This window comes from Pristiophorus japonicus, chromosome 9, assembly GCF_044704955.1.
Source record: "Pristiophorus japonicus isolate sPriJap1 chromosome 9, sPriJap1.hap1, whole genome shotgun sequence".
NCBI classification, from domain to species: Eukaryota; Metazoa; Chordata; class Chondrichthyes; family Pristiophoridae; genus Pristiophorus; species Pristiophorus japonicus.
The window spans coordinates 187,008,544-187,152,722 of record NC_091985.1 but is presented as its reverse complement, the minus strand read 5'-3'; the positions used below and the strand labels follow the sequence as shown (position 1 = coordinate 187,152,722).

General features: G+C 50.4%; 1 long non-coding RNA gene and 1 pseudogene across 1 annotated transcript; one reads left to right on the top strand and one right to left on the bottom strand.

The window, feature by feature from the left end:
- Nucleotides 1–49,929: 49,929 nt before the first annotated feature.
- LOC139273373 (zinc finger protein 420-like) lies at nt 49,930–105,723 on the bottom strand (annotated as a pseudogene).
- Nucleotides 105,724–115,672: 9,949 nt separating this feature from the next.
- Nucleotides 115,673–131,268, top strand: LOC139272786 (uncharacterized). The gene is made up of 3 exons (XR_011594965.1): nt 115,673–115,887; nt 122,943–123,030; nt 129,736–131,268. It is a non-coding gene; the product is annotated as an uncharacterized lncRNA (long non-coding RNA).
- Nucleotides 131,269–144,179: the final 12,911 nt, after the last annotated feature.

Genomic DNA, 144,179 nt, shown 5'->3' with positions numbered 1-144,179 from the left:
CCCCCGGGTTACACACTGTCTGATCTCACTGGGTCCCCGGGTTACACACTGTCTGATCTCACAGGGCCCAGTCCCGGGTTACACACTGTCTGATCTCACTGAGCCCAGCCCCGGGTTACACACTGCCTGATCTCACTGGGCCCACCCCCGGGTTACACACTGTCTGATCTCACTGGGCCCAGCCCCGGGTTACACACTGCCTGATCTCACTGGGCCCACCCCCGGGTTACACACTGTCTGATCTCACTGGACCCCCGGGTTGCACACTGTCTGATCTCACTGGACCCCCGGGTTACACACTGCCTGATCTCACTGGGCCCACCCCCGGGTTACACACTGTCTGATCTCACTGGGCCCACCCCCGGGTTACACACTGTCTGATCTCACTGGGCCCCCGGGTTACACACTGTCTGATCTCACTGGACCCCCGGGTTGCACACTGTCTGATCTCACTGAGCCAACCCCCGGGTACACACTGTGTGATCTCACTGGGCCCACCCCCGGGTTACACTCTGTCTGATCTCACTGGGCCCCTGGGTTACACACTGTGTGATCTCACTGGGCCCACCCCCGGCTTACACACTGTCTGATCTCACTGGACCCCCGGGTTACACACTGTCTGATCTCACTGGACCCCCAGGTTACACACTGCCTGATCTCACTGAGCCCACACCCGGGTTACACACTGTCTGATCTCACTGGGCCCACCCCTGGGTTACACACTGTCTGATCTCACTGGGCCCCCGGGTTACACACTGTCTGATCTCACTGGGCACCCGGGTTACACAGTGTCTGATCTCACTGCGCCCCCGGGTTACACACTGCCTGATCTCACTGGGTCCACCCCCGGGTTACACACTGTCTGATCTCACTGGACCCCCGGGTTGCACACTGTCTGATCTCACTGGACCCCCGGGTTACACACTGCCGGATCTCACTGGGCCCACCCCCGGGTTACACACTGTCTGATCTCACTGGGCCAACCCCCGGGTTACACACTGTCTGATCTCACTGGGCCCCCGGGTTACACACTGTCTGATCTCACTGGACCCCCGGGTTGCACACTGTCTGATCTCACTGAGCCAACCCCCGGGTACACACTGTGTGATCTCACTGGGCCCACCCCCGGGTTACACACTGTCTGATCTCACTGGGCCCCTGGGTTACACACTGTGTGATCTCACTGGGCCCACCCCCGGGTTACACACTGTCTGATCTCACTGGGCCCCCGGGTTACACACTGTCTGATCTCACTGGACCCCCGGGTTGCACACTGTCTGATGTCACTGAGCCAACCCCCGGGTACACACTGTGTGATCTCACTGGGCCCACCCCCGGGTTACACACTGTCTGATCTCACTGGGCTCACCCCCGGGTTACACACTGTCTGATCTCACTGGGCCCCTGGGTTACACACTGTGTGATCTCACTGGGCCCACCCCCGGGTTACACACTGTCTGATCTCACTGGGCCCCCGGGTTACACACTGTCTGATCTCACTGGACCCCCAGGTTACACACTGCCTGATCTCACTGAGCCCACACCCGGGTTACACACTGTCTGATCTCACTGGGCCCACCCCCGGGTTACACACTGCCTGATCTCACTCCCGGGTTACACACTGTCTGATTTCACTGAGCCCACCCCCGGGTTACACATGGTCTGATCTCACTGGCCCACCCCCGGGTTACACACTGTCTGATCTCACTGGGCCCACCCCCGGGTTACACACTGTCTGATCTCACTGGGCCCACCCCCGGGTTACACACTGTCTGATTTCACTGGGCCCAGCCCCGGGTAACACACTGCCTGATCTCACTGGGCCCAGCCCCGGGTTACACACTGTCTGATCTCACTGGGCCCCCGGGTTACACACTGTCTGATCTCACTGGGCCCAGTCCCGGGTTACACACTGTCTGATCTAACTGAGCCCAGCCCCGGGTTACACACTGCCTGATCTCACTGGGCCCACCCCCGGGTTACACACTGTCTGATCTCACTGGGGCCCCGGGTTACACACTGTCTGATCTCACTGGGCCCACCCCCGGGTTACACACTGCCTGATCTCACTCCCGGGTTACACACTGTCTGAACTCACTGGGCCCACCCCCGGGTTACACACTGTCTGATTTCACTGGGCCCACCCCCGGGTTACACATGGTCTGATCTCACTGGCCCACCCCCGGGTTACACACTGTCTGATCTCACTGGGCCCACCCCCGGGTTACACACTGTCTGATCTCACTGGGCCCACCCCCGGGTTACACACTGTCTGATTTCACTGGGCCCAGCCCCGGGTAACACACTGCCTGATCTCACTGGGCCCAGCCCCGGGTTACACACTGTCTGATCTCACTGGGCACCCGGGTTACACACTGTCTGATCTCACTGGGCCCAGTCCCGGGTTACACACTGTCTGATCTAACTGAGCCCAGCCCCGGGTTACACACTGCCTGATCTCACTGGGCCCACCCCCGGGTTACACACTGTCTGATCTCACTGGGCCCAGCCCCGGGTTACACACTGTCTGATCTCACTGGGCCCACCCCCGGGTTACACACTGTCTGATCTCACTGGGGCCCCGGGTTACACACTGTCTGATCTCACTGGACCCCCGGGTTGCACAATGTCTGATCTCACTGGGCCCCCGGCTTACACACTGTCTGATCTCACTGGACCCCCGGGTTACACACTGTCTGATCTCACTGGGTCCCCGGGTTACACACTGTCTGATCTCACAGGGCCCAGTCCCGGGTTACACACTGTCTGATCTCACTGAGCCCAGCCCCGGGTTACACACTGCCTGATCTCACTGGGCCCACCCCCGGGTTACACACTGTCTGATCTCACTGGGCCCAGCCCCGGGTTACACACTGCCTGATCTCACTGGGCCCACCCCCAGGTTACACACTGTCTGATCTCACTGGACCCCCGGGTTGCACACTGTCTGATCTCACTGGACCCCCGGGTTACACACTGCCTGATCTCACTGGGCCCACCCCCGGGTTACACACTGTCTGATCTCACTGGGCCCACCCCCGGGTTACACACTGTCTGATCTCACTGGGCCCCCGGGTTACACACTGTCTGATCTCACTGGACCCCCGGGTTGCACACTGTCTGATCTCACTGAGCCAACCCCCGGGTACACACTGTGTGATCTCACTGGGCCCACCCCCGGGTTACACACTGTCTGATCTCACTGGGCCCCTGGGTTACACACTGTGTGATCTCACTGGGCCCACCCCCGGGTTACACACTGTCTGATCTCACTGGACCCCCGGGTTACACACTGTCTGATCTCACTGGACCCCCAGGTTACACACTGCCTGATCTCACTGAGCCCACACCCGGGTTACACACTGTCTGATCTCACTGGGCCCACCCCTGGGTTACACACTGTCTGATCTCACTGGGCCCCCGGGTTACACACTGTCTGATCTCACTGGGCACCCGGGTTACACAGTGTCTGATCTCACTGCGCCCCCGGGTTACACACTGTCTGATCTCACTGGGCCCCCGGGTTGCACACTGTCTGATCTCACTGAGCCCACCCCCGGGTTACACACTGTCTGATCTCACTGGGCCCCCGGGTTACATACTGCCTGATGTCACTGGGCCCACCCCCGGGTTACACAGTGTCTGATCTCACTGCGCCCCCGGTTTTCACACCGTCTGATCTCACTGGGCCCCTGGATTACACACTGCTGATCTCACTCCCGGGTTACACACTGTCTGATCTCACTGGGCCCCCGGGTTACACACTGCCTGATCTCACTCCCGGGTTACACACTGTCTGATCTCACTGGGCCCACCCCCGGGTTACACATTGTCTGATTTCACTGGGCCCACCCCCGGGTTACACATGGTCTGATCTCACTGGCCCACCCCCGGGTTACACACTGTCTGATCTCACTGGGCCCCCGGGTTACATACTGCCTGATGTCACTGGGCCCACCCCCGGGTTACACAGTGTCTGATCTCACTGCGCCCCCGGTTTTCACACCGTCTGATCTCACTGGGCCCCTGGATTACACACTGCCTGATCTCACTCCCGGGTTACACACTGTCTGATCTCACTGGGCCCACCCCCGGGTTACACACTGTCTGATCTCACTGGGCCCCCGGGTTACACATTGTCTGATCTCACTGGACCCCCGGGTTGCACACTGTCTGATCTCACTGAGCCAACCCCCGGGTACACACTGTGTGATCTCACTGGGCCCACCCCCGGGTTACACACTGTCTGATCTCACTGGGCCCCTGGGTTACACACTGTGTGATCTCACTGGGCCCACCCCCGGGTTACACACTGTCTGATCTCACTGGGCCCCCGGGTTACACACTGTCTGATCTCACTGGACCCCCGGGTTGCACACTGTCTGATGTCACTGAGCCAACCCCCGGGTACACACTGTGTGATCTCACTGGGCCCACCCCCGGGTTACACACTGTCTGATCTCACTGGGCTCACCCCCGGGTTACACACTGTCTGATCTCACTGGGCCCCTGGGTTACACACTGTGTGATCTCACTGGGCCCACCCCCGGGTTACACACTGTCTGATCTCACTGGGCCCCCGGGTTACACACTGTCTGATCTCACTGGACCCCCAGGTTACACACTGCCTGATCTCACTGAGCCCACACCCGGGTTACACACTGTCTGATCTCACTGGGCCCACCCCCGGGTTACACACTGCCTGATCTCACTCCCGGGTTACACACTGTCTGATTTCACTGGGCCCACCCCCGGGTTACACATGGTCTGATCTCACTGGCCCACCCCCGGGTTACACACTGTCTGATCTCACTGGGCCCACCCCCGGGTTACACACTGTCTGATCTCACTGGCCCACCCCCGGGTTACACACTGTCTGATCTCACTGGGCCCAGCCCCGGGTTACACACTGTCTGTTCTCACTGGGCCCAGCCCCGGGTTACACACTGTCTGATCTCACTGGGGCCCCGGGTTACACACTGTCTGATCTCACTGGGCCCACCCCCGGGTTACACACTGCCTGATCTCACTCCCGGGTTACACACTGTCTGAACTCACTGGGCCCACCCCCGGGTTACACACTGTCTGATTTCACTGGGCCCACCCCCGGGTTACACATGGTCTGATCTCACTGGCCCACCCCCGGGTTACACACTGTCTGATCTCACTGGGCCCACCCCCGGGTTACACAATGTCTGATCTCACTGGGCCCACCCCCGGGTTACACACTGTCTGATTTCACTGGGCCCAGCCCCGGGTAACACACTGCCTGATCTCACTGGGCCCAGCCCCGGGTTACACACTGTCTGATCTCACTGGGCCCCCGGGTTACACACTGTCTGATCTCACTGGGCCCAGTCCCGGGTTACACACTGTCTGATCTAACTGAGCCCACCCCCGGGTTACACACTGCCTGATCTCACTGGGCCCACCCCCGGGTTACACACTGTCTGATCTCACTGGGCCCAGCCCCGGGTTACACACTGTCTGATCTCACTGGGCCCACCCCCGGGTTACACACTGTCTGATCTCACTGGGGCCCCGGGTTACACACTGTCTGATCTCACTGGGCCCACCCCCGGGTTACACACTGCCTGATCTCACTCCCGGGTTACACACTGTCTGAACTCACTGGGCCCACCCCCGGGTTACACACTGTCTGATTTCACTGGGCCCACCCCCGGGTTACACATGGTCTGATCTCACTGGCCCACCCCCGGGTTACACACTGTCTGATCTCACTGGGCCCACCCCCGGGTTACACACTGTCTGATCTCACTGGGCCCACCCCCGGGTTACACACTGTCTGATTTCACTGGGCCCAGCCCCGGGTAACACACTGCCTGATCTCACTGGGCCCAGCCCCGGGTTACACACTGTCTGATCTCACTGGGCCCCCGGGTTACACACTGTCTGATCTCACTGGGCCCAGTCCCGGGTTACACACTGTCTGATCTAACTGAGCCCAGCCCCGGGTTACACACTGCCTGATCTCACTGGGCCCACCCCCGGGTTACACACTGTCTGATCTCACTGGGCCCAGCCCCGGGTTACACACTGTCTGATCTCACTGGGCCCACCCCCGGGTTACACACTGTCTGATCTCACTGGGGCCCCGGGTTACACACTGTCTGATCTCACTGGACCCCCGGGTTGCACACTGTCTGATCTCACTGGGCCCCCGGCTTACACACTGTCTGATCTCACTGGACCCCCGGGTTACACACTGTCTGATCTCACTGGGTCCCCGGGTTACACACTGTCTGATCTCACAGGGCCCAGTCCCGGGTTACACACTGTCTGATCTCACTGAGCCCAGCCCCGGGTTACACACTGCCTGATCTCACTGGGCCCACCCCCGGGTTACACACTGTCTGATCTCACTGGGCCCAGCCCCGGGTTACACACTGCCTGATCTCACTGGGCCCACCCCCGGGTTACACACTGTCTGATCTCACTGGACCCCCGGGTTGCACACTGTCTGATCTCACTGGACCCCCGGGTTACACACTGCCTGATCTCACTGGGCCCACCCCCGGGTTACACACTGTCTGATCTCACTGGGCCCACCCCCGGGTTACACACTGTCTGATCTCACTGGGCCCCCGGGTTACACACTGTCTGATCTCACTGGACCCCCGGGTTGCACACTGTCTGATCTCACTGAGCCAACCCCCGGGTACACACTGTGTGATCTCACTGGGCCCACCCCCGGGTTACACTCTGTCTGATCTCACTGGGCCCCTGGGTTACACACTGTGTGATCTCACTGGGCCCACCCCCGGGTTACACACTGTCTGATCTCACTGGACCCCCGGGTTACACACTGTCTGATCTCACTGGACCCCCAGGTTACACACTGCCTGATCTCACTGAGCCCACACCCGGGTTACACACTGTCTGATCTCACTGGGCCCACCCCTGGGTTACACACTGTCTGATCTCACTGGGCCCCCGGGTTACACACTGTCTGATCTCACTGGGCACCCGGGTTACACAGTGTCTGATCTCACTGCGCCCCCGGGTTACACACTGTCTGATCTCACTGGGCCCCCGGGTTGCACACTGTCTGATCTCACTGAGCCCACCCCCGGGTTACACACTGTCTGATCTCACTGGGCCCCCGGGTTACATACTGCCTGATGTCACTGGGCCCACCCCCGGGTTACACAGTGTCTGATCACACTGCGCCCCCGGTTTTCACACCGTCTGATCTCACTGGGCCCCTGGATTACACACTGCTGATCTCACTCCCGGGTTACACACTGTCTGATCTCACTGGGCCCCCGGGTTACACACTGCCTGATCTCACTCCCGGGTTACACACTGTCTGATCTCACTGGGCCCACCCCCGGGTTACACACTGTCTGATTTCACTGGGCCCACCCCCGGGTTACACATGGTCTGATCTCACTGGCCCACCCCCGGGTTACACACTGTCTGATTTCACTGGGCCCCCGGGTTACATACTGCCTGATGTCACTGGGCCCACCCCCGGGTTACACAGTGTCTGATCTCACTGCGCCCCCGGTTTTCACACCGTCTGATCTCACTGGGCCCCTGGATTACACACTGCCTGATCTCATTCCCGGGTTACACACTGTCTGATCTCACTGGGCCCACCCCCGGGTTACACACTGTCTGATCTCACTGGGCCCCCGGGTTACACACTGTCTGATCTCACTGGACCCCCGGGTTGCACACTGTCTGATCTCACTGAGCCAACCCCCGGGTACACACTGTGTGATCTCACTGGGCCCACCCCCGGGTTACACACTGTCTGATCTCACTGGGCCCCTGGGTTACACACTGTGTGATCTCACTGGGCCCACCCCCGGGTTACACACTGTCTGATCTCACTGGGCCCCCGGGTTACACACTGTCTGATCTCACTGGACCCCCGGGTTGCACACTGTCTGATGTCACTGAGCCAACCCCCGGGTACACACTGTCTGATCTCACTGGGCCCAGCCCCGGGTTACACACTGCCTGATCTCACTGGGCCCACCCCCAGGTTACACACTGTCTGATCTCACTGGACCCCCGGGTTGCACACTGTCTGATCTCACTGGACCCCCGGGTTACACACTGCCTGATCTCACTGGGCCCACCCCCGGGTTACACACTGTCTGATCTCACTGGGCCCACCCCCGGGTTACACACTGTCTGATCTCACTGGGCCCCCGGGTTACACACTGTCTGATCTCACTGGACCCCCGGGTTGCACACTGTCTGATCTCACTGAGCCAACCCCCGGGTACACACTGTGTGATCTCACTGGGCCCACCCCCGGGTTACACACTGTCTGATCTCACTGGGCCCCTGGGTTACACACTGTGTGATCTCACTGGGCCCACCCCCGGGTTACACACTGTCTGATCTCACTGGACCCCCGGGTTACACACTGTCTGATCTCACTGGACCCCCAGGTTACACACTGCCTGATCTCACTGAGCCCACACCCGGGTTACACACTGTCTGATCTCACTGGGCCCACCCCTGGGTTACACACTGTCTGATCTCACTGGGCCCCCGGGTTACACACTGTCTGATCTCACTGGGCACCCGGGTTACACAGTGTCTGATCTCACTGCGCCCCCGGGTTACACACTGTCTGATCTCACTGGGCCCCCGGGTTGCACACTGTCTGATCTCACTGAGCCCACCCCCGGGTTACACACTGTCTGATCTCACTGGGCCCCCGGGTTACATACTGCCTGATGTCACTGGGCCCACCCCCGGGTTACACAGTGTCTGATCTCACTGCGCCCCCGGTTTTCACACCGTCTGATCTCACTGGGCCCCTGGATTACACACTGCTGATCTCACTCCCGGGTTACACACTGTCTGATCTCACTGGGCCCACCCCCGGGTTACACATTGTCTGATTTCACTGGGCCCACCCCCGGGTTACACACTGTCTGATCTCACTGGGCCCCCGGGTTGCACACTGTCTGATCTCACTGAGCCCACCCCCGGGTTACACACTGTCTGATCTCACTGGGCCCCCGGGTTACATACTGCCTGATGTCACTGGGCCCACCCCCGGGTTACACAGTGTCTGATCTCACTGCGCCCCCGGTTTTCACACCGTCTGATCTCACTGGGCCCCCGGGTTACACACTGCCTGATCTCACTCCCGGGTTACACACTGTCTGATCTCACTGGGCCCACCCCCGGGTTACACATTGTCTGATTTCACTGGGCCCACCCCCGGGTTACACATGGTCTGATCTCACTGGCCCACCCCCGGGTTACACACTGTCTGATCTCACTGGGCCCCCGGGTTACATACTGCCTGATGTCACTGGGCCCACCCCCGGGTTACACAGTGTCTGATCTCACTGCGCCCCCGGTTTTCACACCGTCTGATCTCACTGGGCCCCTGGATTACACACTGCCTGATCTCACTCCCGGGTTACACACTGTCTGATCTCACTGGGCCCACCCCCGGGTTACACACTGTCTGATCTCACTGGGCCCCCGGGTTACACATTGTCTGATCTCACTGGACCCCCGGGTTGCACACTGTCTGATCTCACTGAGCCAACCCCCGGGTACACACTGTGTGATCTCACTGGGCCCACCCCCGGGTTACACACTGTCTGATCTCACTGGGCCCCTGGGTTACACACTGTGTGATCTCACTGGGCCCACCCCCGGGTTACACACTGTCTGATCTCACTGGGCCCCCGGGTTACACACTGTCTGATCTCACTGGACCCCCGGGTTGCACACTGTCTGATGTCACTGAGCCAACCCCCGGGTACACACTGTGTGATCTCACTGGGCCCACCCCCGGGTTACACACTGTCTGATCTCACTGGGCTCACCCCCGGGTTACACACTGTCTGATCTCACTGGGCCCCTGGGTTACACACTGTGTGATCTCACTGGGCCCACCCCCGGGTTACACACTGTCTGATCTCACTGGGCCCCCGGGTTACACACTGTCTGATCTCACTGGACCCCCAGGTTACACACTGCCTGATCTCACTGAGCCCACACCCGGGTTACACACTGTCTGATCTCACTGGGCCCACCCCCGGGTTACACACTGCCTGATCTCACTCCCGGGTTACACACTGTCTGATTTCACTGGGCCCACCCCCGGGTTACACATGGTCTGATCTCACTGGCCCACCCCCGGGTTACACACTGTCTGATCTCACTGGGCCCACCCCCGGGTTACACACTGTCTGATCTCACTGGGCCCACCCCCGGGTTACACACTGTCTGATTTCACTGGGCCCAGCCCCGGGTAACACACTGCCTGATCTCACTGGGCCCAGCCCCGGGTTACACACTGTCTGATCTCACTGGGCCCCCGGGTTACACACTGTCTGATCTCACTGGGCCCAGTCCCGGGTTACACACTGTCTGATCTAACTGAGCCCAGCCCCGGGTTACACACTGTCTGTTCTCACTGGGCCCACCCCCGGGTTACACACTGTCTGATCTCACTGGGGCCCCGGGTTACACACTGTCTGATCTCACTGGGCCCACCCCCGGGTTACACACTGCCTGATCTCACTCCCGGGTTACACACTGTCTGAACTCACTGGGCCCACCCCCGGGTTACACACTGTCTGATTTCACTGGGCCCACCCCCGGGTTACACATGGTCTGATCTCACTGGCCCACCCCCGGGTTACACACTGTCTGATCTCACTGGGCCCACCCCCGGGTTACACAATGTCTGATCTCACTGGGCCCACCCCCGGGTTACACACTGTCTGATTTCACTGGGCCCAGCCCCGGGTAACACACTGCCTGATCTCACTGGGCCCAGCCCCGGGTTACACACTGTCTGATCTCACTGGGCCCCCGGGTTACACACTGTCTGATCTCACTGGGCCCAGTCCCGGGTTACACACTGTCTGATCTAACTGAGCCCAGCCCCGGGTTACACACTGCCTGATCTCACTGGGCCCACCCCCGGGTTACACACTGTCTGATCTCACTGGGCCCAGCCCCGGGTTACACACTGTCTGATCTCACTGGGCCCACCCCCGGGTTACACACTGTCTGATCTCACTGGGGCCCCGGGTTACACACTGTCTGATCTCACTGGGCCCACCCCCGGGTTACACACTGCCTGATCTCACTCCCGGGTTACACACTGTCTGAACTCACTGGGCCCACCCCCGGGTTACACACTGTCTGATTTCACTGGGCCCACCCCCGGGTTACACATGGTCTGATCTCACTGGCCCACCCCCGGGTTACACACTGTCTGATCTCACTGGGCCCACCCCCGGGTTACACACTGTCTGATCTCACTGGGCCCACCCCCGGGTTACACACTGTCTGATTTCACTGGGCCCAGCCCCGGGTAACACACTGCCTGATCTCACTGGGCCCAGCCCCGGGTTACACACTGTCTGATCTCACTGGGCCCCCGGGTTACACACTGTCTGATCTCACTGGGCCCAGTCCCGGGTTACACACTGTCTGATCTAACTGAGCCCAGCCCCGGGTTACACACTGCCTGATCTCACTGGGCCCACCCCCGGGTTACACACTGTCTGATCTCACTGGGCCCAGCCCCGGGTTACACACTGTCTGATCTCACTGGGCCCACCCCCGGGTTACACACTGTCTGATCTCACTGGGGCCCCGGGTTACACACTGTCTGATCTCACTGGACCCCCGGGTTGCACACTGTCTGATCTCACTGGGCCCCCGGCTTACACACTGTCTGATCTCACTGGACCCCCGGGTTACACACTGTCTGATCTCACTGGGTCCCCGGGTTACACACTGTCTGATCTCACAGGGCCCAGTCCCGGGTTACACACTGTCTGATCTCACTGAGCCCAGCCCCGGGTTACACACTGCCTGATCTCACTGGGCCCACCCCCGGGTTACACACTGTCTGATCTCACTGGGCCCAGCCCCGGGTTACACACTGCCTGATCTCACTGGGCCCACCCCCGGGTTACACACTGTCTGATCTCACTGGACCCCCGGGTTGCACACTGTCTGATCTCACTGGACCCCCGGGTTACACACTGCCTGATCTCACTGGGCCCACCCCCGGGTTACACACTGTCTGATCTCACTGGGCCCACCCCCGGGTTACACACTGTCTGATCTCACTGGGCCCCCGGGTTACACACTGTCTGATCTCACTGGACCCCCGGGTTGCACACTGTCTGATCTCACTGAGCCAACCCCCGGGTACACACTGTGTGATCTCACTGGGCCCACCCCCGGGTTACACTCTGTCTGATCTCACTGGGCCCCTGGGTTACACACTGTGTGATCTCACTGGGCCCACCCCCGGGTTACACACTGTCTGATCTCACTGGACCCCCGGGTTACACACTGTCTGATCTCACTGGACCCCCAGGTTACACACTGCCTGATCTCACTGAGCCCACACCCGGGTTACACACTGTCTGATCTCACTGGGCCCACCCCTGGGTTACACACTGTCTGATCTCACTGGGCCCCCGGGTTACACACTGTCTGATCTCACTGGGCACCCGGGTTACACAGTGTCTGATCTCACTGCGCCCCCGGGTTACACACTGTCTGATCTCACTGGGCCCCCGGGTTGCACACTGTCTGATCTCACTGAGCCCACCCCCGGGTTACACACTGTCTGATCTCACTGGGCCCCCGGGTTACATACTGCCTGATGTCACTGGGCCCACCCCCGGGTTACACAGTGTCTGATCACACTGCGCCCCCGGTTTTCACACCGTCTGATCTCACTGGGCCCCTGGATTACACACTGCTGATCTCACTCCCGGGTTACACACTGTCTGATCTCACTGGGCCCCCGGGTTACACACTGCCTGATCTCACTCCCGGGTTACACACTGTCTGATCTCACTGGGCCCACCCCCGGGTTACACACTGTCTGATTTCACTGGGCCCACCCCCGGGTTACACATGGTCTGATCTCACTGGCCCACCCCCGGGTTACACACTGTCTGATTTCACTGGGCCCCCGGGTTACATACTGCCTGATGTCACTGGGCCCACCCCCGGGTTACACAGTGTCTGATCTCACTGCGCCCCCGGTTTTCACACCGTCTGATCTCACTGGGCCCCTGGATTACACACTGCCTGATCTCATTCCCGGGTTACACACTGTCTGATCTCACTGGGCCCACCCCCGGGTTACACACTGTCTGATCTCACTGGGCCCCCGGGTTACACACTGTCTGATCTCACTGGGCACCCGGGTTACACAGTGTCTGATCTCACTGCGCCCCCGGGTTACACACTGTCTGATCTCACTGGGCCCCCGGGTTGCACACTGTCTGATCTCACTGAGCCCACCCCCGGGTTACACACTGTCTGATCTCACTGGGCCCCCGGGTTACATACTGCCTGATGTCACTGGGCCCACCCCCGGGTTACACAGTGTCTGATCTCACTGCGCCCCCGGTTTTCACACCGTCTGATCTCACTGGGCCCCTGGATTACACACTGCTGATCTCACTCCCGGGTTACACACTGTCTGATCTCACTGGGCCCCCGGGTTACACACTGCCTGATCTCACTCCCGGGTTACACACTGTCTGATCTCACTGGGCCCACCCCCGGGTTACACATTGTCTGATTTCACTGGGCCCACCCCCGGGTTACACATGGTCTGATCTCACTGGCCCACCCCCGGGTTACACACTGTCTGATCTCACTGGGCCCCCGGGTTACATACTGCCTGATGTCACTGGGCCCACCCCCGGGTTACACAGTGTCTGATCTCACTGCGCCCCCGGTTTTCACACCGTCTGATCTCACTGGGCCCCTGGATTACACACTGCCTGATCTCACTCCCGGGTTACACACTGTCTGATCTCACTGGGCCCACCCCCGGGTTACACACTGTCTGATCTCACTGGGCCCCCGGGTTACACATTGTCTGATCTCACTGGACCCCCGGGTTGCACACTGTCTGATCTCACTGAGCCAACCCCCGGGTACACACTGTGTGATCTCACTGGGCCCACCCCCGGGTTACACACTGTCTGATCTCACTGGGCCCCTGGGTTACACACTGTGTGATCTCACTGGGCCCACCCCCGGGTTACACACTGTCTGATCTCACTGGGCCCCCGGGTTACACACTGTCTGATCTCACTGGACCCCCGGGTTGCACACTGTCTGATGTCACTGAGCCAACCCCCGGGTACACACTGTGTGATCTCACTGGGCCCACCCCCGGGTTACACACTGTCTGATCTCACTGGGCCCCTGGGTTACACACTGTGTGATCTCACTGGGCCCACCCCCGGGTTACACACTGTCTGATCTCACTGGGCCCCCGGGTTACACACTGTCTGATCTCACTGGACCCCCAGGTTACACACTGCCTGATCTCACTGAGCCCACACCCGGGTTACACACTGTCTGATCTCACTGGGCCCACCCCCGGGTTACACACTGCCTGATCTCACTCCCGGGTTACACACTGTCTGATTTCACTGGGCCCACCCCCGGGTTACACATGGTCTGATCTCACTGGCCCACCCCCGGGTTACACACTGTCTGATCTCACTGGGCCCACCCCCGGGTTACACACTGTCTGATCTCACTGGGCCCACCCCCGGGTTACACACTGTCTGATTTCACTGGGCCCAGCCCCGGGTAACACACTGCCTGATCTCACTGGGCCCAGCCCCGGGTTACACACTGTCTGATCTCACTGGGCCCCCGGGTTACACACTGTCTGATCTCACTGGGCCCAGTCCCGGGTTACACACTGTCTGATCTAACTGAGCCCAGCCCCGGGTTACACACTGCCTGATCTCACTGGGCCCACCCCCGGGTTACACACTGTCTGATCTCACTGGGCCCAGCCCCGGGTTACACACTGTCTGTTCTCACTGGGCCCACCCCCGGGTTACACACTGTCTGATCTCACTGGGGCCCCGGGTTACACACTGTCTGATCTCACTGGGCCCACCCCCGGGTTACACACTGCCTGATCTCACTCCCGGGTTACACACTGTCTGAACTCACTGGGCCCACCCCCGGGTTACACACTGTCTGATTTCACTGGACCCACCCCCGGGTTACACATGGTCTGATCTCACTGGCCCACCCCCGGGTTACACACTGTCTGATCTCACTGGGCCCACCCCCGGGTTACACAATGTCTGATCTCACTGGGCCCACCCCCGGGTTACACACTGTCTGATTTCACTGGGCCCAGCCCCGGGTAACACACTGCCTGATCTCACTGGGCCCAGCCCCGGGTTACACACTGTCTGATCTCACTGGGCCCCCGGGTTACACACTGTCTGATCTCACTGGGCCCAGTCCCGGGTTACACACTGTCTGATCTAACTGAGCCCAGCCCCGGGTTACACACTGCCTGATCTCACTGGGCCCACCCCCGGGTTACACACTGTCTGATCTCACTGGGCCCAGCCCCGGGTTACACACTGTCTGATCTCACTGGGCCCACCCCCGGGTTACACACTGTCTGATCTCACTGGGGCCCCGGGTTACACACTGTCTGATCTCACTGGGCCCACCCCCGGGTTACACACTGCCTGATCTCACTCCCGGGTTACACACTGTCTGAACTCACTGGGCCCACCCCCGGGTTACACACTGTCTGATTTCACTGGGCCCACCCCCGGGTTACACATGGTCTGATCTCACTGGCCCACCCCCGGGTTACACACTGTCTGATCTCACTGGGCCCACCCCCGGGTTACACACTGTCTGATCTCACTGGGCCCACCCCCGGGTTACACACTGTCTGATTTCACTGGGCCCAGCCCCGGGTAACACACTGCCTGATCTCACTGGGCCCAGCCCCGGGTTACACACTGTCTGATCTCACTGGGCCCCCGGGTTACACACTGTCTGATCTCACTGGGCCCAGTCCCGGGTTACACACTGTCTGATCTAACTGAGCCCAGCCCCGGGTTACACACTGCCTGATCTCACTGGGCCCACCCCCGGGTTACACACTGTCTGATCTCACTGGGCCCAGCCCCGGGTTACACACTGTCTGATCTCACTGGGCCCACCCCCGGGTTACACACTGTCTGATCTCACTGGGGCCCCGGGTTACACACTGTCTGATCTCACTGGACCCCCGGGTTGCACACTGTCTGATCTCACTGGGCCCCCGGCTTACACACTGTCTGATCTCACTGGACCCCCGGGTTACACACTGTCTGATCTCACTGGGTCCCCGGGTTACACACTGTCTGATCTCACAGGGCCCAGTCCCGGGTTACACACTGTCTGATCTCACTGAGCCCAGCCCCGGGTTACACACTGCCTGATCTCACTGGGCCCACCCCCGGGTTACACACTGTCTGATCTCACTGGGCCCAGCCCCGGGTTACACACTGCCTGATCTCACTGGGCCCACCCCCGGGTTACACACTGTCTGATCTCACTGGACCCCCGGGTTGCACACTGTCTGATCTCACTGGACCCCCGGGTTACACACTGCCTGATCTCACTGGGCCCACCCCCGGGTTACACACTGTCTGATCTCACTGGGCCCACCCCCGGGTTACACACTGTCTGATCTCACTGGGCCCCCGGGTTACACACTGTCTGATCTCACTGGACCCCCGGGTTGCACACTGTCTGATCTCACTGAGCCAACCCCCGGGTACACACTGTGTGATCTCACTGGGCCCACCCCCGGGTTACACTCTGTCTGATCTCACTGGGCCCCTGGGTTACACACTGTGTGATCTCACTGGGCCCACCCCCGGGTTACACACTGTCTGATCTCACTGGACCCCCGGGTTACACACTGTCTGATCTCACTGGACCCCCAGGTTACACACTGCCTGATCTCACTGAGCCCACACCCGGGTTACACACTGTCTGATCTCACTGGGCCCACCCCTGGGTTACACACTGTCTGATCTCACTGGGCCCCCGGGTTACACACTGTCTGATCTCACTGGGCACCCGGGTTACACAGTGTCTGATCTCACTGCGCCCCCGGGTTACACACTGTCTGATCTCACTGGGCCCCCGGGTTGCACACTGTCTGATCTCACTGAGCCCACCCCCGGGTTACACACTGTCTGATCTCACTGGGCCCCCGGGTTACATACTGCCTGATGTCACTGGGCCCACCCCCGGGTTACACAGTGTCTGATCACACTGCGCCCCCGGTTTTCACACCGTCTGATCTCACTGGGCCCCTGGATTACACACTGCTGATCTCACTCCCGGGTTACACACTGTCTGATCTCACTGGGCCCCCGGGTTACACACTGCCTGATCTCACTCCCGGGTTACACACTGTCTGATCTCACTGGGCCCACCCCCGGGTTACACACTGTCTGATTTCACTGGGCCCACCCCCGGGTTACACATGGTCTGATCTCACTGGCCCACCCCCGGGTTACACACTGTCTGATTTCACTGGGCCCCCGGGTTACATACTGCCTGATGTCACTGGGCCCACCCCCGGGTTACACAGTGTCTGATCTCACTGCGCCCCCGGTTTTCACACCGTCTGATCTCACTGGGCCCCTGGATTACACACTGCCTGATCTCACTCCCGGGTTACACACTGTCTGATCTCACTGGGCCCACCCCCGGGTTACACACTGTCTGATCTCACTGGGCCCCCGGGTTACACACTGTCTGATCTCACTGGACCCCCGGGTTGCACACTGTCTGATCTCACTGAGCCAACCCCCGGGTACACACTGTGTGATCTCACTGGGCCCACCCCCGGGTTACACACTGTCTGATCTCACTGGGCCCCTGGGTTACACACTGTGTGATCTCACTGGGCCCACCCCCGGGTTACACACTGTCTGATCTCACTGGGCCCCCGGGTTACACACTGTCTGATCTCACTGGACCCCCGGGTTGCACACTGTCTGATGTCACTGAGCCAACCCCCGGGTACACACTGTGTGATCTCACTGGGCCCACCCCCGGGTTACACACTGTCTGATCTCACTGGGCTCACCCCCGGGTTACACACTGTCTGATCTCACTGGGCCCCTGGGTTACACACTGTGTGATCTCACTGGGCCCACCCCCGGGTTACACACTGTCTGATCTCACTGGGCCCCCGGGTTACACACTGTCTGATCTCACTGGACCCCCAGGTTACACACTGCCTGATCTCACTGAGCCCACACCCGGGTTACACACTGTCTGATCTCACTGGGCCCACCCCCGGGTTACACACTGCCTGATCTCACTCCCGGGTTACACACTGTCTGATTTCACTGGGCCCACCCCCGGGTTACACATGGTCTTATCTCACTGGCCCACCCCCGGGTTACACACTGTCTGATCTCACTGGGCCCACCCCCGGGTTACACACTGTCTGATCTCACTGGGCCCACCCCCGGGTTACACACTGTCTGATTTCACTGGGCCCAGCCCCGGGTAACACACTGCCTGATCTCACTGGGCCCAGCCCCGGGTTACACACTGTCTGATCTCACTGGGCCCCCGGGTTACACACTGTCTGATCTCACTGGGCCCAGTCCCGGGTTACACACTGTCTGATCTAACTGAGCCCAGCCCCGGGTTACACACTGCCTGATCTCACTGGGCCCACCCCCGGGTTACACACTGTCTGATCTCACTGGGCCCAGCCCCGGGTTACACACTGTCTGATCTCACTGGGCCCACCCCCGGGTTACACACTGTCTGATCTCACTGGGGCCCCGGGTTACACACTGTCTGATCTCACTGGGGCGACCCCCGGGTTACACACTGCCTGATCTCACTCCCGGGTTACACACTGTCTGAACTCACTGGGCCCACCCCCGGGTTACACACTGTCTGATTTCACTGGGCCCACCCCCGGGTTACACATGGTCTGATCTCACTGGCCCACCCCCGGGTTACACACTGTCTGATCTCACTGGGCCCACCCCCGGGTTACACACTGTCTGATCTCACTGGGCCCACCCCCGGGTTACACACTGTCTGATTTCACTGGGCCCCCGGGTTACACACTGTCTGATCTCACTGGGCCCAGTCCCGGGTTACACACTGTCTGATCTAACTGAGCCCAGCCCCGGGTTACACACTGCCTGATCTCACTGGGCCCACCCCCGGGTTACACACTGTCTGATCTCACTGGGCCCAGCCCCGGGTTACACACTGTCTGATCTCACTGGGCCCACCCCCGGGTTACACACTGTCTGATCTCACTGGGGCCCCGGGTTACACACTGTCTGATCTCACTGGGCCCACCCCCGGGTTACACACTGCCTGATCTCACTCCCGGGTTACACACTGTCTGAACTCACTGGGCCCACCCCCGGGTTACACACTGTCTGATTTCACTGGGCCCACCCCCGGGTTACACATGGTCTGATCTCACTGGCCCACCCCCAGGTTACACACTGTCTGATCTCACTGGGCCCACCCCCGGGTTACACACTGTCTGATCTCACTGGGCCCACCCCCGGGTTACACACTGTCTGATTTCACTGGGCCCAGCCCCGGGTAACACACTGCCTGATCTCACTGGGCCCAGCCCCGGGTTACACACTGTCTGATCTCACTGGGCCCCCGGGTTACACACTGTCTGATCTCACTGGGCCCAGTCCCGGGTTACACACTGTCTGATCTCACTGGGCCCCCGGGTTAAACACTGCCTGATCTCACTGGGCCCACCACCGGGTTACACACTGTCTGATCTCACTGGACCCCCGGGTTGCACACTGTCTGATCTCACTGGACCCCCGGGTTACACACTGCCTGATCTCACTGGGCCCACCCCCGGGTTACACACTGTCTGATCTCACTGGGCCCACCCCCGGGTTACACACTGTCTGATCTCACTGGGGCCCCGGGTTACACACTGTCTGATCTCACTGGACCCCCGGGTTGCACACTGTCTGATCTCACTGGACCCCCGGGTTGCACACTGTCTGATCTCACTGGGCCCCCGGCTTACACACTGTCTGATCTCACTGGACCCCCGGGTTACACACTGTCTGATCTCACTGGGCCCCCGGGTTACACACTGTCTGATCTCACTGGGCCCAGTCCCGGGTTACACACTGTCTGATCTCACTGAGCCCAGCCCCGGGTTACACACTGCCTGATCTCACTGGGCCCACCCCCGGGTTACACACTGTCTGATCTCACTGGGCCCAGCCCCGGGTTACACACTGCCTGATCTCACTGGGCCCACCCCCGGGTTACACACTGTCTGATCTCACTGGACCCCCGGGTTGCACACTGTCTGATCTCACTGGGCCCCCGGCTTACACACTGTCTGATCTCACTGGACCCCCGGGTTACACACTGTCTGATCTCACTGGGCCCCCGGGTTACACACTGTCTGATCTCACTGGGCCCCCGGGTTACACACTGTCTGATCTCACTGGGCCCAGTCCCGGGTTACACACTGTCTGATCTCACTGAGCCCAGCCCCGGGTTACACACTGCCTGATCTCACTGGGCCCACCCCCGGGTTACACACTGTCTGATCTCACTGGGCCCAGCCCCGGGTTACACACTGCCTGATCTCACTGGGTCCACCCCCGGGTTACACACTGTCTGATCTCACTGGACCCCCGGGTTGCACACTGTCTGATCTCACTGGACCCCCGGGTTACACACTGCCTGATCTCACTGGGCCCACCCCCGGGTTACACACTGTCTGATCTCACTGGGCCCACCCCCGGGTTACACACTGTCTGATCTCACTGGGCCCCCGGGTTACACACTGTCTGATCTCACTGGACCCCCGGGTTGCACACTGTCTGATCTCACTGAGCCAACCCCCGGGTACACACTGTGTGATCTCACTGGGCCCACCCCCGGGTTACACACTGTCTGATCTCACTGGGCCCCTGGGTTACACACTGTGTGATCTCACTGGGCCCACCCCCGGGTTACACACTGTCTGATCTCACTGGGCCCCCGGGTTACACACTGTCTGATCTCACTGGACCCCCGGGTTGCACACTGTCTGATGTCACTGAGCCAACCCCCGGGTACACACTGTGTGATCTCACTGGGCCCACCCCCGGGTTACACACTGTCTGATCTCACTGGGCTCACCCCCGGGTTACACACTGTCTGATCTCACTGGGCCCCTGGGTTACACACTGTGTGATCTCACTGGGCCCACCCCCGGGTTACACACTGTCTGATCTCACTGGGCCCCCGGGTTACACACTGTCTGATCTCACTGGACCCCCAGGTTACACACTGCCTGATCTCACTGAGCCCACACCCGGGTTACACACTGTCTGATCTCACTGGGCCCACCCCCGGGTTACACACTGTCTGATCTCACTGGGCCCCCGGGTTACACACTGTCTGATCTCACTGGACCCCCGGGTTGCACACTGTCTGATCTCACTGAGCCAACCCCCGGGTACACACTGTGTGATCTCACTGGGCCCACCCCCGGGTTACACACTGTCTGATCTCACTGGGCCCCTGGGTTACACACTGTGTGATCTCACTGGGCCCACCCCCGGGTTACACACTGTCTGATCTCACTGGGCCCCCGGGTTACACACTGTCTGATCTCACTGGACCCCCGGGTTGCACACTGTCTGATGTCACTGAGCCAACCCCCGGGTACACACTGTGTGATCTCACTGGGCCCACCCCCGGGTTACACACTGTCTGATCTCACTGGGCTCACCCCCGGGTTACACACTGTCTGATCTCACTGGGCCCCTGGGTTACACACTGTGTGATCTCACTGGGCCCACCCCCGGGTTACACACTGTCTGATCTCACTGGGCCCCCGGGTTACACACTGTCTGATCTCACTGGACCCCCAGGTTACACACTGCCTGATCTCACTGAGCCCACACCCGGGTTACACACTGTCTGATCTCACTGGGCCCACCCCCGGGTTACACACTGCCTGATCTCACTCCCGGGTTACACACTGTCTGATTTCACTGGGCCCACCCCCGGGTTACACATGGTCTGATCTCACTGGCCCACCCCCGGGTTACACACTGTCTGATCTCACTGGGCCCACCCCCGGGTTACACACTGTCTGATCTCACTGGGCCCACCCCCGGGTTACACACCGTCTGATTTCACTGGGCCCAGCCCCGGGTAACACACTGCCTGATCTCACTGGGCCCAGCCCCGGGTTACACACTGTCTGATCTCACTGGGCCCCCGGGTTACACACTGTCTGATCTCACTGGGCCCAGTCCCGGGTTACACACTGTCTGATCTAACTGAGCCCAGCCCCGGGTTACACACTGCCTGATCTCACTGGGCCCACCCCCGGGTTACACACTGTCTGATCTCACTGGGCCCAGCCCCGGGTTACACACTGTCTGATCTCACTGGGCCCACCCCCGGGTTACACACTGTCTGATCTCACTGGGGCCCCGGGTTACACACTGTCTGATCTCACTGGGCCCACCCCCGGGTTACACACTGCCTGATCTCACTCCCGGGTTACACACTGTCTGAACTCACTGGGCCCACCCCCGGGTTACACACTGTCTGATTTCACTGGGCCCACCCCCGGGTTACACATGGTCTGATCTCACTGGCCCACCCCCGGGTTACACACTGTCTGATCTCACTGGGCCCACCCCCGGGTTACACACTGTCTGATCTCACTGGGCCCACCCCCAGGTTACACACTGTCTGATTTCACTGGGCCCAGCCCCGGGTAACACACTGCCTGATCTCACTGGGCCCAGCCCCGGGTTACACACTGTCTGATCTCACTGGGCACCCGGGTTACACACTGTCTGATCTCACTGGGCCCAGTCCCGGGTTACACACTGTCTGATCTAACTGAGCCCAGCCCCGGGTTACACACTGCCTGATCTCACTGGGCCCACCCCCGGGTTACACACTGTCTGATCTCACTGGGCCCAGCCCCGGGTTACACACTGTCTGATCTCACTGGGCCCACCCCCGGGTTACACACTGTCTGATCTCACTGGGGCCCCGGGTTACACACTGTCTGATCTCACTGGACCCCCGGGTTGCACACTGTCTGATCTCACTGGGCCCCCGGCTTACACACTGTCTGATCTCACTGGACCCCCGGGTTACACACTGTCTGATCTCACTGGGTCCCCGGGTTACACACTGTCTGATCTCACAGGGCCCAGTCCCGGGTTACACACTGTCTGATCTCACTGAGCCCAGCCCCGGGTTACACACTGCCTGATCTCACTGGGCCCACCCCCGGGTTACACACTGTCTGATCTCACTGGGCCCAGCCCCGGGTTACACACTGCCTGATCTCACTGGGCCCACCCCCAGGTTACACACTGTCTGATCTCACTGGACCCCCGGGTTGCACACTGTCTGATCTCACTGGACCCCCGGGTTACACACTGCCTGATCTCACTGGGCCCACCCCCGGGTTACACACTGTCTGATCTCACTGGGCCCACCCCCGGGTTACACACTGTCTGATCTCACTGGGCCCCCGGGTTACACACTGTCTGATCTCACTGGACCCCCGGGTTGCACACTGTCTGATCTCACTGAGCCAACCCCCGGGTACACACTGTGTGATCTCACTGGGCCCACCCCCGGGTTACACACTGTCTGATCTCACTGGGCCCCTGGGTTACACACTGTGTGATCTCACTGGGCCCACCCCCGGGTTACACACTGTCTGATCTCACTGGACCCCCGGGTTACACACTGTCTGATCTCACTGGACCCCCAGGTTACACACTGCCTGATCTCACTGAGCCCACACCCGGGTTACACACTGTCTGATCTCACTGGGCCCACCCCTGGGTTACACACTGTCTGATCTCACTGGGCCCCCGGGTTACACACTGTCTGATCTCACTGGGCACCCGGGTTACACAGTGTCTGATCTCACTGCGCCCCCGGGTTACACACTGTCTGATCTCACTGGGCCCCCGGGTTGCACACTGTCTGATCTCACTGAGCCCACCCCCGGGTTACACACTGTCTGATCTCACTGGGCCCCCGGGTTACATACTGCCTGATGTCACTGGGCCCACCCCCGGGTTACACAGTGTCTGATCTCACTGCGCCCCCGGTTTTCACACCGTCTGATCTCACTGGGCCCCTGGATTACACACTGCTGATCTCACTCCCGGGTTACACACTGTCTGATCTCACTGGGCCCCCGGGTTACACACTGCCTGATCTCACTCCCGGGTTACACACTGTCTGATCTCACTGGGCCCACCCCCGGGTTACACACTGTCTGATTTCACTGGGCCCACCCCCGGGTTACACATGGTCTGATCTCACTGGCCCACCCCCGGGTTACACACTGTCTGATCTCACTGGGCCCCCGGGTTACATACTGCCTGATGTCACTGGGCCCACCCCCGGGTTACACAGTGTCTGATCTCACTGCGCCCCCGGTTTTCACACCGTCTGATCTCACTGGGCCCCTGGATTACACACTGCCTGATCTCACTCCCGGGTTACACACTGTCTGATCTCACTGGGCCCACCCCCGGGTTACACACTGTCTGATCTCACTGGGCCCCCGGGTTACACATTGTCTGATCTCACTGGACCCCCGGGTTGCACACTGTCTGATCTCACTGAGCCAACCCCCGGGTACACACTGTGTGATCTCACTGGGCCCACCCCCGGGTTACACACTGTCTGATCTCACTGGGCCCCTGGGTTACACACTGTGTGATCTCACTGGGCCCACCCCCGGGTTACACACTGTCTGATCTCACTGGGCCCCCGGGTTACACACTGTCTGATCTCACTGGACCCCCGGGTTGCACACTGTCTGATGTCACTGAGCCAACCCCCGGGTACACACTGTGTGATCTCACTGGGCCCACCCCCGGGTTACACACTGTCTGATCTCACTGGGCTCACCCCCGGGTTACACACTGTCTGATCTCACTGGGCCCCTGGGTTACACACTGTGTGATCTCACTGGGCCCACCCCCGGGTTACACACTGTCTGATCTCACTGGACCCCCAGGTTACACACTGCCTGATCTCACTGAGCCCACACCCGGGTTACACACTGTCTGATCTCACTGGGCCCAACCCCGGGTTACACACTGCCTGATCTCACTCCCGGGTTACACACTGTCTGATTTCACTGGGCCCACCCCCGGGTTACACATGGTCTGATCTCACTGGCCCACCCCCGGGTTACACACTGTCTGATCTCACTGGGCCCACCCCCGGGTTACACACTGTCTGATCTCACTGGGCCCACCCCCGGGTTACACACTGTCTGATTTCACTGGGCCCAGCCCCGGGTAACACACTGCCTGATCTCACTGGGCCCAGCCCCGGGTTACACACTGTCTGATCTCACTGGGCCCCCGGGTTACACACTGTCTGATCTCACTGGGCCCAGTCCCGGGTTACACACTGTCTGATCTAACTGAGCCCAGCCCCGGGTTACACACTGCCTGATCTCACTGGGCCCACCCCCGGGTTACACACTGTCTGATCTCACTGGGCCCAGCCCCGGGTTACACACTGTCTGATCTCACTGGGCCCACCCCCGGGTTACACACTGTCTGATCTCACTGGGGCCCCGGGTTACACACTGTCTGATCTCACTGGGCCCACCCCCGGGTTACACACTGCCTGATCTCACTCCCGGGTTACACACTGTCTGAACTCACTGGGCCCACCCCCGGGTTACACACTGTCTGATTTCACTGGGCCCACCCCCGGGTTACACATGGTCTGATCTCACTGGCCCACCCCCGGGTTACACACTGTCTGATCTCACTGGGCCCACCCCCGGGTTACACACTGTCTGATCTCACTGGGCCCACCCCCGGGTTACACACTGTCTGATTTCACTGGGCCCAGCCCCGGGTAACACACTGCCTGATCTCACTGGGCCCAGCCCCGGGTTACACACTGTCTGATCTCACTGGGCCCCCGGGTTACACACTGTCTGATCTCACTGGGCCCAGTCCCGGGTTACACACTGTCTGATCTAACTGAGCCCAGCCCCGGGTTACACACTGCCTGATCTCACTGGGCCCACCCCCGGGTTACACACTGTCTGATCTCACTGGGCCCACCCCCGGGTTACACACTGTCTGATCTCACTGGGGCCCCGGGTTACACACTGTCTGATCTCACTGGACCCCCGGGTTGCACACTGTCTGATCTCACTGGGCCCCCGGCTTACACACTGTCTGATCTCACTGGACCCCCGGGTTACACACTGCCTGATCTCACTGGGTCCCCGGGTTACACACTGTCTGATCTCACAGGGCCCAGTCCCGGGTTACACACTGTCTGATCTCACTGAGCCCAGCCCCGGGTTACACACTGCCTGATCTCACTGGGCCCACCCCCGGGTTACACACTGTCTGATCTCACTGGGCCCAGCCCCGGGTTACACACTGCCTGATCTCACTGGGCCCACCCCCGGGTTACACACTGTCTGATCTCACTGGACCCCCGGGTTGCACACTGTCTGATCTCACTGGACCCCCGGGTTACACACTGCCTGATCTCACTGGGCCCACCCCCGGGTTACACACTGTCTGATCTCACTGGGCCCACCCCCGGGTTACACACTGCCTGATCTCACTGGGCCCCCGGGTTACACACTGTCTGATCTCACTGGGCACCCGGGTTACACAGTGTCTGATCTCACTGCGCCCCCGGGTTACACACTGTCTGATCTCACTGGGCCCCCGGGTTGCACACTGTCTGATCTCACTGAGCCCACCCCCGGGTTACACACTGTCTGATCTCACTGGGCCCCCGGGTTACATACTGCCTGATGTCACTGGGCCCACCCCCGGGTTACACAGTGTCTGATCTCACTGCGCCCCCGGTTTTCACACCGTCTGATCTCACTGGGCCCCTGGATTACACACTGCTGATCTCACTCCCGGGTTACACACTGTCTGATCTCACTGGGCCCCCGGGTTACACACTGCCTGATCTCACTCCCGGGTTACACACTGTCTGATCTCACTGGGCCCACCCCCGGGTTACACACTGTCTGATTTCACTGGGCCCACCCCCGGGTTACACATGGTCTGATCTCACTGGCCCACCCCCGGGTTACACACTGTCTGATCTCACTGGGCCCCCGGGTTACATACTGCCTGATGTCACTGGGCCCACCCCCGGGTTACACAGTGTCTGATCTCACTGCGCCCCCGGTTTTCACACCGTCTGATCTCACTGGGCCCCTGGATTACACACTGCCTGATCTCACTCCCGGGTTACACACTGTCTGATCTCACTGGGCCCACCCCCGGGTTACACACTGTCTGATCTCACTGGGCCCCCGGGTTACACATTGTCTGATCTCACTGGACCCCCGGGTTGCACACTGTCTGATCTCACTGAGCCAACCCCCGGGTACACATTGTGTGATCTCACTGGGCCCACCCCCGGGTTACACACTGTCTGATCTCACTGGGCCCCTGGGTTACACACTGTGTGATCTCACTGGGCCCACCCCCGGGTTACACACTGTGTGATCTCACTGGGCCCCCGGGTTACACACTGTCTGATCTCACTGGACCCCCGGGTTGCACACTGTCTGATGTCACTGAGCCAACCCCCGGGTACACACTGTGTGATCTCACTGGGCCCACCCCCGGGTTACACACTGTCTGATCTCACTGGGCTCACCCCCGGGTTACACACTGTCTGATCTCACTGGGCCCCTGGGTTACACACTGTGTGATCTCACTGGGCCCACCCCCGGGTTACACACTGTCTGATCTCACTGGGCCCCCGGGTTACACACTGTCTGATCTCACTGGACCCCCAGGTTACACACTGCCTGATCTCACTGAGCCCACACCCGGGTTACACACTGTCTGATCTCACTGGGCCCACCCCCGGGTTACACACTGCCTGATCTCACTCCCGGGTTACACACTGTCTGATTTCACTGGGCCCACCCCCGGGTTACACATGGTCTGATCTCACTGGCCCACCCCCGGGTTACACACTGTCTGATCTCACTGGGCCCACCCCCGGGTTACACACTGTCTGATCTCACTGGGCCCACCCCCGGGTTACACACTGTCTGATTTCACTGGGCCCAGCCCCGGGTAACACACTGCCTGATCTCACTGGGCCCAGCCCCGGGTTACACACTGTCTGATCTCACTGGGCCCCCGGGTTACACACTGTCTGATCTCACTGGGCCCAGTCCCGGGTTACACACTGTCTGATCTAACTGAGCCCAGCCCCGGGTTACACACTGCCTGATCTCACTGGGCCCACCCCCGGGTTACACACTGTCTGATCTCACTGGGCCCAGCCCCGGGTTACACACTGTCTGATCTCACTGGGCCCACCCCCGGGTTACACACTGTCTGATCTCACTGGGGCCCCGGGTTACACACTGTCTGATCTCACTGGGCCCACCCCCGGGTTACACACTGCCTGATCTCACTCCCGGGTTACACACTGTCTGAACTCACTGGGCCCACCCCCGGGTTACACACTGTCTGATTTCACTGGGCCCACCCCCGGGTTACACATGGTCTGATCTCACTGGCCCACCCCCGGGTTACACACTGTCTGATCTCACTGGGCCCACCCCCGGGTTACACAATGTCTGATCTCACTGGGCCCACCCCCGGGTTACACACTGTCTGATTTCACTGGGCCCAGCCCCGGGTAACACACTGCCTGATCTCACTGGGCCCAGCCCCGGGTTACACACTGTCTGATCTCACTGGGCCCCCGGGTTACACACTGTCTGATCTCACTGGGCCCAGTCCCGGGTTACACACTGTCTGATCTAACTGAGCCCAGCCCCGGGTTACACACTGCCTGATCTCACTGGGCCCACCCCCGGGTTACACACTGTCTGATCTCACTGGGCCCAGCCCCGGGTTACACACTGTCTGATCTCACTGGGCCCACCCCCGGGTTACACACTGTCTGATCTCACTGGGGCCCCGGGTTACACACTGTCTGATTTCACTGGGCCCACCCCCGGGTTACACACTGCCTGATCTCACTCCCGGGTTACACACTGTCTGAACTCACTGGGCCCACCCCCGGGTTACACACTGTCTGATTTCACTGGGCCCACCCCCGGGTTACACATGGTCTGATCTCACTGGCCCACCCCCGGGTTACACACTGTCTGATCTCACTGGGCCCACCCCCGGGTTACACACTGTCTGATCTCACTGGGCCCACCCCCGGGTTACACACTGTCTGATTTCACTGGGCCCAGCCCCGGGTAACACACTGCCTGATCTCACTGGGCCCAGCCCCGGGTTACACACTGTCTGATCTCACTGGGCCCCCGGGTTACACACTGTCTGATCTCACTGGGCCCAGTCCCGGGTTACACACTGTCTGATCTAACTGAGCCCAGCCCCGGGTTACACACTGCCTGATCTCACTGGGCCCACCCCCTGGTTACACACTGTCTGATCTCACTGGGCCCACCCCCGGGTTACACACTGTCTGATCTCACTGGGGCCCCGGGTTACACACTGTCTGATCTCACTGGACCCCCGGGTTGCACACTGTCTGATCTCACTGGGCCCCCGGCTTACACACTGTCTGATCTCACTGGACCCCCGGGTTACACACTGTCTGATCTCACTGGGTCCCCGGGTTACACACTGTCTGATCTCACAGGGCCCAGTCCCGGGTTACACACTGTCTGATCTCACTGAGCCCAGCCCCGGGTTACACACTGCCTGATCTCACTGGGCCCACCCCCGGGTTACACACTGTCTGATCTCACTGGGCCCAGCCCCGGGTTACACACTGCCTGATCTCACTGGGCCCACCCCCGGGTTACACACTGTCTGATCTCACTGGACCCCCGGGTTGCACACTGTCTGATCTCACTGGACCCCCGGGTTACACACTGCCTGATCTCACTGGGCCCACCCCCGGGTTACACACTGTCTGATCTCACTGGGCCCACCCCCGGGTTACACACTGTCTGATCTCACTGGGCCCCCGGGTTACACACTGTCTGATCTCACTGGACCCCCGGGTTGCACACTGTCTGATCTCACTGAGCCAACCCCCGGGTACACACTGTGTGATCTCACTGGGCCCACCCCCGGGTTACACTCTGTCTGATCTCACTGGGCCCCTGGGTTACACACTGTGTGATCTCACTGGGCCCACCCCCGGGTTACACACTGTCTGATCTCACTGGACCCCCGGGTTACACACTGTCTGATCTCACTGGACCCCCAGGTTACACACTGCCTGATCTCACTGAGCCCACACCCGGGTTACACACTGTCTGATCTCACTGGGCCCACCCCTGGGTTACACACTGTCTGATCTCACTGGGCCCCCGGGTTACACACTGTCTGATCTCACTGGGCACCCGGGTTACACAGTGTCTGATCTCACTGTGCCCCCGGGTTACACACTGTCTGATCTCACTGGGCCCCCGGGTTGCACACTGTCTGATCTCACTGAGCCCACCCCCGGGTTACACACTGTCTGATCTCACTGGGCCCCCGGGTTACATACTGCCTGATGTCACTGGGCCCACCCCCGGGTTACACAGTGTCTGATCTCACTGCGCCCCCGGTTTTCACACCGTCTGATCTCACTGGGCCCCTGGATTACACACTGCTGATCTCACTCCCGGATTACACACTGTCTGATCTCACTGGGCCCCCGGGTTACACACTGCCTGATCTCACTCCCGGGTTACACACTGTCTGATCTCACTGGGCCCACCCCCGGGTTACACACTGTCTGATTTCACTGGGCCCACCCCCGGGTTACACATGGTCTGATCTCACTGGCCCACCCCCGGGTTACACACTGTCTGATTTCACTGGGCCCCCGGGTTACATACTGCCTGATGTCACTGGGCCCACCCCCGGGTTACACAGTGTCTGATCTCACTGCGCCCCCGGTTTTCACACCGTCTGATCTCACTGGGCCCCTGGATTACACACTGCCTGATCTCACTCCCGGGTTACACACTGTCTGATCTCACTGGGCCCACCCCCGGGTTACACACTGTCTGATCTCACTGGGCCCCCGGGTTACACACTGTATGATCTCACTGGACCCCCGGGTTGCACACTGTCTGATCTCACTGAGCCAACCCCCGGGTACACACTGTGTGATCTCACTGGGCCCACCCCCGGGTTACACACTGTCTGATCTCACTGGGCCCCTGGGTTACACACTGTGTGATCTCACTGGGCCCACCCCCGGGTTACACACTGTCTGATCTCACTGGGCCCCCGGGTTACACACTGTCTGATCTCACTGGACCCCCGGGTTGCACACAGTCTGATGTCACTGAGCCAACCCCCGGGTACACACTGTGTGATCTCACTGGGCCCACCCCCGGGTTACACACTGTCTGATCTCACTGGGCTCACCCCCGGGTTACACACTGTCTGATCTCACTGGGCCCCTGGGTTACACACTGTGTGATCTCACTGGGCCCACCCCCGGGTTACACACTGTCTGATCTCACTGGGCCCCCGGGTTACACACTGTCTGATCTCACTGGACCCCCAGGTTACACACTGCCTGATCTCACTGAGCCCACACCCGGGTTACACACTGTCTGATCTCACTGGGCCCACCCCCGGGTTACACACTGCCTGATCTCACTCCCGGGTTACACACTGTCTGATTTCACTGGGCCCACCCCCGGGTTACACATGGTCTGATCTCACTGGCCCACCCCCGGGTTACACACTGTCTGATCTCACTGGGCCCACCCCCGGGTTACACACTGTCTGATCTCACTGGGCCCACCCCCGGGTTACACACTGTCTGATTTCACTGGGCCCAGCCCCGGGTAACACACTGCCTGATCTCACTGGGCCCAGCCCCGGGTTACACACTGTCTGATCTCACTGGGCCCCCGGGTTACACACTGTCTGATCTCACTGGGCCCAGTCCCGGGTTACACACTGTCTGATCTAACTGAGCCCAGCCCCGGGTTACACACTGCCTGATCTCACTGGGCCCACCCCCGGGTTACACACTGTCTGATCTCACTGGGCCCAGCCCCGGGTTACACACTGTCTGATCTCACTGGGCCCACCCCCGGGTTACACACTGTCTGATCTCACTGGGGCCCCGGGTTACACACTGTCTGATCTCACTGGGCCCACCCCCGGGTTACACACTGCCTGATCTCACTCCCGGGTTACACACTGTCTGAACTCACTGGGCCCACCCCCGGGTTACACACTGTCTGATTTCACTGGGCCCACCCCCGGGTTACACATGGTCTGATCTCACTGGCCCACCCCCGGGTTACACACTGTCTGATCTCACTGGGCCCACCCCCGGGTTACACACTGTCTGATCTCACTGGGCCCACCCCCGGGTTACACACTGTCTGATTTCACTGGGCCCAGCCCCGGGTAACACACTGCCTGATCTCACTGGGCCCAGCCCCGGGTTACACACTGTCTGATCTCACTGGGCCCCCGGGTTACACACTGTCTGATCTCACTGGGCCCAGTCCCGGGTTACACACTGTCTGATCTAACTGAGCCCAGCCCCGGGTTACACACTGCCTGATCTCACTGGGCCCACCCCCGGGTTACACACTGTCTGATCTCACTGGGCCCAGCCCCGGGTTACACACTGTCTGATCTCACTGGGCCCACCCCCGGGTTACACACTGTCTGATCTCACTGGGGCCCCGGGTTACACACTGTCTGATCTCACTGGGCCCACCCCCGGGTTACACACTGTCTGATTTCACTGGGCCCACCCCCGGGTTACACATGGTCTGATCTCACTGGCCCACCCCCAGGTTACACACTGTCTGATCTCACTGGGCCCACCCCCGGGTTACACACTGTCTGATCTCACTGGGCCCACCCCCGGGTTACACACTGTCTGATTTCACTGGGCCCAGCCCCGGGTAACACACTGCCTGATCTCACTGGGCCCAGCCCCGGGTTACACACTGTCTGATCTCACTGGGCCCCCGGGTTACACACTGTCTGATCTAACTGAGCCCAGCCCCGGGTTACACACTGCCTGATCTCACTGGGCCCACCCCCGGGTTACACACTGTCTGATCTCACTGGGCCCAGCCCCGGGTTACACACTGTCTGATCTCACTGGGCCCAGCCCCGGGTTACACACTGTCTGATCTCACTGGGGCCCCGGGTTACACACTGTCTGATCTCACTGGACCCCCGGGTTGCACACTGTCTGATCTCACTGGGCCCCCGGCTTACACACTGTCTGATCTCACTGGACCCCCGGGTTACACACTGTCTGATCTCACTGGGTCCCCGGGTTACACACTGTCTGATCTCACAGGGCCCAGTCCCGGGTTACACACTGTCTGATCTCACTGAGCCCAGCCCCGGGTTACACACTGCCTGATCTCACTGGGCCCACCCCCGGGTTACACACTGTCTGATCTCACTGGGCCCAGCCCCGGGTTACACACTGCCTGATCTCACTGGGCCCACCCCCGGGTTACACACTGTCTGATCTCACTGGACCCCCGGGTTGCACACTGTCTGATCTCACTGGACCCCCGGGTTACACACTGCCTGATCTCACTGGGCCCACCCCCGGGTTACACACTGTCTGATCTCACTGGGCCCACCACCGGGTTACACACTGTCTGATCTCACTGGGCCCCCGGGTTACACACTGTCTGATCTCACTGGACCCCCGGGTTGCACACTGTCTGATCTCACTGAGCCAACCCCCGGGTACACACTGTGTGATCTCACTGGGCCCACCCCCGGGTTACACACTGTCTGATCTCACTGGGCCCCTGGGTTACACACTGTGTGATCTCACTGGGCCCACCCCCGGGTTACACACTGTCTGATCTCACTGGACCCCCGGGTTACACACTGTCTGATCTCACTGGACCCCCAGGTTACACACTGCCTGATCTCACTGAGCCCACACCCGGGTTACACACTGTCTGATCTCACTGGGCCCACCCCTGGGTTACACACTGTCTGATCTCACTGGGCCCCCGGGTTACACACTGTCTGATCTCACTGGGCACCCGGGTTACACAGTATCTGATCTCACTGCGCCCCCGGGTTACACACTGTCTGATCTCACTGGGCCCCCGGGTTGCACACTGTCTGATCTCACTGAGCCCACCCCCGGGTTACACACTGTCTGATCTCACTGGGCCCCCGGGTTACATACTGCCTGATGTCACTGGGCCCACCCCCGGGTTACACAGTGTCTGATCTCACTGCGCCCCCGGTTTTCACACCGTCTGATCTCACTGGGCCCCTGGATTACACACTGCTGATCTCACTCCCGGGTTACACACTGTCTGATCTCACTGGGCCCCCGGGTTACACACTGCCTGATCTCACTCCCGGGTTACACACTGTCTGATCTCACTGGGCCCACCCCCGGGTTACACACTGTCTGATTTCACTGGGCCCACCCCCGGGTTACACATGGTCTGATCTCACTGGCCCACCCCCGGGTTACACACTGTCTGATCTCACTGGGCCCCCGGGTTACATACTGCCTGATGTCACTGGGCCCACCCCCGGGTTACACAGTGTCTGATCTCACTGCGCCCCCGGTTTTCACACCGTCTGATCTCACTGGGCCCCTGGATTACACACTGCCTGATCTCACTCCCGGGTTACACACTGTCTGATCTCACTGGGCCCACCCCCGGGTTACACACTGTCTGATCTCACTGGGCCCCCGGGTTACACACTGCCTGATCTCACTCCCGGGTTACACACTGTCTGATCTCACTGGGCCCACCCCCGGGTTACACACTGTCTGATCTCACTGGGCCCAGCCCCGGGTTACACACTGTCTGATCTCACTGAGCCCAGCCCCGGGTTACACACTGCCTGATCTCACTGGGCCCACCCCCGGGTTACACACTGTCTGATCTCACTGGACCCCCGGGTTACACACTGCCTGATCTCACTGGGCCCACCCCCGGGTTACACACTGTCTGATCTCACTGGGCCCAGCCCCGGGTTACACACTGCCTGATCTCACTGGGCCCACCCCCGGGTTATACACTGTCTGATCTCACTGGGCCCACCCCCGGGTTACACACTGTCTGATCTCACTGGGCCCACCCCCGGGTTACACACTGTCTGATCTCACTGGGCCCACCCCCGGGTTACACACTGTCTGATCTCACTGGGGCCCCGGGTTACACACTGTCTGATCTCACTGGGCCCACCCCCGGGTTACACACTGTCTGATTTCACTGGGCCCAGCCCCGGGTAACACACTGCCTGATCTCACTGGGCCCAGCCCCGGGTTACACACTGTCTGATCTCACTGGGCCCCCGGGTTACACACTGTCTGATCTCACTGGGCCCAGTCCCGGGTTACACACTGTCTGATCTAACTGAGCCCAGCCCCGGGTTACACACTGCCTGATCTCACTGGGCCCACCCCCGGGTTACACACTGTCTGATCTCACTGGGCCCAGCCCCGGGTTACACACTGTCTGATCTCACTGGGCCCACCCCCGGGTTACACACTGTCTGATCTCACTGGGGCCCCGGGTTACACACTGTCTGATCTCACTGGGCCCACCCCCGGGTTACACACTGCCTGATCTCACTCCCGGGTTACACACTGTCTGAACTCACTGGGCCCACCCCCGGGTTACACACTGTCTGATTTCACTGGGCCCACCCCCGGGTTACACATGGTCTGATCTCACTGGCCCACCCCCGGGTTACACACTGTCTGATCTCACTGGGCCCACCCCCGGGTTACACACTGTCTGATCTCACTGGGCCCACCCCCGGGTTACACACTGTCTGATTTCACTGGGCCCAGCCCCGGGTAACACACTGCCTGATCTCACTGGGCCCAGCCCCGGGTTACACACTGTCTGATCTCACTGGGCCCCCGGGTTACACACTGTCTGATCTCACTGGGCTCAGTCCCGGGTTACACACTGTCTGATCTAACTGAGCCCAGCCCCGGGTTACACACTGCCTGATCTCACTGGGCCCACCCCCGGGTTACACACTGTCTGATCTCACTGGGCCCAGCCCCGGGTTACACACTGTCTGATCTCACTGGGCCCACCCCCGGGTTACACACTGTCTGATCTCACTGGGGCCCCGGGTTACACACTGTCTGATCTCACTGGGCCCACCCCCGGGTTACACACTGCCTGATCTCACTCCCGGGTTACACACTGTCTGAACTCACTGGGCCCACCCCCGGGTTACACACTGTCTGATTTCACTGGGCCCACCCCCGGGTTACACATGGTCTGATCTCACTGGCCCACCCCCAGGTTACACACTGTCTGATCTCACTGGGCCCACCCCCGGGTTACACACTGTCTGATCTCACTGGGCCCACCCCCGGGTTACACACTGTCTGATTTCACTGGGCCCAGCCCCGGGTAACACACTGCCTGATCTCACTGGGCCCAGCCCCGGGTTACACACTGTCTGATCTCACTGGGCCCCCGGGTTACACACTGTCTGATCTCACTGGGCCCAGTCCCGGGTTACACACTGTCTGATCTAACTGAGCCCAGCCCCGGGTTACACACTGCCTGATCTCACTGGGCCCACCCCCGGGTTACACACTGTCTGATCTCACTGGGCCCAGCCCCGGGTTACACACTGTCTGATCTCACTGGGCCCAGCCCCGGGTTACACACTGTCTGATCTCACTGGGGCCCCGGGTTACACACTGTCTGATCTCACTGGACCCCCGGGTTGCACACTGTCTGATCTCACTGGGCCCCCGGCTTACACACTGTCTGATCTCACTGGACCCCCGGGTTACACACTGTCTGATCTCACTGGGTCCCCGGGTTACACACTGTCTGATCTCACAGGGCCCAGTCCCGGGTTACACACTGTCTGATCTCACTGAGCCCAGCCCCGGGTTACACACTGCCTGATCTCACTGGGCCCACCCCCGGGTTACACACTGTCTGATCTCACTGGGCCCAGCCCCGGGTTACACACTGCCTGATCTCACTGGGCCCACCCCCGGGTTACACACTGTCTGATCTCACTGGACCCCCGGGTTACACACTGTCTGATCTCACTGGACCCCCAGGTTACACACTGCCTGATCTCACTGAGCCCACACCCGGGTTACACACTGTCTGATCTCACTGGGCCCACCCCTGGGTTACACACTGTCTGATCTCACTGGGCCCCCGGGTTACACACTGTCTGATCTCACTGGGCACCCGGGTTACACAGTATCTGATCTCACTGCGCCCCCGGGTTACACACTGTCTGATCTCACTGGGCCCCCGGGTTGCACACTGTCTGATCTCACTGAGCCCACCCCCGGGTTACACACTGTCTGATCTCACTGGGCCCCCGGGTTACATACTGCCTGATGTCACTGGGCCCACCCCCGGGTTACACAGTGTCTGATCTCACTGCGCCCCCGGTTTTCACACCGTCTGATCTCACTGGGCCCCTGGATTACACACTGCTGATCTCACTCCCGGGTTACACACTGTCTGATCTCACTGGGCCCCCGGGTTACACACTGCCTGATCTCACTCCCGGGTTACACACTGTCTGATCTCACTGGGCCCACCCCCGGGTTACACACTGTCTGATTTCACTGGGCCCACCCCCGGGTTACACATGGTCTGATCTCACTGGCCCACCCCCGGGTTACACACTGTCTGATCTCACTGGGCCCCCGGGTTACATACTGCCTGATGTCACTGGGCCCACCCCCGGGTTACACAGTGTCTGATCTCACTGCGCCCCCGGTTTTCACACCGTCTGATCTCACTGGGCCCCTGGATTACACACTGCCTGATCTCACTCCCGGGTTACACACTGTCTGATCTCACTGGGCCCACCCCCGGGTTACACACTGTCTGATCTCACTGGGCCCCCGGGTTACACACTGCCTGATCTCACTCCCGGGTTACACACTGTCTGATCTCACTGGGCCCACCCCCGGGTTACACACTGTCTGATCTCACTGGGCCCAGCCCCGGGTTACACACTGTCTGATCTCACTGAGCCCAGCCCCGGGTTACACACTGCCTGATCTCACTGGGCCCACCCCCGGGTTACACACTGTCTGATCTCACTGGGCCCAGCCCCGGGTTACACACTGCCTGATCTCACTGGGCCCACCCCCGGGTTATACACTGTCTGATCTCACTGGGCCCACCCCCGGGTTACACACTGTCTGATCTCACTGGGCCCACCCCCGGGTTACACACTGTCTGATCTCACTGGGCCCACCCCCGGGTTACACACTGTCTGATCTCACTGGGGCCCCGGGTTACACACTGTCTGATCTCACTGGGCCCACCCCCGGGTTACACACTGTCTGATCTCACTGGGCCCACCCCCGGGTTACACACTGTCTGATCTCACTGGGCCCACCCCCGGGTTACACACTGCCTGATCTCACTGGGCCCACCCCCGGGTTACACACTGCCTGATCTCACTGGGGCCCCGGGTTACACACTGTCTGATCTCACTGGGCCCACCCCCGGGTTACACACTGCCTGATCTCACTGGGGCCCCGGGTTACACACTGCCTGATCTCACTGGGGCCCCGGGTTACACACTGCCTGATCTCACTGGGGCCCCGGGTTACACACTGCCTGATCTCACTGGACCCCCGGGTTATACACTGTCTGATCTCACTGGGGCCCCGGGTTACACACTGTCTGATCTCACTGGACCCCCGGGTTACACACTGTCTGATCTCACTGGGCCCACCCCCAGGTTACACGCGGGAGGGGAGGGTGAGGCGGGGAGGACGGTTACAGGAGTTCCTCAGCTTTCCCAGGAACCCCACTCCCTCCCCGGTCAGTCTGTTCCGTGTCTCAACCCTCAGCCCCCTCTCCCCCCGGGACACTTTCCCTCAGCCGCCGATCACTTGCCGCTATTTTGTCTTTCCTTCACCAACCGTCAACATCCGGCTATCCGGAGCATGCGCAGAGCGCGCTCAGCGAGTCGACGTGATGCGTCGCTGCTATTGGGTGAAATCAGATGATTGACAGTGCGCCCCGCCAATCGGGGCGTGCCAAAGCTCCAGGACGCCCCGCCCATTCGCACAGTTGGAGGCGCTCCCAGTCACGTGGCCTCTGATTGGCATCCTGGGCACGTCAACTGTTCCAGCGCCTGGGACATCCGTAACCTAGCAACGCGAGCTGTGTGACGTCCGTAAACTGGCAATGCCGTCTGTGTGACGTCAGGTAAGCTGGTATCAGGAGCGGGCTGTGTGTGTGATATATGTCTGTGTATAGGCTGTGTGTGTGTTTGGGAGATGTCTGTACCTGTGTGTGTGTGTGATTATATGTCTGCTTATATGTGTGTCTGTGTGTACGCGTGTGGCTATATTTGTCTCTCTGTTTGTATCTGTGTTTCCCCTGCCCCTTTATCTGGATCTTTCTAAATACAATTCAGAACCAATGTGTCTGGGCCAATCACCTCCCCACAAAGTGCTGAATTGTCACTTTAATCTGGCGCATTCTGATTAATTTGATTCCTTTCTTCATTTGTTCTTCAGATGTGGGCGGCGCTCTTTAGGCCAGCATTTATTGCCTATCCCTAAATGCCGCCGAGAAGGTGAGAGTGAGCCGCCTTCTTGAACCGCTGCAGTCCGTGTGGTGAAGATGCTCCCACAGTGCTGATAGGGAGGCAGTTCCAAGATTTTGACCCAGCGACGATGAAGAATATATTTCCAAGTCAGGATGGTGAGTAACTTGGAGCGGAACTTGCAGGTGATGGTGTTTCCATGCGTTTGATGCCCTTGTCCTTCTCGGTGGTAGAGGTCGAGGGTCTGGGATGTGCTTCCAAAGAAGCCTTGGTGAGTTGCTGCAGTGCATCTTGTAGATGGTGCACACTGCAGCCACGGTGCGCTGGTGGTGGAGGGAGTGAATGTTGAAGGTGGTGGATGCAGAGCCAATCAAGTGGGCTGCTTTGTTCTTAAAAAAGGAGGTAGACAAAAAGCAGGAAACTATAGACCAATTAGCCTAACATCTGTCATTAGGAAAATGCTGGAGTCCGTTATTAAGGAAGCAGTAGCAGGACATTTGAAAAAGCATAATACAATCAAGCAGAGTCAGCATGAACGGGAACTCTCATTTCACAAATTTGCTGGATTTCTTTGAGGATGTAATGAGCAGGGTGGACAAGAGGGAACCAGTGGATGTGGTGTATTTGGACTTCCAGAAGGCATTTGACAAGGTGCCATATGACAGGTTACTGCATAAGATAAAAGTTCACAGAGCTGGGGGTAATATATTAGCATGGATAGAGGATTTTCTAATTAACAGAAAACAGAAAGTCGGGATAAATGGGTCATTTTTTGGTTGGCAATCCGTGACTAGTGGGGTGCTGCAAGGTTCGGTGCTGGGGCCTCAATTATTTACAATCTATATTGATGACTTGGACGAGAGGATCAGGTGTAATGTCGCCATGTTTCTTGATGATACAAAGATGGGTGGGAAAGCAAATTGTGAGGAAGACACAAACAATCTACAAAGGGATATAGACAGACTAAGTGAGTGAGCAAAAATTTGGAAGATTGAGTATAATTTGTGAATATGTGAGGTTATCCACTTTGGCAGAAAAAATAGAAAAGCAAATTATAATTTAAACGGAGAAAAATTGCAAATATCTGCATTGCAGAGGGACCTGGGGGTCCTTGTGCATGAAACACAAAAAGTTAGTATGCAGGTACAGCAAGTGATCAGGAAGGCAAATGGAATGTTGGTCTTTATTGCAAGGTGGATAAAGCAGAGAAGTCTTGCTACAGCTATACAAGGTATTGGTGAGGCCACACCTGGAATACTGCGTGCAGTTTTGGTTTCCATATTTACGAAAAGATATACATGCTTTGGAGGCAGTTCAGAGAAGGTTCACTAGGTTGATTCCGGGAATGAGGGGGTTGACATGAGGAAAGGTTGAGTAGGTTGGGCCTCTACTCATTGTATTTCAGAAGAATGAGAGGTGATCTTATTGAAACGTACAAGATTATGAGGGGACTTGACAAGGTGGATGCAGAGAGGATGTTTCCACTGATGGGGGAGACCAGAACTAGAGGGATGATCTTAGAATAAGGGGCCACTCATTTAAAACAGAGATGAGGAGGAATTTCTTCTCTCAGATGGTTGTAAATCTATGGAATTTGCTGCCTCAGAGAGCTGTGAAAGCTGAGACGTTGAATAAATTTAAGACAGAAATAGACAGTTTCTTGAGCGATAAGGGGTTATGGGGAGCGGGCGGGGAAGTGAAGCTGAGTCCATGATCAGATCAGCCATGATCTTATTGAATGGCGGAGCAGGCTCGAGGGGCCGTATGGCCTACTCCTGTTTCTATTTCTTACGTTGTTATGAAACATATAAGATAATGAGGGGGCTCAACAAGGTGCAAGCAGAAAGGATATTACCACTCATAGGGGAAATTTTAACTCGGGGACATAGTCTCAGAATAAGGGGTCGCCCATTTAAAACTGTGATGAGGAGGAATTTCTTCTCTCAGAGGGTTGTAAATCTGTGGAATTCTCTGCTCCAGCGGGCTGTGGAGGCTGGGTCATTGAATATATTTAAGGCGGCGATAGACAGATTTTTGAGTGATAAGGGAGTAAAGGGTTATGGGGAACGGACAGGGAAGTGGAACTGAGACCATGATCAGATCTGCCATGATTGTATTAAATGGAGGAACAGGCTCGATGGGCCAAATGGCCCAATCCTGCTTCTATTTCTGATGTTCTTATGGATAGAGGGAGGGCTAACTAACAGAAGACAGAGAATCAGGATAAATAGTTCATTCTCCGGTTGTCAAACAGTAACTAGTGCGGTGCCGCAGGGATCGGTGCTAGGAACCTCAACTATTGGGACCAAGTGTTATGTAGCTCAGTTTCCTGATGATACAAAGATGGGTGGGAAAGCAAGTTGTGAGAAGGACATAACGAATCTGCAGAGGGATAGTGACAGGCTAAGAGAGTGGGCAAAAATGTTGTAGATGGTGTATAATGTGGGAAAGTGTGAGGTTATCCACTTTGGCAAGAAAAAGAAAAACACAAATTATTATTTAAATGGAGAGATATTATAAAATGCTGCAGTACAGAGGGACCAGGGGGTCCTTGTGCATAGGAGCATAAGACATAGAAGGAGGAGTAGGCCATACGGCCCCTTGAGCCTGCTCCGCCATTTTATATGATCATGGCTGATCCGATCATGGACTCCGGTCCACTTCCCTGCCCGCTCGCCATAACCCTTATTCCCTTATCGTTTAAGAAGCTGTCTATCTCTGTCTTAAATTTATTCAATGAGACAGCTTCCACAGCTCTCTGGAGGCAGCGAATTCCACAGATGTACAACCCTCGGAGAAGAAATTTCTCCTCTTCTCAGTTTTAAATGGGCGGCCCCTTATTCTAAGTTTATGCCCCCTATTTCTAGTCTCCCCTATCAGTGGAAACATCCTCTCTGCATCCACCTTGTCAAGCCCCCTCATAATCTTATACATTTCGATAAGATCACCTCTCATTCTTCTGAATTCCAATGTGTATAGGCCCAACCTCGTCAACCTTTCCTCATAAGTCAACCCCCTCATCTCCGCAATCAACCGAGTGAACCTTCTCTGAGCTGCCTCCAAAGCAAGTATAGCCTTTCGTAAATATGGAAACCAAAACTGCATGCAGTATTCCAGGTGTGGCCTCATCAATACCCTGCATAACTGTAGCAAGACTTCCCTGCTTTTATGCTCCATCCCCTTTGCAATAAAGGCCAAGATTCCATTGGTCTTCCTGATCCAATGCTGTACCTGCATACTAACCTTTTGTGTTTCATGCACAAGTACCCCCAGGTCCCGCTGTACTGCAGCACTTTGCAATCTTTCTCCATTTAAATAACTTGCTCTTTGATTTTTTTCTGCCAAAGTGCATGACCTCACACTTTCCAACATTATACTCCATCTGCCAAATTTTTGCCCACTCACTTAGCCTGTGTATGTCATTTTGCAAGTTTTGTGTGTCCTCCTCACACATTGCTTTTCCTCGCATCTTTATATCATCAGCAAACGGCTACGTTACACTCGGTCCCTTCCTCTAAGTCGTTAATATAGATTGTAAATAGTTGGGGTTCCAGCAGTGATCCCTGCTGCACCCCACCAGTTACTGGTTGCCAACCAGACAATGAACCATTTTTCCCGACTCTCTGTTTTCTGTTGGTTATCCAATTGTCTATGCTAATATATTACCCCCAACCCCGTGAACTTTTATCTTGTGCAGCAACCTTTTATGTGGCACCTTGTCAAATGCCTTCTGGAAGTCCAAATACATCACATCCACTAGTTCCCCTTTATCCACCCTGTTAATCACATCCTCAAAGAATTCCAGCAAATTTGTCAAACATGACTTCCCCTTCATAAATCCATGCTGACTCTGCCTGACCGAATTCTGCTTTTCCAAATGTCCCGCTACTGCTTCTTTAATAATGGACTCCAGCTTTTTTCCCAATGACAGAAGTTAGGCTAACTAGTCTACTTTCTGCCTCCCTCCTTTTTTAAATAGGGGTGTTACATTTGTGGATTTCCAATTCGCTGGGACCTCCCCAAAATCCAAGGAATTTTGGTAAATTACAACCAATGCATCAATTATCCCTGCCGCTACTTCTCTTAAGACCCTAGGGTGCCATCAGGTCCAGGAGATTTATCTGCCTTTAGTCCCAGTATCTTACTGAGTACCACCTCCTTAGTGATTGTGATTGTGTTAAGTTCCTCCCTGCCATATAGCCCCTTGACTATCCACTGTTGCGATATTGTTAATGTCCGCTACCGTAAAGGCTGTAGAGGACGTAAAACACAAAAAGTTAGTATGCAGGTACAGCAAGTAATCAGGAAGGCAAATGGAATGATGGCTTTTATTGCAAGGGGGATGGAATATAAAATTAGAGAAGTCCTGCTACAACTGTACAGTGTATTGGTGAGACCACACCTGGCATACTGCATACAGTTTGATCTCCTTATTTAAGCAGGGATATACTTGCATTGGAGACAGTTCAGAGAAGCTTCACTGGTTTGATTCCTGAGGTGAAGGGATTGACTTATGAAGAAAGGTTGAACAGCTTGGGCCTATGTTGCAGAAATGGTGCAGAAGGGAGGGATTCAAATTCCTGGGACACTGGAACTGGTTCTGGGGGAAGTGGGACCAGTACAAACTGGACGGTCTGCACCTGGGCAGGATCGGAACCAATGTCAAAGGGAGAGTGTTTGCTAGTGCTGTTGGGGAGGAGTTAAACTAGTATGGCAGGGGGATGGAAATCTACGCAGGGAGACAGAGGGAAATAGAAGGGGGGCAGAAGCAAAAGATAGAAAGGAGAATAGTAAAAGTGGAGGGCAGAGAAACCCAAAGCAAAAAGCAAAAAGGGCCACATTACAGCAAGACTCAAAAGGGGCATTGTGTTTAAAAAGACAAGCCTGAAGGCTCTGTGCCTCAATGCAAGGAGTATTCGGAATAAGGTGGATGAATTAACTGCGCAGATAGCACTTAACGGATACGACGTGATTGGCATCACGGAGACATGGCTCCAGGGTGACCAAGGCTGGGAACTCAACATCCAAGGGTATTCAGCATTTAGGAAGGATAGACAGAAAGGAAAAGGAGGCGGGGTGGCGTTGCTGGTTAAAGAGGAAATCAATGCAATTGTAAGGAAGGACATTAGCCTGGATGATGTGGAATCGGTATGGGTGGAGCTGCGGAATTCCAAAGGGCAGAAAACGCTAGTGGGAGTTGTGTATAGACCACCAAAAAGTAGTAGTGAGGTTGGGGACAGCATCAAACAAGAAATAAGGGATGTGTGCAGTAAAGGTACAGCAGTAATCATGGGTGACTTAAATCTACATATAGATTGGGCTAATCTAACTGGTAGCACTGCGGTGGAGGAGGATTTCCTGGAGTGTATTAGGGATGGTTTTCTAGACCAATATGTCGAGGAACCAACCAGGGAGCCGTCCATCCTAGACTGGGTGATGTGTAATGATAAGTGACTAATTAGCAATCTTGTTGTGCGAGGCCCTTTGGGGAAGAGTGACCATAATATGCTGAAATTCATTATTAAGATGGAGAGTGACAAAGTTAATTCGGAAACTAGGGTCCTGAACTTAAGGAGGGGGAGCTTCGACGGTATGAGGTGTGAATTGGCTAGAATGGACTGGCAAATGATACTTAAAGGGTTGACGGTGGATAAGCAATGGCAAACATTTAAAGATCACATGGATGAACTTCAGCAATTGTATATCCCTGTCTGGAGTAAAAATAAAACAGGGAAGGCGGCTCAACCATGGCTAACAAGGGAAATTAAGGATAGTGTTAAAACCAAGGAAGAGGCATATAAATTGGCTAGAAAAAGCAACAAACCTGAGGACAGGGAGAAATTTAGAATTCAACAGAGGAGGACTAAGGGTTTAATTAAGAAGGGGAAAATAGAGTACGAGAGGAAGCTTGCAGGGAACATAAAAACTGACTGCAAAAGCTTCTATAAATATGTGAAGAGAAAAAGATTAGTGAAGACAAACATAGGTCCCTTGCAGTCGGATTCAGGTGAATTTATAATGGGGATCAAAGAAATGGCAGACCAATTGAACCAATACTTCGGTTCTGTCTTCACAAAGGAAGATACAAATAACCTTCCGAATGTACTAGGGGACAGTGAGTCCAGTAAGAATGAGGAACTGAAAGATATCCTTATTAGGTGGGAAATTGTGTTAGGGAAATTGATGGGATTAAAGGCCGATAAATCCCCGGGTCCAGATTATGGAACATAACCCAGGTGGAAAGAGGAGGAGAGAAGGGGAGATAAATCAAGGAGACGGGACTGAGGGACACCAAGCTTCAGTTTTAGAGCCTGTAGACTTCAGGAGGGGCAGACTGAGTTCAGTCGTTTTAGGATCCATGGAGAGAACAAGGAGCAGATGGGGAGACTGGTGTGGGTTCCAGCACAGTGAGGATGTAGGGGGAGGGAGATTGTGTAGGGCCGTGTATTAGGGGTGTAGGAGGGTCAAGAGAGGAAAGGTCAGAGGAGCAATTACTGCAGCAATGTCCATAAATAGTGAGAGAGAGAGAGAGAAAGTGGACCATGGACAGGCTGTTAAACTGTCTGTTTGCTGTGACCAGCTTTCCTTTTGTTAAAAATAGCCTCCTGTAGCCCAGTGACACAAACAGCCCATTGGTCCTTTGGTCTGATGAGGAATCCCTTTGTGAAACATCGGCTGTTGTTAAAGCTTCTCATTCTGACACCCTCACAGTGAGAAATGAGCTTCAGAACTGCCGACACCATCAGCTTTAAGGAGACATTTCCCTTTGGAGATTGCCCATTGAGTTTGACTAAATTCCAAACTTCATTGCTGGCTTTAAACAAATGGTTCTAAACAGCCAGAATACAGACAGCACCAGTCAGTCACCAGACCCTCGAGGATTGCACAGGAGTCTCCAGGAATTAAAGATTACGCTGGACTCTGTGACAAGCAATTCGGGAGAAAAATCAGAGGGCCATTAAAAATGTTTTATTTTTATTTTCTATGAACACTTTTTAAAATTAGTTATAAAACTATTGGAGATGGGAGAAAAAAGCTGTTTGACCGGGCAGGGTAGATGGAGGAGGGAGGTTGTGTGATGGAACAACTAGGAACATGTCATACCATTGTTGGCATTTCTACACTGGATATGTCTGACTGACATGCAGACTGCTTTGCCCTGTGACAATAACAGATTATCAGAATATTTCCCATAGGTTAAAATCCAATATTACAGGGACTCACTGCCCTGGAAGGTTGGACTGGACCCTGTGATATAATAGAAATTTATTTCCTGTCAGACTTGGACATCTTGTATATCCATCTTTTAAAAAGTTGTGGGAACTCCGTTCTGAAATGGATTCCACACAGTTTGTAACAAGAGCTCAAACGGCTCGTCTTATTGTCGAGACATCAAAGACTCGACACACTGAGTGTGTGTGAAACAAACCTGATTTATTTGACATTGATACAGATTAAACTCCAGCCCAGTTATAGGGATTACTAACATCAGCTTTATCAAACCACAACTGCCCGAATGAACATGGTTGAAGTCTGAATATGATTAACAGTAACAGCAGAATCCAATCCCTGAATCACTTGTGAACTCGCTGGTGTGTCAGTAGGTTGGATAAATTAGTTAATCTCTTTGCACACTCTGGGCAGGTGAATGGTCTCTTCCCAGTGTGAATTGGGTGTGTCAGTAGGTTGGATAAATTAGTGAATCCCTTTGCACACTTGGGGCAGATGAACGGTCTCTCCCCAGTGTGAATTGGGTGTGTCAGTAGGTTGGATAAATTAGTGAATCCCTTTGCACACTTGGGGCAGATGAACGGTCTCTCCCCAGTGTGAATTGGGTGTGTCAGTAGGTTGGATAAATTAGTGAATCCCTTTGCACACTCTGGGCAGATGAACGGTCTCTCCCCAGTGTGAATTCGCTGGTGTGTCATCAGGTCCTTTCTGCTTTTGAACACCTCGGTCAAATCTCCTCTCAATCTTCTCTGTTCTGAGGAGAACAACCCCAGCTTCTCGAGACTATCCACGTAACTGAAGTCCCTCATCCCTGGAATCATTCTTGTAAATCTTTTCAGCACCCTCTCCAAAGCCTTCACATACTTACTAAAATGCGGTGCCCAGAATTGGACACAATACTCCAATTGAGGCCGAACCAATATTTTATGCAGGTTGATCATAATATCCACACTTCTGTACTCTATACCTCTAATCATGAAGCCTAGGATCCTGTAAATCTTTGTAACTGCTTTCTCAACCTGCGCTGCCACCTTCAGCGATTGGTGCACATATTCTCCTGGGTCTCTGTGTTCACGCACCTCTTTACAATTGTACCCTTTAGTTTATATTGCCTCTCCTCTTTCTTCCTACCAAAATGTATCACTTTTGAACTTTTCTACGTTAAATTTCAGCTGCCACATGTCCGCCCATTCCACCAGCCTGTCTATGTCTTTCTAACATCTATCACTATCCTCCTCACTGTTCACTATACTTCCAAGTTTTGTGTCGTCTGCAAATTTGGAAATTGTGCCCTGTACACCCAAACCTAAGTCATTAATATAGGTCAAGAAAAGCAGTGGCCCCAGTACCGATCCCTGGGGAACACCACTTCCTCTAGTCTGAAAAACAACCGTTCACCACTACTCTGTGTCACTTAGCCACTTTCATATCTATGCTGCCACTGTCCCCTTATTCCATGGGCTTCGATTTTGCTGGTATTGGTAACACGCCCGGGATCACTAAACACAAAACCCAGTCTGTTAATCACTTTCAGCGACTGGACTTAGCATGTACCCCACAGCATCTCTTCCACCTTCAATATGTGAATAGAGCATCACGCCTGCAAACCTGGTTTAAGTTTATATCCACTCAGCAAATCGATTTTAAGAAAAGCCTCTAGGCCGATGAGACAGTGTTAAGGTGCCAGTGTGCTGCTGGTTTGCTCGGCATTTTGCCTGTAATGGACACCGTATTTTGGTCTCCGTATTTAAGGAAGGATATACTTGCATTGGAGGCTGTTCAGAGAAGATTCACTACGTTAATTCCGGAGATGAGGGGGCTGACTTATGAAGATAAGTTGAGTAGGTTGGGCTTATACACATTGGAGCTCAGAAGAATGAGAGGTGATCTTATCGAAACATATATAATGAGGGGGCTCGACAAGGTGGATGCAGAAAGGACATTTCAACTCAGGGGAAACTAAAACTAGGGGACATAGTCTTAGAATAAGGGGCCGCCCATGTGAAACTGAGATGAGGAATTTCTTCTCTCAGAGGGTTGTAAATCTATGGAATCCTCTGCCCCAGAGAGCTGTGGAGGCTTGGTTTTTGAATATAATTAAGGCGGAGATAGACAGATTTTTGAGTGATAAGGGAGTAAAGGGTCATGGGGAGCAGGCAGGGAAGTGGAACTGAATCCATGATCAGAGCAGCGATGATCTTATTAAATGGCAGAGCAGGCTCGAGGGTCCAAATGTTCTGCTCCTGCTCCTATTTCTTATGTTCCAACTGAACATTTCTCCCAGTGTAACCTTTGCTGTATTGAAATATGTGTCTTTTAATAAGCCTCAGGACCTTGCTCATGTCTGCTGCAATTGTATAGAAAGGGTATGTGTAAAGAGGTTGTCTTTGTATGGAGATGTGAAACAAGGAAACACTATCTGTGTGTGACAGTGACACAGCCTTGTGGGCACAGTCAGAATATACCAATATCCTTGTGGTTATGGTTTGAGCAGGGTCAGTTCACCAATGCTCAAGCTAAGAGGTGGCAGGATCGGGAGCAGCGACAGTAAGTAAAATCTAAATGTAAATTCCAATATAGTTTATCTTCATTTATTTCTATTTTAATAGCTTTTGCTGAATGTGGCCCATGCCAAGTGCCAGGATATTGAATCAGGCCCACCATAGAAAATGAGGTTCACACCCTGGAGGTAGACAATGTCAACTATATTCTCCCCATCCACCAACCTAACAACTTCTTCACTAACTCAAGCTAGTTTGTAAGACGTGACCTTGTTTTGAGGAAGCCTTGTTCAGGACCTGTAATGGCCCCTTCCATTTCCCCATGATCGAAAACAGCATCTCTCAGGATCCCTTCAAGCATTTTCCTGGTGATCGAAGTCAATTTAATGGGCCTTTAGTTCCCTGCCTCAGATTTGTCCCCAATTTGGAAAATGGGAACTACGTGGGCTGCCTTCCAATCTCGGGGAACAATCCATGATTATTGAGCTGTTGGAGATATGGGCAAGGGGCTGACAGAGCACCCGTCCCATCTCGTTAATCACCTTTGGGTGGGTATCATCTGGACCTTCACGTATTAGAATTAACCCGCACAGCGAATTTGCTGTCGGTGAAGAGAGACGAGAAAGACCAAAGTGTTGTTTGCCCCTCTCAGTGTGGCCCTGAAGGACTGTGTCCAGGCTGAAGTTCTGTTCCCCCATACGATCCTCCCCCCAGATTGTCCTTTCTCAGCTCCAGCCAGGTGATGCTAAACACTCAGGTGGCAAAGACAAACATCCACAGCAATATGTTGAAAGCAACACTAATTTATGTGTCTGTATTAAATATTAAACTCAAGTTCCGTTACAGGAGTTATTAACATCAGTGTTACAAGAGTTATTAACCCCAACTGTTGGAATGAACACGGTTCGGTCCGGGATGTGATTAACAGCAGCAATAACAGCAGAATCCAACCACTGCAGTCACTTGTGAACTCGCTGGTGTCTCTGCAGGTGGGATGACTGAGTGAATCCCTTCCCACATTCAGAGCAGGTGAATGACCTCTCCCCAGTGTGAACTCGCTGGTGCGTCTGGAGATACTGTTTGCTTTTAAAACTCTTCTCACAGTCAGAACATTTAAACGGTCTCTCCCCAGTGTGAACTCGCTGGTGTGTCCGCAGCTTGGATGACTGAGTGAATCCCTTCCCACACTCAGAGCAGGTGAACGTCCTCTCCCCAGTGTGAACTCGCTCATGTGTCAGCAGGTTTGATGATCGAGTGAATCCCTTCCCACAGTCGGAGCAGGTGAACGGCCTCTCCCCAGTGTGAACTCGCTCGTGTGTCAGCAGGTTTGATGACCGAGTGAATCCCTTCCCACATTCTGAGCAGGTGAACGGCCTCTCCCCAGTGTGAACTCGCTGGTGTGCCAGCAGGTCGAATGATGTAGTGAATCCCTTCCCACAGTCGGAGCAGGTGAACGGCCTCTCCCCAGTGTGAACTCACTGGTGTGCCAGCAGGTCGGATGATATAGTGAATCCCTTCCCACAGTCGGAGCAGGTGAATGGCCTCTCCCCAGTGTGAACTCGCTGGTGTCTCAGCAGGTCGAATGATGTAGTGAATCCCTTCCCACAGTCGGAGCAGGTGAACGGCCTCTCCCCAGTGTGAACTCGCTGGTGTCTCAGCAGGTGGGATAACCAAATGAATCCGTTCCCACAGTTGGAGCAGATGAACGGCCTCTCCCCAGTGTGAAATCGTCGATGTGTTTCCAGCTGGGACAGATAGTTGAATCGTTTCCCACAGTCCCCACATTTAAATGGTTTCTCCCCAGTGTGACTGCGCTTGTGTCTCTCCAGGTTGGATGATTGGCTGAAGCCTTGTCCACACTCGGAGCACATGTACTGTTTCTCCCTGCTGTGAATGGTGCCTTCTGCTTCCATGGTCAAAAGCTGATGATATTCCAGTCCGGATGTATCGAGTGACTCTGTCAGATCTTGAGGTGATGTTTGGTTTGAGCTTCAAGTCTCCAAATCCTCCCCTTTTAACACTCTGCATGTGAATTTCAAACAGGAAAAAGTGAGGGGTGAGAGAAAAATCAAAGGCAAAAATCAAAAAGGGCCACATTACCACAAAATTCTAAAATGTTAAAAAAACAAGCCTGAAGGCTCTGTGTCTCAATGCAAGGAGCATTCGTAATAAGGTGGATGAATTAACTGCGCAGATAGATATATGTTAACAGGAATTGGGATTAGAGAGACATGGCTCCAGGGTGACCAAGGCTGGGAATGCAACATCCAGGGGTATTCAATATTCAGGAAGGATAGACAGAAAGGAAAAGGAGATGGGGTAGCGTTGCTGGTTAAAGAGGAGATTAACGCAATAGTAAGGAAGTACATTAGCTTGGATGTTGTGGGATCTGTATGGGTAGAGCTGCGGAACACCAAAGGGCAGAAAATGCGAGTGGGAGTTGTCTACAGACCACTAAACAGTAGTAGTGAGGTTGGGGACAGCATCAAACAGCAAATTAGCAATGCGTACAATAAAGGTACAGCAGTTACCATGGGTGACTTTAATCTACATATAGATTGGGCTAACCAAACTGGTAGCAATACGGTGGAGGAGGATTTCTTGGCATGTATAAGGGATGGTTTTCTTGACCAATATGTCGAAGAACTAACCAGAGAGCTAGCCATCCTCGACTGGATGTTGTGTAATGAGAGAGGATTAATTAGCAATCTTGTTGTGCGAGGCCCCTTGGGGTAGAGTGACCATAATATGGTAGAATTCTTCATTAAGGTGGAGAGTGACACAGTTAATTCAGAGACTAGGGTCCTGAACTTAAAGAAAGGTAACTTTGATGGTATGAGATGTGAATTGGCTAGTATAGACTGGCGAATTATACTTAAAGGGTTAACGGTGGATAGGCAATAGCAGATATTTAAAGATCACATGGATGAACTTCAACAATTGTACATCCCTGTCTGGGGTAAAAAATAACACGGGGAAGTGGCTCAACCTTGACTTACAAGAGAAATTAGGAAAAGTGTTGAATCCAAGGAAGAGGCATATAAATTGGCCAGAAAAAGCAGCAAACCTGAGGACTGGAAGAGATTTAGAATTCAGCAGAGGAGGATCAAGGGTTTAATTAGGAGGGGGAAATTAGAGTATGAGAATAAGCTTGCAGGGAACATAAAAACTGACTGCAAAAGCTTCGATAGATATGTGAAGAAAAAAAGATTAGCGAAGACAAATGTAAGTCCCTTGCAGTCAGAATCAGGTGAATTTATAATGGGGAACAACGAAATGGCAGATCAATTGAACAAATAATTTGGTTCTGTCTTCACTAAGGAAGACACAAATAACCTTCCGGAAATACTAGGGGACCGAGGGTCCAGCGAGAAGGAGGAACTGAAGGAAATCCTTATTAATAAGGAAATTGTGTTCGGGAAATTGATGGCATTGAAGGCCGATAAATCTCTAGGGCCTGATCGTCTGCATCCTAGAGTACTTAAGGAAGTGGCCCAGAAATAGTGGATGTCTTGGTGGTCATTTTCCAACATTCTATGGACTCTGGATCAGTTCCTATGTATTGGAAGGTAGCTAATGTAACCCCGCTTTTTTAAAAAGCGGGGAGAGATAAAACAGGGAATTATAGACTGATTTGCCTGACATCGGTAGTGGGGAAAATGTTGGAATCAATTTTTAAAGATGTAATTGCAGCGCAATTGGAAAACAGTGACAGGATTGGTCCAAGTCAGCATGGATTTATGAAAGGGAAATCATGCTTGACAAATCTTCTAGCGTCTTTTGAGGATGTAACTAGTGGAGTGAACAAGGGAGAACCAGTGGATGTGGTGTATTTGGACTTTCAAAAGGCTTTTGACAAGGTCCCACACAAGAGATTAATGTGCAAAATTAAAGCACATAGTATTGGGGGTAATGTACATGACGTGGATAGAGAACTGGTTGGCAGACAGGAAGCAGAGAGTCAGGATAAACGGGTCCTTTTCAGAATGGCAGGCAGTGACTAGTGGAGTGCCGAAGGGCACAGTGCTGGGACCCCAGCTCTTTACAATATACATTCATGATTTAGATGAAGGAATTGAGTGTAATATCTCCAAGTTTGCAGATGACACTAAACTGGGTGACGGTGTGAGCTGTGAGGAGGACGCTAAGAGGCTGCAGGGTGACTTGAACAGGTTAGGTGATTGGACAAATTCATGGCAGATGCAGTATATTGTGGATAAATGTGAGGTTATCCACTTTGGGGGAAAAACACGAAGGCAGAATATTATCTGAATGGCGGAAGATTAGGAAAAGGGGAGGTGCAACGAGACCTGGGTGTCATGGTTCATCAGTCATTGAAAGTTGGCATGCAGGTACAGCAGGCAGTGAAGAAGGCAAATGGTATGTTGGTCTTCCTAGCTAGGGGATTTGAGTATAGGAGCAGAGAGGTCTTACTGCAGTTGTACAGGGCCTTGGTGAGGCCTCATCTGGAATACTGTGTTCAGTTTTGGTCTCCTAATCTGAGGAAGGACATTCTTGCTGCTGAGGGAGTACAACAAAGGTTCACCAGATTGATTCCCGGGATGGCTGGACTGACATATGAGGAGAGACTGGATCAACTGGGCCTTTATACACTGGAGTTGAGAAGGATGAGAGGGGATCTCATAGAAACATATAAGATACTGACGGGACTCGACAGGTTAGATGCGGGAAGAATGTTCCCGATGTTGGGGAAGTCCAGAACCAGGGGACATTGTCTTAGGATAAGGAGTAGGCCATTTAGGATTGAGATGAGGAGAAACTTCTTCACTCAGATAGTTGTTAACCTGTGGAATTCGCTGCAGCAGAGAGTTGTTGATGTCAGTTCATCGGATATATTCAAGAGGGAGTTAGATATGACCCTTACGACTCAAGCAATCAAGGGGTATGGAGAGAAAGCAGGAAAGGGGTACTGAGGGAATGATCAGCCATGATCTTATCGAATGGTGGTGCAGGTTTGAAGGGCCGAATGTCCTACTCCTGCACCTATTTTCTATGTTTCTATATTTGACATATGAGGAAAGGTTGAGGAGGTTGGGCCTCTACTCATTGGAATTCAGAAGAATGAGAGGTGATTTATCAAAACGTATATTATTATAAGGGGGCTTGACAAGGTGGATGCAGAGAGTATGTTTCCACTGATAAGAGAGACTGGAACTAGGGGGAATAATCTTAGAATAAGGGGCCGCCCATTTAAAACTGAGATGAGGAGGAATTTCTTCTCTAACAAGGTTGTAAATCTGTGGAATTCGCTTCATCAGAGAGCTGTGGAAGCTGGGACATTGAATAAATTTAAGACATAGATAGACAGTTTCTTAACCGACAAGGGAATAAGGGGCTATGGGGAGCCTGCAGGGAAGTGGACCAGAGTCCATGATCGGATCTGCCATTATCATATTAAATGGCGAAGCTGTCTCCGCAAGATCCTGCAAATCCCCTGGGAGGACAGGCGTACCAACATCAGTGTCCTCATCCAGGCTAACATCTCCAGCATTGAAGCACTGACCACACTCGATCAGCTTCGCTGGGCAGGCCACATAGTTCTCATGCCAAGCAACTGCTTTATGCGGAGCTCCTTCATGGCAAACAAGCCAAAGGTGGGCAGCGGAAATGTTACAAGAACACGCTCAAAGCCGCCCTGATATAGTGCGACATCACCACTGACACCTGGGAGTGCCTGGCCAAAGAGCGCCCTAGGTGAAGAAAGTGCATCCGGGAGTGCGTTGAGCTCTTTGAATCTCAACGGCGAGAGCGTGATGAGGTCAAGTGCTGGCAGCGGAAGGAGCGTGTGGCAAACCAGTCCTACCCATCCCTTCCCTCGACTAATGTCTGTCCCACCTGTGACAGAGGCTGTGGCTCTCGTATTGGACTGTTCAGCAACCAAAGGACTCACTTCAGGAGTGGAAGCAAGTCTTCCTTGATTCCGAGGGACTGCGTATGATGAAATGGCGAAGCAGGCTCGAGGGGCCATATAGCTTACTCCTGCTCCTATTTCTTATGTTCTTATATTGTGGATGTCTGGTATGGGAGTGTGGATTTGACTCTGTATCTGTCCATCTCTTGTATGTGAATGAGGGTTTTGCACTGTATGTCAGTTTCTGATACGAGAGCGTGGGTTTTATCCTGTACCTGTCAATTTCTGGTAATTGCCTGTGGGTTTCATTCTGTCTCTTTCCATTCCTGGTGTGTGTCTTATGCTGTATCTGTCCATTTCTTATGTGAATGTGAGCTCTACTCCATACCCGTCATTCTCCAGTATAGAAACATAGAAATTTACAGTGCAGAAGGAGGCCATTTCGGCCCATTATGTCCACACCGGCCAATAAAGAGCCGCACGGCTCTTGGTCAGCAGCCCAAAAGGTTACATATAAACCTATGAACAATGACGGAAAGGCAAAGAGCAACCAGTCTGCCTCACACAACTGCGACACCCCTTATGCTGAGACATTCTACACTCCACACCAAGCGAAGCCATGTGATCTCCTGGGAGAGGCAAAAACCAGATTAAAACACAGGCCAATTTAGGGGAAAATAATCTGGGAAAATTCTTCTCCGACCCACCCTGGCCATATCCGATTCCCTGCAGTACTTACCATTATATCTACGCTGGCCAACAAAAGGTCACCCAGTCTAATCCCAATGACCAGCTCTAGGTCTGTCACCATGCAGGTTACGGCACTTTAAGTGCCCATCCAGCCATCTCTTAAAAGTGGTGAGGGTTTCTGCATCCACCACTCTTCCAGGCAGCGAGTTCCAGATCCCCACAACACTCTGTGTAAAGAAGCTCCCCACCCACTTCAATCCCCTCTAAACCTTCCACTAACCACTTTAAAACTATGCCCCCTCATAATAGACCCCTCCACCAATGGAAACGGGCCCTTACTATCCACTATATCCAGGCCCCTCAATATTTTGTACACCTCAATGAGGTCTCCTCTCAACCTCCTCTGTTCCAATGAGAACAAATCCAGCCGATCCAATCTGTCCTCATAAATAAGATTCTCCATTCCAGGCAACATCCTAGTAAATCTTCACTGCACCCTCTCGAGTGCAATCACATCGTTCCTATAATACGGCGACCAGAACTGCACGCAGTGCTCCAGCTGTGGCCAAACTAAAGTATTATACAATTTAAGCATAACATCCCTGCTCTTATATTCTATGCCTCGGCCAATAAATGCAAGCATTACATATGCTTTCTTAACCACCTTATCCACCTGGCCTGCTACCTTCAGGGGATCTGTGGACCAATGGTGGAGCTTTGGAGGCGTGGCCTAATCAGTTGGAGCCTTGCTGTGGTGAGAGAAGGAGCTTGCTGCTGTTGCTCCTGCCTGAAAAGCCTGGAGTGAGCCCTGTGAAACAGCCCAGGAAGAGGAGGAAGGGGCTTTCTACAATTCCAATTCATCCAGAGGGAGAGGAGGAGAGCAGAAAATTCAACAACCTTTAATACTGCTGCAGAGAGTTGGAGAGAGGGGGGAAAAGAAGAACAACTATCTAGTGTGGAAGGAGGGAGAAACTTCATCAACTAAAGGTGGGTGTGTTTTGGTGAATTTTACTAAAGACTTTGTTGTATCGGTGGGGGGAGGAAATAAGACCATTTCGAGGGCCGGAACATTGCGGAGGGTGTGTGTGTGTGGAGGTGTGTGTGGGAGTCTCCCCCATTGCCGAGCCTGGGATAGCTGGAGCTACCTGGCTGAAGAATCATTAATCACCCTATTTAACATCATTGGGAGTGTGTGCCTGGGTGGCTCCAGCTACCCCAGGTGAAGACATCTTCTCCCTCCACCCGAAGACCATCCCATAAGACTGTGTCTTGTTTTTTCCATCATCTGGGGAATGCACCCCAGAAAAACACCCACCCATCGCTTTGAGGGGAGATCAGCCCTCACAACTTCCCTCTTTCCCACCCGCCTCTCTCTCTATCTCTCTCTGTCTGTCTCTCCCCTCTCTCTCTGAGTGCCCCTTTCCTCCTAATTGAAAAAACAATTAAGACATCTGAGCAGAGGGAGCAGGGCCCCTCCCCAATTGTCAACAAGGGGAGGGGTGTGCCTCATTGAGAGCTCCTCTGCTCATATACTTAAACGAGGCCAATTTAAGAACATTAAGGCCTGTGACTTTGGGATGGGTGTAGCCCTTAAAGGGACCCCGTGATGGCGACACCATCCACGCCGGTGGCGGGGCCAGCAAAGACATATGCGCAGGCGGCGTCCACATCCACGGCACCTCCTGCGCCTCCTGCTGCCCTGTCACCATTCAGGCTGATAACAAAAAAACACGGGGTCAAGAGCTACACTCACCCCACAATGAGCATCGAGGATTGCGTGCGGGCGATGGCTGGGGTAGTCGGCCCCTCGGCCATTGTCGCTGCCTCCAAGATGTCTGGGAAGGCCGTGTTCTTCCTGGGGTCGGAGCGGGCGGTGTCCCTGGCCCTCGAAAAGGGGCTCACGGTGGGCGGGACGTTCCTGCCGGTGGACCCTCTCGAGGCCACCGTGCAGAGGGTCATCCTTTCTAACGTCCCGCCCTTTGTTCCCGCTGGGCTCCTCCTCCCTCACCTACACCAACTGGGGGAGGTAAGGTCAGGGATCAACTCCATACCGCTCGGCCTCAGGGAGAGCAGCCTGTCCCACGTCTTGTCCTTCCGCCGCCAGCTCTTTGTCCGGCTGGCGCGGGAGGAGACGACAGAGGGTAGTTTGAATGTGGTACACGAGGGGACTGCCTACCGCGTCTTCTGGACGTCAGACGGCGTGCGGTGCCATGCCTGTAGGGAGGTGGGGCATGTTTGGAAGAACTGCCCCGCCTCCAAGGCCGCGAAACCACCGAGGGCGGCCAAGGCTGGCGCCGCCGCCACCCCTCCCACTAGTAGCGTACGCGTGCCGGGAGCTGTCGGTGCGCGGGCATCGTCGGAGGCCTTTGTTTTCACGGCCTCCGGCGGGGGGGAGGGAGAGCGTCCGATCGAAAAGAAGGCGCGGAGGAAGGCGAAACATCTCGAGGCGGGTCCCCTCAGTGCGCCAGACAGTTTGATTACCGCGCTCAGCCCAACCCAGTCATCGGCGAGCGCGGGGTGCCCTGAGCCCGTGCCCGAGCCCTTGACCAATATCGCAGAGGGGCTCGGGCACGGGCAAGATAAGAAAAAGGGGGGAGTGGAGCGGGAGGCCTCGGCAGACATGGAGGTCTCCCTGCCTCCGCGCACCCCCAGGAACAAAAGGAGGCGCCGCTCCAATGAGGCGGAGGGGGAACAACATCCCTCCGCGGAGGAGTCGGTGACCGCCGCGTGTCCCGTGTCCCCCACCAGCGCCCCCAAGCTGCGCTGTAGGCGAGAGGAGTCTGTCCCCGGGGAGGGTGGGGCAGTCGAGGCTGCCCAACCTCTGCCTCCCGGGGATGGCGTGGAAGATCTGCCTGTCATGGGGGGCATGGGGCCAGCTGGAGGAATGCGTAGCCGCCGGGTCGAGCGTCCTGGGGACTGAGGCGGGCAGGGCCGAAAAGGCCGAACCTGAGCCCGCCCAGCCAATATCCAACTTCCCCCGGGACTTGCCTGACTCGGCAGAAAATGAAAATTTGAAAAATTTTAATATACATCCACACGCTGGGCCGGGGGGGTGGCGGCGGGGAGGGGGAAGAAAACCAACCCTCGCCCCCTACTTTGGAGCTGGGGTACTTGGAGGACCTGGAGAATTTCTTTGGCCAGGTCTCTCCGCGTTCCCCGGCTCCTGGGGCGGAGGGGGAACCCCTTCCGCTGTCACTTCCTGACCCAGCACCGCTTTTAAAAGAGCCCAGTGGGGACTCCTCTGTCGACGATCCTGGGGGTGGGATCGGGGCAGAGCCAGGGCCGGATGGAGCAGCCGGGCCGTTTGCCGTGCCTCGTGCAGTCGACGGGCCGGATGCTGGCGGCGACCTCCCGGAGGGGGACGGGGACTCGGTGGGGGACGAGGGAGAAGATCTCGAGTCCATCGCCAGTGAGGCGGTGGATCTCCTCGTGCCCGCCGCTGAGTCCCCCCTCATTCCTGTAAAGGAACTCCGGGACTTTTTGGTCCAGAGCCAGGGTCGCCGCAACCGAGCCCATCTGGCCCTGGAAAGATGGTCCGAGCCGGGTCTGCTCGTCACGTCCGTCCGCGCCGCCGCTAAAACCATGGCCGCGGGCGGGCCCTTATCAAAGGCGCAAGGCCTTGAGCTGCGCCGGCTCAAAATGTTCCTCGCTGGGCTGCTGAAGGAGCGGAGTTCAACAAACGACTCCACTCCCCCCCCACAATAGGTTAGGTAGAAGTTGCACTATGCTTTTGTCATGAAGATAACCATAGCCAGCCTCAACATCAACGGCAGCAGAGAGGCACGCCGTAGATTTAACAATTTTTTGCTCCTGCGGGAGGGGAAATATGCGGTGTGCTTCCTGCAAGTAACCCACACCGTTCCGGGAGACGAAGCCACGTGGCTCCTGGAATGGCAAGGAGAGGTCCGCATGAGCCACCTCACCGCCACTTCTTGTCGGGTGGCCATCTTGCTGGCCCCGCATTTTCAGCCGGAGATCTTGGGGGTCGAGGAGCCCGTGCCAGGCCGCTTGCTGCACGTCACAGTTTGCCTGGGGGATGTGCCGCTCCATTTCGTGAACGTGTACGCCCCTCAGCCCCGCCCGCAGCAAGCGCGAGCATGACGGCGATGGAGAAGTTGAGGGACCTGGTCGGGTCCTTCGACTTGGTGGACGTCTGGCGAAATCTCCATCCCGACTCCAGCGCCTTTACTTGGGTGAGGCGTGGAGTAGGATGGTCCAGAATCGACCGCCTTTACGTTTCTCGGGCGTACGTTTACTGTGTCCCGGCGGCCTCCATGCGGCCGGTGCTGTGTTCGGACCACCACATGGTGTGGGCGGAGCTCGCTTCGCTCCGCGCGAGGACGGGCTCCGCGTACTGGCACTTTAACAACCGGCTGCTGGAGGACGTGCGGTTCCAGGACTCGTTCCGTCGTTTCTGGGCCGACTGGAGAAGGAAGCAGGGGGGCTTCCCCTCCTTGAGGCTATGGTGGGACGTGGGCAAGGCTCACGTCCGTGTCTTCTGTCAAGAGTACGCGAGGGGGTCGACCAAGAGGCGGGCGGCCAGGGTCGGGCGCCTAGAAAAAGAGGTGCTCGACCTGGAGTCCCGTCTCGGTCAAGTCATCGAGGACCCGGCCCTGCGGATGGTGTACGAAGCGAAGAAGGCCGCGCTGAAGGACCTACAGCTCGTCGGGTCCCGAGGCACGTTCGTGAGGTCGCGGATCCGGTTCCTGCGGGATCTGGAGCACGGCTCCCCCTTCTTCTACTCGCTGGAAAAAAGACAGAGTGTCCGTAAGCAGCTCTTGACGCTGCTGGCCAACGATGGCTCTCTCGTCTCGGAGCCGGAGGGCGTCAACAACAGGACCCGTGAATATTACGGGGCTCTGTTCTCTCTGGAGCCGTCCAGCGAGGAAGCACGTAGAGTTTTGTGGGAGGTCCTGCCGAAGGTCAGGCCGGAGGGCGCCGAAAATCTGGAAGCTCCGCTAAGCCTGGCGGAGCTGACCGGCGCCCTCGACTGGCTCTCGAGGGGAAAAGCCCCGGGGCTGGACGGGCTGACCATGGAGTTCCACAGGGCGTTCTGGGACGTCCTGGGGGGCGACTACGCGCCGGTCCTGGGGGAAAGTCTGGCGACCGGGGAGATGCCCCTCTCTTGGCGCAGGGCAGTCATCGTCCTGCTGCCTAAGAAGGGCGATCTCCGCCTCCTTAAGAACTGGCGCCCGATCTCCCTCCTCAGCACGGACTACAAAATCTTCGCCAGGGCAATGTCGGCTCGCCTTGGCCCCGTGCTGGACCACATGATCCACCCCGACCAGTCCTACACGGTCCCGGGCCGGACAATCCACGATAACATCCATCTGGTCCGGGACCTCATCCATCATTCCCAGGAGGCTGGTCTGTCGGTTGCCTTCCTATCTCTCGACCAAGAGAAGGCGTTCGATAGGGTGGATCACGACTATCTGTTCGGGACTTTGCGCGCTTTCGGGTTCAGGACACATTTCGTCGCCCGGATCCGACTTTTGTACGCCGCCGCGAAGTGTTTGATTAAAGTTAACGGGTCCTTGACGGCGCCCCTTCGCTTTGGGAGAGGAGTGCGCCAGGGATGCCCCATGTCCGACCAGTTATATGCCATCTGCGTGGAGCTTTTCCTGCGCCTCCTGCGGACGAGGTTGACGGTACTGGCTCTGCAAGGGCCGGGCGTGGAGGTCGTCCTCTCGGCTTACGCCGATGACGTGCTCCTCGTGGTAGAGGATCCCGCTGACCTGCAGAGGATGCGTGAGTGCCAGGAGATTTACTCGGCCACATCCTCCACCAGGATTAACTGGGAGAAATGTTCCCGACTCCTGGTGGGTCAGTGGCGGGTGGACTCCCTGCCGGAGAAGCTCAGCCCTTTTGCCTGGAGCACGACCCATCTCCTCTATCTGGGAGTCTACCTTAGCCCCGACGAGGAAGCCTGGCCGGCGAACTGGCAAGAGCTGGAGGCCAAGGTCGCCGCTCGCCTAGGGCGCTGGACAGGACTGCTCCGAGTGCTGTCCTACAGGGGTCGAGCGCTAGTCATAAACCAGCTGGTGGCCGTCATGTTGTGGTACCGGCTGGTCACTTTGACCCCTCCCCCTGCGTTTGTCACCAAGATACAGAAGAAGCTGGTGGACTTCTTCTGGAACAACAGGAAGCACTGGGTCTCTGCCGCGGTCTTGAGTCTCCCGCTTGGAGAGGGCGGTCAGTCGTTGATGTGCGTCAGCACCCAGCTCGCGAATTTCCGTCTTCAGACCCTGCAGAGATACCTTTACGTCGAGCCCACTCCTAGGTGGCGTGCTCTGGCGACGTATTTCTTCCGCCAGCAGCACGGCCTCAACTACGACACGCAGCTCCTGTTGGTGAGCTCGGGGGGGCGTCAGAACCGCCTTCCAGGAGCTGCCTGTCTTTTACAAGGAACTCATCAGGGTCTGGAACAAAGTCTCCACCAAGCGCAGCTCTCCACCGGCTGGAGTGGCGGCTGTCCTGCAAGAGCCGCTGCTCGGGAATCCGTACCTCCACAACCGAGGTTTTAGGTGGCGGTCGGACGAGAGGGCTGTGGCTGGTGAGGTGACCAGGGTCAGGGACCTGCTCGATGGCGGAGGAGCGGGCTGGATGGCGCCAGACACGCTGGCATGCGCCTAAATTCTGCCAACGTCCGCCGCGTGGCCGATGCCAGCGAGTCGCTAAAAACAGCTCTGGGCCCCGACTCCATTAGGTATGTCAAGGAGGCTCAAGCACGTGGGGAAATCCCGTCCGAACTGACCCCCATCTGGACGGAATTCCTCATCGGCGCCAAACCCCGGAACCTCCCTCGGGAGCCAGCGCCTCATAACTTGAGCCGCCTCGAGGAAATCCCTTCCGTGCCTTTCAGTTCCGTGCGGAGGGGTTTCCTGTACGGGCTGCTCCTGCACACTCTCAACTTTGCCATCCTCGCCTGCCGTCCGGACACGCCATGGTGTACCATCTTGCCGTCCGGAGGAGGCGGGGGTCCCCGATGGAGGGCACTCTACGCGGGAGTCCTCCCACTATTTATCGGGGACTTGGCCTGGAGGGTGGTGCAAGGAGCAGTGCCGTGCAATAAATTTTTAAGCCGGTTCACGGGCTCCCAGGCCGCCTGCAATTTCTGCGGTCTGGAAGAGTCCGTGTTCCATGTTTTTACCGAATGCACGAGGTTGCAGCCCCTGTTTTATTATTTAAAGAGACTGCTCCTGAAATTCTGGCTGCACTTCAGTCCCACACTCCTGATCTTTTGGCACCCTGTGCAGAGGGGAGCGGGTAGGTCCGAGGGCCTCCTCGTAGGACTGCTCCTGGGCACGGCCAAGGGTGCCATCAGCCGGTCCAGGCAGCAGGGGGTCGTTCAGCCTGACTGCCTGCCTCTCTTCTGTGCGTACATCCGGGCCAGGGTGTCCTTGGAGATGGAGCACGTGGTGTCCACAGATACGCTCGCGGCCTTCCGCGAGAGGTGGGCACCGGAGGGACTGGAGTGCATCATCACGCCCGGCAACCAAATTTTAATTTGATTTTATGTTTTAAAGTTTAATTTGTTTTAATTGCTGGTGTTTTTAGTGTCCCCCTCCCCTTTTATAGGGGGCACTTGGAGAAAAAAAAAATGATTTTAGTGCCCAAAAATAAAAATAAAAAAAAAACACAAAAAAAAGGACCTTGAAAATGTTTGTGTCCCCCAGATCGGGGGGCCACGATTTAACGATTTAATGTTTCAGTTTCCTCCCAAAAAGAGTTCTGTGGACAAGTGCTCCAAGGTCCCTTTGTTCATCTACACTATTAAGTGGCCTTTCGCTTAATGTGTATGCCCTATCCTTATTAGCCCTCCCAAAGTGCATCACTTCACACTTCTCTGAATTAAATTCCATTTGCCATTGCTCTGCCCACCTGACCAGTAGATTGATATCCTCCTGCAGCGCCTTACTTTTCTCTTCATTATCAACCACACAGCCAATTTTAGTGTCATCTACAAACTTCTTAATCATACTCTCTATATTCAAATCTAAATCGTTGATATATACCACAAAAAGCAAAGGACCCAGTACTGAGCCCTGCGGAACCACACTGGAAACATCCTTCCAGTCACAAAAACATCCATAAATCATTACCCTTTGCTTCCTACTCCAAGCCAATTTTGGAACCAACTTGCAACTTTGCCTTGGATTCCACGGGCTTTAACTTTCATGACCAGTCTACCATGTGGAACCTTATCAAAAGCCTTGCTAAAGTCCATATATACTACATTGTACACACTATCCTCATCGACCGTCTCGGTTACCTCCTCAAAAAATTCAATCAGGTTAGTCAGACACGACCTTCCCTTAACAAATCCTTGCTGACTGTCTCTAATTAATCCTTGCCTTTCCAAATGCAGGTTCGGCTGACAGGCCTGTAATTACTTGGCCTATCCCTTTCTCCCTTCTTAAACAAGGGTACTACATTAGCAGTCCTCCAATCCTCCGCACCCTGCCCAGATCCAAAGAGGACTGGAAAATGATGGTCAAGGCCTCTGCTATTTCCTCTTTTGCATTTGTTCCTGGGATGTGGGCGTCACTGGCGAGTCGCATTTATTGCCCATCCATAATCGCTCCTTGAGAAGGTGGTGGTGAGCTGCCATCTTGAACCGCTGCAGTCTGTGTGGTGAAGATGCTCCCACAGTGCTGTGAGGGAGGGAATTATACCCTTGCGTAAACTAGAGGTGATCCAAAACTCGGTTGCCCCATGTCCTAACTTGCACCAAGTCCCGCTCACCCATCACCCCCTGTGCTCACTGCCCCATGTCCTAACTCGCACCAAGTCCCACTCACCCATCACCCCCTGTGCTCACTGCCCCGTGTCCTAACTCGCACCAAGTCCCACTCACCCATCACCCCCTGTGATCGCTGACCTAAATTAGCTACCGGTTGAGCAAAGCCTCGATTTCAAGATTATCATCCATGTCTACAAATTCCTCCATGGCTTCGCCCCTCCCTATCTCTGTAATCTCCTCCAGCCCGTACACCCCTCCATATCTCTAACCTCCTCCAGTTCCTACACCCTTCCCTATTTCTCTAACCTCCACCAGCCCCTATGCCCCTCCCTATCTCTGTAACCCCCTCCAGGCCCTATACCCCTCCCTATCTCTGTAACCTCCTCCAGCCCCCACACCCCTCCCTATCTCTGTTACCTCCTCCAGCCCCTACACCCCTCCCTATCTCTGTAACCCTCTCCAGCCCCTACACGCCTCCCTATCTCTGTAACTGCCTCCAGCCCCTACACCCCTCCCTATCTAATCTTTTCCAGTCTCACAACATCCCGAGATGTCTGCGCTCCTCTAATTCTGCCCTCCTGAGATTATAATCGCTCCACCATCGGTGGCCGTTCCTTCTGTTGCCTGGGTCCCAAGCTCTGGAGCTCCCTCCCTGAACCTCTCCGCCTCTCTACCTCTCTCCTCCTTCAAGATGCTCCTTAGAACGGACCTCTTTGACCGAGCTTTTGGTCACCTACCCTAATTTCTCCGAGAATGATAGAGCACAGAATCAGGCCATTCAACCTCAGCAACTACTTGCATTGATATAGCGCCTTTAGCCGAATCGTACGTCCCAAGCCGTTTCACACGGGGCGATTATCAAATAACATTATACTCAGGGATGTTCAAGGGGCCAGAATTGTCAGCGGGGTTGTGGGGCTGGAGGTTACAGAGATAGGGAGGGCTGGGGGCCATGGAGGAATTTCTAAACACGGAGGAGAATTTTGAAATCGAGACGTTGATTATTTACACCCAGGACATGGAGCGAGGCTGCCTTCTGGTGGTGAGTTATTGAATTACACCCATAACAGGGAGCGAGGTTGCCTCATGGTGGTGAGTTGTTGAATTATACCCATAACATGGAGCACGGTTGCCTCCTGATGGTGCGTTATTGAATTACACCCGGGACATGGAGTGAGGCTGCCTCCTGGTGGTGAGTTATTGAATTACATCCAGGACATGATGCGAGGCTGCCTCCTGGTGGTGAGTTACCGAATTACACATGGGACATGGAGCGAGGCTGCCTCCTGGTGGTGAATTACTGAATTACACCCATGACATTGAGCGAGGCTGCATCCTGGTGGTGAATTAGTGAATTACACCCAGGACATTGAGCGAGGCTGCCTCCTGGTGGTGAGTTACTGAATTACATCCAGGTCATGGAGCGAGGCTGCCTCCTGGTGATGTGTTGCTGAATTACACCCGGGACATGGAGCGACGCTGCCTCCTGGTGGTGAGTTACCGATTTACACATGTGACATGGAGCGAGGCTGCCTCCTGGTGGTGAATTACTGAATTACATCCAGGACATTGAGCGAGGCTGCCTCCTGGTGGTGAGTAATTGAATTATGAGGGGAAAAATACACACCAATTTGTTGAGATTGGGAATGGGCTTCCTGAAAGGGTGATGGAAGCAGATTCAACAGCAAGTTTCAAAAGACAATTGGGAAATACTTGAAAAGGAAATAATTGCAAGGCATGGTGAAAGAGCAGGAGGTGGGGGTAGTGGGGCTAATTGGAGAGCTCCACCAAAGAGCCTAGTGTAATACAATAATTCACCATCAGGAGGCAGCATTCATCCAAGTTCTGGGTGTAATACAATAACTAACCCGTGCTGTACCTGCCCTGTCAGCCATGCCTCAGTGGGTAGCACCCGTGCTTCTGAGTCAGAAGATTGTGTGTTCCAGTCCCACTCCAGGGACTTGAGCATGTCAATCCAGGCTGACCATTGCAGTGCTGAGGGAGTGCCGCACTGTCAGAGGGGCAGTGCTGAGGAAGTGCCGTACTGTTGGAGGGGCAGTGCTGAAGGAGCTCCGCACTGCCGGAGGGTCAGTACTGAGGGAGCACCGCATTGTCACAGGGGCAGTACTGAGGGAATGCTGCACTGTCGGAGGCGCAGTATTGAGGGAGTGCTGCACTGTCAGAGGGGCAGTACTGAGGGAGCACTGCACTGTTGGAGGGGCAGTAGTGAGTGAGTGCTGCACTGTTGGAGGGGCAGTACTGAATGAGCGCCACACTGTCAGAGGGGCAGTACTGAGGGAGTACTGCACTGTCGGAGGGGCAGTACTGAGGGACTGCTGCACTGGCGGAGGGGCAGTACTGAGGGAGCACTGCACTGTCGGAGGGGAAGTACTGAGGGAGCGCTGCACTGTCGGAGCGGCAGTACTGAGGGAGTGCTGCACTGTCGGAGGGGCAGTACTGAGGGAGTGCTGCACTGTCGGAGGGGCAGTACTGAGGGAGTACCGCACTGTCGGAGGGGCAGTACTGAGGGAGCGCCGCACTGTCGGAGGGACAGTACTGAGGGAGTGCTGCACTGTCGGAGATGCCGTCTTTCAGATCAGACGTTAAACCGAGGCCCCGTCTGCCCTCTCAGGCGGATATAAAAGATCCCAGGGCACTGTTTGGAAGAAGAGCAGGGGAGTTCTCGCCGGTGTTCTGGGCCCAATATTTATCCCTCAATCAACATAACAAAAACAGATGATCTGGTCATTATCACATGGCTGTGTGTGGGATCTTGCTGTGCACAAAATGGCTGCCGCGTTTCCCACACCCCAAAAGTACGTGATTGGCCATAAAGTGATTGAGACGTCCTGTGGCCATGAAAGATGCTATATAAATGCACGTCTTTCTTTCTTCTGCTATCTAACCCGTGCTGGACCTGGCCTGGGAGTGTACGGTAAAGGTGCTATGTAAATATAAGTTGTTGTTGTGTTTGATGGGACCCAGTAATACCTTTCCTGGCCCTGCAGGGGACGCTTTAAACTGCATCCATCGCTTCAGCCAATGGCAGCGGGCCCTCTCCTTGATGGGCAGCTGCATTAGCCAATGGCAGAGCCGTCCGGCTGTGAGGGAATCTGCCTACTCGGCTGGGTGATGGACAACTGTCACCAACCAATCACAGGGCCGCTCCAGCTGCCATTACGTCGCCGCCCCAGCGCCATTGCGTCATCGCGCTTCTGACCGCACGGCCGCTCTCTGGAATCGCCCTTAAAGCGGAGTCGCCCATCCGCGCAAATTATGGTTGTGCAACTATAATTCAGTCCCGACCCCATTAAAGCGGGAACTGGATTGTGAAAAGTCAGGGGGCGGGAGAGGAGTGGAAAGGGGGAAAGAAATGCAGGGGCAGGACGATAGAAGACAGGAAAGGGAGAAGTTAGGAAGGAAGAAAGAAACACTTGCATTTATATAGCGCCTTTCACTACCACCGGACGTCACAAAGCGCTTCACAGCCAATGAACTACTTTTGGAGGGTGATCACTGTTGTAATGTGGGAAACAGAGAAAGGGAGGAAAAGGAGAAATACGTCACAGAATTTCTTTGTATCACAGAATGATCTTAGGCAGATCCTCGTATCGAGGATGACAGGTGTTTCAATGAAGGACCGAATATTCCGGATCCCGAACTACATCCTGAAGGGTGGAAGATGCCTGTGTGTGGATTGTACACCAGCCACCACACGGGCTTGACAGAGCGAGGTCTTGGTCCAGTGGCAAGGGTTAACCAGGACCATTGGAGACCTGCTCTGCTGCACCGATAAATCCCTCCATGGCATCGCCTCTCCCTATCTCTGTAACCTCCTCCAGCCCCTACACCCCTCCGTAGCTCTGTAAGCTCCTCCAGCCCCTACACCCCTCCCTATCTCTGTAACCCCTCCAGCCCCTACACCCCTCCCTATCTCTGTAACCTCCTCCAACCCCTACACCCCTCCCTATCTCTGTAATGTCCTCCAGCCCCTACACCCCTCCCTATCTCAATAACCACCTCCAGCCCCTACACCCCTCCGTATCTCAGTAACCTCCTCCAGCCCTACATCCCTCCCTATCTCTGTAACCTCTTCCAGCCCCTACTCTTATGCTCATAATAAAGTAATGTAACTGAGTACTGTAGACATGACTAAATGTGACCTTAGCTCCTTTATTCAAACTCCAGAGTGCCAGTACAGCATGGAGGCCTGCTTAGTTACAGTGCTCCCAAGGGATGCTGGGATCCCTTGGGACTCCAACAGGTATACCCTCTGGTGGCAGTGTATGATACAGGTTACCTACGGTTGCATAAATAACATCACTCCCTCCCAATGTCAATAGTACACTTATTTACAGGGTGAGACGATCTGGGGCATTTCACTCTCTTGTCAATCGTCTCGGTACAAATGCAGGTGTGGGTGAGTTTGTTGGGTCTTCACTGGGCTGCTAGGCAGCTGGTCTTGCTGGGCTGCTGGTAATGGTGAATTCAGCTTCGTGGTCGACCGTGATGTCGGTTACTACTTGTGTGTGTTGGGTCGAAGTTGGTGGTGTCCTCTTCGGGTTGCTCGTGGCTGTTTGTGAATTGCAGTTTGGTTTGGTCCGAATGCTTTCTGCAAGTTAGTCCATTAGCAAGTTTGACCTGAACACCCTATTCCCTTCTTTGGCTATGACCGTGCCAGCGAGCCATTTGGGACCATGTCCATAGTTGAGTACAAATACAGGGACATTGACTTCAGTATCGCATAAAAAGTACATGCTTTGTTGATGCTGCCTGCCCTCGACGTGATCATGGAGATCAGGGTGAACAAGAGATAGCCTTGTTTTGAGCGCCCTTTTCATGAACAGTTAGGCTGGGGGAACCCCAGTGAGCGAGTGGGGTCTGGTGCAGTAGCTGAGCAGGACTCGGGACAGGCAGTCTGCAGGGAGCCTTCCGACATATGTTTCAAGTTTTGCTTGATGATTTGGACTGCCCATTCTTCCTGGCCATTGGATGCGGGCTTGAACGGCGCAGATGTGACATGCTTGATCCCATTGTGGGTCATGAATTCCTTGAATTCAGCACTGGTGAAGCACGGCCTATTGTCGCTGACAAGGACATCAGGCAGACCATGCATGGAAAACATGGCTCGTAGGCTTTCGATGGTGGCAGTGGATGTGCTTACAGACATTATTACACTCAATCCATTTTGAATAAGCATCCGTAACAACCAAAAACATTTTGCTTAGAAATGGGCCCGCAAAGTCAACGTGGATCCTCGAGCATGGTTTGGAGGGCCATGACCACAAACTTAGCGGTGCCTCCCTGGGTGCTTTACCCAGTTGAGAGCAAGTGTTGCATTGGTGCATGCATGACTCCCAATCTGAGTTGATGCTGGGCCACCACACCATGGGATCTAGCTATGGCTTTTATCATTACTATGCCTGGGTGGATACTGTGTAGGTCGCGTATGAACGTTTCCCCGCCTTTCTTAGTCAAAACCACGCAATTGCCCCACAAAAGACAGTCCGCCTGTATGGACATTTCTTCTTTGCGCGGCTGGAATGGCTTGATCTCTTCATGCATCTCCGCTGGGACTCTGGACCAGCTCCCATGGAGGACACAGTTTTTTTTACAAGGGACAGTAAAGGATCCTGGCTGGTCCAGCTCTTGATCTGGCGGGCCATAACGGGTGACTTTTCATTTTCAAATGTATCCATCACCAAGAGCAAGTCTTCAGGCTGTGCCATTTCCACCCCGGTGGTGGGCAATGGTAACCGACTGAGAGCATCAGCGCAGTTCTCTGTGCCTGGTCTGTGGCGGATTACATAATTATATGCAGACAGCATAAGCGCCCATCTTTGGATGCGAGCAGAGGCATTGATATTAATCCTTTTGCTCTCTGAGAATAGTGATATGGTCGGTTTCTAATTCAAACTTGAGACCAAACAGATACTGGTGCATTTATTTCACCCCGTAAACGAATGCCGGTGCTTCTTTTTCAATCATGCTGTAGGCCCTTTCGGCCTTGGACAAACTCCTCGCCGCATAGGCGACCGGTTGCAATGTTCCCGATTCATTTGTTTATTGCACACACCCACCCCCATACGAAGACACATCACAACATAGTACTAAACGTTTACATGGGTTAGAAACATAGAAACATAGAAAATAGGTGCAAGAGTATGCCATTCGGCCATTCGAGCCTGCACCACCATTCAATAAGATCATGGTTGATCATTCCCGCAGTACCTCTTTCCTGCTTTCTCTCCATACCCCTTGATCCCTTTAGCCGTAAGGGCCACAGCTAACTCTCTCTTGAATATATGCAATGAACTGGCATCAACAACTCTCTGCGGCAGGGAATTCCACAGGTTAACAACTCTCTGAGTGAAGAAGTTTCTCCTCATCTCAGTCCTAAATGGCCTACCCCTTATCCTGAGACTGTGTCCCCTGGTTCTGGACTTCCCCAACATCGGGATCATTCTTCCCGCATCTAACCTGTCCAGTCCCGTCAGAATCTTATACGTTTCTATGAGAAACCCTCTCATCGTTCTAAACTCCAGTGTATAAAGGCCCAGTTGATCCAGTCTCTCCTCATATGACAGTCCAGCCATCCCTGGAATCAGTCTGGTGAACCTTCGCTGCACTCCCTCAATAGCAAGAACGTCCTTCCTCAGGTTCGGAGACCAAAACTGAACACAATATTCCAGGTGAGGTCTCACCAAGGCCCTGTACAACTACAGTAAGACATCCCTGCTCCTATACTCAAATCCCCTAGCTATGAAGGCTAACATACCATTTGCCTTCTTCACGGCCTGCTGTACCTGCATGCGAACTTTCAATGACTGATGAACCATGACACCCAGGTTTCATTGCACTTCCCCTTTTCCTAATCTGCTGCCATTCAGATAATATTCTGCTTCGTATTTTTGCCCCCAAAGTGGATAACCTCACATTTATCCACATTATACTGCATCTGTGTGGAAGAAAGAATCTATGAACACCTGGCTTAATTTAGAGGGAAGGGTTAAATTCTGTTTTTTGCTATGCTTAAAGAAATAATAAGACTAGAAAAATAGCCACGCTTTTTAGCCTTGAAACTTAGAGATGCAATTAGGTGACCGTCTGGTATTAAAAGGGAGTCTCCTTTTGCCTTTGCTTATCAGACTGTGAACAGAGAGAAACTATGCAAGGACAGATAGAGTGTGTACCTCCCGAGACGACCTTTGTACTCGCGGGACTAATGAATAAGATTCTTTTTCTATTTCTGTATTCAATTTCTGTATAAAGATAAGTGCAATTTGCTTGTACGACAGAGTTTTGCCTTGGTACGGTCCGAGCAGGCTCTCCGAGATATATCTTGCTTTTTAAAATAAATTCTCTCGAAGTGCAGTTCTGAAAGTCTCCGCCTGAGTTAATTTAAGCTAAATATTTCCTCGACAGATTCTGGCGTAGTCGGCAGGATCTCTTTTTAAAAAAAAAAAAACGAGATCCAAAAGAACTAAATTTAACTTTTAAAGAGAAAAGAGGAATTCTGGCGTAGTCCGGCAGGATCTCTAAAAAAAAAAAAACGAGATCCAAAAGAACTAAATTTAACTTTTAAAGAGAAAAGAGGAATTTTAAGGACCTTCCTAACTGAAAGGAGGAAGGTGCCTAGGTCGTCCTAGCTAACAGAGGGACGGGCCGCTGAGATCCCCTAGAGGGTGAGGCATAAGGTAGCTACCGCTAAGAAGCTAAAATAACAAAAAGGCAAAAGGAGCCCCCGAGCTGAGCAGAAAAGAGAACACCGGTGAGCACTTTGTAAATTATTGTATATTTTGTAGGATTGTCCTAACTCTCATTTCAGAAAAGATCGCGACACGTTGCACCCGGAAGAATGGGAAACGGCTCTAGTCGAGCAGGGCGCTCGTGCCCAGCTCCTAGAAAAGGAAAGAAGGACGACCTCTCAACTGAAAGAATGAAAGTACATCCTAAGACTGAGAAAAGAATCAGTAAGGTAGTAAAGCAACGAGAGAAGGTAGGAGATCCCATTGTGCCGCCCGGCTCACCGGCGGACACTGTAATTAAAGAAACAGGAGACGACAGATACGCGGTAACGTTTAGTAGCGATTTGTACGGTTGGTCTGATGGGGATTGGCCATATGGAGGAAGTTTTAAATTGTCCTTAATTGAGGAATGGAGACAGACCACCACAAATGGGACAGGGGACCCCAGTTGGGATACAGATTATATGGAGAATTGTTTTAAAAAATGGACAGAGGTGGCAAAGAGGCACCAGCCCCTAAAAATAAAAAGAAAGAGGAGGAGGGTAAGGAGAAGCCCCCTCCCTCTTACAGCCCCCCGAGTGCCCCGGTTTTGACCGCTTCCCCTGTCGGCTTATACCCCCGTCTTCCAACCACCAAGCCGGATGATTGGCAGGAGATTATAGAAATAGTGGCCGCTCAGCTGGATAAGACAGGCCGATTCCTCCACTACCCCCACGACACAAGCCCCCGTGTAATGATCAGAACAACGGCTGTCCTAAAGCCCTGGACACCGGGAGAAGCTCGGGATATGATATCAGCTGCCCCTAATCCTGTTAAGAAGCCAGTAGCCTTTCACAACTGGCTTGAGCAAACCTGTACCATTTATTAAAGGGAGCTAAAAAGCATGGAGATATAGGGGAAGTTACCCGCTGCTTGCAGAAAGCAGAAGAATAGATTTTGCAGGCAGATGGAAAAATAGTTGGGACGAGCATGCAGGAATACCAATGGATCAAAATGAACCTTTGGCAGTGCAAACCTTGTTAAATTGTATGTTGCCACAACAAGCAAGAGCATACAAAATAAGGGTTTTGGACTGGCAAGGAAAAAGTTGGAAAGAGACAGTTACAGTACTGGCTAACATGGATAGAGAGGGACTATTTACCTATAAGGAAAATATGGCTAAAACAGGTCAGTAAATCAGCAAAAGGGACGAGGACAGGCACAGAATAATCAGTATAGGGATGCCCCGGAGGCTTAGTGGTACAGGCGGCAGCCCTCCGCTTATCGGCAGACATAGAAGAAAACCCTCTGGCAGTAGTAAAAGTAGGAGACACTTATGTAAAGTTCCTGGTGGATACTGGTGCTACTATGTCTTCTGTACCATCCTCTGTGAGATTATCTGTAAGCAACACCACCGTCTTAAGTATGGGTGTGGCCGGTATCCCCATGAAAGAATTTTTATCTGAACCTACCAAATTGATAATTGAAGGACAATCAGTTAATGATGAGACTTTGAAAGTCTCTAAAACAACACCGCTCCCTTTATTGGGAAGACAGACTTTGTGTAAACTAGGAGCCACAATTTATTGCACAAAGGAAGGAATGTACATGGAGCTCCCTCCAAATAATATTCATCAGTTCTTTAATGGGATTAAAGAAGAGAAAAGGGAGGATAACAAAGAAAAGGCTGCCCTCTATTGTTGGCAATTGATTGGCAACTTCTATTCCCCCTTGATACATGAAGTTATACAAAACTTAAAAGCTAAATTTGACTCTAATACTGAAGAATTGATGTATATAATTTTGACAAGCTTTGAGGCAGTTCAGCTTCACTGTACAGCCTGGTACACTCGCCAAAAAGCTGAAACTTACCAGTGTTTGGTACAATCCTTTTTAAATAGAGAAGAAATAGTAGAAGCTACGCCCCGCATTTATTTTGGACCAGAAGGATTGGGGGTAGCCATGGATTTGACACCCTTACAGCAACAGCGGTTTAGAGAAGCGAACTCGACACCTCATCTGACCTTGGCTGTAAAACCGCCAGCGAAACCTAAAGATATGGGTCTGATGATTGTAGGAATAGAAAGAGAAAAACAGCAACAAGGCTATCAACCTTGGGCAGTAATAAAATTGCAAAATGTTCAGATAGACTTTATCACCCACAACAGCGGGATTCTCCAGTGGAAAGGTAAAAATCATGCCTCCACTTTTGAAAAACAGCAACCCCCGGAACAACCAAGCCCTAAGCTGCCAATGGCATTGAATCAAGTATCTTCTGAACTTTGGGCAAAGCATAAGAATGATGTTGGGCAAGTACATTCTGCAGTACCCCATCGGGTACAATTGATAAAGAATGCCGTGTTACCAAGCATTAGGCAGTACAGACTGCCTCCAGAGGCAGAAAATGGGATAGAGCCAGTTATTTCTGCATTGTTGGAACAAGGAGTTTTAGAAAAGACACAGAGCCCGTGTAACACTCCGATACTGCCCATACCAAAGGTTAATAGGCCGAATGAATGGAGATTTGTGCAAGATCTGAGAGCTATTAATAAGATAGTAGTCCTATCACCCCTGTGGTACCGGACACCAACATTATACTATCTGCTATACCACCAACAGCAACTGTCTTTACTGTAATAGACATGTGTTCAGCTTTTTACTCTATCCCGTTAAATCAAGAAAGTCAGTATCTGTTTGCTTTCACCCACAAGAAGCAGCAGTACACATGGACCAGGTTGCCCCAAGGATACACCGAAAGCCCCAGAGGTAAAACACCTGATGGATATGATCATCTACCCCAACCAAGTGTGCCCTTTGAAAATGCCCGAACAGTAGTAAAAATTCTATTTAAAGAAATAATACCAAGATATGGGATACCTATGGGAATCAACAGTGACAGGGGAACCCACTTCACCGGAAAAATAGTGCAGAACCTTGCAGAAGCGTTAGGGTTCCAGTGGAAGTTACATATACCATATCAGCCACAGTCCTCGGGAATGGTAGAAAGAGTAAATGGGATAATAAAATCTACCCTTACCAAGGTATGTCAGGAGACTGGACTGAAGTGGCCAGAAGCCTTACCATTAGTATTGTATACAATGAGAAACCAGAAAAACCGAAACACTGATTTGATACCACATGAAGCCTTATTGGGAAGACCAATGCCTACTGGCGTAAAACCACCACTGTCAGGTGAAAAAATAGCATTAATTTGGAATGATGAAAAATCACTAAAGTATGCTCAGGCCATGTGTGAAATAGCAAGAAGTCTGCATGAACAAATAAAGCAGACACAGGTGCCCCCGTCGGAAGGAAATATGCACCCTTTCAGACCTGGAGATCAAGTGTTAGTAAAAACATTAAATAAAGAATCCTTTTCTCCTAGGGGGAAAGGACCGTATCAGATAATTCTCACAACACGAACCGCTTTGAAGTTGGAAAAGCACCCGAACTGGGTGCATGCAACCCGCTGTAAACATTATTTCCCCGACGAATTACAGCCGAAGGAAAAGGCATTGAACCAGGATGTACTATGGTCGCCCGACTAAGAAAACAGCCATCTTCTAGCTGAAGAACTGTACCTGCTCTTGTATTAAATATTTGGACTTGAAAATATTGCCCAAAATTCACGGACGGATGTCAGAGCTCATTTGTGTGCCAGTTTGGGCCTTTATTATTTGGGTCACTGTTACTATCGTGTGGACGTGTTGTTATTGTAACAACTTATTTCAAGAGTGGTATAGAAACAAACAAGAAAGGGAAGATGGGAAGGGACTCTTGGAAAAATTATAAATGGACGTTAGGTATACTGATCATTTTAGCGACAGGGAACTCCCGGCAGGAGGAAGAAGTCCTAAAAGAAGGAAAAATATGGTATGGGAAAGAAGTAATAGTATAAGGCAGCAAGGCAATTTTATATGCCCAGTAGGCCAAAGTTGTAAAGTAGGGAATTTTACGGCACGATGTGAGGCATGGAATGAAGGAAAAAAGAGGGGAATTCCAGTTTATATTGGGGAAAGGGTAACGGTTGTTCATAGAATACCAGGCCGATGTGTGGATGAAGTGTACCCTGAGCACAGGGAAAAACAAGAGATGGGGGTACATAGGAAGGCCGGACAGGAGAAAAGGTAGTTATTCTTTTACAAGTATGGTAGAAGGGCAGCGGATGTTGTGCATGAATAATACCCCGGTGAATGGAGGAGACCCATTTGTGGTAAAATGGTCAGTAAAAGAATCCGGCCACCCAGAAGACCGGGACCCGGGACATCTAAAAAGGATACTGACCACTTGCATCCCAGTGGTAAGATCCCGAGGTGTATTAAATCTAACAATACGAAATAAATATCCCCCAAAGAAAGAAGATGGTTGCCACACAACCAGTGTTAAGGTATCTTTTGAAAAAGAAAGACCCCAAAGAAAGAAACGGGATGTATTAGAGACTGTGTTAGGTGGAGTGGGAGCAGGAATAGAAGCATTGAACTCCATGGATATCGAGACCCTACAAAATAAAATCCAGGCCATCGGAGGACTGGTAGGGGAAGATATAAAGATCAGAAATGCCTGGGATGAAGGATTACAGTAGTACTGAAGCTTGCTATACACCCCATAGTAATCATAGGTGTGGTTATGCTTGTATTATTAATAATCCTTTGCGGAATGTGGATAAAATAAAAAAATGTAATTAGTCAAGTAATAGGCCTGCTCTCCGAGATAGAAAGAAAAGGTACATACATGAAAGGAAGGTTAAGTCGCTTAGAGGAAAAGGTTGATGAAGACGAATATCTCCAAATGCGACCCTATCCTGAAGGGTATACACCCTCTTTTGCTCAAGAAGAGAATACAGGAAATTGTGTTGATCTAAAAAATAAAAAGATCAACAAGGAGGGAATTGTGGAAGAAAGAATCTATGAACATCTGGCTTAATTTAGAGGAAAGGGTTAAATTCTGTTTTTTGCTATACTTAAAGAAATAATAAGACTAGAAAAATAGCCACGCTTTTTAGCCTTGAAACTTAGAGATGCAATTAGGTGACCATCTGGTATTAAAAGGGAGTCTCCTTTTGCCTTTGCTTATCAGACTGTGAACAGAGAGAAACTATGCAAGGACAGATAGAGTGTGTACCTCCCGAGACGACCTTTGTACTCGCGGGACTAATGAATAAGATTCTTTTTCTATTTCTGTATTCAATTTCTGTATAAAGATAAGTGCAATTTGCTTGTACGACAAAGTTTTGCCTTGGTACGGTCCAAGCAGGCTCTCCGAGATATATCTTGCTTTTTAAAATAAATTCTCTCGAAGTGCAGTTCTGAAAGTCTCCGCCTGAGTTAATTTAAGCTAAATATTTCCTCGACAATCTCCCATGCATTTTCCCACTCAACTAACCTGTCCAAGTCACCCTGCAGCCTCTTTGCGTCCTCCTCACAGCTCACACCGGGTTTACATGTGTTGCACAGAACAAGCAGTTTGTTGGAACGTAACAGATTTCTGGCTTTCTCAAAAGCAGCCCCTTGTGATTTCCCCCATACCCAGTCATCTCCCTTGCATAGCAGCACGTGTAGGGGTTCTAGCAAGGTGCTGAACCCAGGTAGGAAATTACTAAAATAGTTGAGTCGTAGGAACATCCGCAGCTCCATCACATTCTGTGGTCTCGCCACGTTCTTGATGGCCTCGTTCTTGACGTCAGTGGGTCTGATGCCGTCTGCCGTGATTCTTCTCCCTATGAACTTCACCTCTGGCGCCAGGTAAACACACTTCGAGCATTTCAACCTGCGTCCCACGCGATCTAGCCAACTTAGAACCACTTCTAGGTTCTTCAAGTGTTCGATGGTGTCCCGACCTGTGACCAGTATGTCGTCCTAGAAAACCACAGTGCGCGGAACCGACTTTAGCAGACTCTCCATGTTCCTTTGAAAAATTGCCGCGGCCGATCGAATCCCAAACGGGCATCTATTGTAGATGAACAGACCTTTGTGCATGTTGATGCAGGTGAGGCCTTTCGAAGATTCTGCCTGCATCATGTAGGCCTAAGTCAGGTCCAACTTGGTGAACGTCTTTCCTCCAGCCAGGACCGCAAATAAATCATCTGCCTTGTGTAGGGGATACTGGTCCTGTAGCGAAAAATGGTTAATCATTACTTTATAATTCCCACAAATTCTGACCATGCCATCGCCTTTGAGAACCTGAACAATTGGACTGGCCCATTCGTTGACCTCCACCGGCGCGATGATGCCTTCTCGCTGCAGCTTGTCCAGCTCAATTTCCACTTTCTCTCGCATCATATATGGCACTGCCCGTGCCTTGTGGTGGATGGGTCGTGTACCAGGAACCAAGTGGATCTGCACCTTCACCCCCGAGAAAATTCTGCTGCCTGGCTCAAACAACGACAGGAACTTGCTCAGAACCTGGGCACATGAGGCATTGTCGATGGATGAGAGCCCTCGGATGTCGTCCCAGTTCCAGTGGATTTTTCCCAGCCAGCTTCTGCCGAACAGTGTGGGGACATCTCTTGGTACAATCCATACTGGGAGTTCGTGCACTGTTCCATCATAGGAGACTTTTAATACTGCGCTGCCAATTACAGGGATCAGCTCTTTAGTGTAAGTTCTTAGCTTGGTATGAATGGGGCTATGCTTGGGCCTGTGTGCCTTGTTGCACCACAGCCTGTCGAAGGCGATTTTGCTCATGATAGACTGACTCACACCCGTGTCCAGTTCCATGGATACTGGAATTCTGTCCAGTTCAAATTTTAACATGATCGGTGGACATTTTGTGGTGAAGGTGTGTACCCCGTACACTTCTGCCTCCTCGGTTCGAGTCTCTAGTTCAGCCTGATCCGCTGTGGATCCATCCTCCTCTGCAACGTGATGGTTTGCAGGGGTTGCACATTCGCTGGAGGTGTCCCATTGCTCCACAGCCTTTGCACATATAGTGTTTGAAGCGGCATTAATGGGCTCGATGATCACCTCCGCAGCGCCAACAAGGTGTTAACTGCCTCGCATTAACGTTTGATGGCAGACTCTAGGTCATCTGAGGTCGCACAGCTGCAGGCGTGTACTTTCTGCATATGCATTTCCTGCCTGAAAATGATGTTACTTTGTGTACAGTACTTGCCGAAATCTCTTTATGCTGCGAAATTTGCTGGGTGTTATCGCTGGTGGACATAAATGCCTGGGCTATCATTATGGCTTTGCTCAGGTTCGTGTTTCAACAGTCAATAGTTTGCAAAGGATAACCTCATGGCCAATGCCAAGCACAACAAGTCTTTTAGCATTTGCTCAAGGAATCCATCGAATTCACAATGTCCTGCAAGGTGCCTTAATTCAGCGAAGTAGCTTGCCACTTCCTGGCCTTCAGACCGCTGAAACATGTAGAATCGATACCTTGACATCAGAAAGCTTTCCTTCGGATTTTGGTGCTTCCAGACCAGTGTGCACAGTTCTTCATAGGATTTGGTTGTTGGCTTCACAGGAGCGAGAAGATTCTTCATGAGGCCATAGGTTGTTGCCCTGCAGACAGTGAGGAGGATCGCACTTCGTTTGGCAGCGTTCTCATCCCCTTCCAGCTCATTGGCTACGAAGTATTGGTCGAGTCGCTCCATGAAGGCCTCCCAATCATCCCCTTCTGAGAATTTCTCCAGGATACCAACAGTTCTCTGCATTTCCGCGTGGTTGTTCGTTATCTCATCACCAATTGTTATGCTTATAATAAAGTAATGCAACTGGGTACTGTAGACAATGAGTAAGTGTGACCTTAGCTCCTTTATTCAGACTCTTGAATGCTGGTACAGCATGGTAGGCTTGCTTTTTTACAGTGCTCCCAAGGGATGCTGGGATCCCTTGGGACTCCAATAGGTAAGCCCTCTGGTGGCGGTATTATACAGGTTGCCTGGGGTTACATACATGACAGGTGGGCCAAGGCAGCAGCGTGTTCTGCAACCAATTGCGGTGCTTGAGGTTTGGATCCTGAGTCGGTCTGTCAGGTGAGTCAGTGTGAACCCCTCTTAAAGAATTTATCTTTTAACAGTTAAATTCAGGTTTCTTTTGTCAACAAAACAGTTTAATATTTGTCAGTATTTTGTTTCCCTGGAGTTCCTATTATGAGTTCCAGACACTTTAGGCCAAGTGGAATAGATGTTGAAAAGATCATTAATTTCCCTCTTACCATGTCACTGTTAGTTAAAGGTACAGAGATTGATTTCCCCTCATTATACTTTCGCAGTAGTTAAAGTAACATCCTTCCTATTGGTAGTGAGTCACATTCTGTGCTGGAGGAGATGGCTGGTGGCATCAGCCTTTAAAATACTCCTCCACTTGTTGAAATCCCTCCAAAGCCTCACCCCTGCCTCTCTATCTAACTGCCTCCAGCCCAACAACCCTCTTAATAGGTTGGGTTTGTTTTCTTTGGAACAGAGGAGGCTGAGGGGAGACCTTATAGAGGTGTATAAAATTATGAGGGGCCTAGATAGAGTGCATAGGAAGGACCTATTTCCGTTCGCAGAGGGGTCACCAACCAGGGGGCATAGATTTAAAGTAATTGGTAGGAGGTTTAGAGGGGATTTGAGGGGAAATTTCTTCAACCAGAGGCTGGTGGGGGTCTGGAACGCACTGCCTGAAAGGTTGGTAGAGGCAGAAACCCTCACATTTAAAAAATACTTGGATGTGTACTTGACATACTGTAACCTGCAAGGCAACGGACTAAGAGCTGGAAAGTGGGATTAGGCTGGATAGCTCTCTGTCAGCCTGCGCAGACATGATGGGCCTAAATGGCCTCCTTCCGTGCTGTAAATTTCTATGCTTCTATAATGAGAAACAAGTTACAGTGTCGGGGGTTGATAACTACGTGTTTAAAGGTCATTCATTTCCCTCTTTCCATGTTGCTGTTAGTTAAAGGTACAGAGATTGATTTACCCTCATTCTGCATCTTTAGTCGTTAAACAAAAATTTTTCCTGTTAGCAGTGAGTCACATTCTGCACTGGGGGAGACAGCTGGTGGCTTCAACCTTTAAAATACTCCTCTTGTCCAAATCCCACCAAGGCCTCACCCCTCACTATCTCTGTAACCTCCTCCAGCCCACCAACTCTCTTAAGGAGAAACAATTTTCAGTGTCAGAAGGCTCGTTAACCAGAGGACACCAATTTAAGGTGATTGGCAAATGAAGCAGATGCTACACGAGGGGGAAAAATTAAGCAGCCAGGTGTTATGGCCTGGAACGCACTGCCTGTAAGGGTGATGGAAGCTGATTCACATGTTACTTTCAAAAGAGATAAATATTTGAGTTGGAAAGATTTTCAGGGTTATGAGGCAAGAGCAGCGGAGTGGCTTGCATCCTAGAGTCTTGAGAAGTAGCGGCAGGGATAGTGGATGCACTGGTTGTAATTTACCAAATTTCCCTGGATTCTGGGTAGGTCCCAGCAGATTGGAAAACTGCAAATGTAACACCCCTATTTAAAAAAGGAGGCAGACAAAAAGCGGGAAACCAGTTAGCCTAACATCTGTGGTTGGGAAAAGTTGAAGTCCATTATTAAAGCAGTAGCAGGGCATTTGGAAAAGCAAAATTCGGTCAGAGTCAGCATAGATTTATGAAGGGGAAGACATGTTTGACAAATTTGCTGGAATTCTTTGAGGATGTAACGAACAGGGTGGATTAAGGGGAACCAGTGGATCAGCTGCATTTGGACTTCCAGAAGGCATTTGACAAGGTGCCACATAAAAGGTTACTGCATAAGGTAAAAGTTCACAGGGTTGGAGGTAATATATCAGCATGGATAGAGGATTGGCTGACAAACAGAGAACAGAGTCGGGATAAATGGGTCATTCTCTGGTTGGCAATCAGTAACTAGTGGGGTGCCGCAGGGATCAGTGCTGGGGCCTCAACTATTTACAATTTATATTAATGACTTGGATGAAGGGACCAAGTGTATCGCGGCCAAATTTGCTGATGATACAAAGATGGTGGGAAAGCAAGTTGTAAGGAGGACGCAAATAATCTACAAAGGGATATAGATAGGCTCAATGAGATGGCAGAAATCTGGCAGATGGACTATAATGTGGTAAAATGTCAGGTTATCCCCTTTGGTAGGAAAAATAAAAAAGTAAATTATTTATATGTGACAATTACAAAATGCTGTAGTGCAGGATCTGGGGGTTCTTGTACATGAAACTCAAAAAGTTAGTATGCAGTTACAGCAAGAAACCAGGAAGGTAAATGGAATGCTGGCCTTTATTGCAAGGGGGATGGAGTATAAAAGTAGGGAAGTCCTGCTACAACTGTACAGGGCGTTGGTAAGACCACACCTGGAGTACTGCGTACAGTTTTGGTCTGGACTTGTCTCCAATAGACAGACTATTATCTGAATGGTGACAGATTAGGAAAAGGGGAGGTGCAACGAGACCTGGGTGTCATGGTACATCAGTCATTGAAGGTTGGCATGCAGGTACAGCAGGCGGTTAAGAAAGCAAATGGCATGTTGGCCTTCATAGCAAGGGGATTTGAGTACAGCGGCAGGGAGGTGTTGCTACAGTTGTACAGGGCCTTGGTGAGGCCACACTTGGAGTATTGTGTACAGTTTTGGTCTCCTAACTTGAGGAAGGACATTCTTGCTATTGAGGGAGTGCAGCGAAGGTTCACCAGACTGATTCCCGGGATGGCGGGACTGACCTATCAAGAAAGACTGGATCAACTGGGCTTGTATTTACTGGAGTTCAGAAGAATGAGAGGGGATCTCTTAGAAACGTTTAAAATCCTGATGGGTTTAGACAGGTTAGATGCAGGAAGAATGTTCCCAATGTTGGGGAAGTCCAGAACCAGGGGTCACAGCCAAAGGATAAGGGGTAAGCCATTTAGGACCGAGATGAGGAGAAACTTCTTCACCCAGAGAGTGGTGAACCTGTGGAATTCCCTTCCACAGAAAGTTGTTGAGGCCAATTCGCTGAATGTATTCAAAAAGGAGTTGGATGAAGTCCTTACTACTCGGGGGATCAAGGGGTATGGCGAGGAAGCAGGAATGGGGTACTGAAGTTGCATGTTCAGCCATGAACTCATTGAATGGCGGTACAGGCTAGAAGGGCCGAATGGCCTACTCCTGCACCTATTTTCTATTCTCATGCCGAGGGTACTGCTACACCAGACGGGAGAGGCAACATTTGGGGACACTGATTTCCCGCCAATTCCCATTCCCCTTCTTTCTGGTGGATAATGGAGGGGCCACTGTGTGAAATGTGCAAGTCAGTAAGAATTGTCAGCAAGCTCTTTCTAATTGGAGATTTTATTCAGTAGAAACTTTCACACACTATTGTAGATTTTGAACCAAAGATCAATTTAGAATTAAAGTAAAAGTTCATAATTTTATTCCAAATTGAATTTCTGTTGTGAGTCGCTGAATTAAGGGGAAAGATAACACACAGCGTTTCATAAATGGACACTGCAGCCCCAAGAACACAATCAGCAATATATCCAGCATATTAAAGTCCAGCCCAGATATAGGGTTATTAACATCAGCAGAAACAAACCCCAACTATCAGAATGAACATGGTTCAGTCGGGATGTGATTAACAGCAGCAATAACAGCACATTCCAACCCCTGCAGTCACTTGTGAACTCGCTGGTGTTTCAGCAGGTGGGATGACCGAGTGAATCCCTTCCCACACTCAGAGCAGGGGAACGGCCTCTCCCCAGTGTGAACTCGCTGGTGAGCTACAAGGTTGGATGATGTAGTGAATCCCTTCCCACACACGGGGCAGGTGAACGGCCTCTCCCCAGTGTGAACTCGCTGGTGTTTCAGCAAGGTGGATGACTGAGTGAATCCCTTCCCACACTCAGAGCAGATGAACGGCCTCTCCCTAGTGTGAACTCGCTGGTGTATCAGCAGGGTGGATGATCGAGTGAATCCCTTCCCACACTCAGAGCAGGTGAACGACCTCTCCCCAGTGTGAACTCGCTGGTGTATCAGCAAGGTGGATGACTGAGTGAATCCCTTCCCACACTCAGAGCAGGTGAACGGCCTCTCCCCAGTGTGAACTCGCTGGTGTTTCAGCAGGTTGGATGAATGAGTGAATCCCTTCCCACAGTAAGAGCAGATGAACAGCTTTTCCCCAGTGTGAATTCGCTGGTGTATCAGCAGGGTGGATGACTGAGTGAATCCCTTCCCACACTCAGAGCAGGGGAACGGCCTCTCCCCAGTGTGAACTCGCTGGTGAGCTACAAGGTTGGATGATGTCGTGAATCCCTTCCCACACACGGGGCAGGTGAACGGCCTCTCCCCAGTGTGAACTCGCTGGTGTGTCAGCAGGTGGGATGACCGAGCGTATCCCTTCCCACACTCAGAGCAGGTGAATGGCCTCTCCCCAGTGTGAACTCGCTGGTGTCTCAGCAGAGTGGATGACTGAGTGAATCCCTTCCCACACTCAGAGCAGGTGAATGGCCTTGCCCCAGTGTGACTGTGTCGATGAATTTCCAGCTCAGATGGTTTTCTGAATCCCTTCCCACAGTCACATTTCCATGGTTTCTCCGTGGTGCGGGTATCCTTGTGACTCTCCATGGTTGGACGATCAGTTGAAGCCTTGCCCACACACAGAACACATTTACAGTTTCTCCCCACTGTGAATGGTGCGATGTTTATTCAGGCTGTGTAACTGGTTAAAGCTCTTTCCGCAGTCAGTGCACTGGAACACTCACTCGGGTGTGTGTGTGTGTCTTTTGTGCCTTTCCAGTCACACTGATGTTTAAAATCTTTTCCCACAGACAGAACAGGCAAACATTTCTCCTTCCACTTTCAAAGGCCGATGATATTCACGTCCTGATGAATGGATTGACTCCGTCAGATCTTGACGTGTTGTTTGGTTTGTGTTTTCTGTCTGAAAATCTCCCCTTCTAATACGCTGTAAAAGGAGATAACAAAACTCATCACTGTCAGTACAAGACAGAAATTCAGGATAGACAAATCTAGTTTCCATGGAACATTCTTTCCTCTCTTGTTCTTCCAAAGCTATAAATCCCTGTCCCACACATTGTCCCTCCTGCTGTGCTGAAATCCAAACCCATCGCACATTTCTAGACTGTTTCTCCTCCACTCCTAGTTTTCACCACCAATTCTGGCTGGGTTCAGTTCTATACTCACTGGTTCCCCTCCCTCTCCTCCCCTGAAGGTGCTGATTCTGGCTGGGTTCAGTTCTACACTCACTGGTTCCCCTCCCCTGAAGGTGCTGACTCTGGCTGGGTTCAGTTCTACACTCACTGGTTCCCCTCCCCTGAAGGTGCTGACTCTGGCTGGGTTCAGTTCTACACTCACTGGTTCCCCTCCCCTGAAGGTGCTGACTCTGGCTGGAGTCAGTTCTACACTCACTGGTTCCCCTCCCCTGAAGGTGCTGACTCTGGCTGGGGTCAGTTCTACACTCACTGATTCCCCTCCCTCTCCTCCCCTGAATGTTTTTTTCTCTCTGTTAAGTTAGTACTTAGTCTTTAAATAAAGGTTAGTTAAATCAGCTGATTGCTGAGTAGTTGTTGGGTGTGTTTTTCTAAGGTTTAGAGTTTAGTTCTACTTGATAGTTCCGAGTGTAACTAGAGGAATGGCAGGATAGCTCAGTCCCGTGGATTGCACATCCTGTGGCATGTGGGAAATCCTGGATGCTTCGTGCTGTCGGGACGACCACGTGTGCAGGAGGTGTCTTCAGCTGCACCAAGTCGAGCTGTGTGTTTTGGAGCTTGAGCAGCGTCTGGAATCACTGCGGTGTGTCCGTGAGACTGAGAGCTTGTGGATAGCACGTTTCTAGAGGTGCTCACCCCGCAGCTTTAGAGTGTGCAGGCAGAGAGGGAGTGGGTGAGCACCGGACAGAAGAGGAGGACCAGGCAGGTAGTGCAGGAGTCCCGAGTCCATCTCGCTCTCCAACCGGTACTCTGTTCTGAGTACCAGTGAGGACGATGGTGGCTCTGGGGAGTGCAGCCAGAGCCAAGTCCACGGCACCACGGGTGGCTCAGCTGCACAGGGGGGAGGAAGAAGAATGGAAGAGCTATAGTGGTAGGGGATACAATAGTCAGGGGAACAGACTGGTGTTTCTGCGGCCGCAGACGTGACTCCAGGATGGTATGTTGCCTTCCAGGTACCAGGTCAATGATGTCACCGAGCGGCTGCAGGGCATTCTGGGGGGAAGAGGGTGAACAGCCAGAGGTCTTGGTCCATATCGGGACCAATGACATAGGTAGAAAGAGGGATGAGGTCCTGCAGGCAGAGTTTAGGGAGCTAGGAGCAGCGCGAGTCCGGGGTCGGCGAGAGGCCTATAAAGGCCAGCGGGAGTCGAGCAGTTCGAGCAGTCAGTCGAGGAGGCGGGAGCTCGGAGCAGTGCGAGTCCGGGGTCGGCGAGAGGCCTATAAAGGCCAGCGGGAGTCGAGCAGTTCGAGCAGTCAGTCGAGGAGGCGGGAGCTCGGAGCAGCGCGAGTCCGGGGTCGGCGAGAGGCCTATAAAGGCCAGCGGGAGTCGAGCAGTTCGAGCAGGTCGAGGAGGCGGGAGCTCGGAGCAGCGCGAGTCCGGGGTCGGCGAGAGGCGTGTCGGTGCAGCTACAGGGAGAAGGCAAAGATACAAAGGTGACGTCACAGCCTAGGGGGTAAATGATTGGCTGGTGATTGGTGAGTAGTTTTTCTTTTTCTTCTTATATTGGTCAGTAACTTTTAACATTGTTATTACCAGTTTAAGTGTATCTAAGGGTTAAGACATGGCAGGAGAGCTCGGTCGGGTGTTATGCTCCTCCTGTACCATGTGGGAACTCAGGGACACTTCCGGTGTCCCTGACGACTACGTGTGCGGGAAGTGTGTCCACCTCCGGCTCCTGACGGTCCGCGTTACGGAATTGGAGCTGAGGGTGGATTTACTCTGGAGCATCCACGATGCTGAGAATGACGTGAGTAGCACCTGCAAAAACAAAAGACAGAAAGGAGATGAGGAAAAGTGGAGGGCAGAGAAACCCAAGGCAAAGAACAAAAAGGGCCATTGTACAGCAAAATTCTAAAAGGACAGAGGGTGTTAAAAAAACAAGCCTAAAGGCTTTGTGTCTTAATGCAAGGAGTATCCGCAATAAGGTGGATGAATTAACTGTGCAAATAGATGTTAACAAATATGATGTGATTGGGATTACGGAGACGTGGCTCCAGGATGAGCAGGGCTGGGAACTCAACATCCAGGGGTATTCAACATTCAGGAAGGATAGAATAAAAGGAAAAGGAGGTGGGGTAGCATTGCTGGTTAAGGAGGAGATTAAGGCAATAGTTAGGAAGGACATTAGCTTGGATGATGTGGAATCTATATGGGTAGAGCTGCAGAACACCAAAGGGCAAAAAACGTTAGTGGGAGTTGTGTACAGACCTCCAAACAGTAGTAGTGATGTTGGGGAGGGCATCAAACAGGAAATTAGGGGTGCGTGCAATAAAGGTGCAGCAGTTATAATGGGTGACTTTAATATGCACATAGATTGGGCTAACCAAACTGGAAGCAATACGGTGGAGGAGGATTTTCTGGAGTGCATAAGGGATGGTTTTTTAGACCAATATGTCGAGGAACCAACTAGGGGGGAGGCCATCTTAGACTGGGTGTTATGTAATGAGAAAGGATTAATTAGCAATCTCGTTGTGCGAGGCCCCTTGGGGAAGAGTGACCATAATATGGTGGAATTCTGCATTAGGATGGAGAATGAAACAGTTAATTCAGAGACCATGGTCCAGAACTTAAAGAAGGCTAACTTTGAAGGTATGAGGCGTGAATTGGCTGAGATGGATTGGCGAATGATACTTAAGGGGTTGACTGTGGATGGGCAATGGCAGACATTTAGAGACCGCATGGATGAACTACAACAATTGTACATTCCTGTCTGGCATAGAAATAAAAAAGGGAAGGTGGCTCAACCGTGGCTATCAAGGGAAATCAGGGATAGTATTAAAGCCAAGGAAGTGGCATACAAATTGGCCAGAAATAGCAGCGAACCTGGGGACTGGGAGAAATTTAGAACTCAGCAGAGGAGGACAAAGGGTTTGATTAGGGCAGGGAAAATGGAGTATGAGAAGAAGCTTGCAGGGAACATTAAGACGGATTGCAAAAGTTTCTATAGATATGTAAAGAGAAAAAGGTTAGTAAAGACAAACGTAGGTCCCCTGCAGTCAGAATCAGGGGAAGTCATAACGGGGAACAAAGAAATGGCGGACCAATTGAACAAGTACTTTGGTTCGGTATTCACGAAGGAGGACACGAACAACCTTCCGGTTATAAAAGGGGTCGGGGGGTCTAGTAAGGAGGAGGAACTGAGGGAAATCCTTATTAGCCGGGAAATTGTGTTGGGGAAATTGATGGGATTGAAGGCCGATAAATCCCCAGGGCCTGATGGACTGCATCCCAGAGTACTTAAGGAGGTGGCCTTGGAAATAGTGGATGCGTTGACAGTCATTTTCCAACATTCCATTGACTCTGGATCAGTTCCTATGGAGTGGAGGGTAGCCAATGTAACCCCACTTTTTAAAAAAGGAGGGAGAGAGAAAACAGGGAATTATAGACCGGTCAGCCTGACATCGGTAGTGGGTAAAATGATGGAATCAATTATTAAGGATGTCATAGCAGTGCATTTGGAAAGAGGTGACATGATAGGTCCAAGTCAGCATGGATTTGTGAAAGGGAAATCATGCTTGACAAATCTTCTGGAATTTTTTGAGGATGTTTCCAGTAGAGTGGATAAGGGAGAACCAGTTGATGTGGTATATTTGGACTTTCAGAAGGCGTTCGACAAGGTCCCACACAAGAGATTGATGTGCAAAGTTAGAGCACATGGGATTGGGGGTAGTGTACTGACATGGATTGAGAACTGGTTGTCAGACAGGAAGCAAAGAGTAGGAGTAAATGGGTACTTTTCAGAATGGCAGGCAGTGACTAGTGGGGTACCGCAGGGTTCTGTGCTGGGGCCCCAGCTGTTTACACTGTACATTAATGATTTAGATGAGGGGATTGAGTGTAGTATCTCCAAGTTTGCGGATGACACTAAGTTGGGTGGCAGTGTGAGCTGCGAGGAGGATGCTGTGAGGCTGCAGAGCGACTTGGATAGGTTAGGTGAATGGGCAAATGCATGGCAGATGAAGTATAATGTGGATAAATGTGAGGTTATCCACTTTGGTGGTAAAAACAGAGAGACAGACTATTATCTGAATGGTGACAGATTAGGAAAAGGGGAGGTGCAAAGAGACCTGGGTGTCATGGTACATCAGTCATTGAAGGTTGGCATGCAGGTGCAGCAGGCGGTTAAGAAAGCAAATGGCATGTTGGCCTTCATAGCAAGGGGATTTGAGTACAGGGGCAGGGAGGTGTTGCTACAGTTGTACAGGGCATTGGTGAGGCCACACCTGGAGTATTGTGTACAGTTTTGGTCTCCTAACCTGAGGAAGGACATTCTTGCTATTGAGGGAGTGCAGCGAAGGTTCACCAGACTGATTCCCGGGATGGCGGGACTGACCTATCAAGAAAGACTGGATCAACTGGGCTTGTATTCACTGGAGTTCAGAAGAATGAGAGGGGACCTCATAGAAACATATAAAATTCTGACGGGGTTAGACAGGTTAGATGCAGGAAGAATGTTCCCAATGTTGGGGAAGTCCAGAACCAGGGGTCACAGTCTAAGGATAAGGGGTAAGCCATTTAGGACCGAGATGCGGAGGAACTTCTTCACCCAGAGAGTGGTGAACCTGTGGAATTCTCTACCACAGAAAGTTGTTGAGGCCAATTCACTAAATATATTCAAAAAGGAGTTAGATGAGGTCCTTACTGCTAGGGGGATCAAGGGGTATGGCGAGAAAGCAGGAATGGGGTACTGAAGTTGAATGTTCAGCCATGAACTCATTGAATGGCGGTGCAGGCTAGAAGGGCCGAATGGCCTACTCCTGCACCTATTTTCTATGTTTCTATGTTTCTATGGTCTTACCGCAGGGAAAGGATCCACAGCCAGATAGGGAATGGAAGACCAGCAGGAAGAGCAGTGCAAGGAAGGTAGTGCAGGGGTCCCCTGTGGTCATCCCCCTGCAAAACAGATACACCGCTTTGGGTACTGTTGAGGGGGATGACTCATCAGGGGAGGGCAGCAGCAGCCAAGTTCATGGCACCGTGGCTGGCTCTGCTGCACAGGAGGGCAAGAAAAAGAGTGGGAGAGCGATAGTGATAGGGGATTCAATTGTGAGGGGAATAGATAGGCGTTTCTGCGGCCGCAACCGAGACTCCAGGATGGTATGTTGCCTCCCTGGTGCAAGGGTCAAGGATGTCTCGCAGCGGGTGCAGGACATTCTGAAATGGGAGGGAGAACAGCCAGTTGTCGTGGTGCACATTGGTACCAACGACATAGGTAAAAAAAGGGATGAGGTCCTACGAAACGAATTTAAGGAGCTAGGAGCTAAATTAAAAAGTAGGACCTCAAAAGTAGTAATCTCGGGATTGCTACCAGTGCCACGTGATAGTCAGAGTAGGAATCGCAGGATAGCGCAGATGAATACATGGCTTGAGCAGTGGTGCAGCAGGGAGGGATTCAAATTCCTGGGGCATTGGGACCGGTTCTGGGGGAGGTGGGACCAGTACAAACCGGACGGTCTGCACCTGGGCAGGACCGGAACCAATGTCCTAGGGGGAGTGTTTGCTAGTGCTGTTGGGGAGGATTTAAACTAATATGGCAGGGGGATGGGAACCAATGCAGGGAGACAGAGGGAAACAAAAAGGAGACAAAAGCCAAAGACAGGAAGGAGATGAGGAAAAGTGGAGGGCAGAGAAACCCAAGGCAAAGAACAAAAAGGGCGACTGTACAGCAAAATTCTAAAAGGACAAAGGGTGTTAATAAAACAAGCCTGAAGGCTTTGTGTCTTAATGCAAGGAGTATCCGCAATAAGGTGGATGAATTAATTGTGCAAATAGATGTTAACAAATATGATGTGATTGGGATTACGGAGACGTGGCTCCAGGATGATCAGGGCTGGGAACTCAACATTCAGGGGTATTCAACATTCAGGAAGGATAGAATAAAAGGAAAAGGAGGTGGGGTAGCATTGCTGGTTAAAGAGGAGATTAATGCAATAGTTAGGAAAGACATTAGCTTGGATGATGTGGAATCGATATGGGTAGAGCTGCAGAACACCAAAGGGCAAAAAACGTTAGTAGGAGTTGTGTACAGACCTCCAAACAGTAATAGGGATGTTGGGGAGGGCATCAAACAGGAAATTAGGGGTGCATGCAATAAAGGTGTAGCAGTTATAATGGGTGACTTTAATATGCACATAGATTGGGCTAGCCAAACTGGAAGCAATACTGTGGAGGAGGATTTCCTGGAGTGCATAAGGGATGGTTTTCTAGACCAATATGTTGAGGAACCAACTAGGGGGGAGGCCATCTTAGACTGGGTGTTGTGTAATGAGAGAGGATTAATTAGCAATCTCATTGTGCGAGGCCCCTTGGGGAAGAGTGACCATAATATGGTGGAATTCTGCATTAGGATGGAGAATGAAATTGTAATTTCAGAGACCATGGTCCAGAACTTAAAGAAGGGTAACTTTGAAGGTATGAGGCGTGAATTGGCTAGGATAGATTGGCGAATGATACTTAGGGGGTTGACTGTGGATGGGCAATGGCAGACATTTAGAGACCGCATGGATGAATTACAACAATTGTACATTCCTGTCTGGCGTAAAAATAAAAAAGGGAAGGTGGCTCAACCGTGGCTATCTAGGGAAATCAGGGATAGTATTAAAGCCAAGGAAGTGGCATACAAATTGGCCAGAAATAGCAGCGAACCTGGGGACTGGGAGAAATTTAGAACTCAGCAGAGGAGGACAAAGGGTTTGATTAGGGCAGGGAAAATGGAGTACGAGAAGAAGCTTGCAGGGAACATTAAGGCGGATTGCAAAAGTTTCTATAGGTATGTAAAGAGAAAAAGGTTGGTGAAGACAAACGTAGGTCCCCTGCAGTCAGAATCAGGGGAAGTCATAACGGGGAACAAAGAAATGGCAGACCAATTGAACAAGTACTTTGGTTCGGTATTCACTAAGGAGGATACAAACAACCTTCCGGATATAAAAGGGGTCAGAGGGTCTAGTAAGGAGCGGGAACTGAGGGAAATCTTTATTAGTCGGGAAATTGTGTTGGGGAAATTGATGGGATTGAAGGCCGATAAATCCCCAGGGCCTGATGGACTGCATCCTAGAGTACTTAAGGAGGTGGCCTTGGAAATAGCGGATGCATTGACAGTCATTTTCCAACATTCCATTGACTCTGGATCAGTTCCTATGGAGTGGAGGGTAGCCAATGTAACCCCACTTTTTAAAAAAGGAGGGAGAGAGAAAACAGGGAATTATAGACCGGTCAGCCTGACCTCAGTAGTAGGTAAAATGATGGAATCAATTATTAAGGATGTCATAGCAGTGCATCTGGAAAATGGTGACATGATAGGTCCAAGTCAGCATGAATTTGTGAAAGGGAAATCATGCTTGACAAATCTTCTGGAATTTTTTGAGGATGTTTCCAGTAAAGTGGACAAAGGAGAACCAGTTGATGTGGTATATTTGGACTTTCAGAAGGCTTTCGACAAGGTCCCACACAAGAGATTAATGTGCAAAGTTAAAGCACATGGGATTGGGGGTAGTGTGCTGACGTGGATTGAGAACTGGTTGTCAGACAGGAAGCAAAGAGTAGGAGTAAACGGGTACTTTTCAGAATGGCAGGCAGTGACTAGTGGAGTGCCGCAAGGTTCTGTGCTGGGGCCCCAGCTGTTTACATTGTACATTAATGATTTAGACGAGGGGATTAAATGCAGTATCTCCAAATTTGCGGATGATACTAAGTTGGGTGGCAGTGTGAGCTGCGAGGAGGATGCTATTAGGCTGCAGAGTGACTTGGATAGGTTAGGTGAGTGGGCAAATGCATGGCAGATGAAGTATAATGTGGATAAATGTGAGGTTATCCACTTTGGTGGTAAAAACAGAGAGACAGACTATTATCTGAATGGTGACAGATTAGGAAAAGGGAAGGTGCAACGAGACCTGGGTGTCATGGTACATCAGTCATTGAAGGTTAGCATGCAGGTACAGCAGGCGGTTAAGAAAGCAAATGGCATGTTGGCCTTCATAGCGAGGGGATTTGAATACAGGGGCAGGGAGGTGTTGCTACAGTTGTACAGGGCCTTGGTGAGGCCACACCTGGAGTATTGTGTACAGTTTTGGTCTCCTAACTTGAGGAAGGACATTCTTGCTATTGAGGGAGTGCAGCGAAGGTTCACCAGACTGATTCCCGGGATGGCGGGACTGACCTATCAAGAAAGATTGGATCAACTGGGCTTGTATTCACTGGAGTTCAGAAGAATGAGAGGGGACCTCATAGAAACGTTTAAAATTCTGACGGGTTTAGACAGGTTAGATGCAGAAAGAATGTTCCCAATGTTGGGGAAGTCCAGAACCAGGGGTCACAGTCTGAGGATAAGGGGTAAGCCATTTAGGACCGAGATGAGGAGAAACTTCTTCACCTAGAGAGTGGTGAACCTGTGGAATTCTCTACCACAGAAAGTAGTTGAGGCCAATTCACTAAATATATTCAAAAGGGAGTTAGATGAAGTCCTTACTACTCGGGGGATCAAGGGTTATGGCGAGAAAGCAGGAAGGGGGTACTGAAGTTTCATGTTCAGCCATGAACTCATTGAATGGCGGTGCAGGCTAGAAGGGCTGAATGGCCTGCTCCTGCACCTATTTTCTATGTTTCTATGTTTCTATGACCTCAAAGGTAGTAATCTCCGGATTACTCCCGGTGCCACGAGCTAGTGCGTACAGAAATAGGAGTCTCGAGCAGATCAATGCGTGACTGGAGAGATGGTGTATGCAGGAGGGCTTTAGTTTCCTGAGGCATTGCGACCGCTTCTGGGGGAGGTGGGACCTGTACAGGCCAGACGGCTTGCACCTCAACAGCGCCAGGACCAATATCCTCGCCGTGGGGAGGGGGCGGGGGGGTATGCTAGTACATAGGAACATAAGAAATAGGAGCAGGAGTAGGCCATAAGGCCCCTCGAGCCTGCTCCGCCATTGATTACAATCATGGCTGATTCGATCGTTGACTCAGGTCCACTTCCCTGCCGCTCTCCATAACCCCTTCTTCCCTTATAATTTAATAAACTGTCTATTTCTGTCTTAAATTTTTTCAATGTCTCAGCTTCCACAGCTCTCTGAGGCAGTGAATTCCACAGATCAACAACCCTCAGAGAAAAAATTTCTCCTCATCTCAGTTTTAAATGGGTGGCCCCTTATTCTAATATTATGCCCCCTAGTTCTAGTCTCCCCTATCAGTGGAAACATCATCTCTGCATCCACCTTGTCAAGTCCCCTCATAATCTTATACGTTTCGATAAGATCACCTCTCATTCTTCTGAATTCCAATGAGTAGGGGCCCAACCTACTCAACCTTTCCTCATAAGTCAACCCCCTCATCTCTGGAATCAACCTTGTGAACCTTCTCTGAACTGCCTCCAAAGCAAGTATATCCTTTCGTAATTATGGAAACCAAAACTGCATGCAGTATTCCAGGTGTGGCCTCACCAATACCCCGTACAACTGTAGCAAGACTTCCCTGCTTTTATACTCCATCCCCTTTGCAATGAAGACCAAGATTCCATTGGCTTTCCTGATCACTTGCTGTATCTGCATACTAACCTTTTGTGTTTCATGCACAAGTACCCTCAGGTCCCGCTGTACTGCAGCACTTTGCAATCCCCCAACACCGTGAACTTTTATCTTGTGCAGTAACTTTTTATGTGGTACATTGTCAAATGCCCTCTGGAAGTCCAAATACACCACATCCACTGGTTCCCCTTTATCCATCTTGTTCATTACATCCTCAAAAGAATTCCAGCAAATTTGTCAAACATGACTTCCCCTTCATAAATCCATACTGACTCTGCCTGACCGAATTTTTCTTTTGCAAATTTCCTGCTACTACTTCTTTAATAATGGACTTCAACATTTTCCCAACCACAGATGTTAGGCTAACAGTTTTCCAATCTTCTGGAACGTCTCCAGAATCCAGGGACTTTTGATGAATTACAACCAATGCATCCACTATCCCTGCCGCTACTTTTCTTAAGACCCTGGGATGCAAGCCATCAGTTCCAGGGGATTTATCCGCCTTTAGTCCCATTATCTTACTGAGTACCACCTCCTCAGTGATTGTGATTGTGTTAAGTTCCTTCCCCCCCTGTAGCCCCTTGACTATCCACTGTTGGAATATTATTAGTGTCCTCTACCGTAAAGACTGAGACAAAATATTTGTTCAGAGTTTCTGCCATCTCCATGTTCCCCATTACGAACTCCCCGGTCTCGTCCTCTGAGGGACCAACATTTACTCTAGCCACTCTTTTCCTTTTTATATACCTATAGAAACTCTTGCTATCTGTTTTTATATTTTGTGCTAGTTTACTTTCATAGTCTATCTTCCATTTCTTAATCATTTTTTTATTCTTTTTTTGTTAGCTTTTAAATGCTTCCCAAATTTCTGTCCTCCTACTGGTTTTGGCCACATTGTATGTCCTTGTTTTTAATTGGATACTGTCCTTTATTTCTCTGTTAGCCACGGAGGGCTATCTTTTCTCTTACAACCTTTCCTCCTCACTGGAATATATTTTTCTTGAGAGTTGTGAAATATCTCCTTAAATGTTCACCACTGTTCATCAACCATCCTACACTTCAATCTATTTTCCCAGTCCACTTCAGCCAACTCAGCCTCATTCCTTTGAAGTCTCCTTTATTTAAGCTGAGTACACTGGTTGAATTTCAACTTTCTCACCCTCCATCTGAATTTGAAATTCAGCCATGCTATGGGCTTTCATTCCAAGGGGATCCTTTACTGGGAGAATGTTTATTAATCCTGTCTCATTACACGGGACCAGATCCAAAATAGCCTGCCCACTGTTTGGTTCAGTTACATACTGCTCAAGGAACCCGTCCCTTATGCACTCAATGAAATCTAGGAGGACGGGACCGGGGAATTAGCATTGGTTGTAATTTACCAAAATTCCCTGGATTCTGGGGAGGTCCCAGCAGACTGGAAAACTGCCAATGCAACGCCTCTATTTAAAAAGAAGGCAGACAAAAAGCAGGAAACTATAGACCAGTTAGGCCAACATCTGTGGTTGGGAAGATGTTTGAGTCCATTATTGAAGAAGTAGTAGCAGGACATTTGGAAAAGTATAATTTGGTCAGGCAGGGTCACAATCGATTTATGAAGGGAAAGTCATGTTTGACAAATTTGCTGGAACTCTTTGAGGATGTAACGAACAGGGTGGATAAAAGGGAACCAGTGGATGTGGTGTATTTGGACTTCCAGAAGGCATTGACAATGTGCCACATCAAAGGTTACCACACAAGATAAGACATCACCGGGATGGGGGGTAATATATTAGCATGGATAGAGGATTGCCTAATGAACAGAAAACAGAAAGTCGGGATAAATGGTTCATTCTCGGGTTGGCAATCAGTACCTAGTGGGGTGCTGCAGGGATCAGTACTGGGACCCCAACTATTTACAATCTATATTAACGACTTGGAAAAAAGGACTGAGTGTAACGTAGCCAAGTTTGCCGACGATGCAAAGATGGGAGGAAAATCAATGTGTGAGGATGACACAGAAAACCTGCAAAGGTCACAGACAGGCTAAGTGAGTGGGCACACATTTGGCAGATGGAGTCTAACATTGGAAAGTGTGAGGTCATGCACTTTGGCAGAAATAAATCAAACAGCAAGTTATTATTTGAATGGACAAAAATTGCAAAGTGCTGCAGTACAGTGGGAGCTGGGGGTACTTATGCATGAAACATAAAAGGTTAGCATGCAGGTACAGCAATTGATCAGGAACGCCAATAGAATCGGAGCCTTTATTGCAAAGGGGATTGAGTAGAAATGTAGGGAAGTCTTGCTACAGTTATACAGGGTATTAGTGAGGCCACACCTGGAATACTGCGTAAAGATTTTGGTTTCCATATTTACGAAAGGATATACTTGCTTTGGAGGCAGTTCAGAGAAGGTTCACTAGGTACATTGCGGAGGTGAGGGGTTGACTTATGAGGAAAGGGTGAGGAGGTTGGGCCTCTACTCATTGCAATGCAGAAGAATGAAAGGTGATCTTATCGTATAAGATTAGGAGGGGGCTTGAGAAGGCCGTTGCAGAGAGAATGTTCCACTGATAGGGGAGACTAGAATTAGGGAGCATAAACTTAGAATAAGGAGCCGCCCAATTAAAACTGAGATGAGGAGGAATTTCTCTTCTCAGAGGGTTGTAAATCTGTGGAATTCGCTGCCTCAGAGAGCTTTGGAAGCTGGGTCATTGATTAAATTTAAGACCGAGCTAGACAGTTTCTTAACTGATAAGTGATTAAGTGGTAATGGGGATTGGGCAGGGAAGTGGACCCGAGTCCATGATCGGATCAGCCATGATCTTATTAAATGGCGGAGCAGGCTCGAGGGGCCGTATGGCCTATTCCTGCTCCTATTTCTTATGTCCCCCTCCCTCTCTTTCCCTTAAGTGCTGATTCTAGCTGGATTCAGTTCGACTCACTGGTTCCCCTCTCCCCCGCTGAAGATGCTGACTCTGTTTGAGTTCAGTTCTACACTCACTGGTTCCCCTCCCCTGAAGGTACTGACTCTGGCTGGGTTCAGTTCGACACTCACTGGTTCCCCTCCCCTGAAGGTGCTGACTCTGGCTGGGTTCAGTTCTACACTCACTGGTTCCCCTCCCCTGAAGGTACTGACTCTGGCTGGGTTCAATTCGACACTCACTGGTTCCCCTCCCCTGAAGGTGCTGACTCTGGCTGGGTACAGTTCCAGTACCAAGATGGACGCGCATGCGCTGTGCTACTCACTGAATCAAGATGGCGGAACACTGAACCTGCCTTCCTGCACCAAGATGGCCACCGTTAGGCTGGGCCTGTGATCGGGAGAAAGCCCCGAAGCTGCAACCGCCGATATTCCAGTTATTATTCCAGGCTTGCGGCAGGCACCAGTTGTTTATGAAGCCTCCCCGGCTCCCCGCTGGTCCATTACTCCGCTCGGTCCCACTGAAAAGTACACTTCTGTGGAGCCTGTCCAAAACATGTCGTCTCCGCCATTGCATTCACCGCGCATGCTCCAAACACAGCCAGGGCCCGCGCCTGCGCACTGAGCTCCTGTCGTCTGGGTGCGGCACATTCTCTCCGCGGGGCATGCTGTGTACATAAGACCATGAGAGATAGGAGCAGGAGTGGGCCACTCGGACCCCTGAGCCCGCTCCCCATTCAATAAGATTTGATGGGACAGTGTAGAGGAAGCTTTACTCTGTATCTAACCCCGTGCTGTACCTGTTCTGCAATGTTTGATGGGACATCGTACAGGGAGATGAACTCTGCCTCGAACCAATGCAGTACCTAACATAAGAACATAAGAATTAGGAACAGGAGTAGGCCATCTAGCCCCTCGAGCCTGCTCCGCCATTCAAAAAGATCATGGCTGATCTGGCCGTGGACTCCACTTACCCGCCCGCTCCCCATAACCCTTAATTCCATTGTTGGTTAAAAATCTATCTATCTGTCCAAGTCACTCTGCAGCCTCTTCGCATCCTCCTCACAGCTCACACCGCCACCCAGTTTAGTGTCATCTGCAAACTTGGAGATATTACACTCAATTCCATCATCTAAATCATTCATATATATTGTAAACAGCTGGGGTCCCAGCACCGAGCCCTGCGGCACTCCACTAGTCACTGCCTGCCATTCTGAAAAGGACCCGTTTATCCCGACTCTCTGCTTCCTGTCTGCCAGCCAGTTCTCTATCCACGTCAGTACATTACCCCCAATACCATGTGCTTTAATTTTGCACACCAATCTCGTGTGGGACCTTGTCAAAAGCCTTTTGAAAGTCCAAATACACCACATCCACTGGTTCTCCCTTGTCCACTCTACTAGTTACATCCTCAAAAAATCCAGATTTGTCAAGCATGATTTCCCTTTCATGAATCCATGCTGACTTGGACCAATCCTATCACTGCTTTCCAAATGCGCTATTTCATCCTTAATGATTGATTCCAACATTTTCCCCACTGCTGATGTCAGGCTAACCGGTCTATAATTACCCGTTTTCTCTCTCCCTCCCTCCTTTTTTAAAAAGTGGAGTTACATTAGCAACCTTCCAGTCCATAGGAACTGATCCAGAGCCGATAGACTGCTGGAAAACTATCACCAATGCATCCACTATTTCTAGGGCCACTTCCTTAAGTACTCTGGGATGTAGACTATCAGGCCCTGGGGATTTGTCGGCCTTCAATCCCATCAATTTCCCTAACACAATTTCCCACCTAATAAGGATATCCTTCAGTTCCTCCTTCTCACTCGACCCTCGGTCCCCAGAAGGTTATTTGTGTCTTCTTTTGTGAAGACAGAACCAAAGTACTTGTTCAATTGGTCTGCCATTTCTTTGTTCCCCATTGTAAGTTGACCCAAATTCGACTGCAAGGGACCTCCGTTTGTCTTCACTAATCTTTTTCTGTTCACATATCTATAGAAGCTTTTTCAGTCAGTTTTTATGTTTCCTGCAAGCTTCCTCTCGTACTCTATTTTCCCCTTCTTTGTCCTCCTCTGCTGAATTCTAAATTTCTCCCAGTCTTCTGGTTTGCTGCTTTTTCTGGCTATTTTGTATGCCTCTTCCTTGGATTTAACACTATCCTTAATTTCCCTTGTGAGCCACGGTTGAGCCACCTTCCCCGTTTTATTTTTACTCCAGACAGGGATGTACAATTGCTGAAGTTCGTCCATATGATCTTTGAAGGTTTGCCATTGCCTATCCACCGTCAACCCTTTAAGTATCATTTGCAATCTAATCTAGCCAATTCGCGCCTCATACCGGCAAAGTTACCTTCCCTTAAGTTCAGGACCGTAGTTTCTGAATTAACTGTGTCACTCTCCATCTTAATAAAGAATTCTACCATATTATGGTCACACTTCCCCAAGGGGCCTCGCACAACAAGATTGCTAATTAGACCCTTCTCATTACACATCACCCAGTCTAGGATGGCCAGCTCCCTAGTTGGTTCCTCGACATATTGGTCAAGAAAACCATCCCTAATACACTCCAGGAAATCCTCTTCCACTACATTGCTACCAGTTTGGTTAGCCCAATCTATATGTTCATTAAAGTCGCCCATGATAACTGCTGTACCTTTAGGGCACACATCCCTTATTTCTTATTTGACGCTGTCCCCAACCTCACTACTACTATTTGTTGGCCTGTACACAACACCCACTAGCGTTTTCTGCCCTTTGGTATTCCGTAGCTCCACCCATACCGATTCCACATCATCCAAGCTAATGTCCTTCCTTACAATTGCATTAATTTCCTCTTTAACCAGCAATGCCACCCCACCTCCTTTTCCTTTCTGTCTATCCTTCCTAAATGTTGAATACCCCTGGATGTTGAGTTCCCAGCCTTGATCACCCTGGAGCCATGTCTCCGTGATGCCAATCATGTCGTATCCGTTAACTGCTATCTGCACAGTTAATTCGTCCACCTTATTCCGAATACTCCTGGCATTGAGGCACAGAGCCTTCAGGCTTGTCTTTTTAACACACTTTGCCCCTTTAGAATTTTGCTGTAAAGTGGCCCTTTTTGTTTTCTTGCTTTGGGTTTTTCTTCCTTCCACTTTTATTTTTCTCCTTTCTATCTTTTGCTTCTGTCTCCATTTTGTTTCCCTCTGTCTCCCTGCATAGGTTCCCATCCCCCTGAACCTATTCCAGTAAGAATCAGTGCCAGAGGAAACATGCAGAAAGCCTGGTCTCCAGTCATCTTGGGTTCCCCTTGCCATTGGAGCAAGATCTTGCTCTGCCAAGCCCAATTATTTTGCTTTGGTCTTCACAGTGGAAGACACAAAAACCATGCCAAAAATTGCTGGTCACAGGAATGTGGGAAGGGAGGACTTTGAGACAATCACTATCACTAGCGGGGTAGTGCTGGACAGGCTAATGGGACTCAAGGTAGACAAGTCCCCTGGTCCTGATGAAATGCAGCCCAGGGTATTAAAAGAGATGGCGGAAGTTATAGCAGATGCATTCGTTATAATCTACCAAAATTCTCTGGACTCTGGGGACGTACCAGCGGATTGGAAAGCAGCTAATGTCATGCCTCTGTTTAAAAAAGGGGGCAGACAAAAGGTAGATAACTATAGGCCGGTTAGTTTAACATCTGTAGTGGGGAAAATGCTTGAAACTATCATTTAGGAAGAAATAGCGGGACATCTAGATAGGAATAGTGCAATCAAGCAGACGCAGCATGGATTCATGAAGGGGAAATCATGTTTAACTAATTTACTGGAATTCTTTGAGGATATAACAAGCATGGTGGATAGAGGTGTACCGATGGATGTGGTGTATTTAGATTTCCAAAAGGCATTCGATAAGGTGCCACACAAAAGGTTACTGCAGAAGATCGAGGTACGCGGAATCAGAGGAAATGTATTAGCATGGATAGAGAATTGGCTGGCGAACAGAAAGCAGAGAGTCGGGATAAATGGGTCCTTTTCGGGTTGGAAATCGGTGGTTAGTGGTGTGCCACAGGGATCGGTACTGGGACCACAACTGTTTACAATATACATAGATGACCTGGAAGAGGGGACAGAGTGTAGTGTAACAAAATTTGCAGATGACACAAAGATTAGTGCGAAAGCGGGTAGTTTAGAGGACACAGAGAGGCTGCAAAGAGATTTAGATAGGTTAAGCGAATGGGCTAAGGTTTGGCAGATGGAATACAATGTCGGAAAGTGTGAGGTTATCCAACTTGGGGAAAAAAAACAGTAAAAGGGAATATTATTTGAATGGGGAGAAATTACAACATGCTGAGGTGCAGAGGGACCTGGGGGTCCTTGTGCATGAATCCCAAAAAGTTAGTTTGCAGGTGCAGCAGGTAATCAGGAAGGCGAATGGAATGTTGGCCTTCATTGCGAGAGGGATGGAGTACAAAAGCAGGGAGGTCCTTCTGCAACTGTATAGGGTATTGGTAAGGCCGCACCTGGAGTACTGCGTGCAGTTTTGGTCACCTTACTTAAGAAAGGATATATTGGCTTTGGAAGGGGTACAGAGACGATTCACTAGGCTGATTTCGGAGATGAGAGGGTTACCTTATGATGATAGATTGAGCAGATTGGGTCTTCACTCGTTGGAGTTCAGAAGGATGAGGGGTGATCTTATAGAAACATTTAAAATAATGAAGGGGATAGACAAGATAGAGGCAGAGAGGTTGTTTCCACTGGTCGGGGAGACTAGAACTAGGGGGCACAGCCTCAAAATACAGGGGAGCCAATTTAAAACCAAGTTGAGAAGGAATTTCTTCTCCCAGAGGGTTGTGAATCTGTGGAATTCTCTGCCCAAGGAAGCAGTTGAGGCTAGCTCATTGAATGTATTCAAGTCACAGAGAGATAGATTTTTAACCAATAAGGGAATTAAGGGTTACGGGGAGTGGGCGGGTAAGTGGAGCTGAGTCCACAGCCAGATCAGCCATGATCTTATTGAATGGCGGAGCAGGCTCGAGGGGCTAGATGGCTTACTCCTGTTCCTAATTCTTATATTCTTATTTTTTTTAAGCCCGTGTGGTAGCTAATGTGCAAGGGCCACCTCATATTAAAAGAATTCACGCTATTAGCAATACATAACAATCCTCTTCCTCTGCAGTTATTAATCTAGTGTAATTCCCCATGCCTGTAGTTTTGTTATATTACAATTTGAAATATCTTCAGTTATCAGCAACAAATTGCATTTATATTGCGCCCTAAACATAGTAAAATGTCCCAAGGCACTTCACAGGACCGTTATCAAACAAAATTTGACACCCAGTCACGTAAGGAAATATTAGCACAGGTGACGAAAAGCTTGTTCAAAAGGGTAGGTATTAAGGAGCATTTTAAAGGTGGAGAGATTTAGGGAGGGAATTCCAGAGTTTATAGCATCGGCAGCTGAAGGTACGGCCACCAATATTGGAGGGATGAAAATTGGGGCTGCTCAAGAGGCCAGAATTGAAGGAATGCAAAGATCTCTGAGGGTTGTATGGCTGGAGGAGATTACAGCAATAGGGAGGGGCAAGATCCTGGACTGATTTCAAAACAAGGATGAGAATTTTGAAAGCGAAGCATTGATGGAGCAGGAGCCAATGTAGTTCAGCGAGCTCAGGGGTGATGGGTGAACGGAAATTGGTCCAAGTTGGGATGAGAGGGCTGAGGACAGATTGAGTAGAATAGGCCTATATTCTCTGGAGTTTCGAAGAACGGAAGGTGATATCATTGAAACATATAAAATTCTTAGAGGAATTGACAAGGGCTGGATCAGCTCGAGTTAGGGGTCCTAGTATTAGGATAACAGATCGGTCATTTAAGACTATGAGGAGGAGCTATTTCATCATTCAGAGTTGTGAATCTTTGAAATTCTCTATCGAATAGAGATCTTACTGAATGGCGGAGCAGATGGGAGGGGCCGTATGGCCTACTCCTGCAGCTGCTACTTGTGTTCTTGAGTAAGGATACGGGCAGGAGTGTTCAGCCGTGAACTCATTGAATGGCGGTGCAGGCTCAAAGGGCTGAATGGCCTACTCCTGCACCTATTTTCTATGTTTCTATGTTTTAGAAACATAGAAGAAATATAGAAAATAACAGCACAGAAGGAGGCCATTTCGGACCATCGTGTCCAAGTCACCGACAAAGAGCCGCACGGCCCTCGGTTAGCAGCCCTAAAGTTACATATAAACCTATGAACAATAAACAATGACGGAAAAGTAAATAGCACCCAGCCCAACCAGTCCGCCTCACACAACTGCGACACCCGTTGTACCAAAACATTCTACACTTCACCCCAACCAGAGCCATGTGATATCCTGGGAGAGGCAGAAACCAGGTAAAAACCCAGGCCAATTTAGGGAAAAAAAACGGGGAAAATTTCTCTCCTACTCATCCAGGCGATCGAAATTGGTCCAGGAGATCACCCTGGCCGTATTCGATTCCCTGCAGCACTTACCATTATACCTGTGCCGGGCAACAAGAGGTAATCTCCTCTCATCCCAATTACCAGCTCTAGGTCCGTAACCCTGCAGGTTACGGCACTTTAAGTGCCTATCCAACCATCTCTTAAAAGTGGTGAGGGTTTCTGTATCCACCACTCTTCCAGGCAGTGAGTCCCGGATCCCCACAACCCTCTGCGTAAAGAAGCCCCCTCTCAAATTCTTCTACCAACCATCTTAAAACGATGCCCCCTAAGTTTAAGCTTAAGTTTACGGAGAGTATGAGGTGTGAGGCCGATCAGAGGCGTGGATGAGGGGTTGAGCAGATGAGCTGAGGAAAGAGTAGAGACCGGCGATATTATGGAGGGGGAAGTCAGCGTACTCGGTGATTGCGGGAATATCGGCTCGGAAGTTCATCTCGGAGTCAAGTACGACGCCAATCAATAAATTGCAACTCTCCATATCTGTGTTTCAGTATATTAGAATACTACATATCTCCAGTCATCAATGCTTCAATATTAGTAGTTATCAATATAAGTAGTTATCAATATATTTTCTTATAATTCTAAATGTTGATAAATGAATAATTGATTCTATGGGTGATAGGCCGTGCTGGTCTTTCAGATGGGTCTGTGCATCGTGATCAGTGAATTGTCTCTGTGCTTCCGCTTCAATCTTTCCATTGGCTTTCTCACCAGATGGGAAATATTTGAACATTGAGATCTGATGGTGTTGGTGTGAGTGCAGCCGCACCTAATGTACCTCTTAGATCAAAGCCCTTTACTCTAAAACACATACAAGATTCACTGTGACTGTGTTTAGAGAAGAAACTGATCTCACTTCACATCCCATTGCACGGCCTCATGCTGGATAATTGTGCTCGGTGGTCAGACTCTCCCAGTCTCATTTCCTGTCTTACTGTGTAACCTGTGTGTACTGTCTACAGGACCGCTGTGTATCTGAGTAAATGGCACTTTCTCTTACCTTCCTCCCCAGTCGATCTATTGAAGCACTTTCAATCGGAAGGGGCTCACTGGTTGGTGCTCTCACAATCCTGCGCTGGTTCACCTGCTGTTGTTCCTCAGTCCACAATCCCTGTTTCCTTCCAGCTGTGGAACTTTCTCAATCACTCCGCCATTCACCGGGACAACTAATTATGACAGGGCAGAAAATGAGAAGAATATTAATATCGTGAAATGGAATGTAGTGTAAAGTGTTTTCCCAACATTTCAGCAAAGTACATGTCCAGTATTTGTTTGATTTCATCCTTTTCCTCAGATCTCTGTCCCGCACGTCTGGACTTACAGAAAATCACCAGAATTCTCCCCGGGTTACACACTGTCTGATCTCACTGGGCCCACCCCCGGGTTACACACTGTCTGATCTCACTGGGCCCACCCCCGGGTTACACATTGTCTGATCTCACTGGGCCCACCCCCGGGTTACACACTGTCTGAGAGGGAGGGGGAGAGGGGAGGGAGGGTAGACATATAATCTCCCCCCTGAGCACCCTCTCCCCCCGCGACACTCTCCCTCAACCGCCGATCACTTGCCGCCATTTTGCAGTTCCTTCACCAACCATCAACATCCGGGGATCCGACATATGCGCAGAGAACGTTCTGCGAGGGGACGTGTTCCGTCGCTGCTATTGGGTGAAAGCAGTTGATTGACAGCCCGCCCCACCATTCCACGCCCGGCACAGCTCCAAAAGCGCCCCGCCCTCTCCCACAGCTGGAGGCGCGCCTCTCCCAGTCACGTGGCTCCTGATTTGAATCCGAGCGCCCTTCAACCGCCCCATTGCGTGGGGCGTCCGTAACCAAGCAACGCGAGCTTTGTGACGTCTGTAAACTGGCAACGCGGTCTGTGTGACGTCAAGTAAGCTGACATCAGGAGCGGGCTGTGTGTGTGATATATGTCTGTGTACGGGCTGTGTGTGAGATACATGTCTGTGTACGGGCTGTGTGTGTGAGATATGTCTGTGTACGGGCTGTGTGTGAGATACATGTCTGTGTACGGGCTGTGTGTGTGTGTGATATATGTCTGTGTATGGACTGTGTGTGTGTGTGTGTGATATATGTCTGTGTATGGACTGTGTGTGTGTGTGATATATGTCTGTACGGACTGTGTGTGTGATATATGTCTGTGTACAGGCTGTCTGTGTAGAAACATAGAAACATAGAAAATAGGTGCAGGAGCAGACCATTCAGCCCCTCGAGCCTGCACCGCCATTCAATGAGTTCATGGCTGAACATGCAACTTCAGTACCCCCTTCCTGCTTTCTCGCCATACCCCTTGATCCCCCTAGTAGTAAGGACTTCATCTAACTCCCTTTTGAATATATTCAGTGAATTGGCCTCAGCTACTTTCTGTGGTAGAGAATTCCACAGGTTCACCACTCTCTAAATGAAGAAGTTTCTCCTCATCTCGGTCCTAAATGGCTTACCCCTTATCCTTAGACTGTGACCCCTGGTTCTGGACTTCCCCAACATTGGGAACATTCTTCCTGCTTCTAACCTGTCTAAACCCGTCAGGATTTTAAACGTTTCTATGAGGTCCCCTTTCATTCTTCTGAACTCCAGTGAATACAAGCCCAGTTGATCCAGTCTTTCTTGATAGGTCAGTCCCACCATCCCGGGAATCAGTCTGGTGAATCTTCGCTGCACTCCCTCAATAGCAAGAATGTCCTTCCTCAAGTTAGGAGACCAAAACTGTACACAATACTCCAGGTGTGGCCTCACCAATGCCCTGTATAACTGTAGCAACACCTCCCTGCCCCTGTACTCAAATCCCCTCGCTATGAAGGCCAACATGCCATTTGCTTTCTTAACCGCCTGCTGCACCTGCATGCCAACCTTCAATGACTGATGTACCATGACACCCAGGTCTCTTTGCACCTCCCCTTTTCCTAATCTGTCACCATTCAGATAATAGTCTGTCTCTCTGTTTTTACCACCAAAGTGGATAACCTCACATTTATCCACATTATACTTCATCTGCCATGCATTTGCCCACTCACCTAACTTATCCAAGTCACTCTGCAGCCTCATAGATCCTCCTCGCAGCTCACACTGCCACCCAACTTAGTGTCATCCGCAAATTTGGAGATACTACATTTAATCCCCTCGTCTAAATCATAAATGTACAATGTAAACAGCTGGGGCCCCAGCACAGAACCTTGCGGTACCCCACTAGTCACTGCCTGCCATTCTGAAAAGTACCCATTTACTCCTACTCTTTGCTTCCTGTCTGACAACCAGTTCTCAATCCACGTCAGCACACTACTCCCAATCCCATGTGCTTTAACTTTGCACATTAATCTCTTGTGTGGGACTTTGTCGAAAGCCTTCTGAAAGTCCAAATATACCACATCAACTGGTTCTCCCTTGTCCACTTAACTGGAAACATCCTCAAAAAATTCCAGAAGGTTTGTCAAGCATGATTTCCCTTTCACAAATCCATGCTGACTTGGACCTATCATGTCACCATTTTACAAATGCACTGCTATGACATCCTTAATAATTGATTCCATCATTTTACCCACTGCTGAGGTCAGGCTGACCGGTCTATAATTCCCTGTTTTCTCTCTACCTCCTTTTTTAAAAAGTGGGGTTACATTGGCTACCCTTCACTCGATAGGAACTGATCCAGAGTCAATGGAATGTTGGAAAATGACTGTCAATGCATCTACTATTTCCAAGGCCACCTCCTTAAGTACTCTGGGATGCAGTCCATCAGGCCCTGGGGATTTATCGGCCTTCAATCCCATCAATTTCCCCAACACAATTTCCCGACCAATAAAGATTTCCCTCAGTTCCTCCTCCTTACTAGACCCTCTGACCCCTTTTATATCTGGAAGGTTGTTGGTGTCCTCTTTAGTGAATACCGAACCAAAGTACTTGTTCAATTGGTCTGCCATTTCTTTGTTCCCCGTTATGACTTCCCTTGATTCTGACTGCAGAGGACCTACGTTTGTCTTTACTAACCTTTTTCTCTTTACATACCTATAGAAACTTTTGCAATCCGCCTTAATGTTCCTTGCAAGCTTCTTCTCGTACTCCATTTTCCCTGCCCTAATCAAACCCTTTGTCCTCCTCTGCTGAGTTCTTAATTTCTCCCAGTCCCCGGGTTCACTGCTATTTCTGGCCAATTTGTATGCCACTTCCTTGGCTTTAATACTATCCCTGATTTCCCTTGATAGCCACGGTTGAGCCACCTTACCTTTTTTATTTTTATGCCAGACAGGAATGTACAATTGTTGTAGTTCATCCATGCGATCTCTAAATGTCTGCCATTGCCCATCTACAGTCAACCCCTTAAGTATCATTCACCAATCTATCCTAGCCAATTCACGCCTCATACCTTCAAAGTTACCCTTCTTTAATTTCTGGACCATGGTCTCTGAATTAACTGTTTCATTCTCCATCCTAATGCAGAATTCCACCATATTATGGTAACTCTTCCCCAAGGGGCCTCGCACAATGAGGTTGCTAATTAATCCTCTCTCATTACACAACACCCAGTCTAAGATGGCCTCCCCCCTAGTTGGTTCCTCGACATATTGGTCTAGAAAACCATCCCTTATGCACTCCAGGAAATCCTCCTCCACCGTATTGCTTCCAGTTTGGCTCGCCCAATCTATGTGCATATTAAAATCACCCATTATAACTGCTGCACCTTTATTGCATGCACCCCTAATTTCCTGTTTGATACCCTCCCCAACATCACTACTACTGTTTGGAGGTCTGTACACAACTCCCACTAACGTTTTTTGCCCTTTGGTGTTCTGCAGCTCTACCCATATAGATTCCACATCATCCAAGCTAATGTCCTTCCTAACTATTGCATTAATCTCCTCTTTAACCAGCAATGCTACCCCACCTCCTTTTCCTTTTATTCTATCCTTCCTGAATGTTGAATACCCCTGGATGTTGCGTTCCCAGCTCTGATCATCCTGGAGCCACGTCTCCGTAATCCCAATCACATCATATTTGTTAACATCTATTTGCACAGTTAATTCATCCACCTTATTGCAGATACTCCTTGTATTAAGACACAAAGCCTTCAGGCTTGTTTTTTTTAACACCCTTTGTCCTTTTAGAATTTTGCTGTACAGTGGCCCTTTTTGTTCTTTGCCTTGGGTTTCTCTGCCCTCCACTTTTCCTCATCTCCTTTCTGTCTTTTGCTTTTGCCTCCTTTTTGTCTCCCTCTGTCTCCCTGCATTGGTTCCCATCCCCCTGCCATATTAGTTTAACTCCTCCCCAACAGCACTAGCAAACACTCCCCCTCGGACATTGGTTCCGGTCCTGCCCAGGTGCAGACCGTCCGGTTTGTACTGATCCCACCTCCCCCAGAACCGGTTCCAATGCCCCAGGAATGTGTGTGTGTGTGTGTGTGATATATGTCTGTGTACGGGCTGTATGTGTGATACATGTCTGTGTATGGGCTGTGTGTATGTGTGATTATATGTCTGTGCTTATATGTGTGTCTGTGTGTATGCGTGTGGCTATATTTGTGTCTCTGTTTGTATCTGTGTTTTTACCCTGCCCCTTTATCCAGATCTTTCTAAATACTATTCAGTCCCAATGTGTCTGGGCCGATCACCTCCCCAGAAAGTGCTGAATTGTCGCTTTAATCTGGTGCATTCTGATTAATTTGATTCCTTTCTTCATTTGTTCTTCAGATGTGGGCGGCGCTCTCGAGGCCAGCATTTATTGCCCATCCCTAATTGCCCCCGAGAAGGTGAGAGTGAGCTGCCTTCTTGAACTGCTTCAATCCATGTGGTGAAGGTCCTCCCACAGTGCTGTTAGGGAGAGTGTTCCAGGATTGTGACCCAGCGACTATGAAGGAACGGCCGATATATTTCCAAGTCAGGATGGTGAGTAATTTGGAGGGGAACTTGCGGGTGATGGTGTTTCCATGCGCTTGCTGCCCTTGGCTTTCTCGGTGGTAGAGATCGCGGGTCTGGGATGTGCTGCCAAAGAAGCCTTGGTGAGTTGCTGCAGTGCATCTTGTCGATGGTACACACTGCAGCCACGGTGTGCCGGTGGTGGAGGGAGTGAATATTTAAGGTGGTGGATGCAGGGCCAATCAAGTGGGCTGCTTTGTCTTTAAAAAAGGATGCAGACAAAAAGCAGGAAACTAGAGACCAATTAGCCTAACATCTGTCATTAGGAAAATGCTGGAGTCTGTTATTGAGCAAACAGTAGCAGGACATTTGGAAAAGCATTATACAATCAAGCAGAGTCAGCATGGTTTTATGAAAGGGAACTCTCATTTCACAAATTTGCTGGAGTACTTTGAGGATGTAACGAGCAGGGTGGATAAGGGGGAACCAGTGGATGTGGTATATTAGGATTTCCAGAAGGCATTTGACGAGGTGCCACATAACAGGTTACTGCACAAGATAAAAGTTCACGTGGTTGGGGGTAATATATTAGCATGGATAGAGGATTGGCTAACTAACAGAAAACAGAGAGTCTGGATGAATGGATCATTTTCTGCTTGGCAATCAGTGACTAGTGGGGTGCCGCAGGGTTCGGTGCTGGGGCCTCAACTATTTACAATCTATATTAATGACTTGGATGAGAGGATCAAGTGTAATGTCGCCATGCTTCTTGATGATACAAAGATGGGTGGGAAAGCAAATTGTGAGGAGGCCGCAAACAATCTACAAAGGGATATAGACAGACTAAGTGAGTGGGCAAAAATTTGGCAGATGGAGTATAATGTGGGAAAATGTGAGGTTATCCACTTTGTCAGAAAAAATAGAAAAGCAAATTATAAATTAAATGGAGAAAAATTGCAAATTTCTGCAGTACAGAGGGACCTGGGGATACTGGTGCATGAAACACAAAAAGTTAGTATGCAGGTACAGCAAGTGATCAGGAAGGCAAATTGAATGTTAGCCTTTATTGCAAGGCGGATAAAGCAGAGAAGTCTTGCTACAGCTATACAAGGTATTGGTGAGGCCACACCTGGAATACTGTGTGCAGTTTTGGTTTCCATATTTACGAAAGGATATACATGTTTTGGAGGCAGTTCAGAGAAGGTTCACTAGATTGATTCCGGGGATGAGGGGGTTGACATGAAGAAAGGTTGAGTAGGTTGGGCCTCTACTCATTGGAGTTCAGAAGAATGAGAGGTGATGTTATTGAAATGTACAGGATTATGAGGGAGCTTGACAAGGTGGATGCAGGGAGGATGTTTCCAGTGATAGGGGAGACCAGAACTAGAGGGCATGATCTTAGAATAAGGGGCCGCCCATTTAAAACAGAGATGAGGAAGAATTTCTTCTCTGAGGGTTGTAAATCTGTGGAATTTGCTGCCTCGGAGCGCTGTGAAAGCTGGGACATTGAATAAATTTAAGACAGAAATAGACAGTTTCTTGAGCGATAAGAGGATAAGGGGTTATGGGGAGCGGGTGGGGAGTCCATGATCAGATCAGCCATGATCTTATTGAATGGCGGAGCAGGCTCGAGGGACCGTATGGCCTACTCCTGCTCCTATTTCTTATGTTCTTATGAAACATATAATATAATGAGGTGGCTCAACAAGGTGGATGCAGAAAGGATATTTCCACTCATAGGGGAAACTAAAACTAGGGGACATAGTCTCAGAATAAGGGGTCACCCATTTAAAACTGTGATGAGGAGGAATTTCTTCCCTCAGATCGTGGTAAATATGTTGGATTCGCTGCCTCAGTGAGCTGTGGAAGCTGGGACATTGAATACATTTAAGACAGAGATAAGGGAATAAGGAGTTATGGGGAACGGTCAGTGAAGTGGACCTGAGTCCATGATCGGATCAGCAATGATCGTATTGAATGGCGGAACAGGCTCGAGGGGCCATATGGCCTACTCCTGCTTCTATTTCTTCTGTTCTTAGGTCTTTTCTGTCTGTGGAAAAATATTTCAAACATCAGTGTGACTGGAAAGGCACCGAGACACACACACACACACACATCCGAGTGAGAGTGTCCCAGTGTACTGACTGTGGAAAGAGCTTCAAGCAAGTACTAAGCTTGAAAAAACATCGCACCATTCACAGCGGTGAGAAACTACATGTGTTCTGTGTATGGACGAAACTTCAACTGATCGTCCAAACTGGAGAGACACAAGGACACCCCCACCATGGAGAAACCGTGGGAATGTGGAGATTGTGGGAAGGGATTCAGTTCCCTGTCTGATCTAGAAATTCATTGTCGCAGTCACACCAGGGAGAGGCCGTTCACCTGCTCTGTGTGTGGGCAGGGTTTCACTCAGTCATCCGATCTGCTGAAACTCCAGTGAGTTCACACTGGGGAAATGTGGGAAGGGATTCACTCAGTCATCTGAATTGCGAGTTCACAAGTGACTCCAGTGGTTGGGTTCTACTGTTATTACTGCTGTTAATCGCATTCTGACTGAATTGTGTTCATTCTGTCAGTTGGGATTTGTTTCTGTTGATAATAACCCCTAAAACTGGGCTGGAGTGTAATATTTTGATATTTCATATAACAGTGTATGAATATGTCTGTGTGTGTGTGTAAACTAAACACATCATTCTGAATGTTTGCTAGTCAATTCCACAGAGATAAGTTATTATCTTCACCAGTTATTTTCCAGCATTTTGTTTCCTATTATTTACAATGTAATTGCAGAGTGTTTAATCCCTTTCCCATTTATTGATGACCCATTGTCTTGTGTGCTCTTGTTTAAAAAGTGATGTCACACTGATCATTCTCTTACCAAGGTGACCATGTCTGTCCGCAGTATTCAGTGGGAAAGGGAATTAACTCTCACAAAGAAACATAGAAACATAAAAATAGGTGCAGGAGTCGGCCATTCCGCCCTTCGAGCCTGCACCACCATTCAATAAACTCATGCCTGATCATTCACCTCAGTACCCCTTTCCTGCTTTCTCTCCATACTCCTTGATCTCTTTAGCTGTAAGGGCCATAGATAACTCCCTCTTGAATATATCTAATGAACTGGCATCAACAACTCTCTGCGGTAGGGAATTCCACAGGTTAACAACTCTCTGAGTGAAGAAGTTTCTCCTCATCTCGGTCCCAAATGCTTACCCCTTATCCTTAGATTATGTCCCCTGATTCTGGACTTCCCCAACATCGGGAACTTTCTTCCTGCATCTAACCTGTCCAGTCCCGTCAGAATTTTATATATTTCTATGAGATCCCCTCTCATCCTTCTAACTCCAGTGAATACAGGCCCAGTCGATCCAGTTTCTCCCCATATGTCAGTCCTGACATCCCGGGAATCAGTCTGGTGAATCTTCCCTGCCCTCCCTCAATAGCAAGAACGTCCTTCCTCAGATTAGGAGACCAAAACTGAACACAATATTCTAGGTGACTAAGGCCCTATACAACTGCAGTAAGACCTCCCTGCTCCGATACTCAAATCCCCTAGCTATGATTGCCAACATACCATTTGCCTTCTTCACCGTCTGCTGCACCTGCATACCAATGACTGTTGTACCATGAAACCCAGGTCTCGTTGCACCTCCCCTTTTCCTAATCTGCCAACATTAAGATAATATTCTGCCTTCGTGTTTTTTCCACCAAAGTGGATAACCTCACATTTATCCACATTATACTGCATCTGCCACTCATTTGCCCACACACCGAACCAGTCCAAGTTACCCTGCAGCCTTTTAGCATCCTCCTCACAGCTCACAACGCCACCCAGCATAGTGTCATCTGCAAACTTGGAGATATTACACTTAATTCCCTCATGCAAATCATTGATGTATATCGTAAATAGCTGGGGACCCAGCACTGAGACCTGCGGCACCCCACTAGTCACTGCATGCCATTCTGAAAAGAACCGCTTTATGCTGACTTTCTGCTTCCTGTCTGCCAACCGTTCTCTATCCACGTCAGTACATTACCCCCAATACCACGTGCCTTAATTTTGCATACCAATCTCTTATGTTGGACCTGGTCAAAAGCCTTTTGAAATCCAAATACACCACATCCATTGGTTCTCCCTTGTCCACTCTACTAGTTACATCCTCAAAAAATTCTAGAAGATTTGTCAAGCAGGATTTCCCCATCATAAATCCATGCTGACTTGCACTGATCCCGTCACTGCTTTCCAAATGTGTTGCTATTTCGCCTTTAATAATTGATTGCAACATTTTCCCCACGACTGATGTCAGGCTAACCAGTCTATAATTACCGTTTTTTCGCTCCCCTCCTTTTTAAAAAGTGGTGTTACATTAGCTACCCTCCAGTCCATAGGAACCAATCCAGAGTCGATAGCCAGTTGGAAAATGATCACCAATGCAACTACTATTTCTAGGGCTACTTCCTTAAGTACTCTGGGATGCAGAATATCAGGCCCCAGGGATTTATCGGCCTTCAATCCCATCAATTTCCCTAACACAATTTCCTGCCTAATAAGGATTTCCTTCAGTTCCTCCTTCTCACTCGACCCTCGGTCCACTAGTATTTCTGGAAGGTTATTTGTGTCTTCCTTCATGAAGACAGAACCAAGGAATTTGTCTAACTGGTTTGCCATTTCTTTGTTCCCCATTCTAAATTCACCTGAATCTGACTGCAAGGGACCTACGTTTGTGTTCACTAATCTTTTTCTCTTCACATATATTTAGAAGCTTTTTCAGTCAGTTTTTATGTTCCCAGCAAACTTCCTCTCATACTGTATGTTCCCCCTCCTAACTAAACCCTTTGTCCTCCTCTGCTGTTTTACAAAATTCTCCCAGTCCTCAGGTTTGCTGCTTTTTCTGGCTAATTTATATGCCTCTTCCTTGGATTTAACACTATCCTTAATTTCCCTTGTTAGCCACGGTTAGAAAATAGGTGCAGGAGCAGGCCATTCAGCCCTTCTAGCCTGCACCGCCATTCAATGAGTTCATGGCTGAACATGAAACTTCAGTACCCCCTTCCTGCTTTCTCGCCATAACCCTTGATCCCCCGAGTAGTAAGGACTTCATCTAACTCCCTTTTGAATATAGAAACATAGAAAATAGGTATAGAAACATAGCCACCTACCCATTTAATTTTTATTCCAGACAGGGATGTACAATTGTTGAAGTTCATCCATGTGATCTTTACATGTTTGCCATTGCCTATCCACCATCAACCCTTAAGTATCATTTGCCAGTCTATTCTAGCCAATTCACATCTCATACCATCGAAGTTACTTGTCCTTAATTTCAGGACCCCTTATTGTGGAGAAATCAAATATTCCACACATGGTGTTTGAAACAAGCTGATTTATTTAATATTTATACAGAACATCAATCTCCAGCGCAGGTACAAGGGTTATGAAGAGCAGCAGAAACAAAGTCTAAATACCAGAATGAACATGGTTCAGTGCCCAATGCAATCCCAGTAAACCCTTTTCCATTCACTGACGCGGCCTTTCGCATTTACCCAGCATTCCCCGCGGGGGAGAATGTGCTGAGCCCAGATTACAGGGACCCAGTGCGCAGGCGTAGGACCAGGCTGTTTGGGGCATGCGCGGTGCGTGTAATGGCGGAGCGGACACGGTCAAAAATGTGCTGCGCAAAAGGACGCATTTTCACCTGTACGGAGAGGAGTAAGGGACCAGCGGGGAGCCGGGGAGGCTTCATAAACAACTGGTGCCCGCCGGAAGCCCGGAATAATAACCGGAATATCGGCGACTGCAGCCTCGAGGCTTTCTCCAGGTCACAGGCCCAGGGTAACTGCGACCATCTTTGTATAGGAAGGCAAGTTCAGCGCTCCACCATCTTGAATCAGTGAACAGCAAAGCGCATGCGCGGCCATCTTGGTGCAGGAGCAGCGTCAGTGTCTGTTTCCAACCGGTCCTCCTGCATAAAGCAACAACTTAATTATTTTATTCTCACTCAACACCTCGGATTTCTCACCATCTCTCCTAAAGGCGCTGCTTACGATTTACGTCCCAGACAATTGTAACTGGAAAGCCCCAGAGCTGCTCACTCCCAGGGTTAGAATCCCCATGTACAGTCCCAGGTTGAGAATCCCCACGTACAGTCCCAGGGTTGTTATCTCATAAGAAATAGGAGCAGGAGAAGGCCATTTGGCCCCTGGAGCCTGCTCCGCCATTGAATAACATCATGGATGATCTGATCATGGACTCAGCTCCACTTCCATGCCCGCTTCCCATCACTCTTTACTCTATTATCGCTCAAAAGTCTGTCTATCCCCACCTTAAATATATTCAATGACCCAGCCTCCACAGCTCTCTTAGGCAGAGAATTCCATAGATTTACAACCCTCTGAGCGAAGAAATTTCTTCTCATCTCATGGATGATCTGAGACTATGCCCCCTAGTTTTAGTTTACCCGATGAATGGAAATATCCTCTCTGCATCCACCTTTTCGAGCCCCCTTGTTATCATATGTTTCAACAAAATCACCTCTGATTCTTCTGAACTCCAATGTGTATAGCCCCAACCTACTCAACCTATCTTCATAAGACAACCACTTCATCTTCGGAATCAAACTCTGAACAGCCTCCAATGCAAGTATATCCCTGCTGAAATAAGGAGATCAAAGCTGTGCGCAGTACTCCAGATGTGGCCTCACCAATACCCTGTACAGCTGCAGCAGAAATTTTCTGTGTTTATACTCTATCCCCCTTCCAATAAAGGCCAACATTCCATTTGCCTTCCAGATTACTTGCTGTACCTGCATACTAATTTTTTGTGTTTTATGCACAAGGACCCCCAGGTCTCTCTGTACTGTAGCACTTAGCAATTTTCCTCCATTTAAATTAAAATTAGTTTTTCTATTATTTCTGCCAAAGTGCATAACCTCACATTTTCCCACATTATACTACATTTGCCAAATTTTTGCCCACTCATTTAGCCTGTCTATATCCCTTTGAAGATATTTTGTGTCCTCAGAATTTGCTTTTCCCACCCATCTTTGTATCATCAGCAAACTTGGCTACATTAAACTCTGTCCTTTCATCCAAGTCATTAATATAGATTGTAAATAGTTGAAAACCCAGCACCGATCCCTGTGGCACCCCACTAGTCACTGTTTGCCAACCGGAAAATGACCCATTTATCCCGACTCTCTATTTTCTGTTATTTAACCATGCTAATATACTGCCCTCAACCCCGTGAGCTTTTATCTTGTGCAGTAACCTCTTATGTGGCACCTTATCAAATGCCTTCTGGGAATCCAAATACATCTCATCCACTGGTTCCCCTTATCCACCTTGCTCGTTACATCCTCAAAGAACTCCAGCAAATTTGTCAAACGTGATTCCCCTTTCATAAAGCCATGCTGACTCTGCTTGATTGAATCATGCTTTGCTAAATGTCCCGCTACTGTTTCCTTAATAATGGCCATCCTAGACTGGGTGATGTGGAATGAGAAAGGACTAATTAGCAATCTTGTTGTACCAGGCCCCTTGGGAAAGAGTGACCCATAATATGGTAGAATTCTTTATTAAGATGGAGAGTGACACAGTTAATTCAGAGACTAGGATCCTGAACTTAAGGAAAGGTAACTTTGATGCTATGAGACGTGAATTGGCTAGAATAGACTGGCAAATGATACTTAAAGGGTTGATGGTGGATAGGCAATGGCAAATATTTAAAGATCACATGGATGAACCTCAATAATTGCACATCCCTGTCTGGAGTAAAAATAAAACGGGGTAGGTGGCTTAACGGTGGCTAACAAGGGAAATTAAGAATAGTGTTAAATTCAAGGAAGAGGCATATAAATTGGCCAGAAAAAGCAGCAAACCTGAGGACTGAGAGAATTTTATAATTCAGCAGAGGACGATAAAGGGTTTAATTCGGAGGGTGAAAATAGGGTATGAGAGGAAGCTTGCTGGGAACATAAAAAGACTGAAAAAGCTTTTATTGATATGTGAAGAGAAAAAGATTAGTGAAGACAAATGTAGGTTCCTTGCAGTCAGATTCAGGTGAATTTATAATGGGGGACAAAGAAATGGCGGACCAGTTGAACAAATACTTTGGTTCTGTCTTCACGAAGGAAGACACAAATAACCTTCCGGAAATACTAGGGGACCAAGGGTCCAGTGAGAATGAGGAACTGAAGGAAATCCTTATTAGGCAGGAAATTATGTTAGGGAAGTTGATGTGATTGAAGGCCAATAAATCCCCGTGGCCTGATAGTCTGCATCCCAGAGTACTTAAGGAAGTGGCCCGAGAAATAGTGTATGCATTGGTGATCATTTTCCAACAATCTATCGACTCTGCATCAGTTCCTATGGACTGGAGGGTAGCTAATGTAACACCACTTTTTAAGAAAGGAGGGAGAGAGAAAACAGGTAATTATAGACCGGTTCGCCTGACATCAGCAGTAGGGAAAATGTTGGAATCAATTATTAAAGATGAAATAGCAGCGCATTTGGAAAGCAGTGACGGGATCGGTTCAAGTCAGCATGGATTTCTGAAAGGGAAATCATGCTTGACAAATATTCCAGAATTTTTTGAGGATCTTACTAGTAGAGTGGACAAGGGAGAACCAGTGGATGTGGTGTATTTGGACTTTCAAGAGGCTTTTGACAAGGTCCCACACAAGAGATTGGTGTGCAAAATTAAGGCACGTGGTATTGGGGAATGTACTGATATGGATAGAGAACTAGTTGGCAGACAGGAAACAGAGAGTTGGGATGAACGGGCCATTTTTAGAATGGCATGCAGTGACTAGTGGGGTGCCACAGGGCTCAGTGCTTGGACCCCAGCTATTTACAATATACATTAATGATTTGGATGCAGGAATTGAGTGTAATATCTCCAAGTTTGCAGACAACACTGAGCTGGGTGGCGCTGTAAGGAGGTTGCTAAGAGGCTGCAGGGTGACTTGGACAGGTTAGGCGAGTGGGCAAAAGCATGGCAGATGCAGTATAATGTGGAAACATGTAAGGTTATCCACTTTGTTGGCAAAAACACGATGGCAGAATATTATCTGAATGGCGGCAGATTAGGAAAAGGGGAGGTGCAACGAGACCTGGTGTCATGGTACGTCAGTCATTGAAAGTTGGCATGCAGGTACAGCAGGCGGTGAAGAAGGCAAATGATATGTTGGCCTTCATAGCTAGGGGATTTGAGTATAGGAGCAGGGTGGTCTTACTGCAGTTGTACAGGGCCTGAGTGAGGCCTCATCTGGAATATTGTGTTCAGTTTTGGTCTCCTAATCTGAGGAAGGGCATTCTTGTTATTGAGGGAGTGCAGTAAAGCTTCAACAGGCTAATTCCTGGGATGGCAGGACTGACATATGTGGAGAGACTGGATCGACTGAGCCTGTATTCACTGGAGTTTAGAAGGATGAGAGGGGATCTTATAGAAACATATAAAATTCTGATGGGACTGGACAGGTTAGATGCAGGAATAATGTTCTCGTTATTGGGGCAGTCCAGAAGTAGGGAACATAGTTGAATGATAAGGGGTAAGCCATTTAGGACTGAGATGAGGAGAAACTTCTTCACTCAGAGTTGTTAATCTGTAGAATTCTCTACCTCAGAAAGTTAGTTGATGCCAGTTCGTTGGATATGTCCAAGAGGGAGTTAGATATAGCCCTTACGGCTAAAGGGATCAAGGGGTATGGAGTGAAAGCAGGAAAGGGGTACTGAGGTGAATGATCAGCCATGATTTTATTGAATGGTGGTACAGGCTCGAAGGGCCGAATGGCTTACTCCTGCACCTATTTTCTATGTTTCTATGTTTGTCAAGCCCCCTCATAATCTTATACATTTCGATAAGATCACCTCTCATTCTTCTGAATTCCAATGAGTAGAGGCTCAACCTACTCAACCTATCCTCATAAGTCAACCCCCTCATTTCCGAAATCAATCAGTGAACTTTCTCTGAGCTGCCTCCAAAGCAAGTATATCCTTTCATAAATGTGGAAACCAAAACTGCACGCAGTATTCCAGGTGTAGCCTCACGAATACTCTGGAAAGCTGGAGGAAGACTTCCCTCCTTTAATACTCCATCCCCTTTGCAATAAAGGCCTTCCTGATCAATTGCTGTACCTGCACACTATGCTTTTGTGTTTCATGCACTAGTACCCCCAGGTCCCGCTGTAATGCAGCACTTTGCAATGTTTCTCCATTTAAATAATGACTTGCTCTTTGATTTTTTTCTGCCAAAGAGCATGACTTCACTCTTTCCAACATTATATCCATCTACCAAATTTTTGGTTACTCACTTCGCCTATTGCAGAGTTTTTGTGTACTCCTCACACATTGCTTTTCCTCCCATCTTTGTATCGTCACCAAACTTGGCTACGTTACACTCAGTCCCTTCTTCCAAATCGTTAATATGGGTTGTAAATTGTTAGGGTCCTAACACTGATACCTGCAGCACCCCACTCATTACTGAGTGCCAACAAGAGAATGAACCATTTATCCCGACTCTCTATTTTCTGTTAGTGAGCCAAACCTCTATCCATGCTAATATCTTGCCCCCAACCCAGTGAGCTTTTATCTTGTGCAATAACCTTTTATGTGGCACCTTGTCAAATGCCTTCTGGAAGTCCAAATACAACACATCTACTGCTTTTTGTCTGCCTCCTTTTTTAAATAGGGGCGTCACATTTGCGGTTGGTTCCTTGACATATTGGTCTAGAAAATCATCCCTAATACACTCCAGGAAATCCTCCTCCACCGCATTGCTACCAGTTTGGTTAGCCCAATCAATATGTAGATTAAAGTCACCCATGATAACTGCTGTACCTTTATTGCACGCATCCCTAATTTCTTGTTTTGATGCTGTCCCCAACCTCACTACTACTGTTTGGTGATCGTTACATGACTCCCACTAGCGTTTTCTGCCATTTGGTAATCCGTAGCTCCACCCATACCGATTCCACATCATCCAAGCTAATGTCCTTCCTTACTATTGCGTTAATTTCCTCCTTAACCAGCAATGCCACCCACCTCCTTTTCCTTTCTGTTTATCCTTCCTGAATGTTGAATACCCCTGGATGTTGAGTTGCCAGCCTTGGTCACCCTGGAGCCACATCTCTGTGATGTCATTGACATCATATCCGTTAACAGCTATCTGCGCAGTTAATTCGTCCACCTTATGACGAATATTCCTCGCATTGAGGCACAGAACCTTCAGGCTTGTCTTTTTAACACATTTTGTCCCTTTTAGAATTTTGCTGTAATGTAGCCCTTTTTGCTTTTTGCCTTGTGTTTCTCTGCCCTCCACTTTTACTTTTCTTCTTTCTATCTTTTGCTTCTGCCACCATTCTACTTCCCCCTGTATCCCTGCATATCGCCCCGTATCCCTGCATAGCGTCCCATCCCCCTGCCATATTAGTTTAACTCCTCCCCAACAGCACTCGCAAACATTCCCCCTAGGACATTGGTTGCGATCCTGCCCAGGTGCAGACCATCCGCTTTGTACTGGTCCCACCTCCCCCAGAACTGGTTCGAATGTCCCAGGAATTTAAATCCCTTCCTTCTGCACCACTCCTCAAGCCACGTATTCATCTGAGCTATCCTGCGATTCCTACTCTGACGAGCACGTGTCACTGGTAGCAATCCTGAGATGACTACCTTTGAGGTACTACTTTTTAATTTACCTCCTGGCTCCCTAAATTCGTCTTGTGGGACCTCATCCCATTTTTTACCTATATCGTTGGTACCTACATGCACCACGACAACTGGCTGTTCATCTTCCCTCTTCAAAATGTCCTGCATCCGCTCCGAGACAACCTTGACCCTTGCACCAGGGAGGCAACATACCAAACTGGAGTCTCGATTGCGGCTGCAGAAACGTCAATCTATTCCCCTTACAATAGAATCCCCTACCACTACAGCCTTCCCACTCTTTTTCCTGCCCTCCTCTGCAGCAGAGCCACCCATGATGCCATGAACCTGGCTGGTGCTGCTCTCCCCTGGTGAGTCATCCCCCTCAACAGTACCCAAAACGGTGTATCTGTTTTGCAGGGGGATGACCGCAGGGGACCCTTGCACTACCTTCCGTCCACTGCTCTTCCTGTTGGTCACCCATCCCCTATCTGGCTGTGTACCTTCTACCTGCGGTGTGGCCAACTACTAAATGTGCTATTCACGTCATCCTCAGCATCGTGGATGCTCCAGAGTAAATCCACCCGCAGCTCCAGTGCCGCAATGTGGTCCATCAGGTGCTGCAGGCGGATACACATGTAGTCGTCAGGGACACTGGGAGCGTCCCTGACTTCCCACATAGCGCAGAAGGAGCATGACATGTGTCCGAGCTCTCCTGCCATCGCAAGGTGGGTGCAAAGAGGATGTTTCCACTGATGGGGGAGACTAGAACTAGAGGGCATGATCATAGAATAAGTGGGGAGGTCAGGGGTAGTTGGGGACTGTGTGTAAGGGGCAGAGTGGAGCAGGAACTAGTTCCGGAACATGGAGAGAGTGGGGGAAGGGAGAGACCATTCTCGGACTGTGTGTGGTAACAGAGAAAGTAAATCACCTCACTGTTTCAAATCATTGCTGCTTTCTTTCCACAAATCAGCAGTGAATGTCCCTGATTCAGTTCCAATCTCACCGTGTCTGTTGTTCTTGGACAGAGAGCAGTGGAAACACAGCCTGGCAGTGAGGATGTGGGGAGTTTCACAAAGTGCATCTATTGCAGGCACTGGGAGAGGAGTGTGGGAGAAGATATTTTAAAGACGGGTTATATTGTTTCGGTGAGCTGAGTTCTCCAGAACCGTGTCGCCGGTGATCGAGAGATACATTGTCACTCCCTCAGTTACATCATATTCTCCCCCGCATCCATATCTTATAACTAATAATGTTCTTGTATTATTATTCTCAGAGCAAAATTCTTTAACCAGCCAGAACAAATATGATCTTTCCTCCACCGGAACACAAGGAACAGTGCAGACAGCTCCTCCTCACACACAGTAAGTACATTATCACTCACAGAGCGCAGAGACACAGAACTGGCCTCAATCCTATTATCACAGGCAGCAGAAGCTGTCAGTCCCACGGTGATCCGAAGTGGCAGAGTTACATTATGAATCTTACAGCCACATGGAGCAGTAGAATCAGATGCTATTTCACCATTGAAACAGATCACGCTGACACGTACGTTAAACACCCACACTCACTTGCCAGACACTGATAGGTACTGATGGTACCCCACAGTCACTTACGGGAAACTGACAGGTACAGATTACACCCCCCACTCACATGCCAGTAACTGACAGGTACAGATTAAAGCCACACTCACATACCAGACACTGACGGGTACAGATTATACCCACACTCACATACCAGAAATTGACAGGTACAGATTATACCCCACCCTCACATACCAGAGACTGACAGGTACAGATTATACACACACTCACATACTAGAAACTGACAGGTACAGATTATACCCCACACTCACATACCAGAGACTGACAGGTACAGATTATACACACACTCACATACCAGAGACTGACAGGTACAGATTATACACACACTCACATACTAGAAACTGACAGGTACAGATTATACCCCACACTCAGATACCAGACACTGACAGGTACAGATTATACCCACACTCACATACCAGAAACTGGCAGGTACAGATTATACCCCACACTCACATACCATTGACTGATAGATGAATACATGGCTTGAGCAGTGGTGCAGCAGGGAGGGATTCAAATTCCTGGGGCATTGGAACCGGTTCTGGGGGAGGTGGGACCAGTACAAACCAGACGGTCTGCACCTGGGCAGGACTGGAACCAATGTCCAAGGGGGAGTGTTTGCTAGTGCTGTTGGGGATGCATTAAACTAATATGGCAGGGGGATGGGAACCAATGCAGGGAGACAGAGGGAAACAAAATGGAGAAAAAGCAAAAGACAGAAAGGAGATGAGTAAAAGTGGAGGGCAGAGAAACCCAAGGCAAAAAACAAAAAGGGCCACTGTACAGCAAAATTCTAAAGGGTCAAAGTGTAATAAAAAGGCAAGCATGAAAGCTCGGTGCCTCAATGCAAGGAGTATTCGGAACCCAGGAGAGTGCTCTGAGCTAGTTAGAGTGGGTGAGAGCTCAGATGAACAGGACCCCAAGAAAGAATGCAAAAGGCAGGAGGCAACAGAGCAGAGTAGCACTGGGGTAAGTGTAAACCACAAGGTGATAGGAAGGGACAATATGTATGAATATAAAGGGGCTGCAGGAGGGGTCAAAACTAAAAATCATGGTTTAAAAACTAGTATTAAAACACTCTACCTAAACGCACGCAGCATTCGAAATAAAGTAAATGAGTTGACGGCACAAATCATTACAAATGGGTATGATTTGGTGGCCATCACAGAAACGAGGTTGCAGGGTGGCCATGACTGGGAATTGAACATACAGGGGTATCTGACAATTTGGAAAGATAGACAAGAAGGGAAAGGAGGTGGGGTAGCTCTGTTAATAAAGGAAGATCTCAGGACAGTTGTGAGAGACGATATTGGCTCTAATGAACAAAATGTTGAATCATTGTGGGTGGAGATTAGAGATATTAAGGGGAAAAAGTCACTGGTGGGCGTAGTTTATAGGCCCACAAATAATAACTTCAATATGGGGCGGGCAATAATCAAGGGAATAATGGAGGCATGTGAAAAAGGAACGGCAGTAATCATGGGGGATTTTAACCTACATATCGATTGGTCAAATCAAATCGCACAGGGTAGACTTGAGGAGGAATTCATAGAATGCATACGGGATTGTTTCTTAGAACAATATGTTACAGAACCTACAAGGGAGCAAGCTATCTTAGCTTGTGTAATGAGACAGGAATAATAAACGATCTCCTAGTAAAAGATCCTCTCGGAATGAATGATCACTGTATGGTTGAATTTGTAATACAGATTGAGGGTGAGGAAGTAGTGCCTCAAACGAGCGTACTATGCTTAACCAAAGGGGACTACAGTGGGATGAGGGCAGAGTTGGCTAAAGTAGACTGGAAACACAGACTAAACAGTGGCACAATTGAGGAACAGTGGAGGACTTTTAAGGAGCTCTTTCAAAGTGCTCAACAAAAATATATTCCAGTGAAAAAGAAGGGTGGTAAGAGAAGGGCTAACCAGCCATGGATAACCAAGGAAATAAAGAAGAGTATCAAATTAAAAACCAATGCGTATAAGGTGGCCAAGGTTAGTGGGAAACTAGAAGATTGGGAAAATTTTAAACGACAGCAAAGAATGACTAAGAAAGCAATAAAGAAAGGAAAGATAGATTACGAAAGTAAACTTGCGCAAAACATAAAAACAGATAGTAAAAGCTTTTACCGATATATAAAACGGAAAAGAGTGACTAAAGTAAATGTTGGTCCCTTAGAAGATGAGAAGGGGGATTTAATAATGGGAAATGTGGAAATGGCTGAGACCGTAAACAATTATTTTGCTTCGGTCTTCACAGTGGAAGACACAAAAACCATGCCAAAATTTGCTGGTCACGGGAATGTGGGAAGGGAGGACCTTGAGACAATCACTATCACTAGGGGGGGATAGTGCTGGACAGGCTAATGGGACTCAAGGTAGACAAGTCCCCTGGTCCTGATGCAATGCATCCCAGAGTATTAAAAGAGATGGCGGAAGTTATAGCAGATGCATTCATTATAATCTACCAAAATTCTCTGGACTCTGGGGAGGTACCAGCGGATTGGAAAGCAGCTAATGTAACACCTCTGTTTAAAAAAGGGGGCAGACAAAAGGAAGGTAATTATAGGCCAGTTAGTTTAACATCTGTAGTGGGGAAAATGCTTGAAGCTATCATTAAGGAAGAAATAGCAGGACATCGAGATAGGAATAGTGCAATCAAGCAGACGCAACATGGATTCATGAAGGGGAAATCATGTTTAACTAATTTACTGGAATTCTTTGAGGATATAACGAGCATGGTGGATAGAGGTGCACCGATGGATGTGATGTATTTAGATTTCCAAAAGGCATTCGATAAGATGCCACACAAAAGGTTACTGCAGAAGATAAAGGTACGCGGAGTCAGAGGAAATGTATTAGCATGAATAGAGAATTGGCTGGCTAACAGAAAGCAGAGAATCGGGATAAATGGGTCCTTTTCGGGTTGGATATCGGTGGTTAGTGGTGTGCCACAGGGATCAGTGCTGGGACCACAACAGTTTACAATATACATAGCTGACCTGGAAGAGGGGAGAGAATGTAGTGTAACAAAATTTGCAGATGACCGCAAAGATTAGTGGGAAACCGGGTTGTGTAGAGGACACAGAGGCTGAAAAGAGATTTAGATAGGTTACATTGTACATTAATGATTTCGACGAGGGGATTAAATGTAGTATCTCCAAATTTGCGGATGACACTAAGTTGGGTGGCAGTGTGAGCTGCGAGGAGGATCTATGAGGCTGCAGAGTGACTTGGATAGGTTAGGTGAGTGGGCAAATGCATGGCAGATGAAGTATAATGTGGATAAATGTGAGGTCATCCACTTTGGTGGTAAAAACGGAGAGACAGACTATTATCTGAATGGTGACAGATTCGGAAAAGGGGAGGTGCAAAGAGACCTGGGTGTCATGGTACATCAGTCATTGAAGGTTGGCATGCAGGTGCAGCAGGCGGTTAAGAAAGCAAATGGCATGTTGGCCTTCATAGCGAGGGGATTTGAGTACAGGGGCAGGGAGGTGTTGCTACAGTTGTACAGGGCTTTGGTGAGGCCACACCTGGAGTATTGTGTACAGTTTTGGTCTCCTAACTTGAGGAAGGACATTCTTGCTATTGAGGGAGTGCAGCGAAGGTTCACCAGACTGATTCCGGGATGGCGGGACTGACATATCAAGAAAGACTGGATCAACTGGGCTTGTATTCACTGGAGTTCAGAAGAATGAGGGGACCTCATAGAAACGTTTAAAATTCTGATGGGTTTAGACAGGTTAGATGCAGGAAGAATGTTCCCAATGTTGGGGAAGTCCAGAACCAGGGGTCACAGTCTAAGGATAAGGGGTAAGCCATTTAGGACCGAGATGAGGAGAAACTTCTTCACCCAGAGTGGTGAACCTGTGGAATTCTCTACCACAGAAAGTTGTTGAAGCCAATTCACTAAATATATTCAAAAAGGAGTTAGATTAAGTCCTTACTACTAGGGGGATCAAGGGGTATGGCGAGAAAGCAGGAATGGGGTACTGAAGTTGCATGTTCAGCCATGAACTCATTGAATGGCGGTGCAGGCTCGAAGGACCGAATGGCCTACTCCTGCACATATTTTCTATGTTTCTATGTTTCTATCCAACTTCTATTATTAAGGACGCAGTAGTGGGACATTTGGAGTAGCACAATTCAATCAAGCAGAGTCAGCTTTTGAAAGGGAAATTATGTTTAACAAATTTGCTGGAGTACTTTGAGGTTGTAACGAGCAGGGTGGATAAGGGGGAACCAGTGGATGGGGTGTGTTTGGATTATTTCCAGAAGGCATTCATAAGGTGCCACGTAAAACATTACTGCACAAGATAAAAGTTCACGAGGTTGGGGATAATATATAGCATGGATAGAGGATTGGCTAACTAACAGAAAACAGAGAGTCAGGATAAATGGGTCATTTTCCGGTTGGCAAACAGTGACTAGTGGGGTACCGCAGGGATTGGTGTTAAGTCTTCAACTATTTACAATCTATATTAATGACTTGGATGAAGGGACTGAGTGTAATGTAGCCAAGTTTGCTGATGATACAAAGATGGGTGGGAAAGCAAACTGAGGAGGACACAAAAAATCTGCAAAGGGATATAGAAAGGCTAAGTGAATGGGCAAAAATTTGGCAGATGGAGTATAATGTGGAAAATGTGAGGTTATCCACTTTGGCAGAAGTAATAGAAAGCAAGTTAATTTAAATGGAGAAAAATTGCAAAGTGCTGCAGTGCAGAGGGATCTGGGCGTTGTTGTGCATGAAACACAAAAAGTTTGTATGCAGGTACAGCAAGTGATCAGGAAGGCAAATGGAATGTTGGCCTTTATTGCAAGGGGAATAGAGTATAAAAGCAGGGAAGTCTTGCTACAACTTTACAGGCTATTGGTGAGACCATGCCTGGAGTACTGCGTACAGTTTTGGTTTCCGTATTTGAGAAAGGATATACTTACATTGGAGGCTGTTGAGAGAAGATTCACTAGGTTGATTCCGGAGATGAGGGGGTTAATTTATGAGGATAGGTTGAGTAGATTGGGCCTATACACAATGGAGAAGAATGAGAGGTGATCTTTTTGAAACTTATAAGATAATGAGGGGGCTCGACAAGGTGGATGTAGAGAGAATATTTCCACTCATAGGGGAAAATAAAACTAGGGGACATAGTCTTAGAATAAAGGGCCGCCCATTAGAAACTGAGATGTGGAGATATTTCTTCTCTCAGAGCGTTGTAAATCTATGGAATTCTCTGCTCCAGAGAGCTGTGGAGGCTGGGTCATTCAATACATTTTATGGTGGAGCTAGACAGATTTTTGAGCGATAACGGAGTAAAGTGTTATGGGGAGCGGGAAGGGAAGTGGAGCTGAGCCCATGATGCAATCAGCCATGATCTTATTGAATGGGGGAGCAGGCCCGAGGGGTCAAATGGCCTACTCCTGCTCCTATTACTTATCTTATGTTAACTGAACCCAGCCAGAGTCAGCACCCCCTGGGATTGAGTGAGAGGGAGGGAAGTCCGTGAGTGTAGAACTGAACCCAGCCAGAGTCAGCACCTTCAGGGGAGGGGAACCAGTGAGTGTAGAACTGAATCCAGCCAGAGTCAGCACCTTCAGGGGAGGGGAACCAGTGAGTGCAGAACTGAACCCAGCCAGAGTTAGCACTTTCAGGGGAAGAAAGTCAGTAAGTGTAGAACTGAACCCAGCCAGACTCTTAACACAAGCAGATTGTTAGTTTATTTTACTTGTATACAAGGGGAGTGTGCCCTTGACAAAGGCTCGGGTTACCAACTCCGCAATCCACAGAAATTGGAGCATATTTATACACCCAAGTAAATGAGTCCCATCGAATCACATGTAATGGTTCCTCTTTTTTGTAATAGTGCAGAGTCTGCAAGATTCAACTGTCTCTCTCTATAGCAATGTAATTAATTACCTCATCAGTGTTACCCAATGGATACTTGTCTTTGCTATCCTTTCCTTATTTGGGCTAACCTTTTCCTTGCCCCCTGTACACTCCAGTGTCCAGTTTTTGGTTATCATATCCTCATTGTGGTTATAATTAAACAGAAAAGACAGATGACCTCAGTTGCTGCAAGGTATCGCAACCCGTGGTTTCAACTGCTGACAGCTTGTTTGGTATAGTTGCTGAAGTAAGCTCTAATTCTTAGGTTGACCAAATATAATGTCCCAGCAAGCCTTGCAATCTATGGTTGCTCCTTTTTCTATCTTTCCACAGGAACCAGTGAGTGTAGAACTGAACCCAGCCAGGGTTGGTGATGATAATTGGGAGCGGAGGACAAGCTGTCTTCAGACGTGCAATGTGAATGAATTTCAGGACAGGGACGGGGAAGAGAGAATGGGGCAGGGATTTACTGCTTTGGAGGAACAAGAGAGGAAAGAATGTTCCATACAGTTTAAATTTGTCCGTTGTGAATTACTGTCCTTTACTTGCAGTAATGATTTTTGTAAATTCCTTTTCCAGGTTGTTCGAAGGGCAGGATTTGCAGACGGGAAACTCAAACCAAACATCATGTCAAGATCTGTCAGAATCACTCGATTCATCAGGACCTGAATATCATCGGCCTTTGAATGTGGAAGGAGAAATGTTTGTTTGTTCTGTCTGTGGGAACAGATTTCAAACATCAGTGTGACTGGAAAAGCACCGAGACACACACACCCGAGTGAGTGTGTTCCAGTACACTGACTGTGGAAAGAGCTTTAACCAGTGACACAGCCGAAAAAATATCGCAGCATTGACAGCGGGGAGAAACCATACACGCGTTCTGTGTGTGGAAGAGGCTTCAATTGATCTTCCAACCTGGAGAGACACAAGGACACCTGCAACATGGAGAAACCGTGGGGATTGTGGGAAGGGATTCAGTTCCCTGTCTGAGCTGGAAGTTCATCGATGCAATCACACTGGGGAGAGGCCGTTCACCTTCTCTGACTGTGGGAAGGGATTCACTGTCTCATCCACCCTGCTGACACACCAGCGAGTTCACACTGGGGAGAGGCCATTCACCTGCTCCGAGTGTGGGAAGGGATTCACTCAGTCATCCCACCTGCTGGAACACCAGCGAGTTCACACTGGGGAGAGGCCGTTCATCTGCTCAGAATGTAGGAAGGGATTCACGCAGTCATCCCACCTGCTGAGACACCAGCGAGTTCACAAGTGACTGCAGGGTTTGGATTCTGCTGTTGTCCCAGACTGAATCGAGTCCATTCTGACAGTTGGGCTTTCTTTCTGCTGATATTGATTCCCCCTATAACTGGGCTGGAGTTTAATATTCTGGATATTTGACCAATTAATCAATGGGAAAATGCTCAGATTAAAAAATAATGCTGATTGTTTTTGCATCCATTACTTCACCCTTTAAAAAAACATAAGAAATAGGAGCAGGAGTAGGCCATTAGCCACGCGAACCTGCTCTGCCATTTAATAAGATCATGGCTGATCTGATCTTGGGCACAGCTCCACTTTCCTGCCTGCTCACCATAACCCTTCACTCCGTTATCGCTGAAAAATCTGGCCAACTCCACCTTATATATATTCAATGGCCCAGCCTCCACAGCTCTCTGGGGTGGAGAATTCCAGATTTACGACCCTCAAAGTAGAAATTTCTCCTCATCTCAGTTCTAAATCCCATATTCTTAAACTATGCCCCTCGTTCTAGATTCCACCACGAGTGGAAATATCCTCTCTGCATCTACCTAGTCGAGTTCCCTCAGTATCATATGTTTCAAGTAAATCACCTCTCATTCTTTTGAACTCCAATGAGTATAGGATCAACCTGCTCAACCTATTCCCATATGTCAACCCCTTCATCTCAGGAATCAAACTAGTGAAGCTTCTCTGAACTGTCTCCAATGCAAGTATATCCCTCCTTAAATAAGGAGACCTAAACTGTACACAATACTTTAAGTGTAGTCTCACAAATACACTGTACAGTTGTAGTAGGACTTCCCTGCTTTTATACATGATCCCCCTTGCAATAAAGTCCAACATTTCTATTGACTTTATAATTACTTGCTGTAACTGCACGCTAACTTTTTGTGTTTCACACACAAGGGCAATCGGGTCCCTCTGTACTGCAGCATTTTGTAATAGCTCTCCATTTAAATAATAAATTGTATTTTTATTTTTCCTGCCAGTGTGGATAACCTCACACTTTCCCACATTATACTCAATCTGCCAAATATTAGCCCACTCACTGAGCCTGTCTACATCTATTTGCAGATTCTTTGTGTCCTCCTCCAATTTGCTTTCCCATCAGCTTTGTATCATCAGCAAACTTGGCTACATTACACTCAGTCCCTTCATCCAAGTCATTAATATAGATTGTAAATAGTTGAGGCCGATCCCCGCGACACCCCACTAGTCACTGTTTGCCAATCGGAAAATTACCCATTTATCCCGACTCTCTTCTGTTAGTTAGCCCACCCTCTATCCATGCTAATATATTACCCCCAATCCTGTGAACTTTTATCTTGTGCAGTATCCTTTTATGTGGCACCTTATTGAAAGCTTTCTGCAAATCCAAATACACCACATCCACTGGTTCCCCCTTATCCTCCCTGCTTGTTACATCCTCAAAGAACTCCAGCAAATTTGTCAAACATGATTTCCCTTTCATAAAACCATGCTGACTCTGCCTGACTGTATTATGCTTTTCCAAATGTCCTGCTACTGTTTCCTTAACAAAGGAGTCCAGCTTTTTCCCACCAACAGATGCTGGGCTAACTAGTCTATAGTTTCCTGATTTCTGTCTCTCTTCCTTTTTTAAATAGGTGTGTTACAATTGTGGTTTTCCAAACCACTGGGAGCTCTCCACAATCCAAGGAATTTTGGGAGATTTCAACCAATGCATCCACTATCTCTGCAGCCACTTCTTTTAAGACCCTAGGATGCAGGCCGTCAGGTCCAGGGGACTTATCCACCTTGAGTCCCATTATTTTACTGAGTACTTTTTCTTTAGTGATAGTGATTGTTTTAAGTTCTCCCTTCCTTAGAGCCCGTGAAAACCAATACTAAATATCAAAAGAGTTTTATTCAAATATTGAAAGCTGCAACAAATGGAGCTGAAGTTTGTTAAACAATTGATAAAATGAATTGGAGCTGCAGGTTGGTTTTGGATTTCTCTGGGATGGAGCCAGACATGATGTGCCTTGAAATACCGCCGGTGTCCAGTAGATGACGCTGTCCCTCCAATTAATTCAGACTGATTGGAGCGTGACTGCCCCCGAGAGCAGGAGGAATGAGGGCAGATCCAGGTCAACATTGAACTTACTGCACCCCACAGGGACATCACACACTGCCCCCTCCCTGGGGCAGTTCAGGGTCAGACACAGAACATACTGCACATTATTGGGGGCGCATGAACTGCCCTGTCTCTGGGGGAGTCACTGCTGGAGGGTCCACAGACAGAAAGGGTACATCTCCAAACATTCTGGTCAAGAATCCCGAGTCAGATTGATGTCGAATCCCCACATTCTGCGCTGCAGCCTGGGAAGACACAGAGATCACATGGGGCCTCACAGACCCTGGAAAAGCCCCCCAGACCGCAGAGCTTTGGCCCACAGACCTGGGACACTGTGCCTCCACACTGGGGGAGCGATCATTCTGCTCCCCCAGACCCCCCATGTTAGCTCGACTGTCACTGTGAGCTGCAGGGAGTTACATTTATCCCCAGCAGCACTCCTCCCCTGAAGATGCTGACTCTGGTTGGGTGCAGAAATACAAAGCAAACATTTTCAATTTCCAGCACACACTCAGGAAATGTGCCCCACTAGCCGGGCACTGTACAGGGCTGGAGCAGACAACACCTCCCTCGATTATCCTGGTCCCAGACTGACCAGACCCTGCTCACCCTCCTCTGACCCAGACCCCCTGACCCAGGCCCCCTCCTTACCCTCCCCTATCCCAGACTGACCCAGACCCCCCTCACCCTCCCCTGTCCAGACTTCCTGAAAGTTTTTGGTAAGGTGCCGTACGAGGGGCTGCTCTATCAGATCGAAGCCTAAAACATAAGAACATAAGAAATAGGAGCATGAGTCGGCCATTTAGTCCTTCGCACCTGCTCTGCCATTCAATGCGATCATGGCTGATCTGATCATGGAATCAGCTCCACTTCCCTGCCCGCTCCCCATATCCCTTTATTCCGTTATTGCTCAAAAATCTGTCTATCTCCGCCTTAAATATATCCATTGACCCAGCCGCCACAGCTCTCTGGGACAGAGAATTCCATAGATTCACGACCCTCTCATTTCTCCTCATCTCAGTTTTAAATGGGCGGCTCTTATTCTGAGACTATGCCCCCTAGTTCAAGATTTCTCTGAGTGGAAATATCCTTTCTGCATCAAGCTTGTCGACACCCCTCATTATCTTATATGTTTCTATAAGATTACCTCTCATCCTGCTGAACTCCAATGTGTACAGGCCCAACCTACTCAACCTATCCTTAAAGTCAACCCCCTCATCTCCGGAATAAACCGAGTGAACCTTCTCTTCTGAACTGCCTCCAATGCAATTATATCCTACTTTAAAAATGGAGACCAAAACTGAACGCAGTACTCCAGGTGTGGCCTCACCAATACCCTGTACAGTTATAGCAGGAATTCTCTGCTTTTATACTCTATCCCCCTTGCAATAAAGGCCAACATTCAATTTGCTTTCTTGATTACTTGCTGTACCTGCATACTAATTTGTCGTGTTTCATGCTCAATGACCCCCAGGTCCCTCTGTACTGCAGCATTTTGCAATTTGTCTCCATTTAAATTATAATTTGCTTTACTATTTTCTCTGCCACAGTGGATAACCTCACATTTTCCCACATTATACTTCATCTGCCAAAATTTGCCCACTCACTTATCCCTTTGCAGATTTCTTGTGTCCTCCTCACAATTTGCTTCTACACCATCTTTGTATCATCAGCAAAATTGGCTACATTACACTCAGTCCTTTCATCCAAGTCATTAATATAGATTGTAAATAATTGAGGCCCCAGCACCGATCCCTGTGGTACCCCACTAATTACTGATTGTCAACGGAAAATGACCCATTTATCCCAACTCTCTGTTTTCTGTGAGTTAGCCAATCCTCTATCCATGCTAATATATTACCCCCAAACCCATGAGCTTTTACCTTGTGCCATACCTCTTATGTGGCACTTTATCGAATGCCTTCTGGAAATTCTGCTCCACAATTCAATATGATCATGGCTGAACAGCCAAAAATCCAGGTGGTGCTTCTGACAAAGAAATCCAATGCTGGGCCCAGCAAGAGCAAGTAAAGTGGACAAGATTTAATCGAACAACACGTGGGTTCTTTTCAGAGCCACCCGCAATGTAGTACCCTTGTTTAAGAAGTGAGAAAGGGATAGGCTGAGCAATTACAGGCCTGTCAGGCTAACATGAGCGGTGGGGAAATTATTGGAAAAATCCTGAAAGACAGGATAAATCTGCAAAGGGTAATGATTGATGGATGTTTTTGTGACTGGAAGGATATTTCCAGTGGGGTTCCACAGGGCTCAGTACTGGGTCCCTTGCTTTTTGTGGTATATATCAACAATTTGAATTTGAATATAGGGAGTATGATTAAGAAGTTTGCTGACGACACTAAAATTGGCTGTGAGATTGATAATGAAGAGGAAAGTCATGGGCTGCAGGAGGATATCAATCTACTGGTCAGGTGGGCAGAGCAGTGGCAAATGGAATTTAATTCAGAGAAGTGTGAGGTGACGGACTTTGGGAGGACTAATAAGGAAAGGGTATACACATTAAGCGTTAGTCCACTTAATAGTGTAGATGAACAAAGGGACCTTGGAGTGCTTGTCCACAGATCCTTGAAAGTAGCAGGCCAGGTATAAGGTGGTTTAGAAGGCATATGGAATGGTTACCTTTATTGGCCGAGGCATAGAATATAATAGCAGGGAGGTCATGCTGAAGTTGTATAATACTTTAGTTAGGCCACAGCTGGAGTACTGCGTGCAGTTCTGGTCGCTGTATTATAGGAAGGACATGATTGCACAAGAGAGGGTGCAGAGGAGATTTACTAGGATGCTGCCTGGAATGGAGAATCTTAGTTATGAGAACAGATTGGATAGGCTGGGTTTGTTCTCATTGGAACAGAGGAGGTTGACAGGAAACCTCATTGAGGTGTACAAAATATTGAGGGGCCTGGATATAGTAGATAGTAAGGGTCTATTTCCATTGGTCTATTACGAGGGGGCATAAGTTTAGCGTGGGTTGGTGGAATGTATAGAGGGAATTTGAGCGGGGTGGGAGCTTATTTATGCAGAGTGATGTGGGGATCTGGAACTCACAGCCTGGAAGAGTGGTGGATGCAGAAACCCTCACCACTTTTAAGAGATGGTTGGATGGGCACTTAAAGTGTCGTAACCTGTAGGGTTACGGACCTAGAGCTGGTAACTGGGATTAGACTGGATGACCTTTTGTTGGACGGTGCAGATATAATGGTAACTACTGCAGGGAATAGAATACGGCCAGGGTTATCGCCTGGACTCGTTTCGATCGCCTGGATGGGTCAGAGAGGAATTTTCCCAGATTTTGTCTCTCTAAATTGGCCTGGGTTTTTATCTGGTTTTTGCCTCTCCCAGGAGATCACATGGCTCTGGTTGGGGTCGAATGTAGAATGTTTCAGTATAAGGTGTGTCGCAGTTGTGTGAGGCAGACTGGTTGGGCTGAGAGCTCTTTGCCTTTCATATAAAGGTTCAAAGGTTTAAATGTAACCTTTAGGGCTGCTGACCAAGGACCATGCAGCTTTTTGTCGGCCGGCGTGGACACGATGGGCTGAAATGGCCTCCTTCTGTGCTCTAAATGTCTATATTTCTATTATCTGTGAAAGGGCTGTTTACTGTCTGAAGAAACTAAACGATTGATCACAATCTTATCAGCTGTGCTTCAGTTGGTAGCACTCTCGCTTCTGAGTCAGAAGGCTGTGGGTTCAAGTCCTGCTCCAGGGACTTGAGCACAAAATCTAGGCTGTCATACCAGTGTAGTGATAAGGGTGTGCTGCACTGTTGGAGGTGCCATCTATAGGAAGAGACGTTAAACCGAGGCCCCTTCTACTCTCTCAGGCAGACGTAATAAATCCCACGGCCACTATTTTGAAGAAGAGCAGGTCAGTTATCCACAGTGTCCTGGCCAATACTTACCCTCGATCAACATATCACAATAGCTTATCTGGACATTATCACATTGCTGTTTGTGGGAGCTTGCTGTGCATAAAATGACTGCCACCTTTCCTACATTACTACAGTGTCTACATTTCAAAAATACTTAATTGGCTGCGAAGCACGTTCAGAAATCCGATGATCCTGAAAGGCGCAATATAAATCCAAGTCTCTATTTCTCTGCTTAATATTAAATCCCTGCAGATGTTAAGCTGGGAATGTCCTGACCAGGTGACCCTCAGTCGATTTCAGTCATAGAAACATAGAAACATAGAAAATAGGTGCAGGAGTAGGCCATTCGACCCTTCGAGCCTGAACCACAATTCAATAAGATCATGGCTGATCATTCACCTCAGTACCCCTTTTCCACTTTCTCTCCAGAACTCCGTGATTCCTTTAGCCATAAGGGCCAAAGCAAACTCCCTCTTGAATTTATCCAATGAACTGACATCAACAACTCTCTGCGGTAGGGAATTTCACAGGTTAACAACTCTCTGAGTGAAGAAGTTTCTCCTCATCTCAGTCCTAATTGGGTCACCCCTTATCCTGAGATTATGTCCCCTGGTTCTGGACTTCCCCAACATCGGGAACATTCTTCCTGTATCTAACCTGTCCAGTCCCATCAGAATTTGATATATTTCTATCAGATCCCCTCTCATCCTTCTAAACTCCAGTGAATACTGCCCCAGTCGATCCAGTCTCTCCCCATATCCGTCCCGCCAACCCGGGAATCAGTCTGGTGAACCTTCGCTGCACTCCCACAATAGCAAGAACGTCTTTCCTCAGATTAGGAGACCAAAACTGAACACAATATTCCAGGTGAGGCCTCACTAAGGCCCTGTACAACTGCAGTAAGACCTCTCTGCTCCTATGCTCAAATCCCCTAGCTATGAAGACCATCATACCATTTGCCTTCTTCATCGCCAGCTGTACCTGCATGCCAACTTTCAATGATGTATCGTGACACCCAGGTCTCGTTGCACCACTCCTTTTCCTAATCTGCCGCCATTCAGATAATATTCCGCCCTCCTGTTTTTGCCACCAAAGTGGATAACCTCACATTTATCCACATTATACTGCATCTGCCACGCGTTTGCCCACTCACCTAAGCTGTCTAATCACCCTGCAGCCTCTTAGCGTCCTCCTCACAGCTCACACCGCCACCCAGCTTAGTATCATCTGCATACTTGGAGATATTACGCTCAATTCCCTCATCCAAATCATTAATGTATATTGTAAATAGCTGGGGTCCCAGCACTGAGCCCTGCGGCACCCCACTAGTCACTGCCTGCCATTCTGAAAAGGAACCGTTTATCCCGACTCTCTGCTTCCTATCTGCCAACCAGTTCTCTATCCACATCAGTACACTACCCACAATACCATGTGCTTTAATTTTGCACACCACTCACTTGTATGGGACCTTGTCGAAAGTCTTTTAAAAGTCCAAATACACCACATCCACCGGTTCTCCTTTTTCCACTCTACCATATACATCCTCAAAAAATTCTAGAAGATTTGTCAAGCATGATTTCCCTTTCATAAATCCATGCTGACTTGGACCGATCCTGTCACTGCTTTCCAAATGTGCTGCTATTTCATCCTGAATTATTGATTCCAACATTTTCCCCACTACTGATGTCAGGCTAACCGGTCTATAATTACCCGTTTACTTTCTCCCTCCTTTTTTTAAAAGTGGTGATGCATTAGCTACCCTCCAGTTCATAGACTGTTGGAAAATGATCACCAATGCAACCACTATTTCTAGGGCTAGTTCCTTCAGTACTCTGGGATGCAGACCATCAGGCCCCAGGAATTTATCGGCCTTCAATCCCATGAATTTCCCTAACACAATTTCCTGCCTAATAAGGATTTCCTTCAGTTCCTCATTCTCACTAGTCCCTCGGTCCACTAGTATTTCCGGAAGGTTATTTGTGTCTTCCTTGGTGAAGATATAACCAAGGTATTTGTTTAACTGGTCCGCCATTTCTTTGTTCCCTGTTATAAATTCACCTCAATCTGGCTGCAAGAGATCTACGTTTGTTTTCACTAATCATTTTCACTTCACATATCTATAGAAGCTTTTGCTGTCAGTTTTTATATTCCCAGCAAGCTTCCTCTCATACTCTATTTTCCCCCTCCTAATTAAACCCTTTGTCCTCCTCTGCTGTATTATAAAATTCTCCCAGTCCTCAGGTTTGCTGCTTCTTCTGGCCAATTTATATGCCTCTTCCTTGGATTTAACACTATCCTTAATTTCTCTTGTTAGCCATGGTTGAGCCACCTTCCCCATTTTATTTTTACTCCAGACAGGGATATACAATTGTTGAAGTTCATCCATGTGATCTTTAAATGTTTTCCATTGCCTATCCACCGTCAACCCTTTAAGTATCACTCGCCTGTCTATTCTAGCCAATTCACGTTTCATACCATCAAAGTTACCTTTTCTTAAGTTCAGGACCCCAGTCTCTGAATTAACTGTGTCGCTGTCCATCTTAATAAAGAATTCTACCATATTATGGTCACTCCTCCCCAAGGGGCCTCGCACAACAAGATTGCTAATTAACCCTTTCTCATTACACATCACCCAGTCTAGAATGTCCAGCCCTCTAGTTGGTTCCTCGACATATTGGTCTAGAAAACCATCTCTAATACACTCCAGGAAATCCTCCTCCACCACATTGCTACCAGTGTGGTTAGCCCAATCAATATGTAGATTAAAGTCGCCCATGATAACTGCTGTACCTTTATTGCATGCATCCCTAATTTCTTGTTTGATGCTGTCCCCAACCTCATTACTACTGTTTGATGGTCTGTATACAACTCCCACTAGCGTTTTCTGCCCTTTGGTGTTCCGTAGCTCCACCCATAATGATTCCACATCATTCGAGCCAATGTCCTTCTTTACTATTGCATTAATTTTCTCTTTAATAAGCAATGCCAACCCAGCTCCTTTTCCTTTCTGTCTATCTTTCCTAAATGTTGAATACCCCTGGATGTTGAGTTCCCAGCCTTGGTCACCCTGGAGCCATGTCTCCGTGATGCCAATTACATCAGACCCGTTAACAACTATCTGTGCAGTTAATTCTTCCACCTTATTCCGAATACTCCTCGCATTGAGGCACAGAGCCTTCAGGCGTGACTTTTTAACACCCTTTGCCCCTTTAATGTGATCCTTTTTGCTTTTTGCCTTGGGTTTCTCTGCGCTCCACTTTTACTTTTCTTCTTACCATCTTTTGCTTCTGCCCTCATTCTACTTCCCTCTGTCTCCCTGCATAGGTTCCCATCCCCCTGCCATATTAGTTTAACCCCTCCCCAACAGCACTACCAAACACTCCCCCTCGGACACTGGTTCCGGACCTGCCCAGGTACAGACCATCCCATCTCCCCCAGAACCAGTTCCAATGTCCCAGGAATTTCAAACCCTCCCTTGTGCACCACTCCTCAAGCCACAAATTCAGCTGAGCTATCCTGAAATTCCTACTCTGACTAGCACGTGGCACTGGTAGCAATCCTGAGATTACTACTTTTGAGGTCCTATTTTTTAATTTAGCTCCTAGCTCCCTAAATTCATCTTGTAGGACCTCATCCCGTTTTTTTTTACCTATATTGTTGGTACCTACATGCACCACGAAACTGGCTGTTCAAAATGCCCTGCACCCGCTCTGAGACATCCTTGACCCTTGCACCAGTCAATATCTGTTGAACATGTAGAAATCTAGATCGACAAACAGAGCAGAGAGTTGCTGTTCAGATTATTGAATATATTATACTAAAAAATGAATGAACCTTCCTGGTACGATTTTTGCCTGAGAGCAGAATAGAAACACAAAGAACAGAGTATAAATCAGGAGGGATTGTAACTGATGATCTCATTCAAGAATTTGTGATTGCGGCGAGACCCATCCGAGAGATACAGAACAATGGATATTGATATGTCGGTCAATGAACCAATCACAATCATTGCCTCATTAGCATAGGGCTGTGGGCGGAGTGTGGGGCTGCCCATATAATGCGGGCTCGGAGCAGAGTTTCCGCAAATCTGCGCCGGACTGAACGAAAACAGTTACCGCCAAGAAAGTAATCAAGAAAACCCCACCAAAGGGCGGCAAGAAGCGCAGAAAGTCCAGGAAGGAGAGTTACTCCATCTCCATCTACAAGTGATGAAGCAGGTTCACCCCGACACCTCCAAGGCCATGGCCATCATGAACTCGGTTGTGAACGATATTTTCGAGCGCATCGATCGCGGGTGAGGCTTCCCGCCTGGCCCATTACAACAAGCGCCGCACCATCAGCTCCCGGGAGATCCACACCGCCGCTGCTGCCCGGGGAGCTGGCCAAGCACGCTGTGTCGGAAGGGACAAATGCGGTGACCAAGTTCACCAGCTCCAAGTGAGACTGCCCGCTGTCCTGAGAATCAAACCCAAACACAACGGCTCATTTAAGAGCCACCCACAACCTTTCTGAAAGAGTTGCACAAGCGCATCACCCTTTAGACTCAAATCACTAATTATTTCCTGAACAAGTGTGTGCGAACCTTTGCACTTCCAGCTGTAGATTTAGTTTTGAATTCTCCGATAAGCAGCTTCACTGTCCGGTTCAACCTCAGTGTCGCTGGAATTTCCCGCCCACAATTACAAACACGGTCCCTGCTCGGTGTTTCCCTTTGCTCTCAGACTCGTTCATTTACACCGCCGGCCGAATTAAGAGCTTGTTTAGGGGCTGAGACTCAGGTTTTAATCACACATTCTCTCTCGCAAGCCCTTTTCAAGTTTATTTTTCAATTCCTGTTGCAGGTCAGCCCGTTTATTAACCCCTCACACCCCGTAGTGTAACAACCCAGAATGGGAGTTCTTACAGAGACCAGAACCGGGACAGTTTGAACACTCTGTCCCTCTTCTCTTTTCACAGAAGGATTCCCAGTTCTGGTCTCACTGTCGCCTTTGCGGGAGATCGATCGATAATCTATGAAACCCAACTTTTACAAAGATTGAGTTGGAATGTGTCCCTTTACAGAATCAGTGGCGATTGATTCCCGCCCATTACAGACAGTTTGAAATAGCACCCGAATTTAATCTTGACTGTAACAGCCTGGAACTTGCAAGGGATATGTGGAATAAGACAAAATATATTAAAACGTGTTGGCAAATCTTTGACTAATGGTGAATTTATTAACATAATCCGCTAGTTTTAAAATTATTGGCGTGGTTTTTGAATTTAAAAAAATCATTATTCTGAATGTTGGAGACGGTAATTTCGGCCTTACTTTCATTGGTGGGCTAAACAGACAGTGATTGGTTATCGGAAAAGACCAATGAAATGCACCACAGAGCGACCAATCACAAGTTCGCCCCTTGCATTCTCCAGACACACACACACACACACAGAGAAAGGCAGATGTGGGAGGAGTTTCTCATTCTTTCTCTCAACGTGTGGATTGTGAAAATGTCTAGAACAGGAAAAAGCGGCGGTAAAGTTCGGGCCAAGACCAAGTCTCCTCCTTCTGGGCCAGACTGTAGTTCCCTACTGCGGGAGGGGAACTACGCTGAGCTCCTCCTTGTTGCGGATGGCCAGCTGCAGGTGTCTGGGGATGATGCGGGTCTTCTTGTTGTCGCGGGCCGCGTTGCCAGCCAGCTCCAGGATTTCAGCGGTCAGATACTCGAGCACAGCAGCCATGTAGACTGGGACTCCGGCACCCACCTGCTCATCGTAGTTCCCCTTCCGCAGGAGCCTGTGAACACGGCTCACAGGGAACTGCAGTTCGGCCCGGGAGGAGCGAGACTTGGCCTTGGCCCGAGCTTTACCGCCGCTTTATCCTCTTCCAGACATTTCCACAATCAACACATTCAGAGAAAGAATGAGAAACTCCTCCCACATCTGCCTTTTTCCCTTCTGGAGGAATGCAGGGAGCGAACTTGTGATTGGTCGTTTTGTGGTGAATTTCATTGGTCTTTTCCGATGTCCAATCAAAGTCTCTATAGCCCGCCAATGAATTCAGGGATGAAATTACTGACCTCAAAAGTCAGTCCTCAAACGATTCAGAAAGTCAAAAATCCCTCCAATAATTGTTAAAATTGCGGATTATGTTAAAAACTTCAACATTAGCCAAATATTTCCAAATACTTTTTGTTTCCTTTTATCATATTCCATATTTCTCGAGCAAATTCCAGTCTTTTACAATCAGCATTAAATTCAGGTTCAGTTTTAAACTGAATCACCAATAATTCTGTAACGGCACACATTCCAGCTCAAGCTTTGTAAAACTGGGGATTCCTAGATTATAGAGGATTGGCTAACTAACAGAAAACAGAGAGTCGGGATAAATGGTTCATTCTCGGGTTGGCAACCAGTAACTAGTGGGGTGCCGCAGGGATCAGTGCTGGGACCCCAACTATTTACAATCTATATTAACGACTTGGAAGAAGGGACCGAGTGTAACGTAACCAAGTTTGCTGACGATATAAAAATGGGAGGAAAAGCAATGTGTGAGGAGGATACAAATAATCTGCAAAAGGACATAAACAGGCTAAGCGAGTGGGCAAAAATTTGGCAGATGCAGTATAATGTTGGAAAGTGTGAGGTCATGCACTTTGGCAGAAAAAATCAAAGAGCAAGTTATTATTTAAATGGAGAAAGATTGCAAAGTGCCGCAATACAGCGGAATCTGGGAGTACTTGTGCGTGAAACACAAAAGGATGATATGCAGGTACAGCAAGTGATCAGGGAGGCCAATTGTATCTTGGCCTTTATGGCAAAGGGGATGGCGTATAGAAGCTGTGAAGTCTTGCTACAGCAAAACAAGGTATTGGTGAGGCCACACCTGGAATACTGCGTGCAGGTTTGGTTTCCATATTTATGAAAGGATATACTTGCTTTGGGGGGCAGTTCAGAGAAGGTTCACTAGGTTGATTCCGGAGATGAGGGGGTTGACATGAGGAAAGGTTGAGTAGGTTGGGCCTCTACTCAATGGAATTCAGTAGAATAAGAGGTGATCTTATCGAAATGTATAAGATTTTGAAGGGACTTGACAAGGTGGATGCAGAGAGGATGCAGAGAGGGCATGATCTTGGAATAAGGGGCCACCCATTTAAAGCAGAGATGAGGAGACATTTCTTCTTTTGGAGGGTTGTAAATCTGTGGAATTCGCTGTTTCAGAGAGCTGTGGAAGCTGGGATATTGAATAAATTGAAGACGAAAATAGACAGTTTCTTAAATGATAAGAGGATGAGGAGTTATGGCTGGCGTGCGGGGAAGTGGAGCTGAGTCCATGATCAGATCAGCCATGCTCTTATTGAATGGCAGAGCAGGATCGAAGGGCCTTATGGCCTCCTCCTGCTCCTAATTCTTATGTTCTTATTATCGATCGATCCCCCGCACAGGCAGCAGTGAGACCAGAACTGGGAGTCCTTCTGTGAAAAGCGAAGAAGGACAGAGTGTTCAGACTGCCCCCGTTTTGCTCTCTGTAAGATCTCCCATTCTGGGTTGTTACACTCGGACTCTCAGGTACATAAACGGTTTGACCACTAACTAGAACTTTTTTTCAATTGGAAAGGCCATGAAAGGGAATGCGGTGGCTACTATCTGAATCTCAGCCCTAAAACAAGCTCTTAATTTGTCGGCAGGTGCTATAAATCAACGGGTGATAGCAAAGGGATAGAGTAACCAGGGACCGTGTTTGTAGTTTGGCGGGAAATTCAACGGCGACGCTAAGGTTGAACCAGACAGTGAAGCTCCTTAT